This window comes from Dermochelys coriacea, chromosome 7 (genome assembly GCF_009764565.3).
Source record: "Dermochelys coriacea isolate rDerCor1 chromosome 7, rDerCor1.pri.v4, whole genome shotgun sequence".
NCBI classification, from domain to species: domain Eukaryota; kingdom Metazoa; phylum Chordata; order Testudines; family Dermochelyidae; genus Dermochelys; species Dermochelys coriacea.
Genome location: NC_050074.1, coordinates 82,666,614 through 82,791,124, shown reverse-complemented (window position 1 = coordinate 82,791,124; position 124,511 = coordinate 82,666,614). Strand labels below are relative to the sequence as shown.

The following is a 124,511-nucleotide window of genomic DNA, read 5'->3' as shown; positions in this document are numbered from 1 at the left end:
CAGCTGGGACTGGACAGCCTCCTCTCCCCAAATGCTGATGAGGTCCAGCAGCTTGGCATTGCTCCAACTGGGGGATCGCCTGGTGCATGGAGCAGACGCGGCCACCTGGAAAGATGCGCTGATGCCACTGCATGCATCACTGAGCAAATAGGAAGGGAACTTTCAAAATTTCAAAGGAATGTATGGAGTGGGGATGACGATTGGTCACCTGAAGGCAGGACAGTAGAGTTCAAACCGATGACCAGAGAGGTGACAACAGGCATTGTGGGACACCTCCCGGAGGCCAATCGCAGCACTGTAATGGACCACGGTGTCTACACTGGCACTGCAATACTGTAGTCCCGGCGCAGAAAGCTGTACGCCTCTTGTTGGGGTGGTTTTTTTAAAGCGCTGCACCTGTGCAGTTTCTGTGCACTAAGTGACTTGACAGTGTGTACACCTCAGGAGTTACAGCGCAGAAAGCTGTTTTACTGCACAGAAACTTGCCAATGCAGACAGGGCCTGTCAAGGTTCCTTCCCCACTCTGAACTCTAGGGTACAGATGTGGGGACCTGCATGAAAGCCTCCTAAGCTTACTTTTACCAGCTTAGGTTAAAACTTCCCCAAGGTACAAACTATTTTACCCTTTGCCCTTGGACTTCCACTGCCACCACCAAACATCTGGGTTTATTTTTGAGAAAGCGTTGTTTGGAAACGTCTTTCCCCCCAAAATTCTCACCAAAACCTTGCACCCCCCCTTCCTGGGGAAGGCTTGATAAAAATCCTCATCAAGTTGCATAGGTGACCACAGACCCAAACCCTTGGATATTAAGAACAATGAAAAAAACATTCAATTTCTTACAAGAAGAATTTTAATATAAGAAAAGGTAAAAAGAATCACCTCTGTAAAATCAGGATGGTAAATACCTTACAGGGTAATTAGATTCAAAACAGAGAATCCCTCTAGGCAAAACCTTAAGTTACAAGAAAGACACAAAGACAAGAATATTCATGCTATTCAGCACAGTCTAATTTCTCAGCCATTTAAAGAAATCATAATCTAACGCATATCTAGCTAGATTACTTACTAAGTTCTAAGACTCCATTCCTGTTCTGTCCCCGGCAAAAGCATCACACAGACAGACAAAAAGAAAAGGAGTACTTGTGGCACCTTAGAGACTAACAAATTTATTAGAGCATAAACTTTCGTGAGCTACAGCTCACTAGCTCACGAAAGCTTATGCTCTAATAAATTTGTTAGTCTCTAAGGTGCCACAAGTACTCCTTTTCTTTTTGCGAATACAGACTAACACGGCTGCTACTCTGAAACAGACAGACAGACCCTTTGTTTCTACTTCCCTCCAGCTTTGAAAGTATCTTGTCTCCTCATTGGTCATTGTGGTCAGATGCCAGAGAGGTTATCCTAGCTTCTTAACCCTTTACAGGTGAAAGGATTTTTCCTCTGGCCAGGAGGGATTTTAAAAGGTGTTTACCCTTCCCTTTATATTTATGACAGGGCCATAGGCTTCAAAAGCTAATGTAGCTTCATTAATCAGACAGCTCTATTAAAGCAGCTGGGGAATCTCTTGCTTATGCCTAGAAACACCTTGCCCCTCCCCGCCCCCCGACGAGTCTAAGCAGCATAGAGATCCTTAGTTTCTTTGGTTTCAGGTTTTTATCCCCCTCCTGCCATCCATGTGCTCTCAGCTGACTGTAGGAGTCTACTTGTGGACTCATCTTCAGAGGGAGGAGAGCAGACCAACAATAAGAATCTTTAGGTGATGATTTCTCAATCCAGATATAGGAAGTTTTCAGTTGAAAGCTCCAGCCATAGCCTGGTATTGATAGGTCTCCTCTTTCGGTGCAAGTGTGTGTGTAACAATTTCTGTAGAAGAGCAGCTCTTCACACTAATTAATCTCTCTCTCCTATGTGGCAATTCCTACAGTCACAGAGGCTCACAATACAATCACTCAAATATTACATTACAATATAGAACACAGAAGTTACAAGTAAGATCAATGCATGCAATTCACAAGCATTCAATAGAGTCTCAACAATAAACACTTTCTTGTAATTCAAATGCCTATTTTATCAATATTAACCCACAAGTTAGCCACACAGACTCCAACTATGTATCTGTTAGTATCCAGTTGAGACGTGGGGACCTCGGCATTAGCTGACACCTGGTCTGCCAGTGTCACAATTTTGAAGTGCTTTCTCCTCATTTAAATTGTCTCAATATTATCCAGGTTAAGAATGAGCCAGCTACTTTCCAGCAAAGTGCTTATTGTCTATTACAGATATTGGGGAAATTGTCTAATGATATTGTCTGCTCCTGATAAGAAAGATATATATGCCTGGGCACCATTCATAGCCTATTGGCATTTGAGCTCATGATCTGATAGTTTTCCCTGCTAGTCTGTCTTGGATATGAATAGCCAAAAAGCTATGTTTAGGCTTGGAAGGATTAGATTTTTAATCGGTAAATGTCAATAAATGTCAATTTCCCTGTACAGGCACAAACTGATCAAAAATATTTTCATTGATGATAATCAAAATGTACAGATAGGCAAAGTAAGAACAATGCTGCTTGAGTTTGATTAAAGGCTATTAATGTTGCATATTTTGACATATTATTACTATTTGCTTTAACTTTCTGAATCTCAGTATATATTGTAATTAAATAATTAGTCTGACCTCCTATTATTTCCCACACCTGTAAAAAATTTAATTGATCATAAAAAAAAGTTTAAAACCCATAATTTTTCACAGTGAAAATTTAAATTGATCAAAATTGAAAAAAATGCTTTAAAATCATCATTGAATTAACTATCAACATTATAAAAAAATAAAAATTGAATTCTGTCAAACCTACCTACATTCAAGCTCTGTGAGACTCCACATATAAGAAGGGTCAAGGTGAAGGAGCAGCTGCCAGTCAAATCGTTTGGGATTTGTCAAAAAGAAATAAACAGAATCAGTTTAACTTCATCCATCCCTGCCACATAGCACAGGGATTGGCTGTTTTAAAAGAGGTTGAGAAGTCTAGTAACATCACCATGAGATTTTGGTAGAGAGAGGGGTTGCCTTTCCTCCATGGCTGTGAGGTCACTGTAAGCACATATTCTGCATGGCACAATCTGTAAGGGCATCCAGCATAAGGAAATTAGCAATGAGCTTTTCTGACCTCTTTGCCATCTGAGATGAAACTTGCATGCCCTGACCATTTATGAAATGGCTCCTGGACGTTGAGAGAGCTCCTGAAATATTATGGTCAAATTGCAGCTGGCTCTTTGCTAGTGAACAAGTGTGGAAGAGATCATCAGGGGTCCTCACGACCTTGGCCCTTGTGCTGGCACAGTTCAAGAATAAGGGGCAGTGTTAGTCTTGCCAGATGCTCCAAAAGAGGTATGGGCATGGCCCCAACTTTTTCTACAACGGCTGAAGGACTCAAGGGGAGTAAAGGAGAGAAGCACATGGTACTCCTCAAAAAAGTTGTAGGAGCAGCCTATTAGAATACCGTGGTGGAAGGCATAGTGGTGCATAAGGGTTACAGGGATCCCCTGCCTATGCTATTTACATACTTGCTCACCAAAGAGTCTCATGTAAGGTCTTTATTGTAAGTCTGCCCTGGTCATGTAATCTTTGCAAAATGTATATGCGGATAATATGTAAGGAGTATCTATATATATGAAATTATGTTCTTAAATCCTTGAAGTTAAAGGCAGGTCACCCAGAGGTTCCACCAGACAGGGGGAAGGAGACACATATATTAGAGTGGAAGTCTATTTGCATAGTGAGTCAAAGGCAAATGAAGAGATTGCGGGGACTCCATGAGAATAAATTAACAGGAAGAGGTGACCCTGCCAGGATGGGATGGGGGAAGTTCATAGGTGAAGAACAAAGGACTAGTCTAATGTAGCTAGGGGGTGCAGAGCAATGCCTTGGCATCCTTCTTCTGGGGAGACAATCTGCCAATGGGCTTGGTCTGATGAAAGGATGGTCTCAGGCATCTTGTTGAAAACATTATGAGAAGGCCTTTGTAAGCAGTACTTTATTAGGCAAAAGGGCATCTTGTTAGATAAGTTTATATTCTAGAGTGAATGTTATGATTTTGTTTTATATGTAACCATTTTTTCCCAGTATTTCTACTTGCTATCACTAGTATCTCTGAACTTTGTTCAATAAACTTATTTTTATTTTTGCTATAAACAAATCTAAGTGCTGTGTGTTAAGCGGAGCTGTGTCCTTTGGTGTAACTGGTAAGCTGTGGTGTACTGTTCCTTTGGGAACGGAGGATCTGGAAATTCTGAGTGTCTAATGCAACAGGGCTGGACACTTTAGGGAGACACTCAGAGAACTCGGGTGTTGGAGTGTGCCAGTTGCTTAACTGCGAAGCTGCATGGGAGTGCTTGTGTTGCTTGTAGCTGAAATAGTCAGGGAATTGATCCCTGGCATGCAACCAAGGGCAAGTAATAGTGAGGTGCCTCACAGCCCTGGGTATCTGTGGAAAACATCACACACAAACACACCCATCCCCCTGCTAGCAAAAATACTCTGCCTGTCCTCAGGAACTACCAGTAGTGCAGTGGCTCTTCTACGGTCTTTTCCCCAGCATAGCTCTGACTCATACAGCCACAATCAAACTCTATTTTGCAACACCCAAGGTGTATTTCAGCTGCTAGGAGGTTAATGTTGCTTAAGTCCTGCTTTTGTAGCTGTTACATATACAAAGTCCTCACTGAAGTCAACAAGAGTTCAATGTGTGTAACAGCTATAGGAACGGGCTCTCCTTCTTGTAATATCTTGTATTATTTTTCCAAAATAGCAAACATATAAGACATATGCTTCACTGCTCAACCACTAACATTTTTATAAGCTTGCAGTTCTTTTTCTTGATAATGACCTCTAGAATTGGTTACTTATTTAATACTGTTCAAGATTTAAACATTCTTGCAATGAAAATAAATAAATAAATACTAATACTATCCAGCTGTTATGGCTCTTTTCATTAGTAGATCACAAAGTGCTTTACAAAGGAAGGAAGTATCATTAACCTCACTTTACAGTAAAATTTCAGTTCTTCTGAGAAGGACCTTCTTTGTGTTATAAATAATATACTAACCAGGAGGTTTTGGCTTCTGTGAAGAATTTAGAGGCATGGTTTAAATTAATTACTTCCGTTTTCAATGCACAAGCCATGAGAACATTTGGCCCATAAAAAAAAAACAAAAAACAAACAATCTATGTAACTGGCAGGACTCTGGTATGATAATACAGGCACTATACAAATAGAAAATGAATGGGAAGGTGGGAATGTACTAAAGAGAGTGAAGATATGAGGTGGCTAATATGCGGAAGTGTTGACACAAGGATGGTTGTGATCAGATTAAAAAGCTTTGTAATGGAGCACTATGTGGGTGGGAGAAGTCTTTTATCCTGTTTGTGGAGGTTAATGAAAGAGACTGACACCTGGTCACTTTAGAATTTCAAGTAATCCATATGGATTTAGTTTCATCTTGAAATGGCACTTTCTTTTCTAATATTTTATTGTATTCTGCAATCGGTAGGTACAACTAACACAGCACTTTTCTGTTTGTTTTTGTTTTTTTTTTAAATCAGGAGAATCTTGCTCAGATTATCTTTGGAATTTAATGAGACTAGAACCAGGCCATGAAAAACCTTGAGGATTATTATTAACAGTTGACACCATCTTGCAGAATAGATCAAAGTTATCCTGTATGGTGTGCAGAGAGTTGTGGGTTTATAAGTTGTTTGGTGAGATTTGAGTGGAACAGATTTTTGAAGAGCCTGGGAAGGATGTATAAAACTGTATGATAGGACATCTAAAAAGTATTGTTGTATATGTGTTCCTAGAGAAGGAAATGGAAGGAGTGAATTAGGGTAGATTTCAAGATGGAGAGGGTGATATTTTCTTGGGAGTATAACAGATACAGACAAACCAGAGTTACGAACTGACCAGTCAACCACACACTTCATTTGGAACTGGTAGTACACAATCAGGCAGTAGCAGAGACCAAAAAAACAAACAAAAATACAGTACAGTACTGTGTTAAACATAAACTACTAAAAAAATAAAAGGAAAACAGCATTTTTCTTCTGCATAGTAAAGTTTCAAAGCTGTATTAAGTCAATGTTCAGTTGTAAACTTTTGAAAGAACATTACGTTTTGTTCAGCATTATGAACATTTCAGAGTTATGAATAGCCTCCATTCCTGAGATATTCATAACTGTGAGGTTCTACCGTAACAGCACAAGGCCTGGTATGCATAGTTCTGTATGCATTTATTTATACATAATTATACTTTTCCTTCATACTGTCTCACAGAACACCTGGTTTAAAAATTTGCTGTCATCATGCAATGAGTTAAATGGAGGCTTTCTTCACATCTTAATGCAGTAAGAGAGAGATCATTTGATTCTATATGGTTGGATCTGCTGGTAAAAAAGATCATGAAATAATACCAACTGCTCCATTGCAGAGGAGCCTTAAAGGGGCATGTATGGAACCTCACAAACTATTATTGCTTGGATATTATCATTATAACAATGTGGAACTAAAATGGAGACTTTTTCTTTCCATTTCCCCATAGTAAATGATTATCTAAGGAAAGTGTATGCTGTGGAGGGACAGAAGGACAACTATTTCTACCTGAAGGTCTATTTACATCAAGGGGAGCAAAGTTAGGCCAAAGGTGAGCCCTCTTTAAAATCCCATCCTAAACACGCTGTGCCTTAAGATTGAAGTTTTTTGAAGCAGGACCTATAGAACACAATAAGCATATTGATTCAGGGTATGTCTACACTACTAGCACTACAGCAGCACAACCACAGTAGTGTAGACACTACACTGACAGAAAGTGTTTTTCCATTCTTTTAGTAAATGCACCACTGCAAGAGGGGATAGCTAGGTCAACGGAAGATTTTTTCCATCACTCTAGCTGCATCTACAGTGGGTCGAATCAATGACATCACATAGAGTGTGACATTTTTGTAAAGTAATGTAAAGTATAAATCATTTTAAAAATATAAAGTTATGCACATTAAGATCAAGATCACTCCATATTAGGCAATAATGGACAGGGTTTTATCCCAGCAGTGTCTGTGTTCATTCTGGGACTCCCATTTTATAGATGGTGAGGCACAGAGAGGCTCAGTCACACGCGATGTCCCTGACGGAGTAAAGAACTGAACTCAGGTCTCTCACATTCCAGGTTAGTGTCCATCAGAGATAGAATCATAGACTATCATGGTGGGAAGGGACCTCAGGAGGTCATCTAGTCCCAACACCCAGCTCAAAGCAGGACCAATCCCCAACTAAATCATCCCAGCCAGGGCTTTGTCAAGCCTGACCTTAAAAACTTCTAAAGGAAGGAGATTCCACCATCTCCCTAGGTCACGCATTCCAGTGTTTCACCACCCTCCTAGTGAAAAAGTTTTTCATAATATACAACTTAAACCTCCCCCACTGCAACTTGAGACCATTACTCCTTGTTCTGTCATCTGCGACCACTGAGAACAGTCTAGATCCATCCTCTTTGGAACCCCCTTTCAGGTAGTTGAAAGCAGCTATCAAATCCCCCCTTATTCTTCTCTTCCGCAGACTAAACAATCCCAGTTCCCTCAGCCTCTCCTAAGTCACATGTTCCAATCCCCTACTCATTTTTGTTGCCCTCCGCTGGACTCTTTCCAATTTTTCCACATCCTTCTTGTAGTGTGGGGCCCAAAACTGGACACAGTACTCCAGATGAGGCCTCACCAATGTCGAATAGAGGGGAACAGTCATGTCCCTCGATCTGCTGGCAATGCCCCTACTTATACATCCCAAAATGCCATTGGGGTGTATAAGTCATTCCAGAGGAGGAGCAGTTCCTTGATGAAATGGAAATGAATGTAAAGAAAGTAGGTAAATGGGCTGGGGCAGGTAACGCCTGGTAGAGCAAGAAGACAACTCCCTTTCCTCAGCCCCATAACCTTTGTATGAAGGGAAGGTGGTGGGGATCCTCGCAACAAGCCGAGACTAGCTGTGGAGGGGTGGGGAGCTGATAGCAGCCTTCCAACAGGCAGAAGTAACTTAAGGTATCATGACTTGCACTGTAACAATTTGTTCCCAGATGAGTTAAATAATAAAGCTGTTACCTAAGCCACACTCCTTGCTCTCTGTCTTTCTTGTCATGTGTCCAGGACAGGTGGCAGTTGGGTGTCTGACTCCAACTGACTTTCAACAGGAGTTAGCACTGGCATTTGTGCCTCTGATTGTCTCCTACCAATTCTAACTTGAGTTCACAAGTGCAAATAAATCTAGGGATCTTATCCAATCCATATTTGTGTAAATAAGTGATTCGCAAAGTTGACAATCTTTTTAATGAACCAGAGGCCATGAATTTGGTTGTACACAAAGACCAAGGTGCACTGGCAGAATTGTGCAGAAAAGTTTACATAGTATTAAAGACCAGCTAGTGAAGGCAGACTGTCAGTGTCATAAACATTGCAGTCACTCAATTTAAACATTAAATTGTAAGTTCTAATAATTCAGTCATTTAAATCTATTCAACTAAAAGACCTCAGAATTCTGACACTAGAGGATTAGTGAAACTATTGTTTGCTCCTTTATTCTATGAAAATAGTCCCCACAGTTACTTGAGCTAGTTAAATGGCAGATTATAGCCAGGAAATCAAGGTTACATGGTGGGAAATGTTATATATTCATCAGAAATAAACTTTAAAATTCCAACAAGTATGGAGATTTCACTAAAATAATAACGTTTATGAAATGGAATTTTTTCAATGTAAGTATCTTTCTTTATCCTCAATTTTATTGGATAACTTCATTGAGGATAGGTTCATCAATGGCTATTAACCAATATGGTCAGGGACACAACCCCAAAACCTGAGACTGGACAACAGTGGATGAATCACTTGATAAATTGCCCGGTTCTGTTCTGAAGCATCTGGGACCGGCTACTGTCAGATGACAGGATACTGGGCTAGATGGACCATTGTTCTCACCCAATATGGTCATTTTTGTTTTACATATTTATAAAGTTTAAAGTGGTCTACATTAACCCATACAGCAGTAATTTTATCACCAAAAATATTTTGTCATCTTTGTTTAAGCAGATTGAAGAACATAAGAGAATGCAATGGGTTGAAAATAATTAGCATTACATTACTTTCAAAATGGTAAATTTACCATAAGTATATTATAAAGACCTCACCTCACATCCAACAAAAAATGGAAGTGTCACTATAAAACAAACAACCACATGCAAATTTAAAATTCACAGCTACGTCACTGATTATTGGTACACTTTCTAAAAAACAAAAACTTAAAACACCCCAAAACAAGTAACATAGAAAAAGAAAAAATGTCTATCTACTAAGAATAAAATAAAGTAAAATTAAAAAAAAAAACTTTAAAAAATTAATCATTTTGCTTCCTAGTTTTCAAGCCCTTCTAAAAAAAATGGATTAAATCTGAGTTATGCTCTTTAACGAAAAGTGACAGGTCACGCAATCCCCTTCATAATGATTCACAAAGCATCTGTGTCAAGAACCTTATGGCATCAGAAAAAGGTACTTGCTCTCCACATACCCCAGCAGCAGTATTAGGTGCAGTCAGGATAGGAGGCAATTTTTCTTTCTCCTCGTCTTCCTCTTCCTCCTCCTCCACTGACGGGGGAACAAAACTGTCCTCGCCCATTTTGTAACCCAGAAAGGACCCTTTCTCGGTAACTGCGGGGAGATCTGAGCCAGCTGTGGCAGCCTGCGGGGTCTGCAGTGACATCGCTACTTCACCCAGCCAACACACACCGGGTCTGCAACAACTCCCCCGCCCCCACCAACCCCCTCAGTAGCCCCTACACCCCAATCACACCCCCAAACTCATCACCCCAGCGACCCATGGTCTCCCGACACGCACCCACAGACACCAGCCCCTAGGTCACCTGCTTCAACCGGGTCGCCCCCAAACACCCACCGCCTCCCCAAAATCACTCAACACCCCAGGGAAGAGAACCAGTCACCTCCGCAGCCCCCCAAGACCCTCCCAGCCAGCTCCCCTAACGACCCCAGTAAGACCCAATAGAGAATACCTTTCTCAAATTAGTGTTCCCCTTGGCTAACAGTATTGAATTAACTTCCCATAAGTTTTAACTTTCTATTTTGCTACAAAACTATTCTAGTGTGTTCTGTGGATTTTTGTTTTAGTATTGTTCACTTCCATTTACATCTGTAGTATTCCACTGGCACATTTCTACACTCCTTGAACACTTGAAATGCCCACTGATGTCAATGACAGTTTTGGAAGCAAAAGGAATGCAGGATTAGTAAAATGCTACCATCTACATCTAGGGTTATAAAATTTGACAGGAATAGACTAGACTAGTCTCAGAGATTATTTGAAGAACACACACAGAAAAGTTTAAGCACCACCTTATGAAATTTCATATGATGTCAAATTGTTTGTTTAGCTCTTGTATGCAGTAGTCTCCACCTCCTCTCAAAAGTCCCTTTAAGCCCCTGTAGAAAATTTATAACACACAGAGATGACAACAAAATACCATCACTCCTACCACAAAGTCTGTGTATTTCTATCATTCTGTAATATCAAGGATTCACTTTTCAGAACCAGAAGGATTTCCATTTGGATTAGAACTTTTTATGATTTGACACTTTCTTTAGATTTTCAGAGGTTAAAAAAAAGTAAAGAGATTCTCAACCACAGGTCTGGAATTGTTAAAAAAAATACAAAAGGATCTTAAATCACCATGGACTTCCTTTTTTTTTTTCCTTCATCTATTTAAGTATGTCATAAATTAAAGGGCTGGGTAGGAGGTATTTCATATATAACATTTCCTCTTGGAATTATATTATATTACTGGAAAAACAAGGCAAAAGGATGTTATGCATTGAATTCCGATACATTTTGTTAATTACTTCCAATTATTATCTAAATAAGGAATTCATAACACCAATGTCTATTGTAAGAAATCATCAAATGCCAAATTTAGCTGAATAAAGAAATGAGCACAGCTTCCTTTTTAAACTTTAACAATATTTCGCTGGCTGACTCTCCTGAGGATGATGACAACTGGACTGCAACAACGTTTACCCAGCCTGGATGGCAAATAGCTCTTTGGGCTATCGCTTATTCTTTCATAGTTACTGCATCAATTATTGGCAATGTGACTGTCATCTGGATTATTTTAGCACACAAAAGAATGAGGAGTGTTGCCAATTATTTTATTGTTAATTTGGCTCTTTCTGATCTACTTATAGCTGCTTTCAATACACTTTTCAATTTTATTTATGCCAGCCACAATGTCTGGTATTTTGGCAAAATATTCTGCAGGTTTCAGAACTTTTTTCCTATAACTGCAATGTTTGTGAGTATTTACTCTATGACTGCAATTGCTGCTGACAGGTAAGAGATGCAATGGAAAGATAAATAAAAAAATTAAAGATAAAGGAAGATTATTTTATTGCATAACTTTGATTATGCAACAGTTTCACAGCCTGCCACTTCAGTGGTTTATTAACAAAAAGGATTAATATCTGCATATTTACTGAGGGATTGGATGGCTTAGGAGATTGGTAATGGGCTATAGACCCTTTCAGCTCTAGGTCACTGATCTGACTCAAGCCTGGGTTACTGTAATGGATAAAAGTGGCTTGTATTTCTGAGTTTTGCTTTGTTTTAAATGTTAAATATCATAGGAGATTCCTAAATCTTCATGTAAATAAAAATGCTTTTTTCACCCCAGAAAGACCCATCATTTGGTTGGAGGTATAATTTATATGAGCTCTTATTGAAAAGGTCATAATCCACAATGTTATTTCTGAATCAAGATGCAACTAGAAAGAAAAGGCAAAGTAATGTGCTTCAGATACTAGACTTAGCATCCATAAATTGTTAGGATTTATTATTCAAGAACAAAACTTAGATTATATTCATTGTGATTTTGAATGTAAGAGACAGACAATTTAATATTTTCAAAATGCTCTATTAGATTTACAAAATTTATTTCACAATGGGAGAAACCTGCAAGGTTTGGGTACATTTATGGTCCACATGTTCAATGAGTTAACATTTTTCTTTACTGGGAAGTAGTCTAAATTCAATGGAAGTCATTTTTCATTGTCTGTAAGAAAGGAAAAGGAGTGAAAGGAAGCTAAATTGACTCCCAAATTCTCCAGTTCCCTCCAGGCCTTCTGCAGACCTATTTGATCTTCTCCTTGATCCTTTTTTGATCAATCATCTCCCCAGTCTCCTCCATTCTCCACCAGGCACCAGAAACACCTTTAACCCCCTCCTACCTTCTCCGAGTCTCCTATCTTCCCCAAGTCATCTCAAGGCAGTGACTCAGTGTCCACAGTTCAGGAAATATCTGGGTTTCACTGATTTTTCTCAATGGGACTGCAATGTCTGACAATTTTTCCTCCTATCAAAAAAGGGTAACATATAAGTCTCCTGCTACCTGTCTCTGTCAGAAACATCCTTTATCTGCAAGGGTAAGATATGCTTCGCTCTGGAACCCTTCCAAAGGCATTATTTAATTAATCACCAGGAGCTGCTTTCATAGCAGCTTCTGCAGTTAGTAGTCCTGTTCAGAAGTGAGAGTAACTGTTGTGACACACTCAGTCCCTGCCAACCTCGTGATAGAAAAATCAAGTTCAGGATAAACAAATTTGCTTGCATAATATCCTGCAAAATAAGTCATTGTGCCCTTGCAGAACATTACACATGCAACATATGCTGAAAATTATACTTGAAAATAGAAACATGTCCCGATTAACAGAGTTACCAGATTTTAACGGACATTAATATAGTATCACCACACAGACTGGTGCTGTTGATAATTAGCCCATAGCTAGTACAAATAGAAGTAAATATGTTTTAAGAGGGAACAGTATTTTGATTTTAGAATTCAGACACAGGTTGCTTTTCTGGTTTTAAATCAAAGATTTTTGATAAGTCTTTTATGTATATCCTTAGAACTGACCAAAGAACACTTTAAAAATCCATTCCACCTCAGCCCATTCTCATCTGTATCTACTTTTACTCCTTAGGGATTCTTGATAAAAATATCTATAAAACTAAAACCTTTGTAGTCATAAGCTAAGGTTCAGAAAGAAAACTTGGCAGCTTTGCCTAACCATGTTTAGCTATCCTTTACTAGACCTTAAAATAGATCCTGACACTGTCTCCTGGAAACTGAAAGATTCTGTTTCCTTTTATTGTTATAGATGTTAATGTCTGCTCAAGCTCAGTTGTCTGATCTTGATGAAACACTGTAATATAAAATAGTTTATCCTAAAAGTGGCATATCTAAAAGTCACTTACCATACTGTTAGTCATTACTGTGGGAAGGACTCCAGTCATTTTGCCTTTGTCACAATGTTTAGCATTGAGCTGTTTTTTTCTTGCCAGCCAAAGGATCTGCTAATATTTCCAACTGCACTGTATATTACAATACCTGTAGAACCTGCACAGAAGCTACACCTAGGCCTCCAGGCAGAGGTGTATCAGTAGATGGAGATTCAAGTTCCAAACAACAAACCCCTCCAGGCTCCCTTGAAAAAGTTCATAAGCACATAATGTTCAAACTTACAGTTTGTGCAATTGATCCAGTTGTTTTGTCTGAGTAGGGAGGAAGTCACAGAGTGGGGCACGATGGAAGCCTGTAGGGAGTGGGGGAAGAGAAAGAGAAGGGAAGCTCAGGGACATAGCAAGGAAGGAGGGAGAAGAAATCTCTAGGATTTGGATGAGTGTCCAAACTTGTTGGTGCTTATCTAAAACCATCATCTCACTAATCTGCTCTGCATTGCTGTAATACCTTCTTTAGCTTCAGCACTTGGTTCAATTTCAATTCCTCATTGACAGCTCAATCAGTGTCATAATTCACCGTTCTATCTCAGAGTTGTTTTTGATCATGAGAAATAGAACACAGATTGCTTACAAAAGTTTATGAATCTAACACTTAGGGGACTGTTTACTGTTTGACTCTTTCCTGGCCGGGTTCTAGCAAAGTATAACTTAATATACTGTAGGCTAAAGAAACAAAAAGTATTACCGGAATTGTACACTCTAAATAAGGCTCTGACAGATATGCAATACATATGGTGCTTGTGTTCATGTATTCTTTATCATGTCTATATTGTATGAAGACCTGCATAGAATTCTCTTCAATAGCCACAGTCTTCCTTTGCTATGAAATCAAGCAAGTTGTCAAGGTTCCTTCCCCACTCTGAATTCTAGGGTACAGATGTGGGGACCTGCATGAAAACCCCTAAGCTTATTTTTACCAGCTTAGGTTAAAAACTCCCCAAGGTACAAACTATTTTACCTTTTGCCCTTGGACTTTATTGCTGCCACCACCAAGCATCTAACAAATATATAACAGGGAAAGAGCCCACTTGGAAACGTCTTTCCCTCCAAAATCCTCCGCAAACCCTACACCCACTTTCCTGGGGAAGGCTTGATAAAAATCCTCACCAATTTGCATAAGTGAACAACCCAAACTCTTGGATCTTAAGAACAATGAAAAAGCAATCAGGTTCTTAAAAGAAGAATTTGAATTGAAGAAAAAGTAAAAGAATCATCTCTGTAAAATCAGGATGGTAAATACCTTACGGGGAAATCAGATTCAAAACACAGAGAATCCCTCTAGGCAAAACCTTAAGTTACAAAAAGACTCAAAAACAGGAATATACATTCCATTCAGCACAGCTTATTTTATCAGCCATTTAAACAAAACAGAATCTAACACATCTAGCTAGATTACTTACTAAGTTCTAAGACTCCATTCCTTTTCTGTTCCCGGCAAAAGCATCACACAGACAGAGAGAACCTTTGTTTCTCCCCTGATCCAGCTTTGAAAGTATCTTGTCTCCTCATGGTCATTTTGGTCAGGTGCCAGCAAGGTTATCCTAGCTTCTTAACCCTTTGCAGGTGAAAGGGTTTTTCCTCTGGCCAGGCAGGATTTTAAAGGTGTTTACCCTTCCCTTTATATTTATGACAGAAGTAATTGGAGTTATCCACTCTTGCTGGACTTTGAAACAACCATGATAAAGAATAAGGCAGATATGAATAATTAATTATATATTCTCTAAGATACAATTGCATTTTTACACAGAGACGTTAAAAACAAGGCATAGCTCCTCCAAGTAATTTTACAGTCAGATAGATACTGGACATGATTGTTCTGAACAGGTGTGGGAGAAAAGAATCAACAGTACACCACTTAAACTGCTAACACAAGTGCGAGAGTGGTTACAGAAAGAGGAGGCAGGTGACACAAGGAGTTTGCACTACTAAAAATCAACACTTCAGATACATTGCAAATGACTTGAAGACCACAAACTGCTGTTGAGAATAAAATAGGAGGCTTTGGTGGAGACCCTGCTTTAATTTAATCTTCCCTGATAGCAGGAAATAGATTCCATGCAACAACGCAGTATGTAACTGAAAGCTTTAATATATATACACATCTGCTACTGAAAATGTGAATGCAATTCATGCTACCAAGATTCAGACCAAACACATCACAGTTTCAGTACTTTTTTCTGGCTTCAGTGAGAGACAGCTGCAACGATGGAGCAAATCATTCTTGTGGACTGAGCTGGCTTTGCGATTATTCAGCTGAGCCTAACATCAGTTCCACAACAGCAGCACATTCAGCTGACTTCATTATTTAAGGTGGACTGTGTTCATTCATGGACAGTAGTTTGTGTTGGTATTTGCAGAAAGTTTTGTTTATCTTAGTTCATTCAAGCTTTTCAAATTAGTAAATTATAAGATACAGTGAGGAGGCAGTAATTAAGATTAGAAGGAAGGAGGATCACTGCAAACCTATTATGCATGTACTCTTACACAAAAGGATTGCTCTCTCTTTATGAATGTTCTTGTACTAACCAAGAGAGCAATACACTGCTGATACAAGGTATAATAAGTTTCACACACAATAGTGCATTCCCTTAGGATAAACTAGCAGTGACTTGTTATAAAATGTTTTAAATTTTCTTTCCAGTGGAAGTTACTAAACCAAAAACAAACAAACAAAAAACGTGCACCAATTGAAATATGTAGTTTTGATTATGTATTGATATATGATTTGGGATATTTTTGTCCTCATTATAATTTTTGACTAGTTTATTGGTACAAAAATAAAAATGACATTACCCCATTTTTCTCCTAGGTACCTGGCTATAATTTATCCCTTTAAGCCCAAACTTTCTGCTGTGAGCACCAAAGTAATTATAGGAATAATATGGTTGGTGGCTTTCAGACTCGCCTTCCCACAGTGCTTTTATGCTGAGATCATGATTGATAATGGAAAGACTAAATCTATTGTTGCCTGGCCAGATGATGTTGGACGGAAGCATCAGATCATGTAAGAACTTCTCAGTTGTATAAAATAGAAATGAGAAATTGATGCAGCATCACTTGAAAGTTTACTGAAAGTTTTTCTAAATTTCAGTACCCTTGGTTACAAGAGCTATAAGCAATAAGGAAGTAATACCCACTGACTCCGTGAGGCAAAGGAAAGGACAACTGTACCCTTAAGCAATTCTTGTTAGCCAGAAATCAAACAGCATTGCAACCTAGGAGAAGGCTGTTCATCTCCTTGATCAGAGAATTTGTGCTGTAACCCAGCTGATGTTGCAGAGGGAGACAACCAAAAGGGGTGGAAATGGGGGTTATATTGTGTGAATGTGATAAGAGAAAACAGAATGTAAAGTCTGCTAAATAGGCAATAAATCTTGGTTCCAGTGAATCCTCCTCACCCCCCACTTCAGGCAGGAAGAATCCAAGTATTTTTATAATCTGGGGACCACATACTTAGCTAAACATGTAATCTACTTTGATGTAGCAAATAGCTACATAATGTCATCATTCTGAGAAGAAACACATACATAGCCTTTTGTGGTTAATGCCAGAAGTGTGTGCCAAAGGCTTAATGCATAATCCTCCTTTTACAGAGTTTATGTGAAAATGACATCTGCTGTAACTGACTAAATCAGTTGTTCCCTCCCCATAAATGGTGGTTGCTTAAAATAATCATACCAAGCATAACATTTATATTTTCCTTATATGAAATGAAACTTGTTGGGTAACATTAAATAGTGTTCTCGTATACAATTGAAGCAGATGCTATTGGTTTCAGTAGTAGCGAAAGCTAGGTAGCCTGTTTGACAGTTGGTTTAAGTATTTATTTTTGTTTGTAAATCAAAAAACAATAATCTAAGTTTGAATGCCATTCACTTATCAAAACTTTACAAAGAAGTATTTCCGGTTATCTTTCTTAAAAATCCAGCCACACTTGCTTCCAATATATTGAAATTTGAAGTACTTAATCCAACAAAATTCCCATTGACTTCAATAGGAATTTTCAGGATTAAGAACCTCAGAATTCAGCCCAGTGTCCTTGTGTACTGGAAGGTACTTCATGATTTTATAAAATTTTGATTTTATATCTTCCATAATTTGTAGCTAACTTTTTTATAGCCACAAATGCTATAAATCCCTCTGTCATGACCCCAGTAAGGCAGTGAACCCTGAACAAGCTGATGTGAAATTTAAGTCACTGTTAAAAAGATAAATAATGTTGTCCTTAAAAAGAGCCTTAAAAACAGCTTGAGGAAAGATCACTGGAACATGAAAGAAATGCATTTTTACAGTTTGTGGAAGTTCCTTCTGTCTGCATTGAGGCTTTAAGGTGAAATTCTGTTTCAGATGCAGGTGTACAGCTCCCGTGGACGTTAATGGGAACCGTGTACACACATCCATGGGATGTATGAGACACTTGTGTTGGATCATATTAAAGAAGTTCTCTATTAAAATCACAAATGAGTTTGATTCCCCATAGTTTAAATTCCAGGGTATTACTAATTAAGAGGTCTCTTGGTTTTTGGTACTGTTTCTCTCCCTGTCTGTTTGAAACTTGCAAGCTGCTAATTGTGTTAGTACATTCTACGACAGAGTCTGTTCTCAAAGCAATTCTTTGTAACAGCAACAACTATTCACACAGAGAGAGACTCAAAGCAATACTCTGTAACAACAAGAAAAGGAGTACTTGTGGCACCTTAGAGACTAACAAATTTATTTGAGCATAAGCTTTCGTGAGCTACAGCTCACTTCATCAGATGCATCAGCTGTAGCTCACGAAAGCTTATGCTCAAATAAATTTGTTAGTCTCTAAGGTGCCACAAGTACTCCTTTTCTTTTTGCGAATACAGACTAACACGGCTGCTACTCTGAAACCTGTAACAACAGAAACAGCACCAAGAGTCTCCCTGCCCTTTTGTTGTATTCATCTCGCTTTGTTAACAATTGTGATTAAAATAGAGATAGAGGATGCATGTGGATGGATGCTTGGTGTGGACAATAACTGAATGATCAGGGAGGTGCCAGCCTAAGAATTCAGTGTCCATAGGCTGAAGAAGGCATCAAGTGTAAATAACCAGAGGACCCACAGAGGACAGACTGGAATCCACCCAACAGCCTCAAGGATGGGAGAACCGAAGAACAAGATAACATCTGGCAGCACAGAGCCGTCAGGAATGTGCCATCTGCTGATTGATTCAGCAACAGCATGATGAAGCAATTCCCATAGACTGGCATAGGAAGAAATTCCTATAAAAATGGACTCTAGAAACAGAGAACTTTGGGGTATGATTCTGCAAACCAACTTCCTGGAGCATCAGATGAGCATTTGACAAAGCCCTGATCCCTCCTCATGTCCAGGCCACCTGGCCAGTGGCTTGGCATGAGCAACTCTAAGGCTGGTAACTATGATAACAACCTTGCAGAACCTCTGTGTGTGTCTGTGTCTGTGTGTGTGAATAAATATGAAATTGAATGGAATGTTATAGCTATAACTAACTGCTTACTATGATTCTGTATTCACAATAAATGTGGCATTTTGCCTTTTCCCCTTTAATAAGATCCTGCTGGTTTTTATTTTATTGGTATAACACTTGGACAAAAGCTCTTTGAGAGACACGTTAAATGTGAAGATGTATCTGTTTTTCTTTTTCAGGTATCACATCATAGTGATTGCCTTGATTTACCTGCTGCCTTTAATAATGATGGTTTGTCGCATATAGCATTACAGGAATTACTCTTTGGAGTAGTACAGTTCCCGGAGACCACACTAATAGAGTCTATTATCACCATCAAGTTACTGCCAAAAAAAAAGGTTAGAAATGAAACTTAATAATTATCTTTTATCTTGCCAGCAATTCTGATTCTAGCTGTGAAATGTACCTTACATTTATGTAAAGTCTTGCAATGCTGTGTGATTGCACATTGGCATATTAAGGATGTATGAAAAAGTGACAAAATAGTTTCTGAGGAGGGGGTGAGGTACTCTTTTCACAGACCTCCTAACGAGTGTGAAAAGCAATAATTTGTCATAAGACAGTCTCTAAAAAAGAGAGACCTTCCAATCAGGTAGAATTTACTGATTTGCCCAAGACTACATTGAGTGGAGGAGGTAGTGTGCGATGGATTCATGCTTCAAGGAATAGATCTAAGAAATTTCTCTTCCTATTATAAACCACCACCAGTTCAACTGATCATTACCTTTCCCTAATATTTTATCTACCTTTCCCTAATATTTCAAATTTGACTGTAAACATTCCTATGGAGCAGGCCAGCTTAATATGCTAAAATGTATTAATGCAAAGAAACATAAAATCTACAGTCGCTATATGACCTTCCGCTTTCTGCACTTAGAACTCCTTTCAGCATCAATAGTGTAGGAGTTCTTCTCATTGATCTCAGGCATAATAAGGCCCTTAACATATGATAAAAATATGCACTGATTTAATAAATCAGGAGGAAGAACAGTATTGTTTTAAATCAGTTAAACATGAAACTTCAGATAATTGCACAGAGACAATGAAGTAAAGTATTCCTTTTATTTTTCTAGTTTGTGAGGCCCAAGGTCATTGTTGTGATAACTTTTGCTGTCTGTTGGTTACCTTATCACCTCTACTTCATCCTGGGGAGCTTCAGGGAAGACATCTATCAGCAAAAGTATATTCAGCAAGTCTATCTTGCAGTCTTTCTGCTTGCTATGAGTTCTACGATGTACAATCCAATTATTTACTGCTGCCTTAACCAAAGGTTAGTAGCAAAAAAAAAAAAAAACCCCACAAAAAAATCCCACCATCCTATAGGCAAATGGCTAAATTCTCTAGGTGTGAATGGGAGGAATTCTACTGAACTCAATGGAGCTGTATCCATTTAGACCCACAGAAAATTTAGTCCGTGGTTCTCTGAACAAGCGCTGCATGTTACTAGCCATTTTAAATCAGTTTTAAAATGTTTTGTCCTCACTAAAGTTCAGAGAGTTACTATGTGATCAAGTGATCAGAACTTGCATCCACTTCCATGGTGTAGGATCATTCCATAATAGAGTAACAAAAGGCATTTGTATTATCTGCCTCTTGTTTGCCTACCTGATGCAGTAACACCTGACATTACTGTGTCTAGCTATGGCTGCCTAGACTCTAGGCCCTAGAACATAAATCACAAATAAAACAAAGCTCTCCACGTTTAAAATGAATTATTAGTTTTTTCTGACTAGCAAAAAAAAGAAAGCAGGCAAGAGCACAGCTGCAGTAGTCATCCTCATTGCTCATTCGGGTATCCATGTAAGCAGGTTTGCAAAATAAAGACCTAATGAATTAACAACAACTCTACTTTATTCAAAGCCGCTCCTCTAATGTACTGTCCCTAACTAGAATTATCTCAATACAGCTCACGGTCATTTAGCATTTATTAAGAGTGACTATATTAAACACGCAAGGGACCTACATGAACATCCCATCTGTAAATGTCAGAATGAAAAACTAGCTAACAGGTACAGTATTGCCACAGCCCAAACTTGTAGGGGTTTTTATGTTTTGTGTTTGAAAGAGAGGAGCATTCTCTCTGATAGTGCAATACATAAAACAGAAAGAGACCTGATCATTGCCTCGTACTGCTTTGTCCATCTGAGCAGTGAAAGTGTCTCTCTCTTTTTATGCTTTCAATCCCCCAACAACCAAATTCTTCCCTCAGACAAGTGCATAGGGCTCTCATTGACTTCAATGGAAGCCTTTCATATCCCCATGCTCATTCAAGGGTGGAACATGCCCCAACTCTCTCTCTCTCTTTGCAGTTAGCATAATCATTGTATCATTTAATTTCCTTTTTGTGTTTGTGCATGTTTGCAGGTTTCGTTCTGGTTTCAGATTAACTTTCCAATGGTGCCCATGTATAAAAGCAATGGAGGGAGACAAACAAACTTATTTACCCATCAACTTCACAGCTGATCCGCAACCAGCCAGCCAAACAAAGCTAATTGAAAAACAGACACACTGAAATGAGAAAAAGACAACATCATTAACCTGCATGCATTTAACACTTGGATTTTTATTTAGATGCTCTGGAATAGTGTTCAAAATATAGTCTCTAAAAGATAGTGTAGTAGATTTTAGAAGCCTGGGATCAATTTGTAATTGATTCTTTTGTACCATGCTGTACCAGGTGCCATGAACATTGAAAATAGGATAAGAGTAGTCATTATTTATCGGTTTCAGAGCTGGGTGGACTTTTTCAGTCAACCCTTTCCTCCTCCTCCCCACCAAAAAATGCAATCAAATCAATCAATCAATCAAAACATATCACAAATGTATGTGGATTTTGTCAAATTGTTTCAGCTGAAACAAAAAACACACGTTGGAAATGTCTAAGTGGGGTGTTTCAGCAAGAGTGAAACAAAAGGGATTTAGGCATCTTGCACAAAATGAGATAATGGCAGCAGCAATGGTACCCTTATACCCACTAGTTAGGGCACTCAACTGGGATGTGGGAGATCCCATGTTTGAATCCCAGCTCTAGAGAAGGGATTTGAACTGAGGTCTCTCCCACCAACATGTGAGTAGCTACCTGGCTATACAATCATTCTCTTATGTTCTCTCACTCTCTCTCTCTGGCTAGCCAAGTATTTCATACAAAATGGGCAACCAGTTGCCTGGTGTTTAGTTGGGAGAAAACAAACCTGGATTCAAGTCCCTGCTCCAGAGTAGGAATTCAAATGTGGTTCCGCAGGTAAGTGGCCTAGCCATCTCCTCCTCTCTTTTCTGAATCTAGCCCCTCACTTGCTTTACCTTTATCCAAATTAATTAATTAAATAAGTGGTTAAAATGTCTGAAATCAGTATTTCCTTTGCCCCAAGACAATTTTTCTGACTTTTTCCATTCACCAAAAGTTCTAAAAAAATTCAGTCTTGGTTTGACCCAAGCTGAATTTGTTTTTGATAAACTCCCAAATAATTGAAAAATCAATTATTCACACAGCTAAGGAGGAGAATAGCCAAATTGGGTTAACAAAAGGGTTAAATAAAAATAAATCCTGATGGAAATGTCCTTCCTTTTTCTGTTTTTCAAGAAACTTTTCTAGGGAAAAGAACCAACATACTGCTATAGGTCCAAGTTCCACAATCAGATCCATTCAGCTGGACCCTCACTCACACAGATCAGGAGTACACCCACACAGATGAGATTGCAGGATTGGGCCATAGGAGATATAACTAAAACAAATTATAAACCATAAATTAGAGCTCGACCCAGGCTGCAAAGTTTGGCTTTGAACTTTTCCAGAGTTCTGCGGTGTTTGGGCCTTTGTTCTGATATGGCCTTATAGTTTATCAATATAAATTGGAAAGCCATTCCTTAAAGAATCTTTATTGCTGGAATTCTTATTTATAGGAAGTAGGACCAAAATCTCAGCATCATTTCTTTATAAACTTATCACAGAAATTAAACATTTAATAGCCATTATTACACAAGCAAAACATAAGTTACCAACGTGGATATTAATTAGCACCCATGTTAACAGAATAAAGCACCTGACCCGCCGAGACCCTCTGCTGATCTCAAAGCATTTTGCAAATGCAAATATAATTATCCCTAATTTACAGATGAAAACATGGTGGCACAAGGTTTTACTCATGGGCCCACGCCAGGTTCACTGGCAATGCTGGATGCAGAACACAGATCTCCTAACCACCAGTCCAGTGCTCTATGTATTGGCCATGCTGTCTTCCATTCAAACGTCATATGGGCTTGTAACAGTACTTGTGCACTGAAGGAAGCAGATGAAGCTTGAGTGACATTGGCTATTATCTTTCAGTTTAATACTTCTCAGGAGCACAGTAGTTCTGTTTGAGTTCTTCACAACTGGAGGAAGTAACCTCTCTAAGCAGAATCCGTACAGCTAGATCATCTCCCTCCTTACTAGCAGTTATTTCAAACGTTAGTATGATTAACATCATTTAGTAGGGATGGTATGTCCCCAGCCCATGCCTCAAGTTAACACATACAGGCAAATACAACCACTGCTAGAAGCTAGGTTTAATATAAAATGAATAGTCCATGCAGAGAACTGTTTTAATCCTTCTAACCCAACATAGCACTGTGACAGACTGACAGTTTCCTACAATATCCTGAATGAACTTTATTAGGTTAAACCTTATTGAATAAGGGTTCATACCTTTGGAGTCCATTGAATTAAAAATACAATTGTGTATGTACTTTTGCGGCATTGTATGTACCTGCTCTAGTAAGAGGAGGAAACTAATCAGAGAAATTACATTTCAGCCCTTTAAAGCCAGACCCCTGGAGAGATTTGCAAATACTAGTTTAAACTTGATTCTCCAGGGACCAACAGACAAAGGATTTTTGGACAAATAGCCTGGTTTTAAACAGGCTCAGGGGCTTTTTCTTGATTCACTGAATGGACAGGACCCCTATCCACAGAGATCCCCAATCCTTAGGGAAGGCTTGGCACGACTTGGCCAACTGAGGCCTGTTAGACCGTGTGCTTGTTCTGATCCCTAATGAACTTGGAACCACAAGGATCCCCTTGAGTGGGGATTTGAAGGTCTGCTGCTGCCAGAGTCCATGTTAGGGTTGAGGTGATCTCTAGTAAGCTTATTAGCATGTGTGTAGGTCCTTTTCCTGTTTTTGATCTTTTCTCTGTAATCTTACCACTTTAAGAATAAAGTAGGCTTGCATAGGAAGTGCTGCGTGGTAACTTGTAACTGTAGCAATTACACCTGTTAACCGTCTCTGAAGAGATATCAAGCAGGTCTGTCTAGGCACTCTGTCTTTGCTAGGAATAACAGTTGTCATAAATATAAAGGGAAGGGTAATCACCTTTCGGTATACAGTGCTATAAAATCCCTTCTGGTCAGAGGCAAAACCCTTTCACCTGTAAAGGATTAAGAAGCTAAGGTAACCTCGCTGGCACCTGACCCAAAATCACCAATGAGGAAACAAGATACTTTCAAATCTGGAGGGAGGGGGGAAACAAAGGGTTCTGTCTGTCTGTGATGCTTTTGCCGGGAACAGATCAGAAATGCAAGCCTTCCAACTCCTGTTAAGTAATCTAGCTAGAAAATGCATTAGATTTTCTTTTGTTTAATGGCCACCTTTAAAATAAGCTGTGCTGGAGGGAATGTATATTCTTGTTTTCGTGTCTTTTTGTAACTTAAGGTTTTGCCTAGAGGGATTCTCTATGTTTTGAATCTAATTAACCTGTAAGGTATTTACCATCCTGATTTTACAGAGGTGATTCTTTTACCTTTTCTTTAATTAAAATTCTTCTTTTAAGAACCTGATTGATTTTTCATTGTTCTTAAGATCCAAGGGTCTGGGTCTGTGTTCACCTGTATCAATTGGTGAGGATTTTTATCAAGCCTTCCCCAGGAAAGGGGGTATAGGGCTTGGGGGGATATTTTGGGGGAAGATGTCTCCAAGTGGGCTCTTTTCCTGTTCTTTGTTTAAGATGCTTGGTGGTGGCAGCAATAAAGTCCAAGGGCAAAAGTGGTGAAGGAACCTTGACAATAGTGAAGGCAGGGACCTGTGGGGCCTGGAAATATCCCAGTCAGAAAAGAGAAAGATGTGTATCTCCACCCAAGGCAGCGGCTGCAGGAGCAAGAAGCCTGAGAGTGGGTTCCCTTCCTGGACCACTAAGGGGAAATGCATGTGTGGTTGCCCTGAATTGGCACAGCCACTTTGATAATTCAAGCACCCTGACTACCTAACTCATTTACTCCCACCCCTACACACATCTCAGCTCCCTTCCCATGTTAGTTATCCACACCATTTCTCCTCCCACATATTAAAAAAAGCAAGGGTGAATAGGGGAATGACGCCATGTTAAAAGTTTGAGATATTAAGCACAATAAATTCAAGACATACAAACACAGTGAGTGACTGATAAGGGTTTAGAATAGATGCACCTTCCCTATCATAAGCAGTGTTCTTTAATATTAAAGAGCCTTACCGTGACTGTAAATGGAACACCTGGTGAGACTTAGCTCCTTCTTTTCTTTTACACCCTCCAGTGTGTCAGTCATTTGGAAATATTCCACCTTTGCTCTAAAAGCTTGGTAGCTATGAATTGTTGGGCTGGATGGGGATTAGAGGACTACACCTCCTCCTCCTCCTCCTCCTCTGGAGCAATGGGAAAAGAGAAAGGAGGAGAAAAAAGAAAACTTCTAGGCTTAGTGCAACTGAAAATATGAAGACACATTTCCTGAGGCCCCTATAAGCAGTGGAAATAGGATACATACCTAGCTGGAGTCCCCGAGTATCTGGGGAGCAAAGAAAAGACTTCCGATACACTGCCAGGTCCCCAACATTCACAGTGATAAACAGTGACTTCATAGATGCTCACTTGCATGCAATGTTTGAAGAGCAGTTTGAAAACAAGGTAGTTCCAGGAGGAGAGTTGAAAATCCACACCCACAAGCAGTAGGCTAGTGAAATACTTAAGACTTCACTATACATTTCATTACACAGTACATTAATCTGTAGTTTGATTGCCTGTTTATAAAAGTCAATATATGCAATGTTCTTGAATAAATGTTCAGATTTTCAGTTACTTGTCCAACCACCATTTTAGAAATTTGGTGAAATATCAAACATTTGAACAAATGACTATATGTTTCAATCATTTAATCAAAACACTAGTTTGAGTGTGAATGTTATACAGATATATATTGTTTATACTTATATAGACACGTCCAGTTACATGCATGATACTGTTTTGTTTGTTTCAGTTTGCTTGCATCATGTGCAATGTGAAAGGATGGATGTGAACTTTGAAAAATAAAAAATAAGGAAGGGGAAAAGCAATCTCATTGGCTACTTTAATTTGTGTTACTTCCAAGTTTTACCAAGGTGGAAAAGCCCTAAAGGCTCAGAATCTCTTCATTCCGCAAAAATAGAATTACTAAGGACTTGTCCAAAACCCATTTGCATCAATGGGATTTCTTTCTATCGACTTTAGTGGGCTATAATCAGGCCCATAATGAATAAAGAGTAATGAAGCCATGTTTGTAAATAAAATTGAAAGAGTAGACAGGGACATCATTTTCCTTCCCAGTTTTGTTTTAGGTAGGGGAATGGATGGGTTCCTCTTCAATATCTGCCTAATAATCCCACTTACGCACCCTGTAGAAAATTCTGCTAAAAATTACACTAGTGTGACCCCATAGTTCCATGGGTTCACACCACTGTAACTGCAGTTTGGCACTCTCTCTCTCCTGCCCACATCTTTCAAAGGTTCGTTTTTGCTTTTAAAGATTTAAAAAAATTCCCAAAAGCTCTTCCTCGTCAGCTGCCCCTTGACTATACAGCTTGATTTTTCCAGAGACAGCATTTCTCATCCACATGTGGCAGACAAGGCTATTTCTGGTGGCATTAATTCCCAGAAGACTGTAGCACCTGATGGGTAACTGCAATAAGGAATAGGGTTTTTAAACAGTACACTACCATTCAGATGTTTAATCTGGACGTTATTTAGCTGGTTTTGGGGGGCATGCAAGGGTTTACCATTATTTTAAGAAAATGAATGGGAGCTAGAAAAAACCACCTATAGTGATGCTATTAAATACACATACACACAGATTAGCAGTCTCTGAAAGAAACTGAAATGAAGACAGCTTTGTTTAACAAGAACCATCATCATTCTTTCTGCTACAGGAAATAAAAGCAATTTAGGAGAGATTCTCTGCTAAAGAAATTTGTCAGTACTCCTAGTCATCGCAAGCCTGAGTTACACATCATTATGGGTCTACCCCTAGATGATGCAAAAATGTGCTTTTTTCAACCAAGTTAGATTAGCACTACTGGAAAGCCCCATTAACACCCTATAACCTCTTCACAATTGTGTTAGTTGTCCCTTCCTCAGCTACAACATGACCCAGCTAACTTAACTGTAATGATGTTAAACTGTCTCTGTGTGGATGTTAAGGACACCTTAACCTGAATTGATAAAAGCAGCTAAACTGAGAGCACTAGTTCACTTACTGGGCTTGCCAACCATTTCAGATTCCAAGGCCAGAAGGGACAATTGTGATCCAAAATAATTCCTAGAATGTATCTTGTAGAAAAACATCCAATCTTGATTTTAAAATAGTCAGTGATGGAGAATCCACCATGACCTGTGTCCATTCTTCCAGAAAGCTAGTTCATCTTCCATCTCTTCTTGACATATAACCAGATTGTTTGCACTTTAGGTGACTAACTTGAGTTCTCCTCCACTAAACATCTCTATAATACCTTAGTAAGGAAATGAAGGGTTGCTGTATTGAGGGAGTGGGATATAGATTACCCTTCTGGGTGTCAGGTTGCTCTTTTTCTTGAAGGGCTGGGATAGCATGTTGCAGAGCTAGCATCACCATCCTTCCTTGACTAGTATTGCTATGAAGGTTGCAGCTATTTTCTGATGGATCAGATCACTGATGGTTTTTGTTAGCCTGTTTCTGGTTCATATTCGGAGAATAATTTCTTCAGTTTTAGAAGACATCGCTAAATTTCTATGTAGGAATCAGAATACGATCTCTGGTAAGATATGTCACATCACTGATGCAATAGTTGAAGTGGAGACTCTTTTCCCATCATTCAGTAGACTCAGCAATAAGACGGCAGAGTGTAAGGCAAGTTACATTATTTATAGCAATTCATGAGGTAAGAGGAAGATGGCTCTCCATAATAATAAATAAAATCCTTCACAATATATATAGAAATGATTAGATTAAATTAAACTTCAGTTAAAATATTCAGTTACTGAGAACTGCCATTTAAAGTTATTTTTGTTTTTAAATACCAAAAAAAAGTAATCCCTTGTATGCATTAAGGAAAAATTGTCTGAAGAATCTTGTCATTCCAACAAAATGAAGAAACAAAAAGCACAAAACAGTTTCAGAAATTAGGAAACTCTTTATTTTTGCCTTCTGCTAATTTAAAAAGAACAAAAATTGCTTGTTTTAAAACATTAAAATGCTGATGAGACCGTTGTAAGAGAAATACTAAAGGACCCTCAACTGTAGCAGTATGAGCAGATGACAGCATAACATAGGTATGTAAATGAAACTTTTCCCTTGAAATAAGGTTTATATGATCATTTTTATATAACATCTTACAAAGTGAGGATCATAGTTTTATTCTTCAAGCCAACAACCTTTAAATAATGAACTGTAAGACATCTCAATTAGTGCTTGGTCAACATGGAATTTAAGACATTTTTTAAAATACAATCAAGACTTGCACTTCACTCTTAACACACTTCTCATGGGTAAGAAGCAGTATAGAGATTAAAGTCTGCATACGTCCATCTTTTGCTTAGAAAAGAACTAGGGCTTCTTATCTGACATCAACTATCCTCCATGACAGGGAAAGTTCCACTGTTATAAACACAAAGCCACCTCCATGCTTATTGTCATCCCATTTTTATTATAAATTATGAAGATTGGGCCAACCAAAAGTCCACATATCCAAGCACCTCCAAATTTAGGGGAAGAGATTTCACAAACTAAACTTTGATACAGATTTGAATTTTGCTGCCATTCAGTCTCTGTATACTGAACCAAATTCTCAGATTCAAACAGACCCACATTTACTAGTGCTCAAAAGTCAGATCCTAATTTTATGGCTCAAGCCATCTCCAAAAGATTGCCGATATCATAAATAAGATTTGTGAAATTAAAATGATAGAAAATGTAACACTAACAAGCAAACAAAAACCTTGTTCAGCATAGCAAGCTTCTCACTTTATTTTGTCTATCATTTTGGATTATAGATGCATACCTGGGCCTTGGCAGGCTGACAGCCGTGCAGAGATTATGAGTTGTATAGTTTCAACTAGAGGCACAATTGGCACACCTGCTAGAGCTCAACATTTGTGCACACAAACTGACATTTCAACATACAAATCAGGTAACTGCATATGCAAACCAGTGGATGTATGCAATTACCTGACATATATGGCTGTGCAAATGTCAGATGGTGTGCACAAACAAGGAGGTTGTGGACTCCATAAGAGTCCTTTTGCAGAGGTGCATCTATTATACCCAGAACTGAACAGCTGGCCAAATGTATTTCTAAGCAGGTTTGCTTTAATACAATAGGCCAAGTCTTTGTCATGCCTGTGAACTCCTCCTTAGTAATAGAGTACATAGGAATATAAAAACCTCGGACATCGCTGTAATTAGGTTTTATACCTTTATAAAACAGCAGAGCTTTGCAAAGTACCAAGCCATCATCCAACAGAGCCTCTTCCAGAAAGAATCACGGGACACCAGTTAACACACATCAAAAAAAGTTTAATATTTTCACAAATATCACTTAACACTAGTATAACTATTACTAGTGTGCAAAGTAAAAAGACTTTCTACCTTTGCAAAACCAGTTAGGCATGCAATTCTTCAGGTAGACACACACACTTAAAGCTGCAAGTACTATTTGTGACTCACATGTTACCTTACAACATTCAACCACAGTGCATACTGAAATGTTATCAATAACTAGGGCAATCCAAATCTTGGGGGTGACACAGGAAGAGGGAAGAGCAAGCTGCAGAGACCTCAATTCATTTTTGGTAGAAAAGGAAGCACTAACTACAGAGGACTCTCCTTTTTTTTTTGCAGGAAAAAAGTGTGACATGCAAAAGTTATTTAATGTAGCCTGGCTTAACTTGCTTCTCGATTTAAAAAAAAAAAAAATAGATGGGCTAAATACTTACAATGACAGAATCGATTCAACATAGGAAGGGATACGAAGTATGTATATAATCTTTGTTGTTGTTTTTAGTCCATAGAATAACTGGGCCTGGCACGGTTTGTGTGGTTTGTTTGTTTTACGCACCTGGCTCCTTAACGTCCAAACCAAAGCCAGACCCTGGTATTTCCTTAGATCATTAACTTTAGTTGGGTGTTTGTGTTTTGAGAAGGTGTTTAAACATTAAAACTTGCTTTGAAGCAAAAAAACCCCCCAAAAATAAAAAAACTCTTTAAAGTAAGAAGCAGAATTTTACACTTCTGTATTATGCTATTTCAGTCTGTTTAGCTATAGATTCAGCAAAACAGCAGCAATGTGCTGATTTATTTAGTAAAAAAGGGATAGAAAACTTTTACAGAAAGTCTAGAAATCTTAGACTCTGAAGAATACAGCAAAATCTGCTAAGGACCACAGATTTCCTATGTCCAGAGATTTGGATTACCCCAATCAATCACTTGATTTTACTAGTAAAGATTTTCCTCTTTAAACAATACATATTGTACTTCATAACACAACACTATTCACAGAAGCAATGGCAAATGCCAGTGACACCAGATTTGTGGGACGGTGCCATTTACTTTTACTGTAATAAAACTGGAGGCAAATAAATCATATTCTAAGTCCCACTATACAGTTACGTGAGCACCCAGTGCTGACACACTGTAATATTTCCAGAGTCATTTTAAGTGAAACAACATTGGGCAGAAATGCAGGAGGGAATTATTACTTCTGCTTCTATAAGCATAAACACCTTGATTTTATGTTCAGCATATCAGTGGTGCATTTAACATGGACATACTATCTGCTGGAGAGAATACATTTCATATGAAGTAAAAGTAGCTCTCATTAATGTATATCATTTGGCTGTAATTTTATCTCAAACAATAACTTATTTTGACAGCTGCATAAATAATAAACTGATTTTAATGACCTAGAGATGGGGAATGTATGTACCAACCAGGTGGAAAAGAAACATGCAGATTGGGGGTCCAGAGATGGGTGATATTATCAACAGCACACACTCTATTTTGTATCCTATTTTTTATGTAATTAGTTGTATTTTTCAATAAAGCAGTGAATTCTGGTCTTCTACCAGTTCAGACTACAGAGTCGCTGCTTTATAAGAAAGTGCTCGAAAGGCAGAATTAAAGCCAGTGTTCTGGAGTTTAGTTTTGCTCAGCATCACGAAGTCTACATCCCACAGCAGTAATGAGAGCTGCTCCTTTCCCACTGCCATCTTCTGAAAGGAGGAATGTCACATTGCATTTTGGTGCAAGATCCTTTACTGTTTGGTGCATGATCCTTGAAAAGCTACAAAACAAACAGATACGGATGTAAGTGTAATCCAGCATCCATCTCTGGGCGACAGCATCGCTACAGGATTCTGCCATGAGGAACATAGTCCATCAAAATTCTGAACACTGGCTAAGCACATAAAGAGAGATGAAGAACATTGCTGGAGAGTGCAGGTGATTGGGAGACAACATAACAATGGTAGCTATGAAAGGAAAAGCAGTTTAAATGATAACTATTTAGTTCCACCCCTTAGCTGTAGGGAGCATGCTTGCCTGAACGTATACTACCTCTGCCCTTCCCTCCTACCATCATTAATGCAAGACTGAGACTTAGGAGTTGATCCTACCTCTCCATACAGTCACTGGCTCTGGGAGGTCGATGGGGAAGCTCCCTTAAGCCCCACAGCTGATGAAGAGTTGTCTTTACCACCTGGGCTGCTTGCTCCTGCCTCTCACCACTTCTGCTATGAGGTAATTGTGACCAAATGCACCCCTGTAGTCACACCCTACACAGTACTGTAATAATCTTTGTATAAAATATGTCTTGTGAGGTATCATTTGAAAACTTATAACTCAGTGGTCATTAATATCATGATGAAACGTGTGTAGTAACATTATGTGTAAAGTTATAAACAGAAGCTGAAATTAGATTTGAAATGTGTTTACCAGACAAGTCGGAGTAAACCAGTCTCTAAAAGAGAAAAAACAAGCTGACGTCTCTAGCCAGGCATCATCGAAATTGATGAGCAATTACCTATCAAGTGGACATTTTTTGGCAAGGAGGGGAGTGCAGGAACAAACAGATCCGTATGAAACCTCTTTCACCACAATACTCCATAACTCCAATCTCCCAGCAGGAATGAAATTTATCTAGGAGTAACTCTTGGAAAAATGCATTTCAAAGGAGGACTGCATTATAAAAAGGGGGGGGAAACACCCCAAGATATCTCTCCTTATCCATCTCTCCCTCTTTCACCTAAGACAACAAAAGAAACAGCCACTGGTCCCAGCCTGAGAGTTTTGTCAGCAACGTTACTGGAAACATGTGGTATTAGACTTCACCTTGAAGCCAAGTCTAGTTTGTTAAGTTTTAATCCTAGAAAGGGTGTTATCTTTATTTCTCTTGTAACCATTTCTGACCTTAATACCTTATACTTGTACTACCTTAAAACCTCTCTCTTTGTAGTTAAATAAACTTGTTTTATTTTATTCTTTAATCAAAACTAATTCACTGTTGTGAACTGTGTGGGTAACTCCATTTAGGGAGACAAACTGTTGTATATGGATCCCCTTAGAGAGGCAATGAACCGAATATGTCTGACTGCCCACGAGAGGGCTGGACAGTGCAGAACAGACATTTTGGGGAAAAATCTGGACTGGGAGTGTGTTTGGGTCACCCTGCAAGTGGTAACCCAGGCTGGTGGAAGCCAGTGTGACTGATGTGTGGCTTCCAGGCTGCAGCTATATACAGACACTCAGGGTGTTACCTGCATGCTGGAAGGCTGTTTGTGGATGGCTCAGGTGGGAGCTACAAAGCATTGTGAGGCACCCAAGTTTGCAGGGCGGGGCTGAGAGCCCTGCATTGGTCTGGACTTCACCCTGGAATGTCACAGTAATCCTAGGAGCTCTCCACTCTGACTGCACCCCGGAATGTCACAGCAGGGAGTGGGGTGATGGAAGCAGGGGATTTGGGAATGCATAAATGTATATATAATTTTCAAAAATACACAAGTTATGGGCAATATATGACCTAGACCCTAAACTACATGTTTATAAAAAGCATGGGTTGAGAATTACTAGCATTTTACTAATTTATTATCTACCCCCCTATTAGATACTTCATATGATAATCTGTCAGGCCCACATCTGACTGTCGAGATATACTGAATCTACTGGTTCCTCACAGTCCTGCAGAAGTCATGACATTTTACAACAAAATTTACCTTTCACAGATCCACAGCAATTTATACACTGTATCATCTCTAGACTGTCTCTTCATTCCATCTGTGTGGACAGTGCCTAGCACAATGGTTTTCCAAACCCTGACTGGGGCATCTAGACACTACTGTAATACCATTATTAACTTAGCAGCAGTTCATGGCTCAGCTATTTGATAGCTTATGCCATATCTTTCATGGAAGTAATCTGTTTTGTATTCCTTTATTTTTGCCTACCACTGTTTCATTAATATGTCAGTCTCTACAGTTCTTCCTCATGACTACATACAAACACCCTCCAAAGTTGCAATATCAAACTCTGATACAAAGAAACCATTTAATTCTTCTGTCATTTCTTTTTCTGGAAGCAATAATTCTTTGTATTCTCCCCTATTTAATGGCCCTATTGCTCTCGCCTGTATTTCTGACCTCCAACTTATTTAATGAGTTTTATTACTTTTTATTTGGCATACTACTGCTAACTATTTGTGCTTTATTATTCCTTTTACAGTCTCTTATTCCCCTTATAAAGCTCCAACCATAATTGTTTTTCAAGCTCTGTTTTTGCTTGCTATTAATTTAAATGACTATTCTTCCTCTAACAGAGACCAGTATCTGACACTTCAGAGAAAGGCCAAACCTACAGCAATGAAGCACTTACTGCAAACAGATGCAGAGAAAAATAACACTTACTGTGGATGTAGTTTATACAGAGTCCCATCTACACCAACTGTTACTTCCAGGTGGTCTAATCCTCTGTTCTCTCTTATTTTATCAACAACCGCAGCCATTCCAGCTCCACACACCTGAGCTGCTCTTCTGGATACTGCTCCACAAACCGTCTTTACAATTATACTGTCATCACAGGTACCATTCAAGCCCAGCTGCTGGAGGATTGTTCGTACCTGAAGCAATGCTAACCTGTCACTGAAAAGAAAGGAGAACAAGATGTTTGACCAGGTCACTGAATGAAGCCTTTAACAAGAACAATATTTAGTATTTATACAACTATTTACACCTAATAAATTCTCACAATCCCTCTGTGAGGCACGGTGAGCTTAGGAGCCCATGAATGACAATGCGCAGAGGGCACACCATACCATGACTCACATTAGGCCTGACACACTCATTGCCCCAACACACTATTGTCATAATCTGTATCTGAAAGATGTTGTGGAAAGTATCATATGCAAACTGGAGACACACTGGTCCCAAAACCATTGTGTGATGTACGTATGAGGTGAGTAGAATGAGTTATAAATGTAGGATGCAACGATGTCCTTAAAATGTGTTTGACGGGCAGCCCATAAATCCCAGCCTGCCCTAGACAAAAGAATATGTATTTACTTGTCCGATCCACTTGATCACAGAGGACAATGAAAAGTACATTTACATACAAGGTAAACAAAGCCATCAAGCTAAAAAGTGGGGGTGATGACAATGGGGGATAGAGTCTGTACGCCCAGGAAGCCTTCCTGGCTCTTGAAATAGAGACAAGGAACTTTAGGGTAATATACATTTGAATAATCCTTCACCCGAGAGAACAAAGAAGACAGTGCTTTGTATCTATAAAAGCTGAATCCTCCTATTAAAACAGTCCTGAGAATATTGGCAGTTTGGAGTGAGCAAGAAACTACATAAAACTGCACTTTTTCTTGCTAGAATTAAGTGTTACTTCTGTTTTGTTTATAACCCTTTCCTATCTCTTTTGCTCTTACTTGAAATCACTTAAATTCATGTTCTTTGTTAATAAACTTATTCTCAGTTTTACTACAAGCTATCTCAGTGCTGGGTATAAACCCAGCTGGGCTAACAAGCTGTTGTGTGTACTGGAAAACTTGGTGTTACCTCTGTGAGCACCCAATAACAGGGACAGGACACTGCAGGCGAGACAGTTTTGAGGAGACTCAGGACTAGAAGAATTGTCGGATGTCACCCTGCAAAGAGTAACTGAGCTGGTGGAAGCCAGGGTGAGACCACTGTGCTGTGGGCATTCTGCTGGTGTCAGGGCTCTGAACCATAGCTGCATTAACACAGAGGTCCCCAAGGTTACAGAGCAGGCAGTGACAGAACCTCTTATTGGTCTAGATGAACCACCAAAGCATCATAGGCACATCGGGCAAGTATTTGCTGTTGGAGCCAGGTTAGCACTCACAAGAGCGTCTCACAATCTTGAGCTCATTTCTCCACCCTATGCTGCTGCATTCAAGCATCAATAATCATATAAAGAGAGTCATGGCAAACATTACAGCACATTCTATTTAGAAGTAATATTGGTTCAACAGACTTTTTTTTTTTGCATATCTCTTCCCTCATCATTTCCTCTAAAGGATATTTCCATGAGAAAAAGTATTTACAAGTCTCTATTATATTATGCTTTTCCTTGAAACATCAAGTGGCCTTTAAATTACTTTACAACATACTATCTTGGCACTAATAGTACAATACAAATAAATAATCAATGGGTAGCTATTGCTAGTATAGCTTAATAATTATATCTCTACTATTACATACTACTGTATGTATTCAATAAGAACAAGGAAATTGTTTTCGTTTTAAAACTTACAAACAATAAAATGAAACACCAAAAACAGCAAAAGCATCTTTGATTACCATCACTATGACTCAGGCTATGTCTACACTAGAGAGTTTACAGCAGCAGCTGTACCAATGCAGCTGTGCCACTGCAAGATCTCTCCTGTAGCTGTTCTATGCCAACTAGAGAGCAATCCAGTCAACATGATTACAGCATCTCCTACGAGCAACAATAGCTATGTCAGCGAGAGAAGTTCTCCTGCCGACATAGCGCTATGCACACTACCATTTATGCTGGCGTAATTTACATCGCTCAGGAGGGTGTTTTTTTTCACACCCCTGAGCAACATACGTTTTGCCGACATAAAAGGTACAGTAACTCCTCACTTCAAGTCGTCCCAGTTAACGATGTTTCATGGTTACTTTGCTGATCAATTAGGGAACATGCTCATTTAAAGTTGTGCAATGCTCCCTTATAATGTTGTTTGGCAGCTGCCTGCTTTGTCCACTGCTTGCAGGAAGAGCAGCCCGTTGGAACTAGCTGGTGGGGGCTTGGAAACAGCAGCCCCACCATCAGCTCCCCGTGCAGCAGCCGCACAGCAGGCTATCAGTTGCCGGGCAGTTCAGCTGTCCCTCCCCCTACTGCCTTGGAGCTGCTCCTGGGAGCCTCCTGATTGCTGTGCAGGGGAGTGGGGAAGAAGGGGACTAATGTCAGGGTGTCCCCCTCCCCACTACTTCTGCCCCCTGCTTACCCCTTCTCCATATAGAGCAAGGTGGGGACAGGACAGGGCTCATGACAGAGAGACTGCAGCTGCTGTCTCAACTTCCTGATTTTTTAAAGGCAATGTACTTAAGAGTCGAGTCAGCATACTTAAAGGGGCAATGAGCATCTCTCTCTCTCCCCCACAAACAGGGTGTGTGTCTTTGTCTGCCATGCTGTCTCCCCTCCCTCCATTCGTGCTGTCTTGTAGAGTGTGAGGCTACAATGTGTTAACCCTTGAGGGCTCCGCTGAATGCTAGTTCATCATTTAGCAGTAAGGCATTCCCTGGGAAATATCCTACACTCTTCCACCCTCTAACTTCACCACCTCAACCAAGCTTCACAATCATCATTGCTGTGTACAGTATTAAATTGTTTCTTTAAAACTTATAGAGTGTGTGTGTGTGTGTGTGTGTGTGTGTGTGTGTGTATGTGTATATATATATATATATATTATATATTAAAAAAAACATAAATAAATAAATAAATATATTTTTTGTCTGGTGAAAAAAATTTCCCTGGCACCTAAACCCCTCCCCCCATTTACATTAATTCTTATGGAGAAATTGGATTCACTTAAAGTCGCATTTTTCAGGAATATAACTACAACATTAAGCCAGGAGTTACTGTAGTGTAGACATGGCCTTAGTTGGAAATACTCCTATGAATGGAGAAGACTTTCTAAAGAATTCTTCTTGTAGCCTTTATAGGCCTCTGGTATAAATCAAAACAAAATATTTTCCCTCGTATTTACAGATGTATTTGAGCATAAAATCATTTTTCTGTCTCCTGATTTCTGCTCCCATTATTTCCCTATGTAAAAGTCCTATAATTCTAAGGTGAACTTCCCATTTCATTATTGTCCTCTATAAATAGTTTTGCTAATCTGACATAAATCTTTTTTTCCTTCCAGTTTATCATGTGCACATTCAGCTGGACAGGTAAAACTACTGTATGACACTTAAAAAGGAAAATGTTGCATTTTATAAATGTTAGAATTCCTAAATTGCTAGAGAATCTTACTTTCAGAAAAGGTAAAAGAAACCAAAACACATGATTAAGCTTTAAACATATATTGTAAAGGCAAGTTAAACAGTTTAAAATTCTGTGAGCTGAGGCAATTAGCCTGAATCTCACCAGAGTATGAAAAGGAAAATAGTAACATCTATCTTACATAAATATACACAAAAGATACAAGTCAAATAATGTAAGGCTTTCCATGACCACTGACATATCTGCCATTTAGCAGTTACCAATGTGTATAAGTTTTGACAACAAAGAATCTGAGATCTACTCAATTCAGGCCTTGATCCTGCAAAAATTTGCCTAGGGGTCAACTTTACTCATGCAAGATGGGGACATTGAATTCAGTAAGGCTACTCAAATAAAATTAAGCACATACGTGAATGTTTTCAGAAGCAGGGCCTTACAGTTTACAAACCTATGTGCACTTCAGTAAGAATTGAATGCCAAGTAGTTGTTCAGATTTAGTTAATGAGGACACGTTGTATAATCACAGTTTAATTCTAGAAAAATTCGATCTGCTGATATTCATCACTCTTTAATGAAGATTATGGTACAGATACCTTCCAATGACAAGCAGAGTTGAACTGCACTCCTAGTTTCCTCCCCTCAAGCACCAGTACTAAATTAGACATGCACTATTTCAACTCCAGCAATTCTACTGTGTATCAATCTTACCTCTCAATTTGTGAAAGGAACTTGGTTTCAAAGATACCTCTGGTCTTCAGCGACTCTGAAATTTGACCTCTAAACAGGAATCCCCTTTTAGTGAAGTCAATCAAAATATTGCGAACGATTTCTCCCAGGTACATTCCACTAATCATTTTCTCATACCTGGAATTAAAGACAATAGTACAGTTCAGAAGGAATGTTATTTATAAATAATCCAACTAGTTTACATAGATATGCAGAACAGTAATGAAGGGTTTGGTAACTCTCTCATAACTGGAGTCTTAGAACATTAAAAGGAACTACCTCGGTGTTGGTAGGTTACACAGACAATGTGCGTTTAGACCTGAGTTTCAGTCCCTGGAGCATTACCTTTTTTCATAGAGGAGTTCTACAAAGAGCAGAAACTACTGGGTAACTCACTGAAAAAAAGTGGCAAATGTAATATTACGTGTTCATGAGTATTTCCAGGAGTATAGCTTACTTACCATTACTTATTGATTTCATTATGGACTAATTCATCAGTACAGAGAGTAGGGATATTTACATTGTATCATTGAAGATTTTATTTCAATGTCTGGCTGCACTTAATCTGTTGTACATGTCCAGATGTGGAGGCAACAGCAAATGTGCCAAAATGCATAACTAATCATCGAGTTAAAAAAAAAAACCCAACACATCTTGATCCAAACATTGCATGTCGGGACTTGCAATTTCTCAAGGACATCCCTCTATACTAAAGGTTATAGAAAATGCAATGTCTTCCATTTTATCCATATTATCTTTGCCTCCTTAAAATTCCAGCCAAATTGCTAAGATCATGCTCAACTGGGCAAAGTTTGAACATCTCTGTCCTAAACTAGCTCTTTAATAATATTATAGTTGTGTACAATAAACAGTTGTGACAGACCTTGAAAAGGAATAACTGAATTCTCTGAGGAAACGCTTTTGTATTAAATTTGATCCCCCTTTCTTTGGACATACACGCAGCCAGAGCAGTATTTTATTTATCCTCATCCTTCACACGGGTATTGTGAAGTGTCATTAGGTGTACTCAAATCATGCTAGGTTCTTGAGATAAAAGGTGTTATACAAACTCAAATACTGTATACTATTGGAATCTATGCTTATGCCAACCCTCTTTGCACTGCTCCTGTAACTAGTTGTCAGTTTTGCCCCTAGATGAGAGTACTACAATTCCTTTTAGCTCTCCAAGCTATTGTTGAATTGCTAACATGATTCTCAAACATTTAACATATTTGACAATTACTAATTTGTTAGAATTTTGCTAATTCACACTTTGTTCATACACAAACACAGAAGCCAGTGGTCAATTCCCACTTCTCAGCAGTGATACAGTAACAGACAATGCAGTGCTGAGGTCGCATATTAATAAACTTTTCTTTTAAAAAGCAGGGATCTGATATACATCTTTTGATTTGTAACAGCATTTTTATTGCTATCAGATGCTCAGCTGATGGACATCGATAAACATTTCTACATGAACATTTACTGGTTGAGGATGAAGTATTATTTTAATAATTAAAACTAAACATAGGAACACAGGGCATAGCACTGGATGGGACCTCCTGGATCATGAAGGCCACGTTCCTGCTATCTTATCATATAATCTCATTGATAAATTTATCAAGCTCTGCCTCAAAATTAGTTAGGTTATTTGTCCCACTAGTCCTATTGGGAGGCTGTTCCAGAATCTCATTCTTCTGATTGTTAGAAACCATCTCCTAATTTTCAGTCTACATTCGTTCATGGCCAGTTTATACCCATTTTTTTTGTGCCAACATTGGCCTTTAACTTAAATAGCTCTTCTTCCCCTTTGGTGCTTACTTCCCTCCCCTTGTGTATTTTTTGGCCTGATCTACACTATGAGGGGGATCGATCTAAGATACGCAACTTCAGCTACGAGAATAGCTTAACTGAAGTCGACGCATCTTAGATCGACTTAGAATCACTTACTTCGCGTCCTTGCGGCGCGGGATCAATGGTCACTGCTTCCCCGTCGATTCCACTTCCGCCTCTCGCCCCGGTGGAGTTCCGGAGTCGACAGCAGAGCAATCGGGAATCAATTTATCGCATCTACACTAGATGCGATAAATCAATCCCTGATAGATTGATCACTACTCGCCGATCCAGCGTGGCCATAGTGTAGATGTGGCCATAGAGAACAATCATGTCCTCTCTTTCAGCCTTTGTTGTATTTGGCTAAACAAGCCAAGCTCTTACAGGGTAAGTCTATAGAGCAAACAAAGGTGTGATGGGGTGTGAGTATACTGGCGCTATTATCGGTGACAACAGTAGTGAAGCCATGGCAGCACAGGCCTTGGCATGGGTTAGCTACCACAGCACCAGTGCACTGGGGACTCTGGATATGTACTCAGGTTGCTAGCCCATGCAAAAGCTTGTGACACCAAGTCTTCACTATGATTGTTATCTGTGAGAGCTAGATTAGCACAGGTATATTTACTTGTGCTACAGTCACAATTTAATTTGCTTTATAAACATACCACCCAGTCTTCTCTTAAAGAATAGACTCTCCATTCCCATGATCATCTTCTCTGCATCTGTTCTAGTCTGAATTTATCTTTCTTTAACATCAGTGACCAGAATTATACACAGTACTCCAGACTCCACATCTGTTAATTCACTGCAAGGTACATTTCGCTTTTTTTGTTTAATCAATAATTCACTACATTACAGGTCTCTCTCAGTCCTTTGTGCAAATCTGATATTTTACTGGATCCTATATCCAACCTAGGTACACATTTCACATTGGAAGGGGGCCGTACAGTCCAATCAGGTCCATGAACAGTTTTGTAACCTATAAATGGCCTCTCTCAAGTGCCTAACTCTCTTTGAATTATATACTCCTTTCGCAGTTCGTTCCATGCTCACTTTGCTGTCATTGCAAAAAACCATCTCACAGCTCCCTCAGTGCCTGAACCTTTATGGACTTTAAATTTTGGAGCTTCCCAGGCAGTCTGCCACCTTCTCCATATTCCTCATGTGTTTTTTCACTTCTAATCATATTTTTTATAAATTATTGTATATTTATATGAGGGCTTGTGTACACAGTGAGTTAGTGTGCAGTAAGCTGCAGCGTGAATCTGGAGTGCACTAGCTTGCCACATGTTAACTCATTGTGCAGACCCTGCTACCATGCACTAAGAGTTCCAAAGCCTACTCTGACATATCCTGCTTCCACGTTCTCACCAAAACCTTTAATTTAAACTGGTCACAAATAAGAGGCCAGTACAGAGTTTTGAGCAGATGTTCTGGGCACGTAACAGCTCACCGCATTCAAAAAGCGGACAGCTGCATTCTGCAGCAGCTGAAATTTCCAGATGACTGTGAGAAGGTAGTCCCAAGCAAAGTGCAGTGCAGTTTAACAGCTTGGAGGTGACAAAGGCAAGGATGACCAACACAGAGTTGACATAAGAGAAAAAACTGCAACCACTTGACCTGTCAGAGATGGAGAAAGTCATCCATCTGGGAAATCAGGAACAAGGGTGATCCAACAGGGGACAGTGACGGTGCAAACTATTATGTCCTCTTAATCCCTCCATTTTCCGTAAATGGAGATCTAATTACACCACTTTTAAAATCAGCTGAAGGCAATATCACTTATTCCTAGAACATCAGTATTCCATAAATTTTGCATTATATTTCTTGCTAGAATACAGCATAAAATACCTTTGTTTTCCAGCATTTAACGAATAATCATCGACAGCTTTGTCATAAATTGTCCTGATGTCGTCCAGGCATCCATTGTCTCCAAATGCACCCCATTCCATGTTCACACACATTCGTCCTTGATCTCCCTCTACCATCTCTACATTTCTCATTTCCTCCATGTAACATGCATTGCTGCCAGTACCTAAAACAAGATTATTTTTTTAAATACCAGAACAAGCATTAGAACCCCTTATGAGCTTTTTCACCTGCTTTTTTCATATTTATAAAATAATTTCATATTGTAATAATAATAAATCTTCAGTACTTATAAGGAGATGGAACTAAATACTCCCCTTGCTAGTACAGTGAGGTATAGGGATATTACCCATGCAGTGCCTCCTCTGCAAGAAGTCTCCGGCTGGCCAGGGCTGAATTGCATATGGAAAGGCGGAGAGAAGCATGCTTTATGCAGTACAGGGCACAGTTAGCAGCAGATGAACCCGGGCTCTTCAATTCCAATTGGGCAAGTGCTTCCTAAGAATTTTTAATACAAGAGGGAAGCAGCACAACATCTGACAGAAGATTAACATGCAACTCTAGTTAATGTACATCTGAAGCCAAAATCGCAATCCTGAAGTTATTAGTTAGCTTTGACTCACTAAGCCAAAACTCCCGCTGGGTTCAATAAGAATCTTGCCTGAGTAAGGATCTCAGTATTTGGCCTAATATTAGGATATTTTTCCAAAGTTCTGACATCCATCTAAATTAAAAAAAAAAAAAATTACAGGGATTGTACACCTGCCAGTGTTAATGGCTAACTCTTGAATTATTCTGTAGCTGCAACCTCTCCATATTGCTGTCCAATTCTAATTTGAGAAAGAAGAGAAAAAGCCAAATTTTCAGAAAAAGCCCACTGCTCAGTGAAACAAAAAAGAAACCCGTTTCACGTGTGTTAGTATTTTCCTGATGCACATAGAACACAACTGCTATAAATCCCATACAAGAGAACGCCATGTGTTAATGTTTCCATTTTCTCTCTAGTTAGCCTGCCAAAAATCACAGTATTAAACTTGACCTGCATCCACCTCCATATGGTGCCATGATTCCAGGGATCGGTAATGCACCAGAGATTAGGACGCTGGGATCAGGGAAGGTTTGCCCCTAGAAGGTGCCAGTCAGCCCAGTGCCAGGAATGCGCCCAATGTTCCTTGCTCCCTCCTGCTTCCGGATACCGGAACTGACAGGTATCCCATTGGGGTTGGCGTGATCAGTAGAGAAAGAAGATCCCTAGCTGCCTGGAAAGCCTCTATGGTCAATGGCGCTGTCAGACCGCTGGCAGTGTGGTAGCTTCCTGGTGTCGGTGGAGGGTCCCGCACCAGACACAACACCATAGGTAGAGTTGATGGTGCCAATACAGTCCGGGAGCAAAAGAGTGGCCAAGCACAGGTCTCAATATGCTGCCTTTTCCTCGCTTGTCTCTCTTCTGAACCAGTGAGTGCCCTCTGTCGGTGTGCTGCTTCTTGTGCTTCTTCCTTAGCACCAGAAGAGCTCCATGCTGGGGGAGCACTTTGCACCAATGTCAAAGTACTCGGTGCCAAATTAGAACAGCTCAGTTCTGAGACTGGTCTGAGAATGGCTTCCATGAGGATAGCCTTCAGCCCAATGTCCCTGACCTTTTTAATACAGGGTCTGAAAGTCCCGACAGATCTGGCACTTGTCTCTCACATGGGTTTCCCCAAAGCACTTCAAGGAGCTGGAGTGAGGGTTACTCATCGTTTGCCACTGTAGGCACAAGGCTTGAAGCCTGGGGACCAGGGCATGCCCAGCCCCTGCAGTGAAGTAGTCCTTCGATGACAGGGACTAACTATATACATTAACACTACTTTTAAAAACGATATCCACTAAAGTATGATGACAACGAAGAAGGAATCCAAAAACCACTGGAAAGAAGTCTTGCCGCAGCAAAAAAGGTTGTTTCAGCAACCGTTAGGGGTGATAAGGAGGAACTAATAGGATGCGGGGCCAGTGGCACCCTTTATTCCGGAGCATACGTGTGCGGCTCCAGAGGCACTAGAGCTGGCCCAACAGATACCGCTAAGGGAAATATCTCCAGCAACGATACACATGGCGCACGCACCTTACATGGGATGGACCTAAGCAAGCACTCGAACACCACATATTTCAAGGGACCATTCAAGGTGAAGTGGCCCATTAACACTCCACCAGTCATAGGGAAAAAGGGGAGGGACGGGGAAGATAGCTGGGGGGGGGGTTGTTAGTGGGTTATAGACTGTTATTATAAACCATAATTCCAGTGTTTTTATTCGGTCCATGATTTTTAGTGTCTAGCAAAGTTGTGAATTTAAGCTCCCAGGCTCATCTTTTGAAGGTGTTGTGCAGGTTTCATTTGAGGATGAGGACTGAGGGGTCAGATACAGAGTGATCACTTTGTAAAAAGTGTTCACCCAGAGGTGATACAATGTTTTTGACTTTTTATATCATTCTTCTGTATGAGTTCTAATGACTTGAATGGTTCTTTGAAATGTTCGTTAACTACTTACGCTAAAGAATCTGTTCCACCTTGTGTTCAGCTGTGACACTGAGTACATTTCCCAGACCTGAAGATGATATCTGTGTAAGCTCAAAAGCTTGTCTCTCTCACTAACAGAAGTTTGTCCAATAAAAGATTTACCTCACCCACCTTATCTCTCTAATATCCTGGGACCAATGCATCCACAACAATGAATATTCATACAAGTAGACTTTTATGACTCCAAAGACAATTTGCCCTTTATTCTGGCAATCTTGTACTCAAGCATATAACACAGTCAGAGTTTTGCAGACGAAACTTGCCCAAACTGCATGACACTAACTAATTTTTGATATTTTGCTAAATCCTATCTGGGTGTGAAATTTCTGCCATTTTACCACAAATGTTCACAACAGACAGAATGAGTTTTGCAATCTAAAATTTCTGTTCAGGATTCCAACTTCCATTCCCTTTCCCTATGGGAAAAACTACTTGGTGACTGGCCTTCTCGATCTCAAAGAACTTGGCCCAAAGAAAATTAAAAAAAAAAAAAAAAAGAAGCAGCTCTGGGATTTCACATGCACCTATTTACATCCCCTGGATGGCATTTTAGCTAAATCTAGTAAAATCTCCTGTGGCATTATCTCAGGTAGGATTGTCATTTTTGTTGGCCATAGTCCTGGAGGTTTCATCACATGACACAATCTTTAACTAAAGATTAATCTTTAATTCCTGGCGACTCCAGGACACTCCTGGAGGGCTGGCAACTCTAAAGCTGTTGTACTGCTTGGAATACAGCTGCAGTACACTGCACTTTGCTTACCGAGGCTTGCGGACTGCGCAGCTGCTGGGAATTGGTGAGCTTTGCTTTACAAGTCTGTCTTGGGCAGACCACATGACCAAGGCAAGATGTGGGTCAGCATACTAGTGAATTAGGGATACATATTACAGAATAAACTAATTCGTAACCACATACTGGCAATTTTATGTGGTCACTTTTGCATTAATTCTGTGAAACAGATTGATTTTCAAGTTAAAATAGTCAGTATAGGTTCATATTTATTAGCCAATATTTCTAATGATCAAACAAAAAAGAACTAATATATTTGTTGATTTTTTTTCACCTAACTGACTTAAATAGATGGCTCCAGGGAACGTCTATTAGTCAAAAGCTATATTTCACTTCTGTATTCTCTGTATTAAAATGAAACTGGCAAAAATAGCAATGGGGGAAACAGCACATTTCTCCTGTTAGTTTTAAAACCTAGACCTGGATATATATTATCATCAGATGGATTCAGGTTACGCTTTTCAAGGAAACTATTCATCCTATTCATCAGGAGAAGAAACGTTAAGTCAGGTTTGAAAAACTCCACAAACATCCCAGATACAGGTTTAGTTAACAATAGGAATTAGAGGAAACACATCCGATCATGTGTCCTAATAGTCTTAATTGAACAAAATTATTTGTTTAGAAGAATCTACAGTTGAAATAAAAATAAAAAAGTAACTAATACCTACCCACAATGAGTCCTATTTCACAATTAGGATCTTCATATGCACAAGTCATCATAGTGCCAACTGTATCATTCACCACTGCCACAACATCTAAGTCAAATTCCTTTGAAGAAAAAAAAATATTTCTATAAAAAAAGGACTGCTTTGTTTGCAATATATCAAACCCACTCTTACAATATTTGTTAGCCTGCAAGGAATTAACCAACTGTCTAAAACATGTTGCATACAAATATAAACTTAATATTCAAGAATCAAATGATTTTTTTCTTTTAAAACCCGAAGTAGTAATATAATTTGCATGAAGGTATCATGACTTACTGGTACTGTATATTGTGCTGGAGCTGTAAAGTATACTACTTTATTGCAGTGCAAATACAAATTTAGATTAGGACATTTTTAATATTAACTTCTTATATAGGGATAAGAGAACACTCACTATTCATTCACATTCACACACATACATTATAGGCAGTCATATAGTGAATGTTGCTCAAAGCTTTTCATTATAAGATCCTCTTTTCAGTTGTTTGTAACTGTGTCAAGCTTAAACCATGCAGGCTGAAACTTTCCATGCCTGCTGGTTGTCTCAGGCTGAATTGTTCTGGAAAATTTTGCCTAGAAAAGTTCTGCCATTTCCAAGAATACAATAGGGAAAAATATGTTGTTTTGCCTATTTTTTAAAACAAACAAACAAACAAACAAAAAAACCCTTTTACAAGCAATTTTGTTGAGAAACTCTAGTATCTCCATTCTTTGGAGCAGGGACCTGAAATTTGGCTGGGGTATTGCCTTGGTGTCAGGGATGTGCCTTTTGTCATCCCAACGAAAACTCACCTAAATCTGGCCAAATTACAAGCCTCTGAAAAATGTCAGTTCACACATGCTCAGTAGTAATGTGTTAAAGTTTGGCAAATAAATTCCCTGAAGATTCCATCTGCACTGAGCATGCCCCATCCCCTCATAGCTCCTACATACCAACGGACTCAACATACACTATCCCCACAAAGCAACCAACCATAGAGAAACAAGTGGTTTTGTTTGCAAGAATCTTTCTTTTGTGTATTTCCTAGCCCCGTTGTAAGATGTGTACCATTTGTGTAAATACAAAAGGAAAGTGCATCCCAATTCATCAGTGACAGAATGCCAGAGACATAAGAATTCTACTACACAAAATCAAGTTAACAAATACATTCAAGAAAATAATGAAAGATTGAAATGTCACCTCTCTCCTTCTAATGCCTTCCCTAAGCAAATACACTACATCCTCTCCTTCACAATCTGTAGTTTTAAAGCCTTTGGTCCAGTTGAGGAGGATACCCTAAAAAGAAGAAAAAGGCATTCATTACTAAGTTTCTGAGTATGTCTTTCATTAGAACATGAGAGTTTTTAAAAAAACATTCTGAAACACGTACTTAGGTTTAAAAGACTGGATACATAAACGTACATAAAAGCACATACATATCAAACATATCTGTTGCAAACTGCAGTTAAACCCATGGGACAAAACAACAGTGTTCCACTGTGAGAGGTTGTACATTCTAACCCGGATGCCACTTTATATGCAGATGGCAGTGGTGATCTCACAGACATGACCATGGCTCTTACAGACCGGAACCCAGTTGTTGGATTGTACACCTGTGAACCCCAGATACGGAGCGCTGAAACAAGGAAGAGCATCTCCAGCGTTCTCTGGGGAAATATACCACAAGTATAGGAATGTACCACAACCCTCTACTGAACAGCATATACCAGGGGTGGCCAACTTGAGCCTGACAAGGAGCCAGAATTTACCAATGCACATTGCCAAAGAGGCACAGTAATACGTCAGCAGCACCCCCCCCCCCCATCAGCTCCCCAACCCCGCTCCCCCCACCTATCAGCAGCCCCACTGATCAGCACTTCCCCCTCCCAATCAGCTGTTTCGTGGCATGCAGGAGGCTCAAGCGGGGCGCGGGGGAGAGGAGCTAGGGCACAGAAGGCTTAGGGGAGGGGGCAGAGTGGGAGCAGGGCCTATGGCAGAGCCAGGGGTTGAGCACTGAGCACTCCCCGGCACATTAGAAAGTTGGTGCCTGTAGCTCCAGCCCCAGAGTCGGTGCCTATACAAGGAAACATATTAACTTCTGAAGAGGTGCATGTGGCTCCGCAGCCATAGGCTGGCCACCCCTGGCATATACTGTGTATTTCAGTCATGCTCAGGTTCTCTCTCTGGCTGGAACAGCTCTTTAACTGATTTGATAAAAGGACCATTTTTCAAGCTGATGGTGATTAATTCTATTCCCTGATACTGTAAGTGGTTCACCCTCAACCATAGTTTCTAGACTAGTGGTTCTCAAACTATTTCACATAGAAAGCCTCTGAGTGCGACCCCCCCTTATACATTAAAAACACTTTTTTTATGTATTTAATACCATTATAAATGCTGAAGGCAAAGCAGAGTTTAGGATGGAGGCTGACAGCTCGCAATCTCCTGAAGGGGCCCGACCCCAGTTTGAGAACCCCTGTTCTAGACAGAGCTCACCATGTTATGGCTTTGTTTTTAACTTTAAAAATGCCTACCTGACATAGACAAATATGCACTTTACAGTGAAAAAAAAGTCTCTTAAAGATTCAAACAGAGTCACGGAGCACCTATTATTGGTGCACTCCTTTACATATGATTATTATTATTATTTTCAATATGAATGTTATATATATTTTCTACTTACTCCAAATTTCAAATATTTTACTGTGAAGCTACATTTAGAGAAAAGGTCTCTTTGCTTCTTCAAAATTTGCATCGACTTTTTAATTTGGACTAAAGCAACAAATTCTAATTGAATGACAAAATCTCCAAAAATTAAAAAGCAATCTGATAATTAAATCATTCCATATTCTGCTCAACACTGAAAATGCAAGACAAAAAGTGAAATAGGGGGTGCCATTGTCCCAGATAAAGGATCATTTGCACTTTGAAGATGCTACAACTTTAGTCAAAGAAAAATCACATTACAGGGAAAGAATGTTACTGCCCAGAATGTAACCACACGTGGTAGATGTTGAATTCTAGATGAAAATGTGGTAGAGAAAGCCATCTTTCTAAAACAGTGTTGAATAGAATAATGTCAACCTACTATAGAAGTCAGTATTACATTCAAGGCACATAATTCTGCAACTCTTTCCACAGATTTACTCACACAAACATTCCCACTACAACCTTTAATAGAACTACTCTTGTAAGTAAGTATTATGTAGCCTGTGTGAAGGTGGAGAATCAGGCCCAGAAGAAGCACTAAAGGACAGATTCAAAAGATACAAGATATTATAAAACTTACAGCATCTAAACTGGTCTGCTTGCAAGGGAAGGAAAATGTAAAGCCAAGGGGAAGTCGTGCGCCTTTTATTCCCATGTAATCCAGGAAGTCTGAGATACAGCTAACAATGTGATCAAACAGCTAAAAAAAGAAAAATATAAACATTATTACAATTAGTCATATTTATTTAAATATATATTTACACATTCTTTGAAAATAAGTGATAATGCTAAAAAGAAATGGAAATGCTCACTTCTTCTCCAGTACCCTGCATGACCTCTATAGGAATAGCATATATTTTATTGTGCATTTCAACTGTTCTCCTTTTACCACTACGGATTTTCACAAGCAAAACTCTGAAGTTTGTTCCTCCCAGATCGAGAGCCAGAAAATCTCCATTCTCTGTAACAAAGTATTTATACATTTTAGGAACACAGAAACAAAGCATAAGCAGGTGTCCGTTTTTCATTTTCCAAGCATGAGTTTTGGCATAAGGCTCTGAAAGTTCTCTCAATCATCTGAAGGCTTTAAAGATTTTTCATGTTCATTCTAAGCCTTCTCCCTGCTTATTGAAAGGAGCAGAAGAAATACATTGCCACATAGCTGCCGCTCCTTCAAAAGACAACAGCGACTGGGTGGTCTTTGCAACTGCACATGCTCAACTACACATTCTCTAAAAAGTGACAGGTTTCAGAGTAGCAGCCATGTTAGTCTATATCCGCAAAAAGAAAAGGAGTACTTGTGGGACACCTTAGAGACTAACAAATTTATTTGAGCATAAGCTTTCGTGAGTTACAGCTCACTTCATCGGATGCAGGAGATTCCACTGAATGCATCCGATGAAGTGAGCTGTAGCTCACAAAAGTTTACACTCAAATAAATTTGTTAGCCTCAAGCTTTCGTGAGCTACAGCTCACTTCATCGGATGCATTCAGTGGAATCTCCTGCATCCGATGAAGTGAGCTGTAGCTCACGAAAGCTTATGCTCAAATAAATCTGAGTCTCTAAGGTGCCACAAGTACTCCTTTTCTTTTTTCCAAAAGGTGAAGAATTATCCAGGAAGCCAGCAGATGGTGCTATGTTCCTGCTTCAGCAATTGCAGAGTGTGCTCTTCTTAAGCAGTACATGTGCTTGAGACAGGTTAGTGGAGGTAAGGGAAGAAGAAAAGGGAGTGGCCATTCTCTCTGCTGTGTATGGATGACAAGAGAAAGCATGAGGCTGCCTCTACTAGTTGATGTATCAATTGCTATCTAAGAGCGATGAGACTGGAACCAGCCACTTTTCATGGACTGGATTCAAAAGTTCTCAAACACTCCCACTGACTTACAGATTTTGCACCAAGTACTAGATGAGGCAAAAGTACCTGCAAGCTCTCAACTAATGGAAAGCAGTGGGGCAGGGAGCTGCATTTATATTCATGTATGGGCTCACAACTGCCACTCTAACTTACAGAAGATGTTGTGTTAAAAGAGGAATTATAGCCTTGACTCAGAATTTCCTCTTTTTGGTGGATTAAGAGTTTTGTAGTGAACAAAGACTATATTTCAGACACAAATCCATTAGCTGGATCCAATTCATTAAATTACAAACTAGCATTTCAGCTCCAAGTTTATGGTTTTTGTTTTCTTCCACCACAGCGTCCTGCTTGGCTGGAAGTACAGTCTGCTATGTATTTACTAGGGCTGTCAAGCGATTAAAAAAAATCAATCACAATTAATGGCATCATTAATAAAATTAATCGTGATTAAATGTGTGATTAATCGCACTGTTAAACAATACCATTTAAATCGTTTTGATATTTTCTACGTTTTCAAATATACTGATTTCAATTACAATACAGAATACAATGTGTACAGCATTCACTTTATATTTATTTTTATTAGAAATATTTGCACTGTAAAAAACAAAAGAAAAAGTATTTTTAATTCACCTAATACAAGTACTGTAGCGCAATCTCTTTATCATGAAAGTTGAACTTACAAGTGTAGAATTATGTACAAAAAAACTGCATTAAAAAAACAAAGTACACTCAGTCCTACTTCTCATTCAGCCAATCACTCAGACAAACAAGTCTGTTTACATTTGCAGGTGATAATGCTGTCCGCATCTTGTTTACAATGTCACCTGAAAGTGAAAACAGGCATTCGCATGGCACCATTGTACCTGGTCTTGCAAGATATTTATGTGCCAGATGCACTAAATATTCATATGTCTCTTTGTGCTTCAATCACCATTCCAGAGGACATGCGTTCATGCTGATAATGGGTTCTCAATAACCATCCAAAGCAGTGCAAACTGATGCATGTTTATTTTCATCATCTAAGTCATATGCCACCAGCAGAAAGGTTGATTTTCTTTTTTGCTGGTTCCGGTTTTGTAGTTTCCGCATCGGAGTGTTGCTCTTTTAAGACTTCTGAAAGTATGCTCTACACCTCATCCCTCTCAGATTTTGGAAGGCACTTCAGATTCTCAAACCTTGGGTCAAGTGAGGTAGATAGCTTTAAAAATCTTGCTTTGGTACCTTCTTTGTGTTTTGTCAAATTTTCAGTGAAAGTGTTCTTAAAATGAACCATGTTCTGGGTCATCATCTGAGACTGCTATAACATGAAATATATGGCAGAATGCGGGTAAAACAGAGCAGAAGACATACAATTCTCCCCCAAGGAGTTCAGTTACAAATTTAATTAATGCATTATTTTTTTTAACAAGCGTCATCAGCATGGAAGCATGTTCTCTGGAATGGTGGCCGAAGCATGAAGGGGCATACGAATGTTTAGCATACCTGGAACGTAAATACCTTGCAATGCCGGCTACAAAAGTGCCATGTGAATGCCTGTTCTCACTTTCAGGTGACATTGTAAATAGGAAGCTGGCAGCAGTATCTCCCGTAAATATAAACAAACTTGTTTCTCTTAGTGATTGGCTGAACAAGAAGTAGGACTGAGTCTACTTGTAGGCGCTAAAGTTTTACATTGTTTTGTTTTTGAGTGCAGTTATGTAACAAACAAAAAAATCTACATCTGTGAGTTGCATTTACACGATAAAGAGATTGCACTACATACTTGTATGAGGTGAACTAAAAAATACTATGTATTTTGTTTGCTATTTTTACAGTGCAAATAATAATATAAAGTGAGCACTGTCAATTTTGTATACTGTGTTGTAATTGAAATCAATATATTTAAAAAATGTAGAAAAACATCAAAAACATGCAATACATTTCAATTGGTATTCTACTGTTTAACAGTGTGATTAATCGCGATTAATTTTTTTAATCATGATAAAAAATTTTAATTGCGATTACTTTTTTTTAGTTAATCGCATGAGTTAACTGCAATTAAATGACAGCCCTAGTATTTACCATGCTGCTCTTGCATCCATTATAATGAAACTACCTGTTCCGTCTGGTGTGCTGCGAACAAAGGTAGGCAACATTTTTACTTTTGCATTTTCATGAGTTTTCTTCCTCAGCCCAGCTTCTATTTCTGTTCGCATCCTTTTTTTAATCTGCAACAGCTGCTCATGAGTAAGCTTGAATTCAGCCAGAGTCTCATCTATCAGCCTGTGCTGCTCAGACAACCTGTATGCTACTGCTGTGACCATTGCAGCACCCTTTCCACTGCCACTCTCAGACAGAAGGAATCGCACTTCAGAGTCAGGAACTAATCGCCTCGTTGTTTTCTGCAAGCGTCTGGCATATCTGTAAGAGAAGATCGTAAAATCATAATCTCTCACTGGTCAGCTCAAAAATCTGCATTGGTCATCACTGTCTATAAAACATGAAAGGAGCATGGGAAATAGATTAGTTTTTCTGTCTTTGAAATTTGCCAATCCCTGCTTTCTGCTGCACAATGGAGTTTTCCTTTCAAGTGCCCCAACCAAGCATGCACCAGCCCCAAGCCTCCTTGGGCAGTGCTTTCCTCATATCACACAAGATGAAGTATGTCTTCCAACGTAAAAGGAATCATCATGATGAAAGGGTAGCGTGGAAAAGTATTCATCCCATAGACAGATTTTTTTCCTGAATTCAGATAAAATCCTAGTAAAAGCCCTGGAAAAAAAAAAAAACTCAAAATACCATCCTCCTAAGAGGATATATCCAGATCAAACTGGATCATCTTATGGTGTGAGCCACTATGGCATCTCTTATGTTACTGCAGATTCTTTTTAGCTTGTATCATAATATTTTTTTTATTTTTAATACTTAAGGAGAAACGTATAAAAATTAATTAAAAAGCTCAAAATATCAGCTTATAAATTAAAAACACCAGAATAAACAAACATCATGCACTAGATACCTTACATCTAGTAGAGGTGATAAAGATAATGGAGTTTTTTCCATAACAAACATTTTCAGGGAATATTTTAATTTTGAACAAAAAAAAAAAATAAAAAAAAATTCACCAAAATACCTGAAAATTTCCACAAAAAGATTTAAGAAATGCAAACATTTTTGTTTCTTCCAAAAATACTCCACATACAATACTTATCCTTCTCCTTTATGGTCCATCTACAATGTATCTATACTATATGCTCCACCCCCCAAGCAGTATCAAAGTATTTTAAGCAATTAACTTTTCCAACTAGATACTGCCTCTAATGAAAAGTATACACTTCCTGCTTTTGTGTACACCAAAATTCTGATACTGACAACAATGGTATTGCAGATTAGAGTAAAACCATTTGTTAGGACTAATTTTTAACTAAATTATTAAACAGATTACACATCATGAAAAACACATTCTAGCCTTTGCACATGAAGAATACTAAAGAAATCAAGCCTGCACTGTTGTTATTTCTGTCAGTTTTGTGGTTTTGGTGCTGATTCTGAAAACTCTTATGCACGTGATTAACTCTAACCCAATGACTTCGCAGATAAGTGTCTGCAGCACCAAAGCCTTGGTCACTGGTTTAATTGTTAGAACTAGAATATCTTCAAGTAACTGTAAACAAGCCTCATAGTAACTTTGATACATATCAAAAAAATAAGTGCCTCCTCTATCAAGTTTACATAAATCTGAACTAGTACATTATAAAAATGCAGCTTAGAAAGAGAGAAACAAATAAGCTGCTTTTATAAGGACAAGGAAAGGCAGACGCTATTTTTTCCTTCTAACTTCCAAGTATAAGCAAGGGAAGACTGGAGAAATGGGGTTATCAAAGTCATTTTCAAAACAATTCAGTTTAAACAAGTAATAAGGAACAACATTCTATTACTGGGGTTTCCTCCTCAGAGCCCAGTCCACAGACACAAAAGTACAGTCTTTGGATATTTAACTGTATTGTTGATCAAATAAATTGTTCTTTACAGCTGGGACTTTCAAAGGCACATAAGGGAATCAGGCATCGAAACCCCAATTACTTTCAATGACATTTGGTTACCTACTTCCTTAGGCTCCTTTGAATTACCAGCATAGTCCTACAGTTGAAGGCAACAACATTTCTCCATAGAGATGTTTATTTCTCAATATACATATGCACACACACAACTTCTGTTTACTTATCTCATTCGTGACTCCACATCAAGATGCTGGCCTCATGTTACATGTCTGACCTTTGCAAAGTATGAATCCTAACAGATGCCAAATGTTAATTATAGAAACAGCAGGACTTACTGTGGATGCATCTTGTAAAGGGATCCATCCACACCCACCGTAGTGCGCAGTCTGGTTACTCCTTTATTATCACGCAATTGATTCAGAATCGCGCCCAAAGTACTAGCCACTAGATTAGCAGAACGGAATGAAACAATTGTACAGACGTGCTGGACAGCAATGCAGTCTTCGTGGGATGGTTCTACCCCAAGACGTGTCAAAATTTCTTTGGCTTTATTCAGACCTTCTTTGCTTCTACAAACAGAAATTTAAATAGTGAACTCTATTATTAAATTATAAAATGCATAATGAAGTAATATAATCTGATGTCAGGTGCTTTGCCACATGACAGTGTTCTGAAAGTCTCAGAGGGTCTTAGAAAAAGCAGTTGAGGGCTGTATCAGCCCACGTCAATCTCTCTATTAACTGGACTACAAAATCACAAAGTACAAAACAAGGGAGAGTAAAGCCAAAATAATGTTTGCTAAGAATATTCAGCTTTTCAGTAAAGCCCAATGGAAATATACAGTCTATGAAATCATTTCTATCAGTGGTACAACGTAGTTTCAACAATTCTGTTAGCATCAGTTCTGTCAATACTATTCTACTCATGTATATATATATTTAAAATGCTGTTCATCCCCTCCAATTTTGTTTGCCATTGGGCACCGAATACATTTTTTGACAGAAAGTGCATCACGTCTTAATGAAGATGAGTTTATAAGATTCACCTCCAACATGGAGCAAGTTCGTTCACTGTGCCAGGTTGTATGAGCAATTCTACTCTCTAGTGACTTTGTCCGCCGTTTTGGTTTGGCTTCACATGTGTCTGAATTATGGCAATCATATTTATATTGCTACTGCCAAGTGTTACCTGATAACATGGCACGTACATGTAAGAGCAGGATAGTAAAAGACATGGAGAAGCCTGTGGAAGCCAGTTGTTTGTCACCTCCAAAGCAAAAAGAGAGCAGCAATGCCATTAAAGTTCCTTTGGTTAATTGTCCCAGGAAACTAGTAAGCGTCTCAGCTGTACACCTCTACAGGCCTGGAGTAATTAAATTTCTTTATGATTTGTTGACTTTTTTAAATTATAAACTAATTCACAATTTTGAATGATAAGTGGAGGCCGCCATTCAGCAAGCTACTTAAGCATCTGCCTAACTTTGAACACACGAGTAATTCCATACTCGCATGCTTTAAAATGTCTCCTGAATTAGGGCCAGAGTGAACAGAGATGGCTATAGCATTTTTCATTCTAAAGCATGTTTTTCAGACTTTTATAACCTTGTCAAACCTTTTGTGCTGAAATTTTCCACAGTGATTCTCACTGATGGTTTTTAACCACCACAATGTCTTAATTCTCTTCACTCAGCTTTCTATTGATTATACATGCATGTGAATGTAAGTTGGATCCATTTTCACTTTTCATATGGAGTTGCTTATGGAATATGACGTAGGGAGGTGTGTAGGTAAAGAGAGCTGGCTCCACAGAAGTTTCAGAATTACTGATTGTTCCCACAATATCGCACCAAAAATTGTAGACCCAAAAATCAGAAACAGATTTTTAAACATTTGGCTCAGGGAGAGTATTATACAGTCATACAAATTTTAAAAATGGGTAGTGACTGAAAAGTATTGACTGAAAAGGTGCTGACATTGTCACATTCAACACATCATATATAGGTCAGTGTAATATTTATTATTGTTTACTGGATGGGATGCTCTGTATACTTTTCACATTTATTTATTTTCTACATTACAGTAATATGGAGATGGGTGAAGGTGTCACACAAGCATTTACTGGGATGCACTAAGCAAGGCTTTTAGCAGGTTTAATTACATGCTAGGAGAATATGTTTCTGGTACACCATGGTGGAATACATGGTAGTTGCAATGTTCTAGATAGTAGAGATGGTTTCAGTAGAAACACAAACCACCTGCCAGGACTTAATATTTCAAAACTACTCACACATGCACAGGCATGCCGACAGATTGTGCTTCACTATCATTCCTACCCCAGAAAGCACAGTGGTTTAGAATGGCGAAGTGCATCAGCACATCGGTATTTCTAGTTTCTACTTTTGACCTCTCATTCCTGAAAGCAAACTGCCAGAAATGCTGTCAAAAATGCACAATGCCAACACAAACAAGAGTAGGCACGGGTAGCAAACCACTCACTCAGATAGTCAGTTCTGGGAAAAGACACTGTTTGGAATTAGTGGAGTGCACCACACAACAATAACTATTGATGGCAGTGGTGCTTGAACTCCCAATGAGATTAATAAATGCACTTTGAGTTAATAAAGTACGTTACTAAACTGGAGCTCCCATATTAAATTGGTGAAGGGATTTAGGTCTGATTCTCATTTACACTAAAGCCCCCTTTACACAATTCTGGCAACGTAAATGGACTTTAAAGTGGATGCAAATGTAATTACCTTTAAACCAACTTTAAGGTCCCTTCACACTGCCCAGAGTAGGGTAAAGGGGGCCCTCATGTAAATAAGAATCAGATCCTGGATCTAATTTTATACTTAAGTTTTAGGTTCATTTGAGATCAATGTCCCAGCTTCACTTTACGCATTTGGCAATTGTGACCCATAACTCTGTAAGGGTAGGAACATTAGCCAAAAGACTGTGGGAGGCAAGACTAAGTGCTAAGACAAGACTAAGATTTATAGTTCACTGCTATTGGACAGACACTACTTGTTCACACTGCAGTAAGAAAAGCAGCTGTTTGCAACAGCCCATCCAAGAGCCTGCCCTGAAACTCCTTGTTCACACAGCAACCACCAGGATTATTATATCGCACTTCCCTAGCCACTGCCAAATAAGAAATGGCCAGCAAAGAATTAAGAAAGGAAGAGGTGGCCACAAAAATCACATACGTGCTGATGCTCTTACAAATCACAGAAAGAAAAACAGAGAAAGAAAGAAAGCAAGAAATGAGTTGCTCACTTTTCTATGGCAGACACATGTTTCGTTTCAAATTTTCCTTTGGTTAAAAGCTCTGGAGTGATTCGCCCCTCAAATAGTAGCCCCTCTTTGGCCATCTTTACAAGAATAAGCCTGACCAGCTCACCCATGTACAGTCCACTGACCATCTTCTCGAACCTGTAACAAACAACAACAACAACAAAAAAACACACAAGTTGAAAGTTTTCACAGTGAACTCTCAGATTCAGACTTTATATCTAAAGTTCAGAAGTAAGTCACCTTTGATGCTTTTCTACCTCCCATCTTTTCCATTAAGAGGAGAAACCATATTCTGCTGTTTGCTACAACTCCGGCAATATCATTTAGTGAATTAAGACCATTCAAATATGTGACAGACACAGGACAAGGGTTATGAGTGGAAAGTGCCCTCATTATACAGAGAAACCTTAGAGAGGCCAAAAAACACATCTGCAAATAATGGTGGGTGAAATTCTGTCACTTAGATGGTTAAGTACAGTACCTGATTTGCATCTATAAGTCACCTGCTTGATCTACAATACTTAGTGCTATGGTCTGCACCTGCAAATACATGCTAGATGAGAAGCTGGACTAAGGCCTGGCTGAAAATTTGGACTGTTGTTATGTACATAAATGCCCCCACCGTATGAGACAATGAGAATTTTTGAGTCATCAGTAATAGTTCTGAAAATAGCACATCAATAGAACAGACAAGGAGGATCAGGATTCAGGATAGGCAGGGCTGGCTAACTATGGACTCTAAATGCAGGAAATAATACTAAATTAGAGCTGAAAAGAAACAGTTAGCACAACATGGTAACATCTGATGCTACTGAGGATAAGAAGCACTGGAAGCAAAGGTGCGACAAAACCAAGTGTAGGATTCAGACAAGATTCAGGGTAAAGTAGCAGCAGTGAGTGCTAACAGAAAAGGTACCTGTTCAGGCATAGGTCTACTCATCCACCCTTACCAGCAAGATAATTAAGATAATGAACAAGCTAATAGGATTTTATTTTAAATTAGCTGCCTCAGATGAGATGGGGCAAACAGAATTTCACATGGTTGTCTTCATTCCCCTTTTTAACTGTTGTTTTAACCCTTCCAAGTGCATGGCAGTATGCAAAATGTTTCTCTAACCTCTTAAGCCTAGACTAAGTGCCAACTATCAAAGACAATTTATAAATATCATTCTTCCATATTAAACCAAACAACAGAGATCATTCTGGTTCACTTCAGCACATTAGCCAGCGTTCTATACCATGTATTGTACTGTAATAGGCTGTTTAATACTGTAAAATGGACTCCTTCAGTGATCACTGAGACAAGCCTGGAAAATGAACAAGCCAAGACAGAAATAAAGTACTATAACCATTACTATTTATCAAGGACCAACCCTGACAATATTGCTATGACCAAAGTGGTAGTAAAATGAATGACAAGTCTATTCCAGTAATAAACTCTCAAACTATCAGGCTGGACGAGGCGCTGTAACCACACCCAGTGTGTCTAGTAAAGATATTTCCGTGGGTGTATGCATGCTTGTTTACAAGGAAAAATCTCAGGCAACAGGATTTTATCTGGACCAAACGATGATCAATACGGATCAATAAGCAAAAGACTTAGAGACCATGCAGTAATGAAAGGGAAGAAATGCATGGCTTTGTGGTAGGGGGTTTCCAGGCTACAGTACAAGGGAATCAGAGATATTCCTGACTAAAAATGATGCTGAATACAATGGTGTCTCAGGCAGTGATTTCACAAGTGCTAAAGTTCAGTGGATGGAGTGTTTCCTCCTCCTTTTTTATGGTTCACAAACATGCAGTACTAAACCTCCCTTAGTCCCACTGCTTTATGGGCATATTATCGGCATAGCTAGCTCCAGTGCCTCCACCTACTGCAGTCCCCATCTTAACAAATTAATTACCAGGTAGTAAAACAGAGCTATCTTGCTTCCCTCTGCCCAGTTCAGACAGCCCACATTTGTTCTACGAACCATGACCCAAATCCTCTGCTGTACCCAGTCTCTACTGGGAGACATAACCAGCTGGGCAAGTTTAAAGCAGCCACCAGGCAGCAATAAATTCCAGCAGGAAAGTTGTAAATCCAGCCTGAAGATCAGAGAGACATCAAAAGCTAAAAGTCTTGAGAGCCAGTCAAAGTACAACTTGATTTGTTCTCCTTCACCAACCTTAAGGCTCACCAAAATTCTCCCAGCCTGCTGTGGAGAGGTGATTTACATGGGACAAAGGTCCAAGAGTCTGCTGAGGGCGCAGGAAGTTTGAAAAGGAAAACAGGTATATGGGCTAAGCCATATAGCTGTGAGAAAAGAGGTGGTGTGGGGGATGGAGAAGAAAAAAAAAAATCATTGGTTTCACTGAGATCTCTCAGTAAAAGATATCTAAATTCACTGGAGTCAAAGCACAGCAGCAAGTGCCCGAGTTTTTGGGCCTGTAAACCAAACTTTAACAGGTTAAGGGTGTGGTGAGGTGGGAATTTGGGCCTATTGAAGTATTAAGGGAAGAAAGGAGTCAAGACCTGTTGGAAGTTCACAGCGAGGGAAGAGGAAAAAAGGTAATTTTCTTGGAAACTTCTGGATTGGAAAAGAATGAGGCCCAATCTTATTGAAGACCTGTGCTGGTGGGGTCAGACAGTGTAGGAACAAGACTTTAGAATAAAAAGGTTTTGGATCAATTCATTTGAGCCACGGGCAAGAGTCCGGGGGGAGGGGGGGGGTTATATTTCATTTGTCCATCCCTCAGTAAGATCTCAAAGTTTTCCCTGGCCTGTGGTTTGTAGACCACAAGGTGGAACAGTTTTAAATGTAACAGACTTCACAGGGCTGCTTCCTATACTTGCCTCACTAAAATGCCTAATCCTGAGATTGCTCTACTATGAGTTTATAGATTAGTGTCAATCATTTTGTGCCATTAGATAAGCAAATGAAAGTCTCACTTACAGTTGTTTTCCAGGATTGAGGGATCCACGGTCAATCTCCCTGTCAAACTCAGTTCTGATGTCTTCTAGTGACCCATCATCTCCAAAGGCTCCCCACTCAGTGTTAATGCACATCCTCCCCTCATCACCTTCCACCAGATCAATATGCCTCATTTCTTCCATGTAGCAGGCATTCGTGCCAGTACCTTTAGGAAAAGATACTAGCAGATATTAACAAAACAAGCCAACAAAAAACAAAATGCAGTATATCCACTGTAGCACAAGAATGAATGTCACCTATAATCAAGCCAACTTCACAACGCTGGTCATCAAACCCACAGGTCATCATTGTTCCTACTGTGTCATTTACAACAGCCATGATGTCTGCATCATAGTCCTGAAGGAGAAAACAGAATTTCACTTTATCACACGCTTTCCTTAAAAAAATTAATATCAATACGTTAATGTAAAATGTCACTGACACATAGAACTTTGAAAAACATTATATTTAAAGACAACTCTGCTTATACCAATCAATTTCTCTATTACTACAGAATCATGATGTGCTTGTAAACAGGAATATTGTTCTTAAGAAATCACCCTACTCTTCCTGCCTATTCTCCATCTGAAGTCACAATCTTGTGTTAGTAATAAAGTTTATTTGCAGAAGATTGCAAGAGCACCAGAAGCAGATTAATGTTCCAGGTGAAGTAACAGTAACAGAGTAATTCCTAAGAAATCAAGATTCTGTCTTTATATGAAGTCCCTAGTAACTGAAAAGGGAAAAAACCCACAGTTACATGATGCAGAGATCAAATTGTCTTACAATAGAATGCTTTGCTAAGTTTTTCTTGAGGAGTCCATGAGTCTCCAAGTGTCCTATTGAATGTCTGATGTAAAGATTTCTTTAATTAATATTAATTGAAAACTCTGAGTAAAGATTATAATATATGCATGTAATCAGTAAATAATAAAATAAAAAGAATTACCAAAATTACATAAAAATCAATGCATTTCCATTAATCAGTTCATTTGGGGTGTTACTTATCTTCCCCAAAGTCTGAAAAAGTAACTGATTACATAGTGGCATGTCTTGGTGAAGATAAAATCAACTTATCAAAGGTTTTCCTGTTGCTGAAATAGAACAAAAAAAGCATCCAGTTTCAACAGAGAGTTCCATTTTCAGACCAAGTCACACTTTATGACATCAATAGGCTCACCTGACTGTAATAGTCATATGATGTGCAAGTAGTTGTTCAGGAAGAGAATTTGCTGAGGGTGCTACAGGGTGACATTGCTAGAGAACTAGCACAGTGATACATGTAATTTCACATTTAACGAGAGTGATAAAATTGCTTGAGCTTTCAGGTTAACTATTGTGAGACAGTAACTTAATTTTTGCTTCATGGGACAAATGGTGTAATGATGAGATGTGTAATTTTATTAAAGTTATTGTAAATTTTCACATAGGAACTATGAAATTATTTTGTTTCCCCACTGCGTCTCACATTATGGGCTCCAGAAAATATCTCTGTCTCTCATGCCTTTTGTGTGTGTGCAAACACACACACACACAGATATTTTCTAGAGTCCGTAATGTGATACGAGTGTGTGAGTATGTGTACATATGTATGTAATTATGTACGTATGTATGTAAAAGACTAAACAAATTTACCCCACGTTTCTTGATTGCCTTGTTGAGCAGCTTTACTACATCTGCTCCCTCAACTCCACTTGCTTTGAAGCGTTTTGTCCAGGTTATCAGAATACCCTATTAAAAAAGGAGAGTAACATTAAGTACAATATTAAACCAAACACAAAAAGATTCTCTTTTTCTCTAAAACAAAACATTAGCAGTCCAAATGAATCTATAAATCCCTGGGTTTGGATGGTCAATCTTTTTCCCCACAATGCCATTTTAATCTGATGTGACTGGCAGTCTTTGTTTCTTACTATAGCTGGTTGAAAAATGGGGAAGGTTTTTCATCAAAGATTGTGTGTGAAAGAGTGAGAGAGCTTGGCTGAAGTTTCAAATTTTCTACAAGCTCCACTGATTATTATTGTTCCTGAATGGTTTCCTTCTCTAAGACCCATTCCAGTTTCCCACTTCTCCCGTTAAGGCACTGAGATGCTTCAGTTCCCAGAGGGGGTTCACCATGCAGGCATGACTGAAAGAGAAATGACAGTAAACTCATGTGGAGGGAAAGAGAAAGACTTGATCAGTGGAGATGGTGCCAGGAATCAGACTGGTCTGCATCCTTCATCACTGATTTGCATCAGGAGGGAGAGAGGAGGATGGGCATCTTGCAATTGTAAAGAAAATGTTCAAGGGTTGAAATAAACTGAAATAATAGAAATGTGGCAAGGGTTAAAAACAATTTTTAAAAAGGTAATGGGCTAAAATATTTTCAAAAAGCTAAATATGCAAGCATCAATTATAAATTTTTTAAAAATCACAAATGACTAAGCTAAAAAATCATTTAAAAACATAATATGCAAGGGTTAATTAGAAAGAAAAGCCTTAAAACAATAAGGGTTAAAATAATTTAAACATCGAAAAGGAATAGACTCCAGAGGAATAAAAAATAAGAAAAAAGGCAAGGATTAAAAATAAAATAAAATAAAATAAAAATTAAACAGAATTAAGCAAAAATAAGATATAAAAATAAATAGATACATCTGAATAAATGTTAGGGTTAAATTACTTAAGAATGGACAATTGTCTAGGCTCACTAAATAATCAAGGCAGTGATGGCTAAGTATGGGACAAAGTAACAAAAGTGGGAAGCAAGGATCAAATAGTAATTATAATAAATAATAAATAATAATAATAATAATAATAAACCCTCCTTTGTATTGCATTCCTAACCCATCACCTGGTCTGTAATTGCGTTAATTAGACTGTAAGCTCTCCTGAGTAAGGATCACGTCTAATTTTTTGTATCTGGATGGCGCCTAGCTCACTTTGGGGCATTTAGTGAATAAATAATAAATAATAATGAAAGGAAGGAAGGAGACGAGAGCTGCTGATCAACAAAAGAGAAAAGAAGATACAAACTAGCACCATTTATTTCCTCTCTTTCTCTCTCATATGCCCAAGCTATCCACCCATCCAGACTTTTATAGCAGCACCCACCACAGCAAAGTCTGAGTGCCTTCCAAAGAGTTAAAATACAAATCTACAAATGGTCTATGATCTAATACTCCTGCACGTCTGCAAGGTTTTCCTCTTAAAAGCTGGCTACCACTTCTTCCTATAAATTCTTTCAGAAGGTTAATTTTTCTCCCCTCAAAATTGGACATATTTATTTCAGTGGATACAGAAGAAAAGTTTGCCATGGCAGCTCTGCTTACATCAGTGCTCTTTTCACAGCAAGATGTATATAGTCTGTCACTAACACCTAAATAACTGCTCTTGCCCACAAGTCATTAAGGAACCTGTGTGCCCTAAGGACCTGTTGGTGCCAACCAGCAGAAGGCACAGGGATGCATAGGGGTTACAGGGATCAGTAGCGAGGTGTCTCAGAACCCTAAGAAGCATAACAACCTGCGACAAAATCCTCCAGAACCGAAGTCAATAGGCCTCCATGTGAGTGCAGGGGTCCAGCCTTGCATATTTCAATGCAAGACCACAGCCTGCAAGTATACACTCGGATGAAGTGAGCTGTAGCCCACGAAAGCTTATGCCCAAATAAATTTATTAGTCTATAAGATGCCACAAGGACTCCAGTTCTTTTTACGGATACAGACTAACACGGCTGCTACACTGAAACTCTTCAGTACAGGTACTCTGTTCTTGGACTAGTCCATTTTGCCTGTTATACGGTACCATGTATATGTATGACAATATATAAATAATTCCACCGCCCTCTGCTCTTGTGTTGTGTCTCGTGGGTTATACATTCCTACTATCCATTTTATTCAGTCTCTTGCCGGGTGAAACACTGAATATACAGTTGATATTTCTCAAGCTCAGATACTATCCATGAGACTCTTCAGTCGCATGCCTGCTTCTAATTCTCATTTGATGATTGACATAGGATACAGCTTGATGCAGTTGCTTCTTTTATTGACAGGCTTCCAGCTGCTGTTTGAATTCTATAAACTCCCTGAAGACTGCTCTCATTACAAGGACATTGTCTGGAAAAGTATATTCCTTCTGGACCTTCTAATTATACCTAAACTCAGAGACTAAATGACCCTCTGCCTGCCAGCACAGGCCCCATTCTGCAATGTGAAATGCACTATGAATATTAAAAGTAGATGCTTTGCACTGCTAGGGCAACTTCCTTCCAAAGATCTCTTAAAAACATTAGCGAATAACCTTCACAACAGTCCTGAGAAATAAATATTATCCCCATTTTACAGATGGGGATACACACAGGAAGGGTAAATTACTTGCCCAAGGTCACACATTGAGACCAGGTCTACATTACAAACTTCTCCTGGAACCTCTATGTCCAGAGGGATATGACAAGGTGTGTGATTTGTTGTATTCTCCATAGCATTTAGCCCCTAGAACTAGTACTGATGTTATGTTTAGAATATTGAAGGTCTATCAATATGTGCACTCTCATTGCTTCTTAGTACGTTAGCATTAGTATATGGTTTCTATAGCAATACTGTATTAGCAAGTCGCTGAGGCATTCTACTTATCTGAAGTAAAAAATGGGAAATACCATACTGCAGAGCACTCAGGGAATCACATAACAATCACTATGCATTCGGAGTAACAACACAGCCAGACAGATTTCATTCTGTAGCCATGTTTGTTTTCAAACCATATCAAATAGTGTTTTTTTCCCCCCTCCAATCTAGTGGACTGATTCTTACACTCCCATTTTTGCTCAATGAGAGCTAAGGATGCTCACCCCCCCACCTCTCAAGATTAGGTCCTAAATTAGGACCAGTTTCTGCAATTTTTACTCACAATGAGTAAGTGCTAGTCATTATGAGCAAGTATTGGTGAATTGGACCCTCAAAATTATAACCCGTATACTGTACTGTACTTTAAATTAAAATATCATCATTCAATCTAAAAAGTTAACAGAAAATAGTAGAAATTGTTCATTTGTTAAAAAGCATTTTTAAATCATTTTGTGATGAAGTACTACAATGAACTATGCAATAATTGATTCTGACACTGAAAGTCAGGCCAGCTGAAATACTGCTTGTTTGCTGACAGGGAGGAGAGGAGGGAAGGGTTAATAGCACAGTGTCTCTGCTTACATTAATAAAATTCTGAAATATTCTTACCTCATCTAGCTTGGATTGTCTACAAGGGAAAGAAAATGTAAACCCAACTGGCAATTTCTTGTCTTTGATTTGTTGCTTCTCCATGAAATCTCCCAGGCATTCAGCAACATGATCAAAGAGCTGTAAGAAAAAGAGGAACATAAAATGACAATAGTCAGAAAGACAGTTTTCAGGAAAAAAATATGCCTTGACCCTCACAGGAAACAGTGGAAAGAATTAAAGTGACCGTTATAAACAACCAATTAATAAATTTAAAAAGACATTTTCCATGTGTCATTTAGAATTGATAACACTTTAAAATTAAGGCAAAATAGATAAATACTTCAATATTTAATAAGTAAAGAAAAGAAATTGTTCTTTTAGCAAATTCTACTTAACTTTTTTTCCCCACCACTCTTTAAAAAATGCAAAACTTAAAATGATGGTAAGTGCCTCTTTAGTATATTATAACACATCTATTAATAATTTGAGGAGACAAAAAAAAAAGTTTCTTTTAAGAGATTATTAATAAATATATTTATTACGTAAATGCAGCTACCTGAAAGGGCTTATATTTGGCATTTGATCATACAAGAAGCTGACCCAGCAAATCAACACAAGCTTAACTTTAAGCAGCTGAAATAATTGTATTAGACAATTAAACTATTCATATTCCTTAAAGCGTTGTTAGATTGAGACCACAAAGAGCAGAACCTGCAGGATTGAACCCTTGAGTAACATCGTCTCATTAAAAAAAAAAAAAAAAAAGCATGAAAAAACAGATTTTTAAAATACTGCACATGGTCCAAGGGACAAACTGTGATGGAAACACAATTTTTAAAATGCCAAGCTATGCAGGCAGGGTACATTCTGTGAACTGATGATATCTCTAGTACTGTAGCTCCTTAGATGTGACAAGCACTACAGCATTACTGCAGACCAAAGAGAAAAGCCAGGACAGCACAGCAAGACAAGATGGCCAGGGCAGGCAACACTAGAAAACCTCTCTTCCCCACTTACTGGGGTTCTTACTCTGGTAGTCCAACTCTGCAATCTCAATCCAGGTAAGAGTCAAAGCACCTCATAGCCTTTTCAAAATAAAAAGCACTGGAGCTCCAGTCTGGCTTGAGCATATCCATACACCTGCTCCCTGTGCTGCAAATCAGGCCAGTGATCGGTGCTCCATCTTTTAACAGCTCTCTCCTTTTCAGATGACACCTAACAAGAGAGTCCAGAACACTATCGGTGGCAAAACTCCATCTGCATGCTGAAATGATTGGCCGAACCTATCAGTGGTCAGTCAGTTACAAAGAGGATATTATGAACTTTATTGGTTCAAGTGTCATTTTCTGCAGCAGCAATGATATCAACAAACAAATCTACATCTAATACAATGGTTTAGCTGCTAAAATGACAATCATTTGGGGCTTCTAGCCAAGATGCAGGACACCATAAATGAACATTCAGGTTTGTTTCTCCCAGAAAAAGCCAGAAAAATAGGAGTAGATGGGTTGAGAGGTCAGCTAAGAGGTGTAGCATTAATGAAAGCGGACTCTGAAAGCTTTAACTTACACTGGGCTTTTTTGAGGAGACAGTAGGAAACACTTGTCGTTGCCATCTCCATCACCCCTTGGCTTTACCCACTCATTATTGTGGCTACTCACTTCTGGGTTTACTGACATCAGAAATTGTACACATGGAAAGCGTAAGAGTGTGCGTGTGTGTGTGCGCGTGTGTGATCATTCTCTTCAATTACTATGAAACCTCCAGTTATATCATCAAATACACAGTCTACTGAGGACCGCTGCGCCAGCCAGAGTGACTAACTATATAGCAATACACAGAGCACACCATAGAGCTGACTCAGCTCCTTGGATTGAAATGTCCAAAGAAATATATTCATATCTACCAGTACAAAAGGCTGGCTGTACCTCAAATTGACCTATAACAAATCTCTCTCCTTGTACCAGCGGATTATATTTCTTTCACATTGTGACTCTTTGGAGACTACAAACTTGGAAAAATACCAGCACTCGAGGGCTACTGACTGAGACTACAAAATAGCCCTTCTATCATTCATAGGTTGCCGTGTACTTACCTAGTTGTAATCAAAATAATTTACAAGATCCCACAATGATAAAGGAAATACTACAGACAGCAGCAAATATGAAACTTAAAAGGGATTTTTTTACAAGACTATTCAATTCAGAAGAACTAAAAAGTGGTTTGCATGACATTTCTACTTACTAGACTATATTAAACCCATAACTAAAATAAGAGTTAATCTGATTAAGCATTACTATGGTCATTTCAGAGAGGAAACTGCACTTTATAATCTTTTGCAATTGAGAGCACCAGTACCCTCATACACAATGAGAAAGCGAAGGAAATCAAAGAGGCTTCACTTTTGTAACATCATGCTCAGCTGTCCAGATGAGAGATTAAAAAAAAAGTTATAAAAAGAAGAGTTATAATTAAAACAAAAGAGTATTACAGTTCATATAAAATGAGTTGTTACAGTAATAATACACTATACATCTATATATTGTCTTCCAAGTGGAAGTGCTTTGCAAACTACACATACCACCACTAAAATGTTGCCCCCACTAGGGTTAGCCAGGTGAATAACAGGCAGAAAGCTCATTAAATTACAGTCCAGGAAAAGGACATTTTAGCCAAGGACACTGGTACAAATTTAGGGTGATCAGGTTTTCAACCAGAACACCTGGTCGAAAAGGGATCCTGGCACCTCCGGTCAGCACCGCTGACTAGGCCTTTGACTGTCTGGTTGGCAGCACCATGCAGCAGGCATATCCCCCCTCCAGCATGTCCCCCCTCTGGCTCCTACCCATAGGGGCAGCCAGGGGGCTCTGCTGCCAGGAATCACAGCCAATGGGAGCTGTGGGGGCACTGACTGCGGATGGGGTAGTGCCCAGAGCTGCCTGGCCGCGCCTCCGCATAGAAGCTGGAGTGGGGACATGCCACTGCTTCTGGGAGCTGCTTGAGGTAAGCGCTGCCTAGACCCTGAACCCCTGAGCTCCCACCCCATGCGCCAACCCTGTCCCAGCTCTGATCCCCTTCCTTCCCTCTGAACCCCTTGATCCCAGCCCAGAGCCCCCTCCTGCACCCTAAACCTCTCATACCCAGCCCACCCCTGATCCTGCACCCCCAGCAGGAGCCCTCACTCCCCGCAACCCACTGTCCCAGCCCTGATCCCCCTCCTGCCCTCTGACCCCTCAGTCCCAGCCCAGAGCACCCTCCTAAACCCTCATCTCCAGCCCCACCCCAGAGTCTGCACCCCCAGCCAGAGCCCTCACACACCCCCGCACCTCAACCCCTTGCCCCAGCCCAGAGCCCCCTCCCACACCCCAGCCCCCAGAGGCAGCCCAGTGAAAATGAGCAGGTGAATGAGGGTGGGGAGAGCAAGTGACAGAGGGAGGGGAGGATGGAGTGAGGAGAGGCGGGTTCTCAGAGGGGGCGGGGCAAGGGCATTTGGTTTTGTGCAAGTAGGAAGTTGGCAACTCTATGCAAACTCCTGCTCTCAGGCAAACAGCCAGGGCCACCAGGAGGACACAGGCCCTGCTTTTTAAATTCTAATTCAAAAAGATCTCCTACTGTACACGGTGAGTTTTGTGGAATTCCGTGCATTGTCTTGGAGAAGATGAAGGGCAACCTGACAGAATTTAAACCTGTGGTTCCAAGAAATATAGCTATATTGTATGTAATGGTTAGACTGCTAAACTACCCACCCTCACTTAACGCCTGAGTGAGCTTAAACCACAAAATGTGCAGCAATGATTCAGAGCACATCTTTACAGCATAAAAGGTATTTTAATACATAAAAACTACACAGGCAAATCAAGTGCATTAACTAGCTATTAGCCATACTTTTGAGTATGAAAGGACAGTCAGGAGTGTCTTTAATTTATATTGTACAGGAATTACTATACCAGATTAAAAAAAACAAAACTAAACCAATGAACTATAGGAGAGAGAAATGGATTGTTAGGCAGAGTAACGAAGTGAGAGATGCTTACAATTTTTGCTACCATCTTTATTTACTACTGGTTTTATGATTTTTTCCCAAAGTGTCACTTTGACTCATACACAAGTCCTCCTAAGGATTCATTTGGCTGGAAGTTTGCAAATCAATATTTTTTTAAGGGTTAATGTCTAATTGGAAGGAATTTACAGATCTGATAGAGTCAGGGAGCTAGAGTAAACTTCAGGAGTAAGGAACCCAGCAGAAAAACAGCTAAATGTGTATTGCTCAGACTCAAACACTATTTCAGTAGGATGTAGAGTACAAAGATCAATACAGAAATCAGGTTTTAAATTAGTCTAAAGAGCTAGAGCTAACTTGGAAGAATCTCTAGAAACTTTGGGCCTGATACTGCACAACTGAAGTAAATGGGAATTTTGCCCTAGTCTTCAACAGGAAATGAAATGGACTTATATAAAAGTGAAATATGTTTGTATCTGAGAGATATGGAAGGATAAAAGTCTGAATACACTAACATGGAAAATCTCAAAATAAGCTCTGCCAGCTAGACATGAAGTCATCATTCACAATTCCTCCACTAATCAGAATGGGATTTAAGAGGATAAATCTTTGAGGTTAACGAGCGCTAGTAACCAATCCTGTTCAGAAGGTCAATGGAACAGCTATTCAGGTAATTGTGACAATTGGTTCACAAATTTAAAGGAACCACTAGCATAAGAATCAGTCAAAAGCATTTAATCATTAACCATCTGAGTGCCTATCAGTTTCCTCAGATGCCCTTGTAGAAGTACAGCACGAATTCTGCCACTAACATACCACCACTCAAAATTTTAGTCATTGTCATACAAGAACTGAGGAAATGGATCCAATTCTGATTATCTTTCCAGCTTATTTCTTTCTTTACCAGTATCTAGATACTAATAATTAGAGTACAGTTGTAGCTACCGTTCCTACCTCTCTTCCCAGTTTAAAGCCCTCTTGACAATTCCTTTTAGTTTTGAGCCCAAGCAGCTGGTTTCTTAATATATGTAAGGCTTCTAATAGTTGCCTTATTTGTTTATCTTATGATTTACTTTTAAAAATCATATTTAACTGGCCTTAACCATCTAACTGCACACACCACTAGCCCAAGTAATAAGAATACACATTTAGTGTTTCCTGTGCCCTCTCTCCCCTATTTCTTCCCATTGTTAGCAGCACCTGCTTGTGGAATTTTGCCTTAAATTAGACTTAATTCCCTTTAGGGCAGGGAAAGCCTTTCACTATGTATTTGTACAGCATCTAGCACAATGGGTTCCAATCCTCATTGAGTTCTCTAAGGGTATGTCTACACATACCCTTAAAGCTGCAGGTGCAAATTCCATATCATGGAGACATCTGATCAAGCTAGCTCGCTAAAAACAGAGTACAGCCGCAGAGGAGCGATGGGCAGGAGGAGCTAGTCACTCCAAGAACGTACCCACCCAAGATGCTAAGCATGTACTTGAGCAGTGAGACCCTCCTGCCATTCATGACACTGTGGCTGCATCCTACTTTTAGTGTGTGCTAGTTTGATCAACATCATTAAGTGATAGGATTTGGGAATCACTCTTCCTGCCATCTCTCTTCATCCAATGGTTCCTCTCCATAGGATTCTAAAAAGGCAACGAATGTAAATGTCACCTCAAGCATCCCAGAAATGCTTAAGAGTCCCACAAGACCAAAAAGCCATGTGGTAGCCACTGTGGCAACAGGGAGAAGAATCATGCTCTGGCCAGTCTTTCATTGGCCTCTGAGTTAGGGACAGAAAGGGAAGCAACAGAGGACACTGGAGAGCAGAGGATGAGCAGTCTTGTAAAAAGCTGGCAATTGCCCAACTCTTCCACAGAAGCTCCTTCTGCTGCTGCCATGGGGCCAGGAAAGCAGCTGATAGATTACATGACGCTACCCAAATCCCCAACTTCTGTAGCACATCCTGGAGCAACAGGGTGCCCAGATAGCAAGTACGAAAAATCAGGACAGGGGGTGGAGGGTAATAGGCGCCTATATAAGACAAAACCCCAAATATCGGTAGAGCCCTAGCAGATACAAAAATGCGGATCTGCATCTGCCAGAATCAACCCATGATCCAACCTGCAATCCACTAGCCGTCTAGTGAGACAGCTTGCTGGTGCGGCTACACACAAAAGGACTAGCGAAGGAGAGAGCGGAGATGAGCAAGTGGGGGAGCGCGTGTCTTGCAGGGAAGAGGCAGTGTGGAGGCTGGGGGGAAGGGGTATCGCATCACGTGTTGCTCCCGGGGGCTCGCGAACGATGGCAGCAGCAGTGCGTGTTGCCTCACAGCGGGTCAGGGCGCCAGAGCCTACCTGCTCCAATCCCCATGGCTGGGGGAAGGCCCCACTGCCCAGGAGCCAGCAGGCGGGAGCGCAGCCAGTGCTACCAGGCCGGGCCATGGTGAGGATGCTGATGCTGGGGAGGGGTCCGAGCTGCTGGACAGGAAGCAGCGCAGCGAGCGGGTGCTGGATGTCCCCTACTTCAGCCTGCCGCCCAGCCCCAGCCACTGGCTACTGGCCCTGAGCGTGTTGTGCCCCCCAAGCTGCCTGAGCCGGACTTTGCGGGCCAGGCGCTGCTGATGAGCACAGCCCTGCGTGATAGCATCCGCATCCAACTCACTTTCCACAAAAATAGTCCACGGACAACCACATCTGCAGATATCCACAGATATGAAGCGGATATCCGCAGATTTGCAGGGCTCTAAATATCAGGACTGACCCTATAAAATTGGGATAGCTGGTCACCCTATCGAGCAACACATTTGGAAAGCCATCCAGCTGATCACACAGGCAGCAGCATTACCCTTTAGTATTTTTTGTCACTGTTTTGTTTAACCAAAAATAAAAAGCCAACAAAAAACAAAAAAATACATCCAACCAGCCACCGGTGTAATGTGGGGTTGGGGGGTCAGGAGAATGGCAGAGCCACCATCAAACTTGGGGAAAGTGATAAGTAGTGCTGTATGTGTTAAATGTATACTGCAGACTATCCATGGGACTCCCCTTTTGTCTTGGTACTTTTCCCACCTGAAATCTCGCATCAGTTTTAACCCCACCTCTCCACAAAATCGTAACATAAATCAATTTAAAAAATGTACATGAACATTAATGTATGCTTTCAGATAAATCCCAAACCATTCACTCTAGCCAAATTAATAAAACACACAAACTTTTTAAAACCTTTGTAATAGTAGTAGTGTAGATCAAATATCACTACAACTGTTATACAAATTAATCCCAGTAATTTGAGTGATCAGATGATACTGTATATCATAACTATGTAGCAACTGTCATCAGATCTGAAAAAAATTAGAGAATGGAAATCCCTTTACAACCATTTCTTCAACTTTTAAAAAATGGACGTTGAATTTTCTAAATGGCAATCTTTACATTCTTCAATGGCTCCTCATGCTCATTAAGAAATAAAAGAGAGGTGGCAAAAACTGTATTTGCCCAACAATGAAAATCCCATAACGTGTGTTACACTGGAGTAGAATATTTATATACATGTAAAATATTCTCTGTAATCCCATTTCCTGACCATATAGTAAATGTTTCTCCATAAGCAAATTTGGTATTCCAGGAACACAGGAGACTGAAAAAATTACACCTACCTGGTTTCAAACAGCATTCACCACCAAGTCACCTGGCGGTAAAACACTTTGCCACCTACAGTATATATTTATATTTTTAAACACATTACAGTCCTCATACTCTTTCATGCAAGAGTCCTCTTCCAGGGGGATGAATACTTGGTCCTGTCACCAATCTTTATCTGCTTCTAGGCACAGCCCTACATTTCAGTTGCAAGCTAGACTGAGCTAATCACTTACAAAGACTGGGAGGTTTTTCAGCCCCTTTGTTCCCATACATTTTCAGAACATGGTAAGACATAGAAATTGGTTTAGAACTGTAAATTCAAACTCAGCAGGAAGTGACTTGTGCAGTGAAGGCTGCATTCTAGTTCCCTTGGATAATTATCATGGCTGCTTATTTATTCTTAATATCAATAAGAATTAAAGAGTTCAGTACATAATTTTGAATATTAAAGCATTAATAAGATTTTTCTTTCTATACTTCTTTAAAATGGTAATGTAAAACATCTAATATTTTCGATAAGTATCCCTGAGAAAAGAAACCTACCCGGGTTCCAGTGCCATGCATGATATCTTCTGGTGTGTTATAAATCTCAGTTTCCATTTGTACTGTCTGCTTTTTCTCATCTGAGACCTTCACTCGCAGAATTCGAAAATAAGATCCTCCAAGATCCAATGCAATGAAATCTCCTTTCTCTATTTGAAAGACAAGATTCAAGTTCTCAAAATTGTTAAAATGGCTCTGACCATATATATATATATATATAAAGCATAAATACACATACTATGCTTATAGCAAATAAGTTCTATCTACAGCATGCCTATACACAGTATGTCAAGCTAATTCCCCGTAATTCAACCTAAGAATACTGCCATAGCAACACTGAACATCAGTGATGTAAAAGTATATAATAGTGTGGCTTATCCAGAGAGAGGGCAATGAAGTAGTGGTCAACAATCAGGGTTCAGGCATCTTGACTAAGCTGACTCACCAGACTCAATGAGGAAGATCTGAGGAGCAAGCTGAAAACATTGTAAATCTGGATGGAATGGAATCATGGTGTGTGGAAGATTAAAGAGTGTTTCTGTGGGGGAGGGCACAGACAGAGGAAGAGTCTTTCCAGGGGGACCTAAAGTATTTCTGGGAGAACTCTGAAGTTTTGGTGCATCTGGATTCAATTTAGCCTTAAATCACTCCAATTTACACTGGAACACAGTTAACTATAAACCAAGAGTTTTATTCATGGGAGCTAAATTTCCCTGAAAACTACAATAATGCAACAGATGTCAGACAGAGAGAAGTCATACTAAAAACTGTCTCGACAAACCGATAGCTGTCACAACAGACGAGTTCAAAATTTGTGACTTCTGCTGAATCTGACACAGATACAGCTGCCTAAAATGATCTCCTCCTGCAAACCAGAGAAAATATTAGGACATTTCTGTCTCTTATCTCAAAGGAAAAGAGATGGGTTTCAAAACTTCGAAACCAATTCAGTTGATCATCTACCTCAAGAGCAGTTCAAAAAGCCTTAAGGATGTGACCCAGTCATGCTACAGAGACTGGCATATATCTGAAAAGTCACACTTTCAGTGCTTGTTTTACTGCTGTGTAAATATACTTGACTGATCCAGGTGATGACACTTGAGCTATCTTGTCTTATCAGACAATGGAACAAACAAGAACAGCGATCATTAACGGTTTAAAGAAGAGATAATGAGGGAAATGCTTACACAATCTTTATAACAATGAGCTACAGGCCTGTATGTGCAATACATGAACACTGAAGCCCTTGAGCCCCTCTCCTCCTCCCCACATACACACACACAGAAAAGCCAGTGGATTTTAGAAGGCTGTTTCCTGCTTAGCAGCACAGTTAAGGTAACACTGCACTTCTAGTGTTCTCCCAAATTCCACCTCTTCACTGATTTGTCACTTTGGTTAAACTTCATAAACTACATATATACTGGGTGAAACCCTGGCTTGATTGAAGTCAATGAGAGTTTTGCCACTGACTTCTGTTGGACCAGGATTTCACCCATCAAGAGTAACAGAATAAATCCTTTGCCACATATTATACCATTTGTTGTGGTTAGCACAGACTCAATTGCACCACTTGCCCTCATTACTATGATGCCTCACAGGATTCAATCCTTGATCCATATAAATATCTATCTCACCTTCCTTTTGAATTCAACCTCTTGTATAATTCCTACGAAGGAAATTCCCAACTCTCCTGACATTGCTTGTTTCAGCCATGTGTCTGTCTAAAATCAATATTGATGCACTTTTAACTGCTAAGTATCATCCCTGAAACTTCATTATCTCCAGCTTCTCCAACTCAAATCTCGCATCCATCTGTATGGTCAAGAATCTAATTTGACTGACCCCAAATCTTCGTCCCACAACTCATGGGTCTGTAATTTGCCTACTGCTACCAGAACTTGCATCTGACATTATTCTGACCACTCCTCTGCAAAAACTAGTATAGTCTTGTTTATAATTCCACCTCTCCTCATCTGTCCCGCTTTGATGTTATGAGCACAGAGTCTTCCAGAAACCTGCCTACTAAGCTTCCATAGGCAGTGTAACTTTCAAGAAGGAATGATCCCACTGTGACAAAATGGGATATGACTACATCAGATTGTGAAATCTGTTTTGTACCTGTGTTGATATATTGGCACTATAGCTGCATTAGTTCAGACTTGTCCAGGGGCAGCCTACTCTGCTGCATTCCAGGCAGCTGCCCTGCCTAGGAAAGGCATTTGACACCTTGCTGAAGACTGGTGAACACAGAACCTCACAGTTCGAGCGCTTCGCACGGAAACAAGGCCCTATGTAAGATGGGATTCTCCTCTGTGGGGGCTGACCATCACCACACATAAGGAGGACTTGCAGGAGGGAGAGGGCAGGAGGGACTCTGCCCCACCTGAAACACTGAGCCCTGGTCTACATTACAAATTTATGTCGGTATAACTACGTCACTCAGGGGTATGGAAAATGCACATCTCTGTATAACTATGTTGCTCCAACCGAACTCCTGGTGTAGACAGTGCTATGTCAACAGGTGTGCTTCTCCTGTCAACACAGCTACCACCTCCCAGAGAGGTGGAGCTCTCCCATCAGCAGAGGTAGCATCTTCACTGAAGCACTGCAGCAGCAAGCAGCGTTGACAAGCCCTGATGAACCACAGACTCACGTGAAAAGATGAGCTCAAACTAGGAGAGGGGGCATGTCAGGACTTGTTATTTTCAAAGTGCTGTAACTCTCAAGTGTTTTAAGAGTAATGGCTTGTCTACACTGAGCGTTAGTACACGGCAACATGGGTATAAATCTATGGCACACTAGCATGCTGTACACCAACTAGCTACGTGGATCCTGCTACCATACACATTCTCCCTCTAGACAAGGCCTCAAATGACTGATTAAGCAATTCCTCAGCTATGCCTGGGTTCCTTGCTTTTCTGCCACACTGTCTCTCAAGGGGTTAAGTGAGTGAACCCAGAGTGCCCATAGCCTAGAGGGAACTATGGGGGGAGCATGTGCAAGTGACTCGGAGAGGTCAGGAGGTCTCACACGCTGGTTTCAGCATCTAGGATGGCTGGATAGAAGTTTTCCATATCTCACGGAAGGACGTCAGACAAGAGGGCTGATCCTGGGAGCATGCTCTCTAGAGTCCCAGAGCTAGAAATAGTGACTATACTCTATCCAGACCCAGTTGATTTGCAAACATGTGAGGCCCAATGACTAGATCCACTTGCAACAGACTGGTGAGTGTACAGGGGGTTAGTGGGCCAGTCTGAGACACCTACGAGCTGTCATTTTCCATCTTGGAAATTAGGAACTCCTAAAGGGGAAAGTAAGTTCCTTACAGAAGTTGTTCTAGTTCTCCCAAGTTACAGCATCTAGTATCAAGCAAACCACCATATGCGAGACATCAAAAACAACTCATACATAAAAAATAAACTATAACTGGTAAAGTTGAATATTAAAGACAAAATTTATAATCTTAGTCTCTTCTAACACTTACCACATAACTTCAAGCTCTCTTTTTCTGCTGTCTCAAACATTGGGCTGATCCTGTTTTGTTTAATGGAAGAAAGCTCCCTTAGCACTTTCATATGTATTTTAAAACTACACAGTTTTAGAAATTATTTTTTAAGTTGTGCAAATGAACATAATTTAAAATCTGAACATATCCTCAAAATTCTGCATGTAGCTTCTTTTATCATATTTAAAACAGTAAATGGGGTTTTCATAGCTGTCTCAGCTGTCACAGAATCAGAAGTTAAAATGTTCATCCCGATCACCTCATTAAATGAAATACCTGAATAAGCCATAACATAAGAAAACATCATTTGTCTGGTACAAGCCATTACCTTCAATAAATAATGATAAACAAACACTAGAACAGATGGTCCTATTTCAAGCTTAAATGCACCCTGGAATATACTTCAAACAAATACTGCACTTCAGAAACGTCTATTCCAGCAATAGGTAACAAATTAACACATAATAAGAAATTCAGGCTTTTCAGTTTAAAAAAAAAACAAAAAACATTCCATGAGTATATTAATGTTTCAGATTTAGATTGTTTCATGACTTAAACCTAAGTAACAGCATTTAATCTAAGTTTTGTAATACAAAGATGCAATTAACCATACCAGAAGTTAATTCAGAAAGATCTTTTTGTAAAGCATTTTAAATAGCTTCAGATGCTTTCTTGACCATTATGGCCAAGAACATTTCTGCATTCTCAAATTAATGACTTCAGAATTTTAAAAAATAATTCTAAGAATATCTCCAAAGTCTTTAAAAGATATTACTCAAAAGGTTTATTAACAGAATTTCTTCAGAATATTCAGCTTTCATTCATCCTTCATGGTTTGGGATTTACAGCTAATTCATGCACTGAAATTATTGTCACTAAATTATTTTCACAGTTGTTACAAGATACCAAGATTGTTCCCACAGGACTCTATTCTGATCTTAGGGTTTGTCTTCACTACTGGGAAGATCGACGCTACTGCAATCGATGCAGCAACGTGCGTCAATTTAGCGGGTCTAGTGAAGACTCTCTAAATCAATGGCAGAGCACTCTCCGGTCAACTCTGGTACTCCAGCTCCCTGAGAGGAAGGCAAGTCAATGGTAGAGCGTCTCCTGTTGACACAGCGCAGTGAAGACACCGCGGAAAGTCGACCTAAGCTACATCGACTCCAGTTATGTTACTCACATGGCTGGAGTAGCGCAACTTAGGTCAACTTACCCCAGTAGTGTAGACAAGGCCTTAGATACATGTGTCTCTGGTCTGAGTGCATTAGGTTCTAGGTCCCAGAAATCCATGAACTGCTCAATATTTTCCCATTTCCAGTTTCACCTGGTGCCGCTTTTTATTGGCTCATACAATGGGTGAGTTCTTATGTCCAACATCTTTTACTAGAGTCTAAACAGAGATATAACAGCCACTTTTCCATGACTATGGTAAAGGATTTTGTACAGAAGAGCAAGGGCAAAAATCTTCATAAAGCATTCTATTATTAAAAATGAAAGGGGCACTCTAGTCTCATTAGTTCAATACTGGATTTTTCATTTGTGGAGAATGCAAGACACATGACGAACAACGTATTTGCAATTTCAGGAACACAAACACCAATAGTTACGTACAGAAAATATTGTATTTTTCATATTTTAAGTTAGACCTGCATTTTATACAAATATTGAGCAGCATAATCATTTAGTTTTTCAATTATTATCCAAAGATAGATACTAAAAACCTACACTACTTCAAGAGTGCACAGTCTACTTCTGTGTCTGAACTGGATATAGACTGCAAGCTCCTTGGAGAAGACTGTTGTCATCTTCTATGTTTGTACAGCAACACACGTACTATCACTACTTTCTTTGTGCACCAATGAAGTCAATGAGAGTTTTATTATCACCAATTTAAATGGGAACAGAATTGAGCAATAAAAGCTCTCAATGAATAATATTTGCCGTTTCTTTTTGTAAGTCATGTAATATTTATGATGAAACCAATATTTTAATTCATTTGTACTCCTGATGAGGGGAGACACTAAATTTGACATTTTTCCTGTCTCAGCTCTGCCTAAGAATTGGATTTTAATGTCACTATTTTATTGTATTTTATTTTTTATTGTGAGATAAGCTGTTGTTTATGAAAGTGAGATGCTAACAGCACTGCCTGGAACCAGGCTTGTTGCACCAGGTCCAACCCTGATGGTTTCCAAATCTTGACGCCCAACACCTCCCACCTATTCCAGGCCTAGGCCATCCTGCATCATGCTGCATTGTGCCTAAAGGTCTCCTGGTTCTGTATTTATGTCTTTTAATAATTCATAATGTTATCTGTTTTACTTATCAATATGTGTCATGGTTTTTATCTACTAGCGACTGAATGTTGGTGAGATAGGGGATATATTTGTGCTTGACTGGAAGAAGTGAAGATGCAGGAAAATCTGAAGCTCAGGGTCAGCAAAATGTTAGAATTGCCATAGGGCACCAGGAACATATATTCTCTGCAACAACCAACAGGGGAACAGAATGCATGGCCAGTCACAGCCATGTCATTGCTTCCTTCTTAGACCAAAATACAACTCAACACATGCACATAGAGTGAAATTTACTCCCCCTGCAGAAAGTCTAAAGTATTTGGGTTCAGTGTGGTAGCGTGCAGAGGGAGTGGAAAAATGAAATCCATTCCATCCAATTCATAGCCTGAGTGCAGAACTCCTGAATCACCCCTCTATGGCAGCCATGTACACTCCATATCTATTGCATGAGGCATTGGGGCTACTGAATCTACATAAACATGGACCCCCAACCCAGGATCACTCCCACTACCCTGGCAAAACCCATTCCCGTAGCAAGCATGCATCGTCACTTCACCAAGGGTCTGCCACAGCAGCTTCTATGTCTGGCTTAAGCGGATAAATGGCTTTGGGCTGGCAATCCGCACACTAGTAAATTTCAACATAGTAGCCAACAGCACAAAAGTGAAACTGGAGGACTTGAAAAATATGCTTAACACAGTTCTCTAATTTCAAGCATAAAAAATTAGTATTAAGCTACAAGAAGCGAAAGCAGTGCAGAAGCATAAAAGATTTCCACTCACAACACAGCCTAGTGTTTCACTGCCTAATATTAAATTGTTGGTTTTAACCCAACTGGTTCTCCCAACATGACTGCACAACTATGCTGCAAACAGAGATTTAGATCTACTGCAGAAATGCAGTGTAATTACTAACTCATGTATATTAAATAACACAGAGACTGAAAATGAATCACTGAGAGAATCAAAATAAGGGCAAAATTTGCTACCAAATACCAATACACCATCTCCTTGGGTTGTGAAGGATATGTGGTATTTTTAAAAGACACTCGCACATATGTCCACCTTTAAAACCCCTAGTCCACTATAGACCACCGCTAATTGGTTTAAAAAAAAAAATCTGAATTTTACCAACAAGAATTTTGTAATGAAAACAAGGTTTTCAATCCAACTAACAATGTGGGAGTGTTGATAGACAGAATACCTAGAAAGAAGTGAAAAAAATCTCTTCCAGCTTTAATGTGACCCATTTTGCATAGGTCAGTAAAAAAATTACACAAGTTAGTTCCATGCTTTGGAATGAATGCATGCATATGAGGCTCTCCAGAAAGTAAAATGCTTTGTTTGGTTTCAGTAGTGTTTAAAAAGACATTTTCATGCAGTGTGTTACATTAACACATCACACAATATTCTAATCCTTACCTGAGCCATCAGGAATTGACCTTACAAATGTAGGAAGCATTTTTACTGTGGCTGTTGGATTGAAGTCTCTAGAAAGACCATTTTGCATCTCCCTCTTGAAGCGAGCCATAATATCCACCAGTGTTTCATCAGAGAGCCGCATGGAATAAAGATATTTATCAATCTGGAAAAAAAGAAAATAAAAGTAAAGTTAAAATCCTGCATCTGCTTGTGTGAATGCAGACACTTTTTTTTCTTTAACTGGACATTTCCAGCAGATTAAATGTTTATATACTGAACACATGATTCTTCTAGTTTGATTCCGGGACTCTGAGATCAAATGAGAAATACAACCAATACCAACAGGTTTTCTATTCTTTTAACTCAAAAAGAAAAAGAAAAGAACACAGTAACTGCCATACCAAATTAGAGCAGAGGCACATCTATCCCTGAATCCTTCCTCAGGTTTAAAACTAGGTGAAACTTCCCCCCAAGATAATGCACTTTATTGTAGTATACAATATTATACATTTGGGAAGAGAAGGGAAATTCCTTCCTTTCCTTCCTCTCTGAAGGTAATCAGTTTATGCCCTGAAGCATAGGACTTGTTTATCATCATCATCAGCCTAGCTTAAGGACAAGGAGTAGTTTACAGCAAAGAGGCTCTAATTTCATTATGAAAAGGTTTCACTGCAATTTAGGGCCCATAAATACTGGGCTGGGTAAGCAACAGGAACCAAAGGAGAAAGACCTGGGGAAAAAAGAATTAATGTCTGGAAAATACTTTGAGATCCTTGGATAGGATCTACACTACGCACTGTTTAGTGACACAGCTGTGCTGCTACATCCATGCCACTAAAAGATGCGCTGTATAGCTGCTGTTTGAGAGCTATAGAGAGCTCTCCTGCCGACAAAAAACTTCCACCCCCAATGAGCAGCAGTAGCTTTGTTGGCAGGAGAGTTCTCTTGCTGACAAAGCGCTGTTCACACCAGTGCTTTTCGTCGGTAAAATTTTTGTCGTTCAGGCGGGGTGTGTTTTTTCACACCCCTGAACAACAGAAGTTCAGGTTCCAGTGTAGATAAAGCCTAAGAGCGCCTTTTATGCCCACAGGCAACATACAGTTGATTTAGTCAAACAGGTATCACAAGAACTGGTGACATGCTGGTCATGAATTTCATTGCCTGATGTATATATGGGTTGTGTATAAAGAATTATGTACGTGTACTGGAAATATGTTCTTAAAATACGTTTTAGAGGCAGTGGATAAACGAGCCTGCCTTAGATAAGGGAATGCAGATTTGTCTGCATGGCTTGACTGCAAGTTAAGGACAATTAAAGTAAAATTACACATAAGGTAAACAAAGCAATCAAGCTAACAAGCAGCAGAGGAAACAGCTTGATGAGCACACTGGGGGAGGACACACACACACCAGATTCTGAATTTTCAGGAGGTTTTCCTGGCTCTTGAGACAAAAACAATGGATTCTGGGAAACATACGGGGAGCGAAAATACATTCTAGCTATCCATCCCCTGGCGGGAAAGGAGGCAGCACCATCTGATTCTGTGAACACTGAATCCTCTTGACTGGAAGGCTAGAGATGCTGGTAGCTTGATGTAAGTGAGAAATCATTTTAGCTAAAGACATAGCTTGCTAAAATTAAGGTGCAGATACCAGAAAGTGTGTTATTTTTGTATTGTTTGTAATCCTTTCCTATCTTTTTAATTCTTCCTTGGTATCACCTAAATCTGTTTCTTTATTAATAAGCTTATTCTTGTTTTATTACAAAGTCAGCCCAGTGCAGGGATATCAGCCAAACTAACATACTGGTGTGTGCTCTGGCTCTTTGGAGGTAGCAAACTTAATTTCTGTGAGTGCTCAGTGAGAGGGAATGGACACTGCAGAGAGACATCCCTGGAGAACTCAGGAATTGAGGATCACTTATGCAAGGCACAGTTAGGACTGGCAGAGTCTCAAGGTATTTGCTAGTGAGGCAGACAGACTGATCTGTCTCCAGCAAAGCGCTCTCTTTTTAAGGTAGTGAGGTAACACAGTGGCTTGCAGATCTGGGTTCCCAGAGAAGAATGACACAAAAGCATTTAAATACATTATGTAGTAGCAGCAGTTCCAAAAAGCTTTGGAATCTGAATTCTTCATAATTGTGTGGAGCATAGCTCAGAATGAATCAAGGATACAGTGTACACTACTTTCCAGTTCACCAGAGTATTTACCTAGTGCTACTTCCCCAGAAGCTACAGGACCACGGACTCTATTATACACATTTTGCAGAAGGTTGACCTGACATAGCAGGGTTGTCTACAGCAGGCTCTGAACAAGGTTAGAAGGCTCAAACAGATCATTACTAATTTGGTTAACATTTACAAAAAACAACATGCAGAAAATCTTGCAAGATCACTGATCACATCCAAACTATAACCATAGTGCATGTCCAGTCTGGTTTTGAATCCAGAATGGAACCAAAGCCACTGGGACACATTTAGAACCATGGAAACAAACCCAATACCAAAGAGGTACAGAGATTTGAATTCAAGATTCCAGATTTGGATCATTTCTAGATTCCGGTAAGCACTTCTCTGAATACAAATATCTGTGTATTAAATTATTCTGCACAGAAATACCAATGAATAACTCTCTGCTTTGCTGCTTCTTTTAAAAATCTTTTCCCTCATCCACAAAAGCAACTGCCCCAAGAGCATGAAATAAATCCCCAACAGTCTTCAAGTTAATTTTTACAATTCAGCAATTACAATATTTATCAAGCTGAGCAAGAAAATAATCAAAAGAACTATTCAATAGCTTATTTGATTAGAAAATATCCAGTGAGCTGAGTCCTCATTGCTCTGATTCTCTCCCAAGAAAAAATATGAAGTAGTGCAGTAAACTACAGCAGCATTCAAGGCAGTGATAACTTTGACAGAGACATAGCACAATTTTTGCATTTCCACACAATAAAGAAAACTAGCATTTCAATACAATAGACCCAATTCTGCCCCCAAGTCTATGATAGCTGCACACACAACTGCTGGAAGGATTGAATGAAGTGAGCTGTAGCTCACGAAAGCTTATGCTCAAATAAATTTGTTAGTCTTTAAAGGAGCCACAAGTACTCCTTTTCTTTTTGAGAATACAGACTAAACACGGCTGCTACTCTGAAACCTGGAAGGATTGATTCCACTGTCCAGCATGCAGCACTCTATGGGCTTCTGCTCCCATCTGGTATGCCAAAGATTTTATCTGTGCAAACATTCCCCAGAGCAAGAGATGTCAGGAGACAACAGCAACCAAGACAGCTAGACAAACTATAGGCATTTGCCATGTGATCACAAGACAAAATGTGTGTAGCATCAAAGAGCAACACATTCAGACTTCTATGGGAACCACAAAGGAGTCAGTCTGGCTAAGCTTCATCAACCCTGCAAGACTCAGGGTTACAAAACTCCCTGGCCACATCTGCACACAGCTACACATCACGAGAGGGCATTGCCAAACAGCACAGAAACAGCTGTAATTATTAATGAAACCACCTGGATTAATCTGAAGAGGCAAGGAAAGCTCATTCCCAAATTATTTAACTCTTTGGACTGTTGATGAACTGAAAGTTTAGGATAAAAACCTCCCTTTTTAACATCTACTCTCATCTCAGTGGATGGGGGGGGGGATTTATTTCCTGTATATATTATCCTCTCATATTTAGTGCCTTTCATCACAAAGGAGCCAAAAATGTTTTATAAACATATTTATTGTATATTATATAAAAACATAAACACATCTAATATGTGGAGGCAATATGATAAATTAATTTCATGGATCTGCAGCTTATCACGCACCCTCTGACTGACTCATCTGCCCTTGCTCACTAATCCATGTTTCCAGAATTTATTAGAGCATTCTAACCCCTGACCAACTTCAAAGAGCCACATCCCCACACTCCCCTCTAAAATTACCCCAGCCCAAGGCCAAGGGTAACTCAGTCCAGGGTCAGTGCCAGTCTTTCAGTACACAAAAATGTCAGTTTTACAGTTCATTATTTCACAACCCCACATATTTTGCAGAAGTTAGAAATAGGAAATTATACCACTAGAAAGAGGCAAGAGTTCTAGCTTCCCCTGACGCCCAGCACTGTTTTGTTCACAATATTACACAAATCTTCTTCAAAGAGAATAACAGCAGCAGTGATACTTCAGAGAAACAATTCAGCCTTCAGAGATCTGGTTAAAAGACATCTGTGTCCCATTCTTGTTTACCATCAGCTTCTAGTCCCAGTTTACTGTCTGGCTTGTAAATATTGGCCTAAAAATTCATCAGCCTGAAGCAACACTTTCCACATCACACGGCCTCTTTTACTCTGTACTAACCACAGTTTACTACATGGTCCAGAGCATTAAAACGCAACCCATGTACCTGACAATCAATGTGCCTCCAGTGGCAAACACACGTCAGATACATGAGGTTCCTTTACCAAGACCCTCTCCTTTAATCTTGTCTTTGATTAGGTAATATTAATATCTATCCTTCAAAAACCTGACTTTGATTACCACACCAGCACCATAACATACTCTCACATATCATATATACATATGAACATACACCCACACACTAAACAACAGTTTAAGGCAGGAAGTGACGAAGAATACTCTACTATTCTCCAGCTTCAGGAGAATATAGCCAGTCAGAATGTAATTAGGGCCCAAAATGGAATTTGGATAGGAAACCAGTCCCAATGCAGTTACTCTTGCAAAAAGTATTTCAATCCCAAGTGATCAAAATCTCAGTTTGACATCTCAACCGCAGATGGCACATATGACAGAACAAGGCACCTTAACATAGAATCATAGAATCATAGAATATCAGGGTTGGAAGGGACCCCAGAAGGTCATCTAGATGGTAACATAATTACCAAGCATTCATGTACCAGTGCTCTGAACTACTGAACCACCGAAAACAATACTTCCTGCAGCACCTTAGATTTCTCTTGCATTGACCAGGTCTAACCATATTTAGCCTGTCAGATCTCACTTGGTCTCATCTTAAATTGATAGGGCTGCATCCTAATCCCTCTGCGTCAAAGTTAGGTTGAACCTTTTTTATTATAATCCTTGAATATGTTGTAAAGCATTTAATACAAAGCTTAACAGAAGAAAATTGGAAAGTTACCGAAAGATAAATTGGAAAAAAAATTAGACACAGCAATTACAAGAAATAATACTATACACTAGTCCATAAGTAGGAGATTATATTAATTTATCCAGGGTTCTACCTAAAAACTAGCCACTTGATCTTGAAATCATCTGTCTGAATCCAGTCCAGATCAGTAGCGGGTGGATGCTGTTACAATCTCACGTTCAGAACATTGGAATGAGTTGGTGCTCAGTCCCCCTCCTAGTGGAGGAGTATCCTCATCACCGAAACCACCACAGATGGTGCTTTCATGGGCAGTTTCAAAAAACAGACCAAGAACTCAATGATTCTGGAAAGTGAACTACCCTACCACTACTCAAGACTGTCTCTCCAGAACAGCAATGGCATAATGGTGAAAGGGTGAGGGGCCTTGCACTGCTGCTACCCAGGCCGCAGGTTTTCTGGGAATAAACAGAAGGCATCAGTCTCCAGCACTCAGCCATATGCAAGAGGCCTGAGGTATTGTCTTTTTAAAGTGAATGGGGGGGGGGACATTAATTAAGGCTGCATCGTCATCAGACTGCACTGTCATTCTAAGCCTTGACTGTCCATAATCTCCTTGCTCATGTAGTGATCTAATTGGCTGTTAGATGCTTTATAATATCTTATAATGCATCTAAAATAAACTCTGTAGACGCTCCACCTCCTGCCTCCCATTTACAGTAATGTGTTGAAGGCTAAAGAAGTGATCCACAGATATTATTTGCATAAACTTTAGTGAGGGTGTTCGAAGAAAGGAAATCAAAATCAAACTAGCCTGAGCTGATCACCTGTGGGACAATGTACCATTGCTTGATAAAGCTAAACAAACCCCACATACAGTAAAAGGTGGATATTTTTCTCATTCTGAAAAACCAATGACAACATTTCTTGCAGTTACACAATTGGGGCAGGGATCTTGGGTGTACACAGAGATGCACACCGAAATCCATGGAAAATCTCACTTCAAAATAGATCGCTCCAATGCACTCCACTTCTAACAAACCAGCCAACTCTCTCGGTTGACGGAAAATGGTTACAGTCATTCTACCAAGTAAAAGGGTGTGGCGGGAGGGGAAGGAGATGGGCACTGCTTTCTTGAATTCATTCTCCTTACGGGGCTACTAATTAAGCACGAACTACAAGAAAAATCACTACAAACAATACATACTCTCCTTTTTCTGGTTAAGTATCAAATATAGCTCATGCACAATATCCAGTTAAGGGACACTTCGGAAAATGTTTGCCGAGAGGCCACAATTAGGAAAGTGCCACTTTACTGAATAGGAGATTTAATAAGGTGTTCCCAACCAGAGCTCCTCTGGAAACTATTTAGACCTTCTCTAGACTGGCGATGAAGCAACCTATGTGGAATTAGGAGGCAGGAGCACAGGCAGGGCCAGCCGCAGGAACAAACATTAAGGGCGGCACCAAATGAACACCTGGGGAGGTGCTGGTCTGATTTTACTTTGTTTGGGTAGGGACTTTTTTGTTGGCTTTTTGGGTTTTGTAGCTCAACTGTTGGGGGAACACCAAAAACATTTTCCGCCCTGAGTTGCAAAACACTGAGGACCAGCCCCGAGCTCAGGTTGCAGAAAAGTTTGGAGGAGGCATCGGCAAGTCAGTCTGTATGCACATGGCTTGACAGCTAACTGAAGCTGCAGCATCTCTGTACATAGTTCTCTCATTAAAGAGCCTGTTCAGTTTTACAAGCATGACATCCTCTCATTATTGCCCAACATAGAATAGCTGAAACAGGATTTGCCCAGATTACACACCCATTGGTGCAGCTGCCTGGTACAATCTGTAGTGCAGACAGGCAAAGCCCATACTTGCACCAGTGGAACTTATCCTGATTTCAAGCAGGGAAGACCTTCTGTGAAGACCTGGCTGCTGCCTGCACACACTGGGAGATGGTCCTGAAGAACTTATATGGAAGGGAAGGGAACGAGCCCTCCAAAGGTGCAGCAGAGTGCATCTGAAGTTTTGAAGTGAATGGCTGCACTGATGCAAACAGCAGAATTTGTCCCTTTACCAACAGCTGGCATGTCCTGAGAAATGACATAATTCATGATAGTGGAAGCATGGAGCCCTACAAAAGACTTAATAGTTTCCATTTGATTTTAAAAGTATATTAACTATTTTTTTAAATGGAGAGTGCTATAAACAAAATAGTATACATGTAATTTTTCTTGACTAAAACATGTAATGCTGATTCATTTTCGTACATTAGAAAAGACTTCTTGAATTCCAAGAACTGCAGTAATCATGCAGTGGATCTGTAGATAAATATAACTATGTGCTCACATTTCTACGTAAACATTGACTCAATTACTAAGGACCAATAACTGTCCTTAGATGCATGTCTAGTTTGCACTGACATCAATGGGACATAACCAAGGACAGAAAGAGGCCTCCTTCTTATAAAGATTTCCAAAAATCATTAGCACCTATTTTATTCACACAGTCCTTATAGGGAAGTCATTAACTTATGCAAACACTCCTACTACACAGTTGTTCATGTAGCATGCTCATTTAAATGTGAGGAACATTCATCAGGAGTAAAAGATGCATTAATGAAAATAGTTTAAACATTGCAAGATGCTTCCCTTTTCAATTACATATTGCTTCAGTTTGTAACCTTTTAATGGTTCCTACACAGCAGTGATTCCGGGTAGTTAATTCTATTAATTTTATTTGATCCAAACAATTGCCATTTACATCACATTGCCTGCATTTTTAAGAAAAAACGCTTTTCAGAGTTTTTTCCTTTTTATTTCATTATCTATTTTGAGATTTTGTCAGGCACATGATGAGTAAAAATTAATAGCTCCTTGACTAGACAGAAAATTGGCAAAATCTAAACTTCACATACAGCTTACCACTGCATTTGTAAATCTAATGGAAAACAAAAGGACTCAGCCTTTGGAAGTTCCAGGCCCTGATCCTGCAAAGACTTATATACCTGCTCAACTTTATGTATTGTGAGCTGTTACACTAAAGTCAATGAGAATGATCACAGTACATAAAGTTCTTTGCAGTGTTGTTGTGGCCGAGGATATTACAGAGACAAGATGCATGAGGTAATATCTTTTATGGGACTTAGGGTTGACAACTTTCTAATTGCACAAAACCTAACAGTCCTGCCCTAACCCTTCCCCAAGGCCCCGCCCCCACTCCCTCCAGCCCCCCTCCCTCCATCGCTTGTTCTCCCTCACCCTCACCCACTTTCACTGGGTTGGGGCAGGGGGTGAGGGCTCCAGCCAGTCAGCACTTACTTCAGGCAGCTCCCGGTTGGCAGTGCAGTGGGGCTAAGGCAGGCTCCCTGCCTGCCCTGGCTCCGTGCTGCTCCCGGAAGTGGCCAGCATGTCCGGCTCCTCGACTGAGACGTGAGCAGGCAGCTCTGCACAGTGCATGCTGCCCACACCCACTGGCGCCGCCCCCGCAGCTCCCATTAGCCACAGTTTCTGGCCAATGGGAGCTTCAGAGCCGGCATTTGGGGCAGGGCCAGCATGTGGAGCCTTCCTGGCCCCTGTGCCTGGGGGCTGCAGGGATATGTCGCCGCTTCCAGGAACTGCGCGGAGCCAGGGCAGGCAGGGAGCCTGCATTAGCCCTGCTTCGCTGCCGACTTGACTTTTTAAGAGCCCGGTCAGAGGTGCTGACCGGAGCCACTAGGGTCCCTTTTCGACCAGGCGTTCCGGTCAAAAACCGGATGTCTGGCACCCTAATTGGACTGCCTTCTTTGTTGGTGAAAGAGAGATGCTTTTGAGTGACACTCTCGCCACACTTTCATCAACAGAATGCGGTCCAGTAAAATATATTACTTCACCCCCCCGGTCTTTCACAGTACATAAAGTTATGCTTAATTCTTTGTAGGATCAGGTCTTAATCAGCATATGTGCAGAGACAAACTTATCATACATCTCCTAAAATTTTGCCCTAGAACTGCCACCAAAGCTGCTATCAGCAAAAGGCTCGTCAATACCAATTATAATGAAAAAATGAGTTTTCAAATTCATTTCACAGTTTATCCCACATGGAACAAAACTATATGCATCGTATATACCTATTAATGCTACAGTATACTTTTAGCTTGGTTTAATATTGGAATTGCATGAGATCATATATTGACACACGATTTTATATGGAAGTAGCTCCTTTTTCATATATTACAGCCCCACATATTTTGTTCACATATAACATACTATTTCTGCCCACGAACCACACACTATGTTCTTTCCACACTATGGTGATTCCTGCCTTTAAAATTTTCCAGGCACTGTACTAAGCAAAATTAGTGGATATCTCCTTCAAGGGCCTGTCTTAAACAAAGAAAAACAAATTTTATATCTATATTCAAGTTAAGCTGGAGGCAGTATTCTTAACTCATTATACCTAGGTACTGCACATGTGTCAGAACCATATCATCTCCACAATGAATCACACTATGTGAAGGTAACTGCTATAGTACAGATCCTTAAAGTTACTGACTCTGAGGAAACTGGTTAACTACCAGGTGAATGTCACTAGAGTACAGCCTGTATTACGTGACCACAAAGATTCTGTGGAGGAGGGAAAATTCCTAGTCACTGAGATACAGAGCAATGTGGGACTCAGGATGAACAAGTTCCAGCCTACCTTGTCTCTTCTTTGCTGATAATCCTTCCTTATCCCCCATGCCCTATAGTGGCATTCTCAGTGTGACTAACCACCTGCACTACCAGCTGTCACCTAAACCTCAGGCCAAGAACCAGTGCAGGGGAGACTGTAAGATTAAAAATTCAGGCCTGCATTCAGGATTGGAACTATATGGATGTGGAGCAGTACGAAGTTACAGGGTAGGCAGGTAATAGAGGGGTTGTGAGTGAGGGGTGGAAACAAATCAGTCTGTATTAGAATAAAGGAGACCTCCCCCTTTTGAGGAGGAGGAAGCAAAGCTAGGAGGGAGCTGAAAATGAGAACTGAACGCAAGTATTCTTCTGTGCAATATACTGAGGATAAGTACAATTGTATCACTATTACGAATCAACGTGGTGCATAGTTCTCCAGTATTTTGAGGGTCAGAACAGGACTAGAATTCTGATCCATCCAGCCCCCTCATAAACCTTTCCAAATGGAATTTATCTTTAAAAAAAAAAAAAAAAGGGGGGGGGGGGAGTCGCTGTTCTTAGCTTCAATATCAATAGATTCTCATTAGGGTGCACATATAGAAATATTTACTTATATGCTTAGATTTGTGTGCAATCTAAATGGGATTTTAATGTATAAAATAGCTATCTATATTTCTAAAATACCCAATCACAATGGTTTCTAGTACAGTCAAATAAAATTATGATTCTCATTGTAACAAAATTTACAAACACAGTCTATATTTTTATAACAATATCTGTGAGACAACACCATAGAACTTCACCTATATCAGCATGCATCATAACAAGCATTTCAGATGCAGTAAATGTAAAGCTTGTGACATCTTGTGTCCGAACCACCTCCACTGTGGTCGTGATTTTTTGTTTATTTTGGATTGTTAAATATAACAACAAAAAAACAGATTATGCTTTACACAGGCTTGTAAATCTGAAGCAGTAAGTGGCGTGTAAAAGTGTTTCAAGAAAACAAATATACATGTTGCACAGATTCAGGTAATAGAAAAATTCAGTGAGAAGGCAGATTCAGGAGCTTCCTCCAGATTAAACAGTTATTCCTAATCCTCTACCTCCTACAGGTATTTTTGATGGGGAAAACCTAATGGAACAAACAAGAGACCTAAAGCTGCAAGAAGCAACTTTTAAAAATAAAGCACATTCTTAGGTCCTGTCTAACTGGATTTTCTGTCTGAGTTTGGAGTTTTTATTGGGGTTTTATTTTATTTTATTTTACTGGGGGGAGAGGGAGAATAGCTTTTTGCTCACTAGTGTAGTTACCAGTGCACTGATGTAATTACATAGGAGAAAACCCCAGCATGGATGTGATACACCAGTGTAAGATGTGGCATGCACCAATGTGACTCATCTTGGCTAGTTACTGGGGTAAATTGCACAAATGCAGTGTATCTACGCTGACTATTTATACTAATGTAGCAACATCAATCTAGTCACACAGGTGCAAATTTCCCTAGTCTAGGCAGACAAGCTCAGATATTACTACAAAAATGCACATTTGTAACATTAACAGAAGAGGACAAGGCCACATTATTCAGAGTTTAACAAAAAATCTTACATGCACCTTTAACAATATTCCTCTTTCCTTCTCCCCATTTCTCCCCCCAAATCCACATAATATGGACAAACGTGGCACCGAAAGGGTCAGCGGAATCTTCCAGGCTATGGCACTGAGCTTCTTCAGAAAGAGAAAGTCAACCTTTTTTTTTTTTTTTTTTTGGCCTAGTACCAAGATCTCCAGCATTCCTAACTATTCAACTAAACTACTGTGCTTTTCCTTTTCACGTTAAACCATCACGCCCACGCAACCAGTAATACTCAGAAATAAGGTAATACTGTTTTACAATCTATTAACACTGAACGCCACACCCGTTTCGTACTATGCTGTTAAACAGTAACACCATGCAACTAACTGGCACACAACAACATTCCCCTTTAAGTGCTTAAAAATCATGCTTTTAAACACAATTTCCAGCCTCTGTCAATTCACTATAAAAGTATTACTGTTGGCCCATACATTCATAAGTGACATCATAAAATCCAAAATTGTTTGTGACTTGAATTTATTTTTAACTCACATTCTTGAAAGACACATCTGTGCAAGCACTAATAAAAAAGGAGTGACCACCTCTATGTATGCTGTTGTTTACAAAGAGCAAAAAATGAAAAAACATATTGAAGTGATGCACGTGGAACTGACTTCCTGATAATTAGAGCTCTTTTTGTTTTTAAATGAGGCTGCAACAACACACCGACAACAAAACTATAACAAATGTAGTTAAAATACCTTACAGTCATTACAAATTCAGCAGCATAAGGAAACTTTTATATTTTTTCTTTAATATTTCTGCAAAGTCTGTGTTTATAGCCTACACCCACAGTAGCGCTACACCTAGTATAATAAAATGTTAGGTCCCCTCCTGTAAGAGACCTAAGGACATTATTCTGATGATATTAAAAACAGAATATTTCACCTCTATATAGAGGGCCGTCTCTCTAAGGGACCACCTATGAGACATGGGGACAAAGCATAACTGTGTAAAATAACGTTAGCGGAAAGTCTTGTGACCCTATTTTTCCACTTTAATAAGAATACAAATAAATTGCTTCAAATTTGTGAATAAATTATCAGTCTACATTTTCAATGTTACATTCAATTCAGTTCTTTCACTCTAAAGTAATCTTTTTAGTTAGCAATGATTAACAACAAGAAATAGGCAGATTTTGTTGGTTAGGGCTCTACTTTAAAAATGAATAAATTACAGTTAAGATAACTTAATTTTTAAATAATAATTGGCCTGGGCCTTGAATTCCCAGTGTAATAAAACACATTTACCGTTCATACAGCCAAATATTATGAGACAGACTGACTGAGTGTATTCATGTATTTATACTATTCTACAAAGGCCCCGAAGGGACTGCTCAGTGGAGAAATGACATCTACATCCTTCTTTCAAGGACACTGCAGCATATTACACAGCTTTTTAGGGATTATATCCTTCACATTTTACAAACTCAAGGCTCCACTGATTTTCTAAGACACCCCACATGTACTAGACAAGATCATTCGTTTTATTAAAGCAAGTATTTCCGATTTTGCTACATTCAGCTTTTCTAACAAATATTTTCATCCAGCGGAAGCACAGGTCGGCCACTGACAACACAAAGACATCTTTATGAAAAATAAATTGGCCATTGGGGTGAAAATATTCGGTTTCTGACTTACCTTTTTGACCTGATCATCCTTCAATTCTGTGAAGAAATAGGCCAGAAGCTGGGCAGCTATCATCCTGTCTGATTAAGTAAGATAATTGAAGGGTTTTGTTGAACACCAAAGCAGTCAGGACACAAACACAACTCTCACAGGAACGATTTAAAGAATCTTTTTTTTTTTTTTCTCCTCCCCCTTTGCACGAAAAGCTTCTAAACTGCAGGGGAACTGCTTCTTCCTCCTCTCCCCCCACCAAGCAAAAAAGGATGCAGAGGGTTTTTCCATTGAGGGGAGAGTGACACAGTAAAACCTGCCCACTTCCTGCGCTGGGATTGGCTGTTACGGGAGGGCTCTGCAGTATTGGGGAAGAGACAAGCAGCCTCCTCGGCACTGTGATGGACAGCCGATGTGCAGGAAAAGAGGGGAGGGGGGGCTTCCCTGCGCCCCCAAAATGATACATCACTGCACGTTCCCCACGTACGCTAGTGATTTCAAGCGCGCTGGGACACCTGCTTGTTTGGCGGCTACGCGAAGCTGCAGCCCAAGTGACCGAGCCCGCTGCCATCACTTCCTGCAAAGGGCATGGCACTTACAGCGAGGGCAAGACGAGCCAGGGGAAATTCCTGCACTTAAAAGACCGTGACTACCCGCGGCCCAGGGGAAGGACCGGCGGGAACACACAGAACACCCGGGATCCGCGCTCGGGTGACAGGGATGCTTGCGACCCAGGAGGAGCCTAGGGGGCCGCCTCCGCGGGTCGCGGTCACGCTCTTTTCACACGCCCGCTTCGCGCAGGGCGCGTCGCGAACGCAGCTGCGCGGGGCGCCATTAGGGGGGCTTGACTTTGGCAGCGAGCGGGAAAGGAAACCGCGGGCCGGTGGGCGCGCCCGCCCGCGCCGCCTCCTCCTCCAGGGCTCGCAGGCAGGCAGGCAGGCAGGCTGCGGGGCGAGGAGGTAGGGGCTGCGCCGCTCCCTGTCACGTGTCCCGCCGACGCCCAGCATCCCCTCCCCCCCCCCGCCCTCGTGGCCTGGATGCAGGGAGGCCGTTGCATCAGTCCTGGGCCCTGTGCTACTGCCTGTGGGGCGGGGTGTTCTTGCGCCCTCCCTAGGGGATTAGGGCTGCAGGGTGTGTCGGCAGGTATCAAACGGGATGACAGGGATGCACGCAAAAAGAAAAGGAGTACGTGGGGCACCTTAGAGACTAACAAATTTATTAGAGCATAAGCTTTCGTGAGCTACAGCTCACTTCTCCAAATGCATCCGATGAAGTGAGCTGTAGCTCACGAAAGCTTATGCTCTAATAAATTTGTTAGTCTCTAAGGGGCCACAAGTCCTCCTTTTCTTTTTGCGAATACAGACTAACACGGCTGCTACTCTGAAACCAGGGATACACGCGTAAGCAAACAGCAGAAAAGTCCCTAACGTGGAAGTTTACCTTCCAGTGGGGTCCCGAAGCTTCGCCCCCCACGAGCTTTCTCAATTTCAAGCTGTAGCCCCCGGAAGCTTGTGCATCCGCTGAAGCGAGCTGTAGCTCACGAAAGCTTCTGCTCAAATAAATGTGTTAGTCTCTAAGGTGCCCCACGTCCTCCTTTTCTTTTTGCGAATGCAGACTAAGACGGCTGTGACTCTGAAACCTGTCGAATACATGCGTTAGTCTCGCCCGTGCCACCGGTACGCCTGTTCAATTTCAGGGCTGTCTGCCGGCAGCCGTGTAAATAATTACAGAAAATAAATAAATACATAAAATAAACTACTCAAAATAAAGTTATAACTGAAAAGCTTTCACACTAGAAAATCATCATCACAGAGGTGAAGTATTTTAGACGCTGCATGATAGTTACTCCAAAAGAAGTTTGCTTCCTTGCCAGTGAATGAATCTTGGCAGGTTTGCAACCATAGTTTGTCACACTTGATAGCTCCTGCAAGTCATTTGGCTACTTCTGAATAGCTGCTAAACCGCATTCCTTTGCTCCCTCGTTTATCAAGGCCGTGTATTCAATTCAGAGGGCAGCTACCTTCTTATGCTGGACACATTTTACAATCAAGGCGAAGAAGAATAATTACAGTCTTTGTCCTAACTAGCAGTGTTAAAAATCTAGCTGTTACTGTGAAAAATGTAACTAAAACCTCATACTGTCTGCTAGCTCCCTAATGAGTGAAGCCTTCTAGCCACTAGTCAGAAATCATGTGTCAAAGATTATTTGGGGTATTTATTCAGATAGTATTTATAAATAGTACAGACCAGGCCAGCTAATGTGACCAACAAAAATCAGATATAAAGATGGTTTATGTTCTCGGGTTATTCCCAATAAAATGGAGAACACCGCAATGCAATTTTTAGAAGAATTTAAAAGATGACGTTTGCATGTCTACAATAACTTTCTTTTCAAAACACAGCCAGCTCTAAGGTAGAGAGAAGCAAGTAACCGGCGTAAGAGTTTGATGTAAGAGGGAGTTTTGGCCAAGGACAGCAGGACAAACCCCTACCGTTATGGAACATGCTGTAGGATCTGTATGGACTATAGAAAGCAGACAAAACTTTGATTTGAAGTGCCTCATATGACTACCACACTCTAGTGGCCAGATTATTCACCAGTATGCTCCAGTTTTGCACCAATCCAGTGACACAAACCAACCATAAACTCAGTTTAACCAGACAGATAACCTGGGTTTATGGCTGCTTAGGCCAGTTCTTTCCTGTTAACTTATGCTAGCACAGCTGTGTCAATCAGCGATGTGATGAGGTGTGACCAACATAACTGTGCCAGCAAAAATGCACTTTTCCAGAATAGCTTATTTCACTCGGCTGGAAAAAGTTGCACCACCAAATGACAGTTTGGAGCAATTTGCCAGTATAGTGTAGTGATACAGCTAGCCCAGCAAAGCTTTCCATGCGTACACCTGGCTGGCTGTAGAGCCACTAGAATAGTGCAGAGCAGCCAGAGTGCACAAGCAAGTCTAGTCCAATGTACCTAGCTCCAAGGATGTAGGGCTGGGATATGAAGCTGAAGCTCTTGAGAGTCTGGGTATTTCAAACTTGTTGTTTAGACCAGTGTCCGAACCTTTCAGGTGTTATCAATATTTTTACAACTGCACAGAAAAGGGTAATCCATTTTTAGCTTTGGGGTTTGTTTGTTTTTTTATAAAATTTGCCTTGACGTCAGAAGAGTAAAAGTACATGTTAAAAATGAACAGTCACAGCTATTTTTAGAAGACCTCACTTGGAAATCTTTGAAGGAGATAGCAGCGTTTCAGCCAGTTAGAGATTGTGCTAGAGGAAAAATAGCCACTAGAGTTAATTTTATACTCCACTGTGTTTTGACAGTTTGCTTTTCACCTGCACACAAGGCAACGTAGTAGAGGCTGCTACCGTGAAGGAGTTAATGACTTAAAAGACTGAAAGTTGCCGAGCTGGTGGCCTAATGCCTGTGCTCTTCGCCTCACGGTGATTGATTCCAAGGGCCAACTTCTTCCCTGGATTAAAGTTGCACTACTCTAAAAGTCACTGGAAGTTGTGCCCACTGCCTTTCATTACTGTCCCTTGTTCTGGCAGGGACTAGGAAAGTTGTTGGAAGTTCAACTTTGTTGGGAGCAGGCTGCCTTGTGTTTTTCATCAATGACCTCTAAACCAATTTAAGAACAGCGTAGACAGACTCCGAAGGAAATCCTGTAGACTAGAGTCATCAGTCAGAGACACACTGGCTGTAACACAAAGATCTGAAGATAAGGAAGCTTAAAATGAGATGGGGGAGACGTAAGGAATATATAGCCAGGACTTCACCAAGGAATGAACAACTGCCTTCCCATCCCGCAAGAAAGAGTGACCCTTATCCAAAAATATAATCTAAAAGGGTGATTTTCAGAGGTACAAATGGAAGCTAAATATCTAATCCTCCTTCTACTCCCCTACATTGAAAGTCAATAAGAGTTAGGCATCTAACTATCATTTATGCCTTTTAAATATCTCCCCCTAAACTATTAGAATGGTTGCAGCAACTGTTTAGCAAACATCAAAAGAAAGGTCACTAAGCTTCCACTACACATGCATGCTCACAAACAAGCATTTAACTGGGTGACAACTGATACCCGATTTTGTGCTCCGAGATCTTACTACATATAGAAATGAGAAGCTCACTTAAATTGATCTTACAGCAACAGCATAATATCTGGCCTTGTGGCTTGCTAGCAGTATGCTGCTCAGCATGAGACAAAGATTTGGCAGCCACACTGGGACTTCAGTTATGGCTGGGGGAATTGCTGGTGCATTACAGAGGCAACGTATTCTAGTCCAAGGAAAAGAGTTGAAACTATCTCACTTCATCACTGTCCGCAGGCTGATTTTCCCAAGCAGTATTGCTAGTAGGGTTCTGCTCTGCTAGGCAAAGCAGATGTCACCATTGACCAGACAGGAAAGGAAATGAGAAGAAAACAAACTTATTTCTCATTGTTCACCATCTAGTGGAGGTCATTATGTAAATAACCCAAAATACTGGCCATTGCTAGAATAGCAATATGAAATGAAAAGGCTACCGGAGGGGACATCATCCCGAACTCATTTCAAATTTTGTGAGGCTTAAAATGTAAGCAATCAATGTCTACAAAGTCTTTTGAGATCTGCAGATCAAAAGGCACTATATAAGCTACATTAATTACTAGCTAGCGAAAAGAAAAGGAGTACCCGTGGCACCTTAGAGACTAACAAATTTATTAGAGCATAAGCTTTCGTGAGCTACAGCTCACTTCATGAAAGTGAGCTGTAGCTCACGAAAGCTTATGCTCTAATAAATTTGTTAGTCTCTAAGGTGCCACGGGTACTCCTTTTCTTTTTGCGAATACAGACTAACACGGCTGCTACTCTGAAACCTACTAGCTAGCTAGGGTCTTATAAGCTCCTATCACCATAATATCTGAATAATTCATATATTATCTATACTGAGGAGGAAAAGGTTTCAAACACAGCAAAAGTCACCAATTTGCCTATTAATAGATGCTTCAGTCGTAATTAGATGGTGAGCTCTTTGGAGCAGAGACTATATTTTGGTCTATGTTTGTACAGCAGTTAACACAATGGGTTCCTGATCCATGACTGGGGCTCCTAGATGCTACAGTAATACAAATAATTAATAATAGTGATTTGAAAACATTTTTAGAAAGGGTATGTTGGAGAGTCAGAGCTTTTTTACATGCTGAAGGGCAAATTCACTCTCCAGTGTGCATGCACAGCTCCCACTGACTTTAAACTAGAACAACCTCCAGTGACTGAAGCCAGAATATGTGCACTGAATTGACTGCTACCAGAGGCAGAAGGAGGTTCCTTGCAATTAACAATATGGGGACATTTGCTGAATACATTAGATGTTACTGAGAAAGCCTGTAATTCCCTAAAGACAGCCTTGACATTGAAACACTGCCTTGACAATGTTTGCATTGAAGTCAGTTACTGCAGCCAAGTAATTAATATTTGGCCTGCAGGTGTTGGCTTCCTTTTCAGAGCTATTCTGGTGAAATCAGTTGTTTGCATTAACCAGAATTCTCAGGCTCCTTTGCAAGGCTTATCTTCCTTTATCTTGGGCAAGTCAGCCTCAATGAGTAGGATTGCATTCCCTAGATTTCTGTATTTATATAAGCTCAGTTCCTGTGACACTTCCATCAAGAGTTTCACTGATCTGCATACCTTATTCCTTTCTCTTTTGTTTGGAGGGGGTTGGGCATACATCCTTGATTTCCCCTAAGCATGCTTAAGGAGAAGGGGGGATTGCCCTGCCCAATCTGCAGCTGTATTACTGAGCAGCCAGCAGCAATCTTGTGTTTAAAGAGCAGGGGATTCTTTTTACATACACCAGAGCTTTCTTGTTCCTACTTGCTTATCTAGACTTGTACAGTCTCCCCAACTAGAGCAGTTCCTCTCCCAAAGACTCCTCTCGCTCAGAATTTAGTGCCAGATAATCAGATTTCTAAATTTGCAAAAGGAAGTGATCTTTCCGATGAAGTGAGCTGTAGCTCACGAAAGCTTATGCTCAAATAAATTTGTTAGTCTCTAAGGTGTCACAAGTACTCCTTTTCTTTTTCCCCTTCTGCCCATCCATTTTGTGGCTGCATTTATAAGTTCCAGTAGAGGGAATATAATGAGCTGCTTCACATATGACAAAATGTTTAAGAGTGGTTGCTTGAATTAATCCTTCTCTGTTCAGACAGCAAGACTGGCATATTCACTATCAGCCCATTCCCCTCCCTCCTTTTTTCCAAGTTTGACGAGTAAAGAATTATTTTATGAGTTTGATAAGTAAGAACTCCAAACAAACTCAATAACAATAACAACGAGACAAGAGCTCTGTGTGGCTCAAAAGCTTGTTCTCTCACGAACAGAAGTTGGTCCAATAAAATGTATTACCTCACCCACCTTGTGTCTCTAATATCCTGGGACTAACACAGCTACAGCTACACTGCATGCAATAATAATAATAATAGCACTTAACAGGTAATTTTCCTCTTTAAATATTACTGAACACTGGGTGAAATAGGTGCTGGAAAAAGAGGACTGGTTTCTGGATCACCTACACAGAATTCAGCACTGTTTCTGGAACTGGGAAACCAGCATAGATTGGTGTGAAAGGATTGGTTTGCAAAGCTGGGAAGACCAGGCGAAGCAAGAGAACATAAGGATGGGGAAGGCTACCTCTTTTGAGATCTGTGCAGAACTGACCCTGAAGCTTCAGTAACAGACTACCAATATGTGGTGTCCTGTACTCATGGAGAAACAGGTCGCCATTATCATCTGGAAGCTGGCCACCTCAGAATGTTACTGGTCTGTAGCCAACCAATTCCAGGCAGGGAGATCAACTGCTGAGGCCATTCTCATGCAGGTCTGCTATGGCATTAATAAGGTGCTGTCTAACAGAGGTATTGAGGCTGGGTAATGCTCAGGAGATTACTTATGGCTTCGCACACATGGCTTCCCAAACTCTTGTGGGGCAATTGATGGAACCTATGTGCCCATCGTTCCCGAGCCAGGGTACAGAATGAATAACAGAAAGGGGTATTTCTCCATGGTGCTCCAAAGACTGATGGACCACCCCAGGAGGTTTACAGACATAAATGCAGGTGACCTGGGAGGGTCTAGAATGCTAGGATCCTTCAGAATGCAGTACTATTTAAATTAATGGAGAAAGGACTGTTTGCCCAGAGGAGCAACGTGGACATTAATGGTGTGAAGGTTGGTCCGGTTATTCTGGGAGGCCCAACTTATTCCAATGATGCCCTGGCTAATTTCAAGAGACGTGCAGGCTGCTTGGACAGAAGGAAGGAATATTTTAACTATTGCCTGAGAAGCTGCAGCACGGTAGTCGAGTGTCCACTTGGCCATTTGAAAAGCAGATGGCGCTGATAATGGAATAGGTTGGAAGTAGCAGGAAAAAAAAGGTTCCACTGCATGTTGTGTTTTACACAATAGTTGTGATAGTAAGGAGGAAAACCTTGCTGATGGCTGAGGTGCAAAGACTTGCTTGGAGGTTTGAGAAGCCAACAACACATTCCACAGAGAACAAACACCAGGGGGAATTCTGTCAGGGATGCCTACTGTTCATAGTTTGAGTCTACTGCATAAACCTGTCAGCCAATGGTGGACATGTTGGGATGCAGACATTGTGTGCACTGGGGTATTGTGTTTAAACTTCCCTATGTGCTTTTGTAAAGCCTTCTGAATTATTTCAGCTTTATTTAAAGGATTTTCTGTGTTAAGTGCAAAGACAACTCATAGTGGATGTATTGTAAACAGATAAAATTTTAATGACAATGGAAGAATATACCTTTGTATTTGGAAATATATTTAATCAGCCGTCTTCAGTCACCAGCTATATGCAAACCTTTAATTTCTGCAACAGTGCAAACAAAGCTCAGAGTACAACAATGAGAACATTTCACATACAACAATTGGTGGAATAGGGTCTCTCTAAAGTTAAGAGTGAGTACACACCTTGACTCTGGCACTTCTCATCTGCACGTGTTCTGGAGTTGAGTGCTGTGGCTGAAAAAGAGCTGGACTCCCAGGTGCTGGTGTTGCCGGTGCCCAGAGGTTGGATCTGAGAGGTGAATGGGAGCCTCTGAGAGCACTGTAGCAGGGGCACAGAGGTTACAAGAGCAGCTGGTCCCAGTAGCTAGCATTGTCTGGGGGCTGAAGAGCATGACTGGGTCCCAAATTAAGGGACTGCAGAGCCACTGGCCTAGCAGCAGCATGTTTTGCAGGAGGGTATTTTGGCTTATGAGTTGCCTCTGCATCTCTCTGACTTTTTCCATGTTCTCTTTTCCCATAGTGATGCTGTCCTTAGCCACAGCCAAGCTTTCCCTGGTCACTGCAACACTGTCTTCGGCCACTGACATGATCTCCTGGGGGAGGTACATTTCTTTCTCCTTTTGGGTCCTCATGTACAGCCTCCAAACTCCGACCCAGCCTGGTTTTCTTTGTGACTTTGCCATGAGTTCTACCAACACCTCATCCCGAGTCTTCCTTTTTCTCCCCTTCAGGTTGGCCAGCCTGTCAGCAATAGGTAGAGATTCTGTCCTTGACAGCTTGGGTTTTTGCAGGTGCTGTGGCAGCAGGGGAGGAAACAGTTTATGGTTCATATCCCAAACAAGTCATGATAGCTTTTTTTGGTATGTATATGTGACTTTACCTCTGAGACTCTTCCCATTCTTTGGGGAACACAGAGATAAGTGGTCTATGTGTACAAATGGTGCTGGGTGCATTGGGATTTCAGTCTATTGTACCTGTTTTCATGCTGTTAAGGGTGGGGTGGGGTAATTGGACCCATGTTCCAAGTTTGGTTTCGAAGCTTTGTTTGTGCACTGGAGGTGTTACTATGGCCTCAGAGGCGTAAAGGAGGGAGATTATGGGGAGCAAGATGGCCAGTAATCCCCTCTACATCCTCTTTAAGATGTTTTGACACTCAATGATGTTACACTGAGGTATGTAACTAGGAGGCCAAGGTGGTCTTATTTAAAAGGCAAAGGACAGACCACCAAGATACGCTGTGAATTTATTCACCAGGATTGTCCCCCAGAAGTGCTGCAGGAGTGGAAGGGCTTGCAAGCTATGCGGGGGGGGGGGGGGTGCTATTCCCTATAATGTGCAAAACAAAACCAAGCTGTTTCTCAGTGTTCAAAGTTTTGCTATATCTCCCCTGCAGACTCGGAGAAAGTGCAGAGGAAAATAGATAGGGCCCTGCAATGACTGTCCACTACAGTGTATGTTACAGGGCATTTGTACCCATGGGAAGCAGCATTGTCTGTGCCTTGACCAGCCATGCAATGTGCACTGAGACCTCATGTAAACTGCGAAAACGAACCACATTTCTTTCCCTAAAAGCTCTGCCTCCATAAACTGTTGAATTTTGCACAAATGAATGCTTTGTTATTCAAATCTGCCACAGGGCGGGGCAGGAGGATGGGCCACAGATTGTGCCTGCGCCACGCTGGAGGAAGCCATTTTGAAGCAGCAGAAAGGGGGAAGGGAAATGGGACTCCTAGCTCACATCCGCCAACAATAATAGGTACTTACATGCCCAAGTTCATTCCATGGGATCTGATTTTTCAGTAGGGGGTAGGAATCAGGGTCTGTCGTAGCAGGGCAGGACTGGGGCTGCCTCTCCACTTGGCTGTCAACAGGTTCCTGAGTCCCAAAAAGATCCTGGCTCCCAGAGGGCAGCTCCTTTCCCACATCGTCCTGCTCATTCTCAGCTGGTCATTGGTGGTGTGGGAAGAGAGCAGGCAGCAGGGTCAGAATAAGACCTGGGTGGGGTCATACTATAATTGTGCAGAATCCCGAATGCTAGGGGTTGGCAAGCTTGCCCTGAACTTGGGCCAGTCAATGACCCTGGCTGGCCTTTAGCTTACTTACTAAAATGGTTCCACAGGGTGAGGAATCTTAATGTTTGTTTATATCCTACTTTAATCTCCTTGGATGAATGAAGTTTATTGTAGTGTCAGGATTGAGGGGAGAGAGAGTAATCTGTCCCTGCAAACCAAATTAGCTCACAGGTAGAAATACCACCCTGTGATCATCCTTAACTCTAGCTGGGAATTAACCTGCAAAGTCCCAAGTCATTGTTAGGATATAGATATTCAGGCCTGTCTGTAAAGGCCTATACTCTAAGAATTTAGGTGTATTCTTATCACTTAGCTAGTTCTAGAGGTATAAAAGAAAGAATCAAAATCACTGTCTGCCGGTGTAAGAGCCTTCTCTTACTGTGACAGTCTGAGGCCCTGTGCTTAGGCTAAGGCCTTTGGCTAAGCAGCAGAGGCAGCCATAAGCTGGGAAGCGACCGGTCACCTCTTCACATTCCAAACCAGTCACATTGAAATCAGGGGCCTTTGGGCTGTTAGGAATACAATCCTGTCCTGATAATGCCTATCGCCTCCAGAGAAAGGGAAGTGCCTAGAAGATGTAAAAGGAAACTTAGTTTGATAGCATCCTGTCTGGCACAAACTCACTTATCAATAGCTGGGATATGAAATCCTCACTTCTGTATTGTTTTGTCATTATAGTTCCCACTTTGCTATTGTTTATTTGCATGGTCTCTGTCTGGTTCTGTGATTGTTTCTGTCTGCTGTATAATTAATTTTCCTGGGTGTAAACTAATTAAGGTGGTGGGATATAATTGGTTACATAATCATGTTACAATATGTTAGAATTGGTTAGTTAAATTTCAGGAAAATGATTGGTTAAGGTATAGCTAAGCAGAACTCAAGTTTTACCATATAGTCTGCAGTCAATCAGGAAGTGGGGGGGGGGGGGAGAATGGGAATCATGTTTTGCTAAGGGGGGAAATGGGAACAGGGACACAGATAAGGCTCTGAGGTGTCAGAGCTGGGAAGGGGGACACTAAGGAAGAAACTGGAATCATGCTTGCTGGAAGTTCACCCCAATAAACATCAAATTGTTTGCACCTTTGGACTTTGGGTATAGTTGCTCTCTGTTCATGTGAGAAGGACCAGGGAAGTAAGTGGGTGAAGGAATAAGCCCCTATCAGGCATTGTGGTCAGCAGCCATCCTCTTAGGTGCACCACAAGACCAGGGCAGCAGGACTGCAGTCTGCTCCATTGGGCACTGAGCACTAAATCCACAAAAAGAGATTTAGGCACTTACGTCCAACTTTACATGCCACTGAGATCCTCAAAACCCCCACTCAGCTGCCATCTAACCCTGGCATCTAATCTAAATTCCTGCCAGTAAAGTCCCCTAGGTGCACTAAATTTCAATTGGTGGGTAGGTGCAAAACTGCCCAAGTCCTGACAACGCTAAGCAGCTCAGTGTCAACCTAGCTCATGCTTAGGCCCCAGCAGAGTTTTCAGATTAGATGTTCCCTTGCCTGCCTCACCTGTGGGGTTCAATCCAACAAGTGTTCTCAGAGCATGCCTACCAGACTGGACCTCACACACAAGACAGCCAGAGGTGACCAGTTCAGGAATTTTTGGGGCTGACTGACTGGCATGATCACATGTGCATGTGTATTCCCCAGAATAACCAATAGCCTACTGGATAGGCACTCACCTGGGATGTCTAGGCTTGTTTGCAAATCTCCACTCTGCTTCGTTCAGAGCAGGGACCAGGTATCCTATATCCCAGGTGAGCACCCAAACCACCAGGCTATTGGGTATTCTGGCACAGGTCTTCTCTCAGTCTCTCCTGTTGAAGCTGGTCCACTTCGTATAAATCATTAACAAGTTATTGGGTCAGGACGAGACTAACTGTAATGCCAATGGTTAGAGTACTCCCTGGGAAATGGGAAATGCAATTTCAAATCCCTGCTGCAGTGAATATTTAACATATACAAAGTGGAAGAGCTTCAACAGGAAAGACTGAGGGAAACTCACCCCAGTATAGCCAATAGCCCAGTTGTTAGGGCTCTCCTCCAGATAGGGGAAACCTGGACTCAAGTCTTTGTTCCAATTAAGGCAGAGTGGGGATCTGCAAATAGACGAGTGCCCTAGTCACGGGTTATTGGCTATGAATGGGGGTGGGAGGTGTGTGTGGGGGGGGTGTCCTTCTGTCTTTGTGAGGAAGGGCTGACCTGGCTTAGGTGCCTAGCTCCCAGAGAGGGTTCACAGCTGTGATTCCCAAGACAATATGGGTGCCCAACTACCTTGGTGGGGCAGGGCTTAGGCCAAACCCTTATCTCCTCAGCATCTCCTACTGGCTAGCTTCGGCAGCTCCTGCTCAGCCTGCTGGCTGGCTTCTGAGAGTCCCTTACTTCTTGTTTTCCTCATAGATTCCAAAGCCAGAAGGAACTATTGTGATCATCTAGTCTGACCTCCAGTATAACTCAGGCCACAGAACTTCCCCAAAATAATTTCTAGAGCAGATCTTTGAGAAAAACATCCAATCTTGATTTAAAAATTGTCAGCGATGGAGAATCCACTACAATCTATAGTAAATTGTTCCAATGGTTAATTATCCTCACTGTTAAAAATTTATACCTTATTTCTTGTCTGAATTTGTGTAGCTTCAACTTCCAACCATTGGATTGTGTTACACCTTTCTCTGCTAAATTGAAGAGCCCATTGTTAAATATTTGTTCCCCATGCAGATACTTATAGACTGTAATCAAATTACCCCACTTGGATGTTCTCTTTGTTTAACTAACTAGATTAAGTTCTTTGAGTCTATCTCTATAAGGCATGTTTTCTAATCCTTTAATTATTCTCGTGGCTCTTCTCTGAACCCGCTCCAATTTATCAACATCCTTCTTGAATTGTGGGCACCAGAACTGGATACAGTATTCCGACAGCAACAGCACCAGTGCAAAATACAGAGGTAAAATAACTTTTCTACTCCTATTTGAGATTCCCTGTTTATACATCCCAGGATCACATTAGTTCTTTTGGCCACATCATCCAAATGGGATCTCATATTCAGCTGATTATCCACCACAACCCCCAAGTCTTTTTCAGTTACTGCTTCCAAGGATAGAGGGTTAGGCACCTAACTCTCCCATGCATTGTACAGGAAGCCTGAAAGTTACATGTTGTAACACTGAGCATTGCACATCTAAATCCTGTTGTGGATCTAGGCCTAAAAGATCTGCAACACCTATCTCACTTCTCCGAGCCCTCACATTCTGATTAGAAAGGGGGGGAAAACAGAACTCTCTGAAATAAAATTGTGTGCAACAGTTACAGCTTCCATACTGTACAGCAAAGTTATGCTGTATGGATTCACAGAGGAGGGTACTAATAATTCTGAAAGGCCTAATGGTAGCCTCAGGCCAGCGCTCAAATGTCTAACAGGTTTTGTAGTGGCTGTTTTTACAAAATGTCTTTCAACTTCAGATTAAGTCAAGAAAGTCGGTTCATTTAAGACACTACTAAATGTCACAGATCTGATATTACATTATACGTTTTCCAGACATGAACAATTTAACTTTTTGTGCACAAGCCTCCCCTGCTGGTCAAACATAAAACAGCGTCAGAGAATCATTTGTTTCAGAGTAGCAGCCGTGTTAGTCTGTATTCGCAAAAAGAAAAGGAGTACTTGTGGCACCTTAGAGACTAACAAATTTATTAGAGCATAAGCTTTCGTGAGCTACAGCTCACTTCATCGGATGCATTTGGTGGAGAATCATTTGCCAACTTTCTACAGAAAGAAAAAAAGCTATTACAGAGGAGCCAGATGTAGAAGAGGTAAGGTAAGGGAGGAATTAAAATTAGCCATGTTTTTTCAGTGGAGATAGCAGTAAGTAAAGTATCCACACTCATGAGCAGTCCTTTCTAGAAGAATTGTGTCTACTGCAAAATATACAGGTTGTGCACAAATAGTGAGATCGCAGAATATTTTAAATCAATTGTACATTTAACAAGAATTCGATGGGCTATGTAAGGTGATTCCTGGGGCAGCATTACTGATTTAGTGACATTGCAGTAAGGTATGGAGCAAAACTGGTAATTAAGTTAAAATTAAATCACAACAATCCTCACTTATTTAAAATTTTTTGTTAAGCCAAAAATGAGTGCAATTGTTTGATCATTCCCTAGTCAGCATAAATAAGACAATTTTCTAACACGGCTAATCAAACCCCTTTCTCCAGAACTTATTCACTAGGTATATGTATATTGAAAAGGAACATTGAACCTGAAAGATTGGTCAGTAATGGCCTGGTGCAGACACAGCAACAACAAAAATCTCATACCAGATTCCCTGATGCATCCAGCTTACACGGTCACTCTCAGGGATCTAGTTATAGTTCCCTGACTCTCTGCTTGGTCCCATGTGTAGTTTAGAGCAGCTCCCATCCTCTGAAGGGACCATCTGCCAGCTAGGGATAGCCAGAATATACCACACTCTGGCCATGCACATCCCCTATACTGTAGGCTGCAATGAGGATGGTGTAGGAGCCATCTGTGTTGACTGGGGATGACGACCTCTTCCCTCCCCCTCCCAAGCCCCCATACAAAAGGATCAAAGCGGGAGTTAGAATCTGACCCCCCTATCTCACATGTTAGTCAAAGATCATACCATTCCATTGACATTCCAAACTCCAGCCATTCATGTTCACCTCTCACAAAGAGGTCAGTTTGCAAAAGTGAACAGCAAAGACAGCTTTTATTAAAGCTGCATGCATGTCAGTCAAATGAAAGATCTATCCATCTAAACACATGTTGCACCCAAAAACATGCCCTTTATTGCCTGGATACATGCATATACCACAGGCCCCTTTCATAATTTGGATAAACAAGTTCCATTCAGTTTGTTCTGTCTATCATGGCCTTCAAAAAAATTCAAAGTCTCAACCCACAACCCAGAAATCTGCCAATTCAAAAGATGATACCAAAGGAAACAACAAATGTATGTCTGAGTTTTTTAATGCTGAGAGGTGCTTATCTTTCAAAATGTCAGCATGCTCATCTGATCAATGTGTACAGTTTCCCCTAAAGTTCGTATTACATGACATGTGAGAATAGGATTACTCCAACCCCAAAATGTCAAACAATTTTGACTGGAATCAAAATCCTCCAGGGAACATCCCAAAACTTCATAATGTTATTGCGTACTAACGTTTGTATTGGAAATGGAGGTTGCTTACCTGTAACTTGTAGTTCTTCAAGATGTGTGGTCCCTATCTTTAGTCCACACACGGATACACATGTGCACCATGTGCCCAAGTCCAAAAATTCTCACAAGCAGTGTCCATTGGGCTGCACATGTACAGTAGCATTCCTCGTGCTCCCAACTGAGGACAAACAAGGCAATGTAGACCAGTGACTCTCCAGTTCCTCCTCTTACCACAAATTCAACAAAATCCAAAGCAGAGGGGACAGAGAACAGATAGTAGAATACAGATAGGGACAATACATCTGGAAGAGCTTCCAGTTACAGGTAAATAACCTCTAGTCCTTCTTCAAGTGCTGGTCACTATGTGTATTCCACACATGGATGATTTACGAGCAGTGCTCAGGCTGGAGGGGGGTACAAGGAAGCCAGCAGCAAAGATGCTTGCAGTATTGCAGTTCCCACTGCTACATCTGCAGCAGAAGCCTGAACTAGCAAACATGTGGCTGGAGTTCCAGGTGGCCAATCTGCATGTGTCTAGCATTGCAATGTCCTGCAGGGATGTTTGTGATGTGGCTTGTGCCCTAGTGGGATGTGCCTTCAGGAGGAGGTATGTGTTCTAACCTGTAGCACCCACTGATGCACCCAGAAACCGACTTAGAGATTCTATAAGAGGATCTTGCTTGACCTCACAATCTTTCTACTATGTCGAGAAAAAGTTTTGGTGATTTTCTGTTAGGGTTGGTCCTTTGCAGAACACCAGGAAAGGTCGGATGTCAAGGCAATGCAGTCTTTTCTCTTCTGCAGAAGCATGGGGTTTCAGAAAAAGGACAAGTAAGGGGATACTTTGGTGGACATGGAATTCATAAATAACCTTGGGGAGGAATTTTGGATGGAGGCAAAAGGATAAAGGGATCTGCCACGAAGGCTCCCAAACTCACTCACTCTCCTGGCTAAAGTAATAGCAATTAAAAATGCAACTTTCATAGACAGGTGAGACATGTAGCATGTTGCTAAAGGTTCAAACGGTGGTCTGGTGAATATTGACAGGATGCAATTGAGGTCCCATTGAGGTGTAGGTTTGACCCCGGGTGGAAAGGTCCTGACTAGGCCCCTCACGAATCTTATTACTGTAGCCTGGTGGGTGAAAACAGAACGTCGTTCTACCGGAGGAAGGCAGGCACCAATTTCTGTGAGATGGACTCACAGTGAGCTAATGGAAAGGCCCAAATTTCTTTTAGAGCCAGGATATACTCTAAAATTACCAGAATATTTGCAGTGCCCAGAGAAGGTTGATGATGCTCCTCCAGTAGAGAAACACCTCCAGTTAGCTAGGTAGCAGGTCCTAATTGAATCTTTCCTACTTTGGGTAAGGATAGAATGAATAGGTGCTGAATAGGAGCATTCTGTTTTCCAATGCCCATCCAAACACCAGGCCATGAGATGGAGCAATCTGGATTCTACCCCCCTCCACAGTTAGGGGGTCCGGGAAGAGGCAGATCCTGACTGGGGGAGGGCTAACATTTTCAGGAACTTTGGGAACCAAACTGGGTGCTAGGAGAATGCCTCTAGTCCTGTCATGACGGATCTTTCTCAGGACCTGTGGTAGTAGGGGAGTGGGAGGAAAGGAATATCTGAGATCGTTTGTCCACGACAACAGGACAGCATCACCCTGGGTGCCATAGCCCATAGCTCTTTTGGAGCAGTACAGGGAAATTTTTCTGTTTGGGACATAAAGAGAGCCCATTGAGGTGTACCCCGCTGAGTGAATATTTTGCTCAGGACAGAGATGTCAATCTCCCACTCATGAGCCGCAGAGAAGCACCTGCTCAGGTTGGCTGCTGAAATGTTCTGAGAACCTGGGAGGTACGCAGCTTTGTTAGTGATGCTGTTTCTGATGCATCAGTTCCAAAGCCTGACTGCTTCCAGGCAAAGGGGAAGAGATCTGGCTCCACCCAAATTGTTTATGTAAATGACTGTGGTGATACTGTCTGACACCACTTGCAACCCTGGCAAATTGCTCTCAGTTCTAATATACTGATGTGCAGTCTGGCCTTCCGTGTGGTCCAGGTACCTTGTTGTTCAGATGAGCACCCGAACCCAGAAGGAAAGCATCTGTTAGGATGGTGGCATTGGGGTGGGAGTGTTGAAGGCAACACCCACTCTCACTTTCTCTGGGTTTAGCTACCAGGTGAGGGAGACAGTGACTCTGCTGGGAACAGTCACTCTAGAGTTGATGGGATCTTTGTCTGGTGAGTAGCCCAACCAGAGCCAGGACTGTAGACATCATATGATACCATACATTATGCTTCATCTATAAATGCACAAGGCCATATGGCCTAAAAGCAAGAGGCACATTCTGACTGAAATTCTTGGTCTACGAGTAATCCGTGCTATCAGGCTGCTCATTAACTGAAATCTTTCTGTGAGAAGGAAAATTCTCACAGAAACAGAGTCCAGTGTTGCTCTGGTGAAGTTTATTATCCTCATGGGTCATAAAATGGACTTTTCTTTGTTTATGCAGAAATCCAGGGCTGCTAGAAGATGAAGCAGAAACTCCGACACCAACTTGACCTCTCAGCCGGAGCAATTTACCAAGAGCCAGTCGTTTAGCTATAGGATGACTTTGTAACTTGAACGTTTCATTTGGGCTGTTACCACAGAGTAAACTTTTGTAAACATTCTGGATGCTATTGCTAGCCAAAGAGAAGAATTCTGAACTGGAATTGTTCTTGGCCCACCATAAATTGTAGGAACCTTCTGCGAGAGGGATGAATTTCTACATGAAAGTATGCATGCTTCATATCAAGAGCCACAAATCACATCAGATAATCAATGCTAATGTAACCATCCTGAATTTCAACTTTCAAATAAAGATGTTTAGTTGCAGAAGGTCCAGAATGAGTGTCCACCCTCTGTCTTTTTTGGGGATGAGGAAATATGGGGAATAGAACCCTTTCCCTTAATATTGAGATGAGACATGCTCTATCACTCCACATTGTAGGAGGGAGTCTGCCTCTTAATGAAGCATCACCTCATGAGAGTAGTCCCTGAAGGGGAACTGGGAAGGGGACTTAGGAGAGGGGAGGGAGAGGAACTCAATGGAGTATGCTTGATGGATCATTTCCAAGACCCAGCTGTCTGTGATGATCAAAGTGCCAATTGAGGGTGAAGAGTGGGAAACGGACCTTCAAAATAATGGGGAAAGAGGTAAGTGTCATCAGTGTTGGTAGGCAAATCTCAACCAAGACATCGATTGTAGCCCTTTGCAGGTGGCTGGGAACGGGTAGAAGTCATCTTTGTAAAGGGGGCCAAGAAGTGAGGCCTCTGACCCCTTTGATGTTTCCACAGAGGTTCGGCGGGATGCTGGTAGTAGAACACTTGAGGAGGAGGTGACCATGGCCTATAGGCTCGTCTCTGGTGTTTTCTCCTCAGGGCCAAAGTGTAAATCCTCAGGGAGTGTTGAGTCCATCTCAAGTCTTTCAATGCATGTATGGACTCATCTGTTTTCTCACTGAAGAGATTCAACTCAAAGGGAAGGTCCTGTGTGGTATTTCTGTACCTCCCTGGGGAAATCTAAAGACTGTAGCCAAGAAACCCTCCTCTGACTATACCAGTGGCCAGATGCCATATCTGCTGCATCCACTGCAGCCTGAAGGGATGATCTTGCCATTAACTTACCCTACTCTATGAAGAACTGAAATTGGGCTCTGGCCTTGGCAGAAGCTTGTCTTCAGAGTCCGTCAGCCTGGAATAGTTGTTAAAATAGCACCTATGAGCTCTTCTGTGGGTGGGAGTGCAGGATGCTGCAGTATGCCAAACCAATCTAACTAGCTCCGTGATGGCCTCGTTAACTGGAAGTGCTACCTTACTTTGGCCTGCAGGTTACAAAATATCCAGGAGCTGGTGTTGAGCATCCTAGATCTCCTCCAGCTGTAACTGGAAGTCATTGGCAATCCTCTGCAGTAGCTCCTGATACTGCCTATGATTGTCCAGTTGAGATGGAGAGGAAGGAGTGAGTGCTTCATCCAGAGACAAGGATGAGAGTCCCATCAGTACCTGAGGATCCAGGTCAATATCCTCATCCTCCAACAGCTCCAGTAGGTGCAGAAAAGGAGAAGTGTGGTAAAATTCCTGGACAGGTCATGGGCACCTGCCATAGGGATCCCTGGGCCCCAATAGGGCGAGAAAGTGGGGTGGTCAACTTTTTGTGGGGGGACCCCACAGTATCAGGTACAAGAGGTCCCTGGGGAAGTCATATCTGGAGGGATAGCATCCAGGAGACCTAGGGGCAGAGCTCTTCTTGACCTGCTGCTCACAAACTGGGAAGAATTAGTAGGGGAAGCAAAAGTGGATGAGAACCTGGGAGGCAGTGACCATGAGATGGTCGAGTTCAGGATCCTGACACAAGGAAGAAAGGAGAGCAGCATAATACGGACCCTGGACTTCAGAAAAGCAGACTTTGACAACTTCAGGGAACTGATGGGCAGGATCCCCGGGAGAATAACATGAGGGGGAAAGGAGTCCAGGAGAGCTGGCTGTATTTTAAAGAATCCTTATTGAGGTTACAGGGACAAACCATCCCAATGTGTAGAAGGAATAGTAAATATGGCAGGCGACCAGCTTGGCTTAACAGTGAAATCCTTGCTGATCTTAAACACAAAAAAGAAGCTTACAAGAAGTGGAAGATTAGTCAAATGACCAGGGAAGAGTATAAAAATATTGCTCGGGCATGCAGGAGTGAAATCAGGAAGGCCAAATCACACCTGGAGTTGCAGCTAGCAAGAGATGTTAAGAGTAACAAGAAGGGTTTCTTCAGGTATGTTAGCAACAAGAAGAAAGTCAAGGAAAGTATGGGCCCCTTACTAAATGAGGGAGGCAACCTAGTGACAGAGGATGTGGAAAAAGCTAATGTACTCAATGCTTTTTTTGCCTCTGTCTTCACAAACAAGGTCAGCTCCCAGACTACTGCACTGGGCAGCACAGCATGGGGAGGAGGTGACCTCTGTGGAGAAAGAAGTGGTTCGGGACTATTTAGAAAAGCTGGACGAGCACAAGTCCATGGGGCCAAATGCGCTGCATCCGAGAGTGCTAAAGGAGTTGGCGGATGTGATTGCAGAGCCATTGGCCATTATCTTTGAAAACTCATGCGATCGGAGGAGGTCCCAGATGACTGGAAAAAGGCTAATGTAGTGCCCATCTTTAAAAAGGGTAGAAGGAGGATCCAGGGAACTACAGGCCAGTCAGCCTCACCTCAGTCCCTGGAAAAATAATGGAGCAGGTCTTCAAGGAATCAATTCTGAAGCACTTAGAGGAGAGGCAAGTGATCAGGAACAGTTAGCATGGATTCACCAAGGGCAAGTCATGCCTGACTAAACTAATTGCCTTCTATGACAAGATAACTGGATCTGTGGATGAGGGGAAAGCAGTGGACGTGTTGTTCCTTGACTTTAGCAAAGCTTTTGACACGGTCTCCCACAGTATTCTTGCCAACAAGTTAAAGAAGTATGGGCTGGATGAATGGACTATAAGGTGGATAGAAAGCTGGCTAGATTGTCGGGCTCAACAAGTAATGATCAATGGCTCCATGTCTAGTTGGCAGCCGCTATCAAGTGGAGTGCCCCAAGGGTCGGTCCTCGGGCCAGTTTTGTTCGATATCTTTATTAATGATCTGGAGGATGGTGTGGATTGCACCCTCAGCAAGTTTGCAGATGACACTAAACTGGGAGAAGAGGTAGATATGCTGGAAGGTAGGGAGAGGATACAGAGGGCCCCAGACAAATTAGAGGATTGGACCAAAAGAAATCTGATGAGGTTCAACAAGGACAAGTGCAGAGTCCTGCACTTAGGATGGAAGAATCCCATGCACTGCTACAGACTAGGGACCGAATGGCTAGGCAGCAGTTCTGCAGAAAAGGACCTAGCGGTTACAGTGGACGAGAAGCTGGATATGAGTCAACAGTATGCCCTTGTTGCCAAGAAGGCCAATGGCATTTTGGGATGTATAAGTAGGGGCATTGCCAGCAGATCAATGGACGTGATCGTTTCCCCTCTATTCGACATTGGTGAGGCCTCATCTGGAGTACTGTGTCCAGTTTTGGGCCCCACGCTACAGGAAGGATGCGGAAAAATTGGAAAACATCCAGGGGAGGGCAACAAAAATTATTAGGGGACTGGAACACATGCCTTATGAGGAGAGGCTGAGGGAACTGGGATTGTTTAGTCTGCGGAAGAGAAGAATGAGGGGGGATTTGATAGCTGCTTTCAACTACCCAAAAGGGAGTTCCAAAGAGGATGGATCTAGACTGCTCTCATTGGTAGCAGATGACAGAATGAGGAGTAATGGTCTCAAGTTGCAGTGGGGGAGGTTTAGGTTGGATATTAGGAAAAACTTTTTCACTAGGAGGGTGGTGAAACACTGGAATGCGTTACCTAGGGAGGTGGTGGAATCTCCTTCCTTTGAGGTTTTTAAGGTCAGGCTTGAAAAGCCCTGGCTGGGATGATTTAGTTGGGGATCGGTCCTGCTTTGAGCAGGGTGTTGGACTAGATGACCTCCTGAGGTCCCTTCCAACCCTGATATTCTTTGGTGCTATGACTGCCTGTCAGGGCATGGCTCTCTCCAAAGGGATGGAGGAGCAGCTGGAACATCTGATGAGTCCAAATCTGAAATTGCTCCCCTTCCAATGGTGGGGCCGTTGGTACCAGGGCACTCCTGCCTAATGGTTGGAGATGAGACAGCTCCTGAAACACTGAAATAATATCATCCTCCAGCAAAGTAACATCCCTCAGGAGGGCCAGGCTGGAGAGGATGAGATACTGTGGATAATGGAGAAAGATATCCTCCAGTGTTTTATATGTCTCCAGACATCCCAGTGTCTGGGAGTTCCAATGGTCAGAAGTGATGGTTCTGCAGTCCTTGGACAAGTGAGCTGGTACCAACAACAGCTGGTACCAAGTCCAGAACCACACTCCTAGACCAACCTTTTCCATTTGCGGATCACTAAAAAATTGCAAATGGAGGTGTGGACCCTTTTGGAAATCTTAGAAATAGTCTGCAGACCCCCAGGGATCTGCGGACCAAAGGTTGAAAACTACTGCCCTAGACTGAACCAGCAGATGACAGTCCTTGTGTTTTGGAGCTGGGGTTACCAAGAGATCTTTCTTCTTTCACAATTTACCCTCCAGACTGGGGGCAGGGAGGGGATTCAGAGAAGGATCAAGGGCAGGAGACACAATTCTTGAACCCCAGAACTCTGAGTGTAGTCCCAGACAATGGGAAGGGAGTCCCCAGTACTGGGGAGAACAAGTTATACTAACTGTACTAATATAAAAGCTATACTAATATAAAAACTATTTACATATCTATTTACAGGTTCTATTGAGAGAAAAAAGCTGGAGAAATCTGTGAACACAAGGATTCTGACTCAAGTCATGCAGCAGTAAGAATGAACTAGAGTGGTATGGGCCCACACTGTCTCTTTTGTCTCGCATGCACACCCCTGTGTGGAATACACATAGGCACCAGCAATCAAAGAAGAATCTTTACATAAGCATATACCTGTGTAGATAGGCCTATATCAAGCTATTTGCCTAGCAGCTCCTAAGGATGCTGCTGCATATCACTTATTCCAGTAGCCTCCATTTCTTCTGGTATCAGAGCAGGAAGATCTGAATTAAGGTTGTTTTGCCTCCTTTTTAGTCAATGTCAGGGAGGACAAAACAACCAACACTTTTAAAACACAAACTGTCCTTGTCTACATGAGGTTCTAGTCACATTTAATATCATCCGAGTTAAAACGTGTTAGTCAGCACTGTGACAGGTTGGACCCCCCTCTTCGGGGGTGCCATCTGATGTACTGGGATGTCACTGAGCCGCTCCTGCTCCACCAGCCTGGACTTCCTCTCCCGGTTTTGCTGAATTAGGCTTTCTGGCCTCTTGCAACGCACACACATACAGGTAGAGCCACACCCAGCTGCAGACACAGACTGAAGTCAGCTCTGTGTGAGAGGACTCACCCAGCACTCACATGCACACCCCTTTTGAGAGATTAAACCCTAAATAATACTGTCTTATGCTGTACAGAAAGATATACACAGTGCAAGCTCATAAAAATTTTCCCTGTCCCTCAATGTGGAGAGAGAGATGTACAGCTTCTTGCCGCCCCTTCCCCACCCCCCCATATGAATTGCACAAACTGGGTTATGTTATAAACAAGAAATAAGTTTATTAACTACAAAAGGTAAATTTTAAGTGATTATAAGGAATAGCAAACAGATCAAAGCAGATTACCTTAGTAAATAAACAAAAACTTCAAACTGAGTTTAACACACTAGATAGATAAGATATAAATTAACAAATTCTCACCCTGTGTGATAAACAGGCTGGCAGATTCTTAAAGCACAAGTTGCCTTGGCTTTCCCAGGTTTTCATACACAGGCTAAAAATCCTTCTAGCCTGGGACCATCACTTCCCACGGTTCCTCAGGTCTTTCCAGGTGTGTTGTTGTAGCAGAGTGAGGTCCCCCCATAATATCATTTCCCCCCTTTTATATATGCTCCCCACTTGCTGGAAAGTTCTTTGCTGTGATCTGGGTCAAACAGTTCCCATTGTGAAGTGCTATCTCTGAGAGGTTTCTATTGTACACAGTTCCTGGGGTAATCCTTGTGCTTGTGTGCATTTCCTCAATAAGCTATTAACATTGTTTGGCCTGTTTACTGTCATGTCTGAAAGGCTGCTTGAGGGTGTTTTCAACCTCACGAAATGTTTCAGCAACACATACATAGCCAAACTTCATAACTTTACTCACAACGATAGCACATACAATCCAACAAGATATTACTATCTAGCAGATCAAGACTTTTAGAATGACACCTCACAAGGCATACTTTGTATAAGATATATCCTAATTAGATGACAATGGTGAATATTGGGGTCTCAGGGTGTAACAAACATTTTCTGACCTGATGGATTTTCAGGACAACTCATATACAAGAATGTTACACTACTTTGTATTTTGTCATCCAAGTTCATTAGCTGATTCCTTCATTTATACTTTAAAAATGCACTATGAATAAATTTAACCCAGAATTGGTTTCTTACTTTGCTCATGTAAGCCATTCGTCATGAGTATTCATTGCAACCCTCTCTGCTGTCAACAGAACTGCAAAGTCATTTCAAGTCACCCCAAAGAAAAGCTATAACTATCCTAAGCGTTTTAGTCCAGATGGTTGTCCTGCATTAATAGAACATTTGTCCCTTTAGATAAAAATTATTGTGTCAGGTAACTGCCTTCTTTGGTGCTCTGGTAATTAGTAATTACTGCAAGCCACATACGTTTTGCTCACAGAGAAGCATATTGACAATTTTTTTTACATTGACAGATCACCATAGCAACAGAAACCCAGTATGAATAGCTCATCTGTCCTGACCAAAATTCAACAAAACATTTTACCTTTTATAAACATCTGTTGATTTCAGAGAAACAGAAAAACAGATTTAAGCGAAAATCTCTTACTATCCATAAAGAAAAAAAAACTGTATGGGCTGTATAAATGCAACATGAAAATTGCCATGAAATCTCATAATGCAGGAAGAAAGTTTAAATTATTTGACTCAAATCTTCATTTTTGAGAGAGGCAGCACAATAGGGAAAACTTTTTTCAGACAGTAATGCACCCCACTGAGGAGGCAATTACAGATTCGGATGTTCAAAAAACAGGAACGTAAACGACTTGAAACATTTTTTTAAATTCTCCCAAATTCACTTCAAGTCCTTACACATTTTAATTATAGTTTGTCAAACCTATACTTCTAATACACCCATGCTTGGTAAGAGTTCAAAAGAACCTGTCCCTTTGTCCTCAAACCCAATTGGTTGGGGGGGGGGAGGAAGTAAACACACTTTAGTTCCTCTGATTTACAACATATGTGACAAAACTGCAACATTTTTATGCATCTTGCATGTCTTCATTCTGCACATAACATCTGGGTAAGGCAATGCTGGTTCTGGTGACGTGCAACTTGTGCAATGGCAGCCCAGGACCAGTCACATGGATAGTGGACCATGAAGCCTCACCCTGTTCCAGGGTCAACAGCAGCACTGGTAAAACAGCGCAGAAAGTGCATACATGCATCTGTGCTCTAAAAGTAGCTCTGTCTGAGGCCAAATGCATCCCTTGTCCAGCCCTCTCCCTGCCTCCTGAGGCAAAGAATAAACAGGTATTTTATGCATCTTGGAATAAATATTTTCCTAAAACACAGCACAGCACCTGATGTGATGAAAATATTTGAGATCTTTAACTTTAATATACAGGCAAACTGGCTGCACTCTCATATACTTTTGCACTACTATTAAATATATTTAATATGATTCTGGAACTTCCCAAATAATTATCTGAATATCTTGTTGATTAGTGATTCAGGTGAATGAAGTGGAGTCTGTTCTACAGTATCATACATGACACTTTACATGGAAATGAGTAAATATTTCATTTGTTCTGTTTTTGTTTTGTTGAAATTGTCAGTGCTACTTCTTTTACCCAGTTGTCATCTTTTAACTTCATAAACATTTTATACAAAGGAAACATTTTCAACATGTTTTCACAATCAAATTTCTTGGTTGGTAATTTGATTTTTAAGAAAACACAGAACAAAGCAGTACCGAGTACTTTAAAATACATCATGACCCACTGATTCTGATGGGCAAGTTCTTAAATTTGGACATGCAATTAAGTGGCTACGGGTGCAGTTCAGCAAAGCACTTAAGCATGTGCTTAACTTTTGATACTTGCATATTTAAGAACATTTTAAACGACAAGCACATACCTAAGTGCTTTGCTGACTCAGAGCCTATACTTGGAAAATGAAATTGGCATACTTAATTTTAATGACTGTGAACACCCAGGCCCACCCCGTTATTCCTGCCAGAGCCATTCAGAGGTGGGGCCAGGAGGGCCATTTGGCCTGGGCCTCAAGCTCAAAGGGGGCCTCAAATTTAGACATTTGTTAATTTTTTGGCATTTGATAAGTTTTGCAACTGGTTTTTATGCGCATCCCTATCGGACCAGAAAAGCCTTTGTTAAATAAAAAATATTCAAATTATGTCTCACTCTTTTTGGTGCCTTATTTTGTTTTCATGTGTCGTCATTTTTTATTTTTATTATGGCTAGGGGCCTCAAAAGCTGGAAGCGGCCTAGGCCTCGCTGGGCTTCTGAGAGGGCCAGATTCCTGCACTCTTCTGAGAGGCAGCACAGTCAGAGTTGCAATTGCTGTCTTCAGTTATGAAGCGCATATGCACGCACACAGCATACCACTCTCACTCATGCAATAGAGGATCAATCCTACACCTTCGGCTCCCATTGGCTTAAATGGGAATTGAGGAGATCAGGAAATAATTGCAGGAGACAACCTAGGTCTTGTGACTGCTTTAGGCTCATGATCTGGAGCGTTTTTTCTTGGTCAACACAATGGTGAAGCAGAGCTCTCTCCCTCTATCTAGAGGCAGGCACTTTAGAAATTATGTTTAAAAGCTGGCTGTGACAGAATACCACCTCCACCCCCATTCATACCCTATAAACTATTGTAATAGTTTTTGTACAAGGAATGTCTTGTAAGGTATCATTTGAAAACTCATAATTTGCTGGTCAGTATTGTCCTATAAAATGTGTGGCAATACTGTGTGTAAAGTTATAAGATTTCCCTGTATGATGTTATTAACCCATATCCCACAGTCCTCCACAAACTGAGGTTGACAAACAGGTCTGTCCTAAACAAACAAATGTGTGCTCTGCTTAATTTGCATTTAAGCAGAAAGCAAAGTCATCAAGTAGGAAGGGAAACAAAAAAACTCAAGCGGGTGAGTAAAAGCCAGCAGGAAACATGCTTCCACATAGATTCTTTGTCTCCTAGTGCCCAGCTGGAAAGGTGTTTCAAGAGAAGGACTGAAACTATAAAAGGAGGGGCAAACATTCCAAGGCACCCTCTTGCCTCTCCATGCCCATCTCATTCACTGCACCCGATACAACAAAGGAAACATTTGTTGGTCTCTGGGGTGGGATCCTGACCTACAAGGTTTGGCCAGTATGTTTGTGAAGGCATGTGGTGAGAAACTTTGCTTGAATCTTGATATAGTTTGTTAATTGAGGTATTTGTAAACATCTTAACTTCATTTTTCTTGTAACCATTTCTGACTTTTAAGCCTCATTACTTGTTCTCACCTAAACCATACCTCTTTGTAGTTAATAAACTTGTTTTACTGTTTTATCTAATCCAGTGAGTTTAAATTGATGTCTGAATAACTATTTTAGATAATAAAGTGGCACATTATTCCCTTTAAGGAATAACGGGCTTTGTTCTGCCCAGGAGAGGACATATATTTCTGGGGGAAAATCTGGGACTTGGGGTCACCCTGCAGTATAACCCAGGCTGGTGAGAGCCAGAATGTAACCCAATGGCTGGCTGGCTGCAGATACACTGCACCTCACAGACACTGAGGATGTGGCTTGTGTGCTGGAGGTTCTTTGTGAGCAGCCCAGGTGGAGCTACTTCAGCAAGGCTTTGTAAGGCACCTAAGGTTGCAGGGCAGGGGTGACACAGTGGCTCCTTAGTCTGGATTGTACCCTGGTATATCACATTGGGATAGGACAGATTCTACTTAATTCTGACAATTTCACATACCCATTTGTGCCAAAATAAGTGTGATGTTCTTACCAGAAAGAGTTGGCATTTGATTTTCTTTATTAGTAAGACTTAATTCTAAAATGCAATTATTTTTCTGTTTTATGGTTTAAGACAAAATTCTATAGAGATGAAAATATTCCAAGTCAAGGAAGTTTTTCCTCTTCTATGCTACTGTAATCATCATCTTGCTTCCTCTTTACTCAATGAAACTGAAACCTCCAACCTGTACAATGTACCTTGTATCTTTACCTTGTATCTTTTTAGCTTATTAGTCACTTACTTTGCATTCTGAGGAACAGCAATAGTAAGACTCATCTAAGGCTTTAAGTTCTTCCTCTGTGACCATAGCTGGAGCACCTCTTGTGACGTCACATTACAATCCCAAGTCGCTGTGAAAAAGAAAGTGGGTAGCAATATAGGTTTTCAACACTTCCTCTTATCCCAAAATGCACATATATTCCTTTCCTATTAAATACACACGCGTTACAAACAGTAATACAATTAAAAACACAACCAGAGGCCTTATGATCCAGACATTAACTGGTTACAATGATGCATTCAAGGATCTAACCAACAAGTCAAACCAATCAATTTATGTATTTTTGCCTTTTGCCTTCTTTTGAGGAAGTTTATCCAAAACAGCTATTCCAGAATAGCTAATTCAGTAAATTACCAAGTGTAGTGTGATGGGGCAAGGCCCGATGGCTATAGAAAAGTAGTCTTATTGGGATCTGGAAAGTTGGCGGGCAAAGCCCGTCCACTGCTAAAGGATCCCCCCCAGCTTAAAAGGGAGATCCACAGGACCTAGATGCCCAAAAAATTCCAGGGGACAACTAATGAAATAACAGTGACAGGAGTGCGGTCAAAGGGTCAAACGAAGGGAACCAGACGGGGACACCGAGCAGAGAACCCCGGACAGTGCCCACTGCTCCTTAAAGGCGTCAAGGGAGTCAGAGGACGCCGCCCAGAGGAACTCTGCCCAGATACGTGAATGGACCGAGGATCGGAATATAGAAAAGTAGTCTTATTGGGATCCGGGAAGCGGGCGGGCGAAGCCCGTCCACTGCTAAAGGATCCCCCCCAGCCTAAAAGGGGGATCCACAGGACCTAGATGCCCAAAAAATTCCGGGGGACAACTAATAAAATAACAGGGACAGGAGTGCAGTCAAAGGGTCAAAAGAAGGGAACGGACGGGGACACCGCGCAGAGAACCCTGGACAGCGCCCACTGCTCCTCAAAGGCGTCAAGGGAGTCAGAGGACGCCGCCCAGAGGAACTGTGCCCGGATACGTGAATGGACCGAGGATCGGAATATAGAAAAGTAGTCTTATTGGGATCCGGGAAGCGGGCGGGCGAAGCCCGTCCACTGCTAAAGGATCCCCCCCAGCCTAAAAGGGGGATCCACAGGACCTAGATACCCAAAAAATTCCGGGGGACAACTAATAAAATAACAGGGACAGGAGTGCAGTCAAAGGGTCAAAAGAAGGGAACGGACGGGGACACCGCGCAGAGAACCCTGGACAGCGCCCACTGCTCCTCAAAGGCGTCAAGGGAGTCAGAGGACGCCGCCCAGAGGAACTGTGCCCGGATACGTGAATGGACCGAGGATCGGAATATAGAAAAGTAGTCTTATTGGGATCCGGGAAGCGGGCGGGCGAAGCCCGTCCACTGCTAAAGGATCCCCCCCAGCCTAAAAGGGGGATCCACAGGACCTAGATACCCAAAAAATTCCGGGGGACAACTAATAAAATAACAGGGACAGGAGTGCAGTCAAAGGGTCAAAAGAAGGGAACGGACGGGGACACCGCGCAGAGAACCCTGGACAGCGCCCACTGCTCCTCAAAGGCGTCAAGGGAGTCAGAGGACGCCGCCCAGAGGAACTCTGCCCGGATACGTGAATGGACCGAGGATCGGAATATAGAAAAGTAGTGGGAGATAGATATATTAGCTCCAGGCTAAACAAATCCCTGATACCAGGATAAGTTAAATAGCAGCTTCTCCAGGTCAATTAAGACACCTGGGGCCAATTAAGAACTTTCCAGAAGACAGGGAGAATGCTAGGTTGATTGGGACACCTGAAGCCAATCAGGGGTTGCCTGAAACTAGTTAAAAGCCTCCCAATCAGTCAGGTGGGGGTGCATGTCAGGAGCTGTGGAGGGAAGTTGTGCTGTTTAGAGAGACTGAGTTGTACACATCATATCGGGTACAAGGAAGGAGGCCCTGAGGTAAGGATGAAGTGGAGCTTGAGGAAGTGAGGGCTGCTGT

General features: G+C 40.7%; 2 protein-coding genes across 4 annotated transcripts; one reads left to right on the top strand and one right to left on the bottom strand.

Moving 5' to 3' along the window:
* The first annotated feature begins 11,025 nt into the window (after positions 1-11,025).
* TACR2 (tachykinin receptor 2) lies at positions 11,026-21,377 on the top strand. Its single transcript, XM_038410614.1, is given in 6 exon segments — positions 11,026-11,426; positions 16,201-16,395; positions 19,045-19,102; positions 19,104-19,203; positions 19,919-20,135; positions 21,230-21,377. Coding segments are annotated over 6 exon segments (1,119 nt in total).
* An 8,272-nt stretch (positions 21,378-29,649) lies between these two features.
* Positions 29,650-95,495, bottom strand: LOC119858292 (hexokinase-1). 3 transcript variants are annotated; one of them, XM_038408508.2, is made up of 19 exons: positions 95,123-95,451; positions 94,545-94,612; positions 81,501-81,663; positions 74,275-74,423; positions 66,118-66,237; positions 62,537-62,632; positions 61,159-61,258; positions 60,884-61,067; positions 57,930-58,085; positions 54,990-55,223; positions 52,770-53,074; positions 49,628-49,776; positions 49,396-49,515; positions 47,307-47,402; positions 46,088-46,187; positions 42,055-42,238; positions 38,353-38,508; positions 34,050-34,283; positions 29,650-31,435 (listed from the first exon to the last, which is right to left on the bottom strand). In XM_038408508.2, exons 2-19 carry the CDS (start codon positions 94,605-94,607, stop codon positions 31,291-31,293), a joined length of 2,754 nt encoding a protein of 917 aa, XP_038264436.1. In that variant the 5' UTR covers positions 94,608-94,612; positions 95,123-95,451; the 3' UTR covers positions 29,650-31,290. The 3 variants fall into 3 exon arrangements, with proteins under 3 accessions (XP_038264436.1, XP_043375281.1, XP_038264435.1); XM_043519346.1 differs by having other exon boundaries at positions 95,011-95,429; XM_038408507.2 differs by having other exon boundaries at positions 94,545-95,495.
* Between the last annotated feature and the right edge of the window lie 29,016 nt (positions 95,496-124,511).

Coding starts and splice junctions, on each gene's coding strand:
- LOC119858292 (XM_038408507.2), bottom strand. CDS start 94,607: ATGATAGCTGCCCAGCTTCTGGCCTATTTCTTCACAGAATTGAAGGAT. Junction 66,238..74,274: donor TGCATGGCACTGGAACCCGG/GTAGGTTTCTTT, acceptor TTTTTCTTACAG/CTCTTTGATCATGTTGCTGA. Junction 49,516..49,627: donor TGCAGGGTACTGGAGAAGAA/GTGAGCATTTCC, acceptor TTCTTTTTTTAG/CTGTTTGATCACATTGTTAG.